Here is a 144179-nt window from a genome sequence, read left to right on the forward strand (position 1 = left end):
TATCTACAATTTTTAAAAAGGACGTCCAAAACAATTCGACCAGGGTTAGCAATGTCTAGCCAAGTTAAATTACTTCTCCAATGATACAAAAACACACAGCAAAAATGAAAATCTCTGGACAACATTTTTTTTACTGAGGTATGTCAAGGGCCAGGACTTACTATGCTGGAGGCTAAATCGATAGGGCAAACAAAAGATATGGAACTCTGCTGTGTCCCTTTCCGGAATGTCTTTGGCTACAACAAGTGAAAGTCAGCTTCGCATTCATTTAGAGGCGCACAATTTTGGCTCATTGAAGGCTGGGAGTTAAGGCCCAAGCTCTTTTTTTAGGAGTATCTTCAGGGAAACACCATGTATATCAAATGGCTTCGCTATAACAGCGTGACAAGGATCATTCACATTTTGTCTTATAGAGAAAGTTCAGCTACATTAATGCCAGTAAAATGTTACCCCATACTTTCTGGTATTTCTTTAAGCCTGACTGACTGGAGATAGGTTTTGGACATGTTTCCTCCTGGTGCAGAATAAGCACGTTTGTGTAAGTCTTCTCTGCGCATTTAAACAAAGCTACGGAATTATATGACCCACACCATTCAAACTTCATAACAGAGATCAGAATAGGCTTACTGGAGGCTACATGAGCCTCAAATCCCACGCGTGTCCATTAGAATAATTGCAACCACAGTGCCCTAGAAAAGGAGGACTGGTTACATGTAGACACTTCTAACAGCTATTTGCTCTTTCTCTTCCCCTGTAGTTCTGGAGTGTTTGTGTCCATCTCAAACTCTCCACATTAAAGATCTGATTCATAATGGGTGCAGCAAACGAAGTTTATTATTAAAAAATAAATAAAAAATTCACTGACAGATCTTTTATAAAGGGACAACGTGATGTAATTGTCTACTAAGAGTTCTGGGTAAAATATGTTGTGAAAATAACCAAAGCAATTTCCATTAAAACATCAGTTAAAGAGGTATTTTCATTATAGTGAACATTTTAAATCAGTTGAATTTAGCTATGCGGTAATAATGCCCAATGCTATGATCGCACATCTGACCTCGCCCAAGACATCTCATATGATGCTAACTATAAAATCACAGATGACTGATATGGCATTAAATATTACAAGATATGGAGAGGAAAGCAGTAGGGCTACCAACAGCATGCTGATCTTCTGCCAGGATTACATATAATGAAAAAGTTGGCTCAATATTTTACTTGATCTGCTACTTGAAATTCTCTCGGATAACAAACCCGTTTTCATCTTCTTTTCTGCCCTTCTCTTTCATTAGCCTAAATGTATGTTTCTCAGCATTCACTACTATGCCTCTTACATCTGCTGGGCTCCTCCTGTTTAATAGGATAAAATAATGTCTCTGTGACATTGCTGTTTGCAGCAGTCCACCAACGTACTTCTCCCGTGTGACTGACTGACGAGGTGCCAGGCTCCCATCATAAAACACCATCAATAAATTCCCCAGAGGGAACTTGTTAATTGACCACCCCCGTTTCCAAAATATCTGTGTACATGCCTGTCACGAAACATATTCTGTACTTAAAAGTGCAGTTCAGATTTCGAAATCTTTATCCATCACTTCCCATTCCACCTCTAATAAGGTAGCCTTGATTCCATAGCGAGTTTCCGGATTGCTCCTGCCTAACTTCTGAAACAGGTCTGACAGACCTATATGTGAACAAAAAAAACATTTGCTGTGCTTGTAAACTAGCCAACACGGGTGAGAAACCTGCTTCTCTGAGATAGCCTCTGGTTTCTTTCTCCTGATCCCTGGCTGTGTTAGGACATTGTATTTCCTCCTGCGTCACACATCCGTCCATGCACCAGGAACTAAAGCCGAACCTGAGGTGTGGTCATCAACGTGATTCTAGCCTCTGCGGGAACAGAAGATCCCCACCGCCTCATGCAGCTTCAAAAACAAAAAGACCATGATTTTTTTTTAAACGAAAAACAAACAATTGTTTATTAATATTGTTTTAAATCATACACAAACTTCTCGTCAAAAAAAGCTAAGCATTGAAGTTACATGACACTGCAATGAAAAATTAACATATAAGCAGGACCCTAGCTGCGTGTTGATGTTTACCCCCAAAACGACCTTTGAACCTGGTAGAGCGTTTAGTGAAACAGACTATTTAAAAAACGAATACAGTTCATTTAACTAAATACAGCAAACAAAAAAGGGACATTCTGCGTATCTTTTGTATCTACCTAGGAGGGATGTATGTATTTTAAGGTGGGTTGTTAATCTCATTTATGTGAAGGGAGCAGTAGCTCCAGACAACATTTATGTGCGATTAGAAACATACATATGACAGAACCTGTACATCAGGTACTGGCAGCCTCAGGCAGTGAGGCTATGGATTGGAAGGCTGTGGTGTTTGCCACTGACACAACCTTTACCTTCCTGAACAGGTACAAAGCCCACCCTTGAGCAGTGGGTGAAGTCAACAGCACTTCACAGCAGGGCTGCTGCCACTTCATGAACCAGCTGAATGTTTAATAGCTTGTGAACATTTGTATGCACTTCTAGGCTAGATATAGTCTGAGGTGAAAGTTAGCTGTCTCCTACACACATTTACATTTCTTTTCCTTTTACTAAGTGATTATTGGTGTTGACTTCATGCGTTTCCTCCAATGAAGCTTAAAGACACAGGGGTACTATTGTAGTATTTCTTGCTCTAGGTCTGGGAGAGTTTACCTCCCTTCATGGTGTGCCGGCACTGTCCAACTCGGCACTTTTTCCTTCTGACATTTTACCATGCTTAGGGCAAGAAGAGGTGTTCAATGTCGACAGTCCAGGGTTGCAACGTCTAAAGTACCTTCAGATCCTATAATTCACTGTCCTAAGAGCATGGCTGCAAGGTCCTAGCTACCCTCACCTTGTATAATTCACTACACAACCACTCCCTCCTCCAGAGAGAGAGATTTCACTCCTGAAGAAACCCCTTCCACCTGCTCTAATGTGGAGCACAGCCTTTCAAGTGACTGCAGTGCTAGTTTGGCTGTGTCTATGAAGATCTTACCCTCAATGCAATGGTTCCTGTCATTAATGGGGGACCTACCCCTCGAAAATGCACCCCTGTCTTTTGGCCTGCATTTAAGACTGTCCTCTAGGTGTTGTAAAAACAATAGAGAAGGAACTTAAGGTTTACCGTCTCTGTAATTTCCACCTCCAGAGAAGATTACATTGGGAACATTGGAGTTAGCTGACTACCCATTAGTTTCTCGTCCACAATGTGGCTAGATTTAAAGTAAAGGCCTAGTTCCATGCCCCTGCTCTGACCACATATACTGCTAGGACTTTAGCGGACTCTTCCACCTATGCATACTTTTTGACAGAAGCACGAGTGTCTTTAGATTAACCCTGGGTGTAGTATGTAGAGTGCCACTAAGCAGAGTTCCACAGAGTAAAAAAAACAACTCTGTGGAACTCCGCTCTGCTCCACCCTCTCACAGTAAAAAACATTTTTTAAAAACCACTTACCTGCTCTGGCATCTCCGGGCTGCCCTCCTTGCATGCACAGTCCTCCCAAGACGTACAAAGTTGGGGTTTGCGACTGCCGAGGATGAGGATGGTGAGGAGGAGAGAGACCACGGCAAGGAGGAGGGCAGATCAGACACGCTAGAGCAGGTAAGTGCTTTTTTAATGTTTTTCTTTGGGCGTTGTCAAGGGCTAACTCCGCTCCGCCGCGGAGTCGGAGTTTTGCCTGAACTCCGTGTTTCCAATGGAGCGCAAGGTTGGCAAAACTCCGCTGGCGGATCACAGTTCCCCACCCTGGCTTACTTTAGAAATTCCAATTCCTTTATTACCATATTTCTCTGTTAAATTCACTTTTGAAAATGGGCATCTGTTTTGAGCAAGGGAGGGAGAGCCTCCATTGACACCCAGGTAATAGACTTGGGTATCCTTATTCTTTCCCCCCAAATCTGTCATGCCTATTTGTCAGTAGAAATGTCTTCAGTAAAAGGACAGAGGCTTGAACTGAAGATACTGAGCCATTCATAAACACATATAGCTCTGTATAGAAGGTGCATTGTAACTAATGGGACTCTTATGCATTGAAGAGTAAACTCCCAACTCAGGAGCTGGAAGATTCAGAATGGGATTGTTGCTCAAGTTGGGGTGCTGTGTTTGTGTGGATCCTGCTTCTAGGTGCCAAGAACCTCCTCTGTGTAATGTCAAGGGCGGTGAAGTTGTGCCTCGGCCTAATTCTGCCTCAGTCTCTTCTCTGCTTAAGGTAGACAAATACAGGATTTTGGGACTGGCGGAAACTCCAGAGCTCCCCTCCCATGAATTCTTAGGTGTAATTTCTGGCAAAGCAGCGGTTGTTGTCTGTCCGACCTCCACGACGGATCCACCTCAGTAGGTTGAGACAGAGGTGGCATTGTCCGAGTCAGTCCCACTGCTTCTTTTGTTTAGTTGAAGCACCCGCTGCAGCCCCCTCTGACCCAGGCAGCCCATCTGTCCCAGCACCCTCACGAGCTCCTGGCGGAATTTGACACTAATGAAGGCGTAGAGGATGGGGTTGAGACAGCAGTGCAGGAAGCCCAGTGCTTCTGTCACGACAATGGCGCCAGGGAGGTATTGACTCAGGCTGCAGTCCTGCACTGCTTCCAGCTCCAGCAAGGTGTCCAGGAAGATGACAATGTTGTATGGGGTCCAGCAGAGGAAGAAAACGCTGGTGATGACCAGGGCAACTCGCACTGCCTTCTGCTTCCCGAAGCCTTTCGATCTGCAGAGGGCCCGCACAATGGCTGCATAGCAGACGCTCATGACCAACAGGGGCACCATGAAGCCCACCAGGTGGTACACAAAGCGGTTGGCATGCCACCATCTGCTGCTGTACGAGAACTGTGAGTAGACGCACCTACTGTAGTTGTAGCTTGGGTTGCTGCTGCCATTGGCATCGATTCTGCCACCGACACCATTTACATTGGACACCTCCAGCATAATGAGGGATGGCGCTGCCAGCAGAAGGCACAGAAGCCACACCGCCAAGCAGGTCAGGTGGATGGAGGCAGGATTCCTCCTTTTATAGGTGTGCACAGCGTGCACCACAGCCAGGTAGCGGTCCACGCTGATGCAGCCCAAGAGCAGACTGCTACTGTAAAAGTTGACCTTGTGGATGGAGTACACTGTCCTGCAGAGGAACTCACCGAAGATCCACCCGGCAAGGACCTCGACCATGGCAAAGGGGAAGGTGAGAAGCAGCAGAAGGTCAGCGATGGCCAGGTGTAGCAGGTAGTTCTCAGTCAGCCGGCGCGCATGCTGGTAGCGCATGAGGATAGCCAGCATTAGGCCATTACCTGCCACTCCCATGATGAAGACCAGCAAGTAGCCGCACAGGATGAAGTGCATCTGGAAGGAGAGGAAGTTGGATCTGCCTTCCCGAGTGGTGGATTCCAAGGCGGGGCAAACAAAGCCAGGATATGTGAAGTTGTTGCTGCTGTAGTTCATCTCATAGGATAAATCCAGACCACTCTGTTGATAAAGAAATAGGTAAATGAGTGAATGATACTTACACTACCATTCGTCACCTTGAAGGAAGAGTGTTTCATAATCAGAGATAGACTGTCCTATTAGAGGGCCAGAGGGATTGCAACAAACTGTACCTCAACCCTCCCAGCATTTTGTGAGGGTGTGGCCTGTTACGCTGCACGAGATAGACATTCTGCCCATAGATCTTTGGGCCTTTCTGAGACACTGACATGTCCAGGAACCAATTCTCCACATTTCCTCTTGGGCCAGTCTGCCTCTGTTCACATTCAGGTGTTGTAGTTAATAACTAGTCACTTCTACTAGACTTCGTAATTCTCAGTAGAGTGATTTACACTCCAGACTTTGCACTTTTACACACCTTAGAAAAATACACAAAGTAACACTGTCAAAGAGTAACAAACTATAATTTTCTGCCCTAAGTTATTCATTTGGAATGTCTACATCTTATGTTCATGGACACAAGTTAAGAGCACAAGGTGCCTATTTCCAACTCGTAGCCCGACATATATCATTCCTGTTATTTGGGAGCCCCTCTAGCTCATGGGACTGTGGTTATATGAATATCCCCATAAGTAGCATACCAATGCTACCAACACTTGCAAATGGCTTCCTCATCAGAGCATCAGGATTCCGGGATGAAGTGCACATGTTACTTTGGTTCCCAATAGAGTATTCTTTCTGCTTACATTCTTCACCTGCCCTTGACTCCAACCTACCTCTACAGCAGACGTACTACTGGTAACAATCACCATATCCCATGTGGAAATATTTCTTATCTCCTTGCCAAATTTCTCACCACCACTCACCTCTATTGGGGTCATAGACAGGTCTGCAGCCCTCCAGGAGCCCACCAAGAACCAAGTACAAGGTTTCTCTTGGACATCCATGAAGAGGCTGGCCCTGAGGGGATCACTCCAGAAGTACAAGGTGGAAGGATAATGGATTCCCATTGTTAATCCCTGTCTGTATCTTTATCTGTAACTCTGTCTCACCCCCCTTTTATTTCTTAGTCTGTTTTCTCGCTCACAGACGCATAAACACCACACACGCATGTAGCTCTCTTCTGGACCATGCATTAACAACAGAGAAACCTCACCACATGCACCAAACACCATGCCTATATGCCTTAATTAGGAGCCATTGGACACCCAAAAGTCCCTTCTACCTAAAAATATTTACTGTACAACATTTTCTCAATTATACTTACAATTTGCCTTTCTAAAACAAAACAGGCTGGATGGACCCTCTTGCACCTCAGAAGCACACCAAGGCACCAAACCCATGTAAGTGGCAACTTTACAGCACTCATCCAACACCAAGAGAACACACACATTAGAACCACTCAAAGATAGATGGCTTAAAACATGCAACACAGTCACACGTACAACACTGCGTCAGAGCTATTTCACCAGGTTAATGTTGCTATCTAGTATTCATATCTGACCGCTCAGCCCTCCACAGGGCTTGGTCGCCCCACTCACTGCTGCCGCTCCTGCCTGCCTTTGCCGCCTCCTGCCTGCAGAATTCTTCGCTCGCTGCCCGCTGCTCCTGGGAATTTCCCGCTGCTACTGGGAATTTCCCGCTGCTTCTTGGAATTTCCCGCCGCTGCCTCCCTGCGGCCCCGCCCCCCTGTGATTCCATTTGCCGCCCCGCTCCCGCCACCCAGCTGCTCCTCCCTCCCGGCTCCTTACTTATGACGCCCCCAGAGCGACTGCGCAGCGGACGCGCGCAGTGGGAGTGCCGATTGAGCGCCGAAGGCGCGCTAAAGGTAAGCCCATCTGCGCCCGTCCGCACCTGGCCCGCGCCCAGCACCAGGACCCCTGGCCCTCCCCGCCGAGGCAAGACGACCCGACTGACCTACGACGCCGCCACTCTCAACGCACTCAATGCCGGCCGGACCCACGCCTGCTGCCGAGCCACCCCGAGACGCACCCACGGACCCTTCACCTGCTGCACCTGCAAGTTCACCTGCCTCCGAACCTGCCCCGCACCCGCCAAGACAAACACCAGCAGCAACCACCTCAAGTGCATCCTGATCAACACCCGCTCCGTCCACAGACACGCCGTGGAACTCTGGAACCTCCTCGACGCTACATCACCGGACGTCGCCTTCCTCACGGAAACCTGGATGAACGCCTCCTCTGCACCCGACATCGCCATCGCCATCCCGGACGGGAACAAGATCATCAGGAGGGACCGCATCAACCAGACCGGAGGTGGCATCGCCATCGTCCACAGGAACACCATCCGCATCACGACCGACGCCAACGACTCCTTCGCCGCAGCCGAACATCTCCACTTCCAGATTCACACCGACCCTAAGACGACCCTCAGAGGCACCCTCGTCTACAGACCCCCGGGACCACGCACACAATTCAGCGAAGACATCACAGACTTCATCAGCCCGCACGCCCTCCCCTCCACTGACTACATCCTCCTCGGGACCTCAACTTCCACCTGGAGAACAACAAGGACCGCAACACCACCGCCCTGCTGGAAAACCTCGCCAACCTCGGACTCAAGCAACTGGTCAACACCCCCACCCACTACGCCGGCCACACGCTTGATCCCGTCTTCTCTTCCAGCAAGTACATCACCTTCAGCTACGCCACCAGACTCCACTGGACCGACCACAGCTGCGTCCACTTCAGCTTCAAAAGATCCACGACCCACCACCACCCGCAACAGGTACCTCACAGGAATTGGAGCAAGATCACCGCAGACCAGCTCACCACCTCCCTCAGCCAGAGCCCACCCGCCAACACAACGGACCCCAACGAAGCAGCCCGCAACTTCACACAGTGGCTGACCGCCTGCGCCGACGATCTTGCGCCACTAAAGAACCCTCCCAGCAGACCCAGAAGCAAGAAGGCATCCTGGTTCACCGACGACCTCAAGGACTCCAAGAAGACCTGCCGCACCCTCGAGAAAGCCTGGCTCCTCGACCGGACCACCAACAACATGACCGCCCTCAAACACGCTACCCGCAAGCACCACCAGCTCATCCGCACCACCAAGAAGAAATCCCTGAAGGAACGACTGGACAACAACGCCCACGACAGCAAAGAGCTCTTCACTATCGTCAAGGAGTTCTCCAACCCAGCACCGGCACCAACGACATCACTCCGTCACAAGACCTCTGCGACTCCCTCGCCACGTTCTTCCACCGCAAGATCGCCGACATCCACAACAGCTTCGGCGCCCCACCCACGCACCCAACCGTCGAACCAATGCCCCCCACCGCCACCCTTCGCACCTGGACCACGGTGACCACCGAAGACACAGCCCGCACGATGAACACCATCCACTCCGGATCACTGACCGACCCCTGCCCACACCACGTCTTCAACAAGGCCGACTCCACCATCGCACCCCAACTCCGGAACATCATCAACGCCTCCTTCAACACCGCCACCTTCCCGGAGAGCTGGAAGCACGCCGAGATCAGCGCCCTCCTGAAGAAACCTACAGCGGACCCCACCGATCTCAAAAACTTCCGCCCCATCTCGCTCCTCCCTTTTCCTGCTAAAGTCATCGAGAAGATTGTCAACAGACAGCTGACCGCCTTCCTCGAGACGAACGGATCCCTCGACCCCTCGCAGTCCGGCTTCAGAGCCAACCACAGCACCGAGACCGCCCTCATCGCAGCCACCGACGACATCCGGACCCTGCTCGACAAGGGGGACACAGTGGCCCTCATCCTCCTGGACCTCTCCGCTGCGTTCGACACGGTCTGCCACCGCACCCTAGTCCAGCGCCTCAGCAACATCGGTATCCAAGAGAAGGCACTGGAGTGGCTCATCTCGTTCCTCGCCGGAAGAACACAAAGAGTCCGCCTCCCCCTGTTTCGCTCCGAGGCCACCGAAGTCATCTGCGGCGTCCCGCAAGGATCTTCACTCAGCCCCACCCTCTTCAACATCTACATGAAACCTCTCGCAGCCATCGCACGCCAGCACAACCTCAACATCATCTCTTACGCCGACGACACCCAGCTGATCCTCTCCCTCACCAGAGACCCCGACACCGCCAGAACCTGCCTACACGAAGGGATGAAAGACGTCGCCGAGTGGATGAAGGACAGGTGCCTGAAACTGAACTCTGTCAAGACGGAAGTCCTCATCCTGGGATCTTCGCCCTCCGCCTGGGACGACTCCTGGTGGCCCCCAGCCCTGGGCACCGCACCCAAGCCAACCGACCACGCACGCAACCTGGGCTTCATCCTGGACCCCTCCCTCTCGATGACCAGACAAGTCAACGCCGTCTCCTCATCGTGCTTCAACACCCTGCGTATGCTTAGCAAGATCTTCCGCTGGATCCCGACCGAGACCAGGAAGACTGTCACCCAGGCACTCGTCACCAGCCGACTGGACTACGGAAACGCCCTCTACGCCGGAACCACAGCCAAGCTACAGAAAAGACTCCAGCGCATCCAGAACGCCTCCGCCCGACTCATCCTGGATGTCCCCCGATGCAGCCACATCTCCAGCCACCTGAGGAACCTGCACTGGCTCCCCGTCGACAAGAGGATCACGTTCCGGCTCCTCACCCACGCACACAAGTCTCTCCACGACCTGGGCCCCAAGTACCTCAACGACCGCCTGACCTTCTACACGCCCACCCGCCAGCTACGGTCCACCAGCCTCGCCCTCGCAGCCGTACCACGCATCTGAAGAGCCACCGCCGGAGGAAGATCCTTCTCTTACCTGGCTGCCAAGACTTGGAACTCCCTCCCCATCCACCTTCGGCTGACCCAGGACCATCTCGCCTTCAGGAAACAACTCAAGACCTGGCTGTTCGAGCAGTAGCATACCCCTCCCCCCCAAGCGCCTTGAGACCCTCCCGGGTGAGTAGTGCGCTATACAAATGGCATGATTGATTGATTGATATCTGTATAGACTATGCTGTGACCAGCCAAAGTTCTCAGCTCAATGAACAATGGCAAAGGGATACACATCTGTATATAAAATACACTATAATGTTCTCAAGTAGGATCCAACTCTTTCTACTTTTACGTTAAACCAATATGAACTATTACTTAACTAGACATTTAAAAAAATCTATTATAACCAAACACAATAGATCAACACAGTTGATAAAAATCCCAAAGCTGCATAGAAAGTATGCCCAAAGTAAGGGAGAGCTGCAATACTGTTAAGAACTAAGACTAAGACTTGGGTGCAAGCCTCGATGCCTTCTGCCAGGTTAGAATGTTAATGTGATTTTTTGGTCGCACGCATAGCGATACACAGCGCAGCAGTGTTCGCGCAGCGAGAGTCATTTTGGCCGGGTTTTGAAAATGGACCTGGAAAATGCACACACTTGTGCGTGTGATTTTCCCTTTGCGGCCTGCTATTGGCCTTTCCCTGAGTGTTCTTTTGTAAAATAGACACCAATAGGCCAGAAGTGGGCGCATAGCTCCGCCCCTGGCCTATTGGTGTCTATTACGCGCATTTCCTGCCATATGCTTTCAATTATCGTGCTCAGACACAGGCGCCATAATTGAAAGCATATGGGCGTGCGCACCACTCACGGCTTTGTTTTTGACAAAGGCGATCGCTTTCGGTTTCCCCGGATGGGCTGCCCTAATCCACTGCTTATTTTATCTCCTCAAAGACGTGCAGAGGACGCGGATAGGTTTTTTTTTTGTTTCTCACCAGAGGCTGATCAATAGATTTTATTGTAGCCCTCGCGGTCTCCGAGGGCTTCCTGACCTTATGCCGGCTAAAAATAGTCTTGCTCCTTCAGCCGACGGAACCTTGACCCGCGAAAACCCATTCGGAGCCTATCTGACACATCCATGCACACAGAAAGTTTGCACAGACGAAGAGGTAACATAAACCACGTTTTCTTCACAAATTGCAAGAAAGGTGATCTTTGTCGGTATAAAAGAACTACACACCTGTGTATTAAATCCAACAAAGTCCTGCTATATTTGTAGGGGTGTGTGATATTACATATGCTATCCTTTTAAATATTTCTGTGGGTATGTGCTCCAAGAGGCAGATAATTTGTCACACGCTATAAAATAATATTCAGCAAGAAACATAATAGCCCTTGTTACTTCATCTGCTAGTAATGCACACCATGGCTGGGTCCCACGCACACAACTGAGCCAGATACATACACTCAGACTTAAAGAATACCACTTTTGGTCATCAATCACCAGCGTGCAAGTGCCCCACTGGGCGAAGCTGAAAGAGGCCACTCCATTGACCTGGACAGGGAGCGTAAGGGCACAAAACAACGCTGCACAAACATGTCCAAGGTCAGTTTGGCGCATGCGTTGAAGAAACAGATCATTCAGGTATTGCACACAAAAATGGACAGCCCTATAGGCTCCTTCTCTGTCAAAATAACAAAAAAAACGTGCAAACTGTGAACACCGGATTTCTCAACACACCTTTCCTATGTTCACTCATCTGCTGTCTCTTTCTGCTTTGCATAGTCTATCTCACTATATCAGTTTCCTCGCCTTGTGACTGATTACCTTTCATCTTCACTCGTTACCGTTTTTTTTGCCTTCAAACCGCTCAGCAAAACAAAGATTAAAAAAATTCAACAGGCAGAGGAATTTGCTCACAGTACTGCATGATGTACTAATAGTACTGCATGATGTACTAATAAGTAAACTACTTGAACAGACGAGCAGCCCTGTGGCAGAGGGCTCGCGCGCGCTGGGCGCTTTACCTGGTTTTTAATACTCCTCACTCTCTGCTGATCGAAGAGCAGCTCTTGTCACGCTGACTGCTAGCGTTCGACGCCATTATTTACTTTTAATTCCACTCCCCCCGCCCTGTTGGCTCCTCCCACCTCCGGTGTCACCTGCCTATTTAGGCCACGCCCCCTTTTCCTCCGAGGTGAACAGACGAGCAGCCCTGTGGCAGAGGGCTCGCGCGCGCTGGGCGCTTTACCTGGTTTTTAATACTCCTCACTCTCTGCTGATCGAAGAGCAGCTCTTGTCACGCTGACTGCTAGCGTTCGACGCCATTATTTACTTTTAATTCCGCTCCCCCCGCCCTATTGGCTCCTCCCACCTCCGGCGTCACCTGCCTATTTAGGCCACGCCCCCTTTTCCTCCGAGGTGAACAGACGAGCAGCCCTGTGGCAGAGGGCTCGCGCGCGCTGGGCGCTTTACCTGGTTTTTAATACTCCTCACTCTCTGCTGATCGAAGAGCAGCTCTTGTCACGCTGACTGCTAGCGTTCGACGCCATTATTTACTTTTAATTCCACTCCTCCTGCCCTGTTGGCTCCTCCCACCTCCGGCGTCACCTGCCTATTTAGGCCACGCCCCCTTTTCCTCCGAGGTGAACAGACGAGCAGCCCTGTGGCAGAGGGCTCGCGCGCGCTGGGCGCTTTACCTGGTTTTTAATACTCCTCACGCTCTGCTGATCGAAGAGCAGCTCTTGTCACGCTGACTGCTAGCGTTCGACGCCATTATTTACTTTTAATTCCACTCCCCCCGCCCTGTTGGCTCCTCCCACCTCCGGCGTCACCTGCCTATTTAGGCCACGCCCCCTTTTCCTCCGAGGTGAACAGACGAGCAGCCCTGTGGCAGAGGGCTCGCGCGCGCTGGGCGCTTTACCTGGTTTTTAATACTCCTCACTCTCTGCTGATCGAAGAGCAGCTCTTGTCACGCTGACTGCTAGCGTTCGACGCCATTATTTACTTTTAATTCCACTCCTCCCGCCCTGTTGGCTCCTCCCACCTCCGGCGTCACCTGCCTATTTAAATGCCCACTATGCGGCCGCGCAGCGGACGAGCGCAGCGGGCGCGCCGGCATCGCGCCGGAGTCGCACCAGAGTCAAGCCCGTCTGCGCCCGTCCGCGGCCGGACGGGCCCAGGGGCCGGGGATGCTGCTATCTTTATTTCCTATTCCCCCGCTGCATTGAGGCGCCTACACGCCTCCGCCAGCCCCCTCCCCCTCGATACCTGGACCCACATTACATCCCTTGGTCTTGCCGGTACTTCAGCTCCCCGTCTCGGGTCTATGCCAGTACCTGTGGCTCCAGCCCCCATTGAGTCACTGGTACGGGTCCTCTACCTGAATACAAGATCCATGGTTAAGCACCAGGCCGATATCTTGCACTTACTTCTTACCGAGAGCCCTGACGCCCTATTGTTATCAGAGACCTGGCTCACTGATGACTCACTTCCTGACATCTTAGCAGCTCTCCCCCCAGACTACTTCCTGCTAAACACCAACCGCTCAGGAGGTCGCGCAGGGGGAGGGGTAGCGGCGGTCATACGCAAGGATCTGAAGATCATCACCTCTGCGACTATGACCCTGCCGGAAGTAGACACCTTGGTCCTCAGCCTTGGGACAGAGGCAGGGGCAGTTACCCTCGTGGTACTCTATCGCCCTCCCCACCCCATGCCGTCTTTCCCCTCAGCCTTTATTGACCAACTCACCAACATTACCACCTCCTTTCCCCGTACTGTCATCATCGGTGACTTTAATTATTGGTTTCAGCACGAGGACGCCGGCCCGCATGCCCTCGAACTGTTCGAGGGTCTGTCGAGCCTGGACTTCATCCAACAGGTCAGGTCTGCCACCCATAAGGGTGGCCACATCCTTGATCATATTTGGACCCATGGGGTCAAGTCCTCACCCCCGTTAATAACACCTTGCGTGTGGTCGGATCACTCTATGATCGACACCACCATATCGGTGGCCGGCCAGATTAGGGCCCCCCTGCGGGAGGGCGGCATGGCTCGCAAGTGGAAGGCGGTGGACCCTCCTAAACTTGTAGCCCATTTATCTCAAACTTACCCTCTGCTGCCTGACGACAATAGTGTCGACAGGCTCTGCGGGTCGGTAGCCGACTGGCTCACGACAGCCAGCGACATCTTTGCCCCCCTAATCAAGTTCCCCTAATCCAGGCACAATAACTCCCACAAATGGTTTACCCCTCACCTCAAATCTCTCCACCTGGAACTCCGTCAACTTGAGCGTAAGTGGAGGAGAGATTATCACCCCCTAAGCAGAGATGCCTATGTGGCTGCTCGGAATAGGTATAAATGTGCAATCCTTACAGCAAAAAAAAACCTATGCATCAGGAAAAATCCTATCGGCCCCGTGTCAGTCTAAAATTTTTTTTTAAATTCTTAATGAATTTACCTCAGACTCCAGGACGCTTCCTACCCAGGTTGCCACACAGGAAGCATGTAATGCTCTTAGCACCTATTTTTTAGAAAAAATTGTGTTGATCAAGGACACCATCCCAGCTGCCCTTCCTGGCGCTGGTTCTGCTTCCCCTCCTTACAACCCTGTCTCATTCACACAATTCCCCTCTCTGGACCCCACTTCTCTGGCTACTCTTGCCACTCGCGTCAAGTCCGGATCTCCTGACGACTGCTGCCCCCCGTCCATACTTCGGGCCATCTGCCATTCTCTACCCAACTGCATCCTCCCTCTGTTGAATTCTTCTCTCTCCTCTGGTACGGTACCTGGCCCCTTCAAGGAAGCCGTTCTGGTGCCTCTCTTGAAGAAGCCAGGGGCGGATCCCGCCGTTCCAGCAAATTACCGTCCCATCTCCCTCTTACCCTTCTTCTCTAAAATCCTGGAGGCCCACGTTACCACCTGTCTCTCTCAGTTTATCGAGAGCTCCAACTTTCTCGAGGCCAATCAGGCCGGCTTCAGACCCGGCCACTCCACGGAGACTGTGATCTTGGCGGTGCTGGATGCCTTGAGAGACGGGGTGGATAAGGGTACCCCCCAGGCCCTGGTACTACTAGATCTGTCGGCCGCCTTCGACACGGTGGACCATAACATCCTTCTCCACCGTGTCGAGCAGGCTGGCATCCAGGGCCTGGCGCTGGCCTGGGTCAAATCTTTTTTGACCGGCAGGTCTCAGACCCTTAGCCTTGGCACTTTCAGGGCCCCCAGGGAGTGCTCGCCCTGTGGGGTCCCCCAGGGCTCTTCGCTATCCCCTCTTCTTTTCAACCTCTATCTTCGCCCCCTTCTTTTTTCCTTGAGGCAGTGGGACGTTACCGTGTTTAACTACGCGGACGACCTGCAACTCATCTTTTCTCTCAACTCCCCTTCTGCTATCCCTAATTTCCAGGCAGTCATGTCCCACATTCTCCAGTGGATGGGCCATAACCAGCTTAAATTGAACCCCGGGAAGACGGAGCTCCTCCTTCCCGGTAGGAGCGCCACTTCCTGGGGGCCACAATTTTGGCCGGCGGAACTTGGTCCCTCTCCCACCCCCGTGGCCACGGTGAAGAGCTTGGGGGTCACAATTGACTCCGGTCTATCCCTCGGGCCACAGGTGGGGACGGTAGTCTCGTCCTGCATCTACCAGCTACGCAGGATCAGGAAGGTGGCATCTCTTTTCACACCTGACGCCCTCCTACAGGTCATCATGGCCCTCGTCCTCTCCCGCTTAGATTTTTCTAATGCGATCTACCACGGTCTGCCCAAAACATCGGTGGCCAGACTGCAAGTGGTACAAAATCAAGCGGCGAGACTGGCCCTAGGGATCCCGAAGTGGCAATCTGCTAGGCCCCTTCTTGTCAAACTCCATTGGCTCCCCATCACTGCCAGGTCTGCCTTCAAGATCGGTTGTCTTGTTTTCAAATCCCAAACCGGGCCTTGTCCCGTGTTTGTGAAATCTCTGATTACACCTTACTGCCCGTCCCGGAATCTGAGATCCTCCCATCTTCACTTGCTCACTGTTCCCTCTTATAAACTCTGTAGATCTGGAGGCCGGAGATTTGCCTACCTGGCCCCCAAGCTTTGGAATTCTTTTCCCTCTTCTCTTAAAGTCTCTAACTCTCTGATTCTTTTTCGTAAGCTTTTAAAAACCTGGCTTTTCCCCCAATCCTTCTAGTCTTTCTGTACTCTCTGTGTCTACCCAGCGCCAGGAAACCCATGGTGTCAGTGCGCTCTATAAGCACCCCCTTACAATACAATTACAATACAATACTTTCTGTAGCTCGCGTGTGTGCGCTAATATTACTATCTTTACTGCACACCGACCCGTTCCCGAAGGGCTAGGGCTAAGCACGCAGCCCTTCCTATCAGGCCCGGTTCTAGCGGGTGGGCCTGGTGGGCCCGGCCCACCCAAAGATGAGCCTGGCCCACCCAAACAGGAGCCTTGGCCCTCGCAGTGAGGGCTTGAAGGCAGGCGCGCAACGCACAGGTCGTGTGTGTCAGCCCGGGGAGACAGCTTCCCGGGAGCACACACACACACAGACAGTTTAAGATTATCGCAGCTGCACCAAAGTACTTAACAGGTCGTTAAAAGACCATTAACATGTTAACTAGGCTTTGTTTACTTTTTGCACCCCTTCATCTCTGCATGGTGAAAGGGGACAAGTCCTTTCTTTGACAACGGTAACCTTTGGTAACCTTTGCCTACTGTCCTGCTGCATTATTATTTCTTTTTCTATGCAGCGCAGGGGAAAAGTGGTCTGTTAAATCCTAGTCACCCCCTGACCCCTGCAGCTGCTTATCACATAAGGCTGTGACACAAAGTATGACTAATGGAGTAGGTAAGAGAATGTGTTACAAAAAAAAATCTTTTTAAAATCTGCACAGGCCCAGCAGGACACATACTTTGTGTGAGCTTCATTGAAACAGTTTTTATCATTTCATCATAGCCGATGCTGGTCAACAATAAAACAATACAAAATGGCAATGCCCAGATAAAGTTGGTGATTAATGATCCTGCTTTAGAGCAATCGTTTGTCTGTTAGTATTTTTTAAATGCAGACGCACTGTATTTTATGTGGATAGCTCAGTGGGTTACTGCCTTTGTCACAGAGATCCTTGTGTTACTTCAGAAGTTACAATCCTAACAAAAGGCAGTGAACAATGAACTGCCACCAAAGAGCTGCAAACAACCATGAATGGTATAATTAGAACTTCGCTTTTTTTGTTTTGTGATATAGTTAGAACTTCCCTAGTCTTTTCATTGCTAAAATGAGTATGTTTGGGCAGATATACATTTTTATCAGTAAAGCTGACTCCCATGGAATACTCTTTAAATCCTAAGGTTGTGTTTCCCCAGACCAAACCCTCTTAAAATATCCTGCCCACCAGTATGGATGACACGTGAATCCTACACCTTGCAATCCTCATTGGTTTATGTGACGTTCCCTGTAGGCTGATTTACATACTTGCATGATTCATTGTCTCTGTAAGTGTGTGCGTGATGTAAAGTACTGACACACACTACACTGATATGAGTAGCGCAATACAACAAATGAAATGCATATGAGAGAGGGGCTACGTAAAGATGAGGGGCACTGGTGGAGGGTGGCAGTGAGGGAATCCGAGGAGGAGGTAGTGGGAGGGGCTATGGAGCGATGAGGGGCACTGTTGGAGGGTGGCAGTGAGGAAATCCGAGGAAGAGATCATGGGGTGGAGGGGGAAGCTAGGGAGAGATGAGGGGCACTGGTAGAGGGTGGTAGTGAGGGAGTCTAAGGAGGAGGTCATGAGGGGGATGGGCTACAGAGAGATGAGGGGCACTGGGGGAGGGTGGCAGTGAGGGAATCCGAGGAGGAGGTCATGAGGGGGAGGGGCTACAGAGAGACGAGGGGCACTGGGGGAGGGTGGCAGTGAGGGAATCCGAGGAGGAGGTCATAAAGGGGAGGGGCTACAGAGAGACGAGGGGCACTGGGGGAGGGTGGCAGTGAGGGAATCCGAAGAGGAGGTCATGAGGGGGAGGGGCTACAGAGAGACGAGGGGCACTGGGGGAGGGTGGCAGTGAGGGAATCCGAGGAGGAGGTCATAAAGGGGAGGGGCTATGGGGAGATGAGTGGCACTTGTGGCGTGTGGCAGTGAGGGAATCCGAGGAAGAGGTCAATAGGGGGGGGATGGATGGATGAGGTACACTGTTGGAAGGTGGTAGTAAAGGTATTTATGGAGAAAGAGGTTTTTGGTGCAGCGCCAAAAAAGACTTTTGCATCAGCGCTGAATCCGGCCCAGTCATGGCCTTTCTGTTTTTGTTCATTTAATTAGCAGTCGGGCCATAAGGGCCACTGTGGAACATACTTTAAAGTGCGTGCTAATTATATTTATTGCTCTATTCAATGTTTTAAGTATGAAGGTGATTTTACTAATGTTTTTACCGGGAGATGGTGCCTGACATGGGGCGGGGCCCAAGGTCATCTGTGAGATAAGGTGCACTGGAGAGGAATAGTGGCTAATCAAGCTTGTAAGGGAGTGCGTTGAAGAGTCCGTGGTCAGGCGGAGGTAGTAATGAAGAGGGATTCTCCCTGAAGGCTCACACAGAGGGAGCCCGAGAAGTGTCACTTGCCTGATACTCCCACCTCAGAAACCTCCTCTTCCCACCAAAGGAACAGTACATTGAAAAAACACTTTTTGTGAGTGATAACATTAAAAAGAGATTTGGAAAAGAGTGAGTTTTACTGGGCCTTGTAAGACTAAGAAGAGGTAAAGGAGGGCCCTGAAGCAGGCATGCCTAGACATATATGCGACAAATCGAGCCCGCAGTGGCCCACCCAAATGCGTCCTTGGCCCACCCAATTAAAAATTCCTGGAGCCGGGCCTGCTTCCTATACCGGGACTGGCCTCACAGTCCTCGTATAAGCTGTGGGTGTACCCCGGATGACCTACGTGCACTAGGTGTCAGGACTGCACCCCCGGCATGAGAGTGACATGGTTGTACCACGCGGCACACACCTGCGACTCATGCCAGCGACTTTGCCCTTGCTGCCACCCTCACCGCACCGTCCTGTGTACATGGATGTGAGCGTACCAGTGCCCGGAGTGTGCCCACACTGGTCAGCCCTACACCCATCTATATGTCCTTACGGGTGGGTGGGTTGGTGTTCACAGGTGCCCGCAGCGCAGCCCTGCACCGGTTAGAGCCCCGCCCCCACAACCCTTTACATCTGGGTACGGGGACGTTCTTCCACAGGTGCACAGAGCGCTGCACCGGTCGGCTGGTGGTGGGGTTGTACGCCCCCGGGGTCCCCTCCCCCACAGCCCTTTACATCTGGGTGTGTGTGGGGGTGTCTTCCACAGGTACCGCAGTCGCTCAGCTGGTGGTGGGGCTGTGAGTCTCCCGTGGTGCCCTCCCCCTCCGCCCTGGGGGGTTCTTTTCACAGGCCCATAGTTTCCCGGAGTGTGGCGCCAGTCAGCTAGTGGTGGGGCTGTGAATCTCCCATAGCATAGCTTCCTCTGTCCCCTGTGGCCCACAGAGGGCATGAACACACACACGCGCGCAGACACGAACACACAGTAATACACACACGAGCACGCACACAATCCCTCCCCCCCCCAACCAAAATGCGTGTCTGGAACTGACGGGAGAGTTAGTTGACTAGCTACCCTGCCGGGCACCGAATAAGAGCCATTGTGGGGCGGGGGGGTGCATGGCCGAGGCTTTGGCCTAGGCTGATGTGTGCATGCTCCTGTGTGCACGGCCGAGGCTCTGAGCTCCTGTGTGCATGGCCGATGTTCTGGGCTAATGTGTGCATGCTCCTGTGTGCACGGCCGAGGCAAAGTTTGATTTGTGCATGCACTTGTATGCACGGCCGAGGCTCTGAGCTCCTGTGTGCACGGCCGAGGCTCTGAGCTCCTGAATGCACGACCGAAGCTCTGAGCTCCTGTATGCACGGCCGAGGCAAAGTTTGATTTGTGCATGCACCTGTGTGTACGGCCGAAGCTCTGAGCTCCTGTGTGCACAGCAGAGGCTCTGGGCTCCCCTGTGTCCGGCCGAGGCTCTGAGCTCCTGTGTGTCCGGCCGAGGCTCTGAGCTCCTGTGTGTCCGGCCGAGGCTGTGAGTTTCTGTGTGCATTGTAGGCACCCTCTGTTCCTGTGTGCACATCTCGGGGTCTAAGCTCCCACAGTGCAGTGTGCACACACGCCCCAGTCTGAAGCGTTGCGAGTCACACCAGTGGTGGTCTCGATTTCAATTGCCATGGCACCCGCTTCACGGGCCACCACTCACATATATTTGATGTACATGGGCACTACACTTTATTTCATGTTTTTGCTAGGGATTGTGTTGTTAAACCGGTCCTCATTGAGTTTTGCAATCTCATTTATACTAAGTACCATTGCCACCCGTTATTCCACAGTATTTCACTTAAATCATTGTGCCGCTGTACAGTGTTGATCTCTTTGCGGCGCTTTGTTTCCCGCTATTTTTTTTTCTTCATGTGCGCTCACATAAGAAAGGATTGTAGCTCAATAGTTTCATGATATGCATAGCAGGTTTGTTGCCTAATGGCTAATATGTTTAAACCAGAACACCTGACTATCAAACAAATGTTCCTGACAAAAAATGTCTGTTTGACTTTTCTTTTTATTTTGAAAACAGGGGGGATTATATTTTTATTATTAGAATATCCGCAGATTTTTTCAAAATGATTTTAAACTGAATTTGTGACCTTATATACAATATACAACTCAAACATAGTGATACTTTTTTTACATACTTTTTGAATACAACTCTTTTACAAAACTTTACGAACAACATATAGTACAATAACAATCAGTCACACTCCTCACAGCACCACACTATTTACATATCAACAGACGAAATGACAAAAAAGAACCTCTCAAGCCTTTTTTAAAAAAACCAAGAATTGGAGAATATTTACTTTTGAAAAGCTATGTAAATACAAGATTACAAGATTTAGTTCTAAGGCTTCATTGTAAATCAAACGATTACATTGTAGATATAATTCATATGTTCTTTTTTGTCATTTCGTCTGTTGATATGTAAATAGTGTGGTGCTGTGAGGAGTGTGACTGATTGTTATTGTACTATATGTTGTTCGTAAAGTTTTGTAAAAGAGTTGTATTCAAAAAGTATGTAAAAAAAGTATCACTATGTTTGAGTTGTATATTGTATATAAGGTCACAAATTCAGTTTAAAATCATTTTGAAAAAATCTGCGGATATTCTAATAATAAAAATATAATCCCCCCTGTTTTCAAAATAAAAAGAAAAGTCAAACAGACATTTTTTGTCAGGAACATTTGTTTGATAGTCAGGTGTTCTGGTTTAAACATATGAGTGAAAAGATTGACAGCATATGCATTTTCAGTTGTTGTTTATATTGCTTGTGGCAAGCAGTGCTGTTGGGCGCCCGAACCCAGTAGTTTGAGTTAAAGGCCTAATGGCTAAGGCACTGGCCTCCTAAGCCTGGTGTTACGGTTTAAATCCCATTTTGGGTGGGGAAACAAGCAGTTCTGTGTTTTTTTTATTTTTGTCTTCTCAATAATATTTTTGTCTCACTTACTAATAATAGCCGTCTACACATCCCTAATGTATCAGTGTTTCAGGCAAATTTGTGAAAGATCCCAGTTTTTCCCACATCAGTGCCAAATTATTTGGTCAATTCCGCTTAAATTCTGACTTGTGCTCCTGAACGTCTTGAAAATTAGCCAAGTTACTCCTTTACTAATAAAACAAGAAGCAGTGTCAGAATATCGTAATAACTAGCATTTGGTAGTCCGTCTCCCTGACTTTGCTGATGTGCTGGGGAGCTGTGATGTGAAAACAACTAACAATTTTCATCTAAGACAATAAATAATTATTTAATCAGGTCTTGCTCTAGTACAGAGACTTATATGCAAATAGTGGATTCTCAGTGCTGCTCATGGATCATCGAATCGAAATCTGCGCAGTCTTAAAAGTGTTTGAATCTTACGTGACCAACTGCAACTCCCTTACAAGCCCCATCTCCTTCCACAAGCGATTCCATAGCTTCTGTTTCTTCGCTGAAGGTCTTTAATTTGTATGTGGCGCCCCTCTACTCCCTCCTGAAGTGTTCAAACCTCTACATCGAAGACATGCAGCTTTACCTGTTGTATGGATCCTGTAAAAGTATGATGCTGAATTCAAGGCTTTGGCTGTGTGCTGAGTGATGCCTGCCATTTATTTTTACTAGATGAAGAGAAGACATGGTGGTGGCCAAATGCTTAACAAGGAACATAGTTTACCTCTTAACTAAATGGCTTCTGCCTCCTTTGTATGAAGAACCTACCCTCCCACTGCAAGACTGACAATCTATTACAGGCACCTAAAACCAAAGACTAATATTTGTGGCATCGTCCAGGATCCCCAGAAACCCCATGCCCCACCCCACTCCATAAAAGGTAAGGCCGAACCCTAGTTACACTCCAATGACGCATGTAAAGAAGAATTGCTCCATTGTAGGACATGGCATGCCATGCAGCTGTAAGTAATTTTGGGAAACTACCAGTTACCAGCAAGCATTGCCAAAGCCAATAGGTCTGGCTTATGAGAGCTATTGGCTTTCGCAAAGTTCGTAGCCATGCTGTACAACATTCACAATGCTTTGCAGTGTGGCTGACCATTTTAAACACACATTTGTTTGAGCTATTCGCATTATAAATGACAATGTATTTTGGTTTTGGATTTTAAAACAAATAAAAGGCATTGTCATTTGCAATGTTAATAGCTTAAACTCTTGCAAATGCGAGACCTATTGCATTGCAAATGCTTGTTTCTTGATGTTCAGGGTGAGAGGACAGTGACTCGTCAGTTACTTTCTGGCTGCCAAGGGATGACCAGGCTTAGGCTGTGCTTGTCAATGAAACCCTACAAATATCATGCCACCTGCTCTTTTATAACACATACAAGTGCCAGAACGTAGTATACTAATACTGATAACATAATTAAGGGCCCAATTTATATTCTGATGGACGGAGTATTCTCCATTGGCCTGATGGAGGACTTTACATCCACGAGGCCAAGACTACACCACCCGCCAGATTTGTAAATGACCGCCTACCTAGCGGTCATTTATAAGGTATTAGTAGGAATCGGCGCACCTGCAGCTTCACCTGCGACAGAACCACCAAACCTGCAAGGACTGGACCCAACCACCTCCGCTGCATACTCCTCAACACCCGCTCCGCACGCAAACACGCCGTCGAGCTCTGGGATCTGCTCGACACCTCCGCCCCAGACGTGGTCTTTCTGACCGAGATCTGGTGGAACGACTCCTTGGCGCCCGACATCGCCATAGCCATCCCGGACGGCTACAAGATCACCCGCAGGGATCGCGCCAACTGAATCGAAGGAGGAATTACCATCGTCCACAATTCCACCCTCAAGGTCGCCACCCATGCAGGCGACACCCTCAACACCGCCAAACACCTGCACTTCTGGATCCACACCAACCCCAACACCACCCTTAGAGGAACACTCATCTACAGACCCCCCCGGACCCCGGGCTCAGTTCAGTGACTCCATCGCCGACCTCGCCAGCACCCACGCACTCGCCTCCAAGGACTACATCCTCCTCGGGGACCTGAACTTACACCTCGAGAACAACAATGACGCCAACTCCACCACCCTGATCGACAACCTCACCAACCTCGGCCTCAGACAACTCGTCACCTCACCCACCCACGCCGCCGGCCACATGCTGGACCCCATCTTCTCCACAGGCACCCACGTCGCCTTCAACCACACCACCAAACTCCACTGGACCGACCACCGCTGCATCCATTTCACCTTCAAGAAACCAACCACGCATCACCGCACCCAGCAGCTGCCTCGCCGCTGCTGGAGCAAAGTCACCGAAGACCAGCTTATCACCACCCTCGCCCAGAACCCACCCACCAACCCCACCAACCCAGACACCGCAGCCCGCAACCTCAGACAGTGGATCGACAACTTCGCCAACCCCTCCCCCTGCTCAAGAAACCCTCCAACAGCCACGCCAGCAAGAGAGCCACCTGGATCACCAGACCTCCAAACGCACATGCCGGAAACTGGAGAAAATATGGCTCCACAAACGAACACCGGACAACCACGCAGCCCACAAGGACGCCACCCGCAATCATCCCAACCTCATCAGATTAGCCAAGACATCCTCCTTCAAAGTCCGCTTGGATAACAACGCACACGACAGCAAAGAGCTCTTCAGCATCATAAAGGAACTCTCCTACCCCAGTGCCAATGCCAACGACATCCCGCCCTCACAAGAACTGTGCGACTCACTAGCCATCTTCTTTCACCGCAAGATCGCTGACATCCACAACAGCTTCAACACCACGACCACCCTGACTATGCCAGACTCCACCTTCCCTGTGACCACCACCAGCGCCATCCGCCTGACCTACTGGTACAACGTCAATGACGACGAGACACGCAAGGTCATGAACTCAATCCACTCAGGATCTCCGTCAGACCCGTGCCCTCACCACGTATTCAACAAAGCAGACGCAGCCATCGCACCCCAACTACGGAAGGTCATCAACATCTCCTTCAAAACAGTGACATTCCCGGAAAGCTGGAAGCACGCCGAAATCAACGCCCTCCTCAAGAAGCCCAAGGCGGACCCCAAGGGCCTCAAGAACTTCCGGCCCATCTCCCTGCTCCCGTTCCCGGCAAAGGTCATCGAGAAAATCGTCAACAGGCAATTTGCCCGCCACCTGGAAGACAACAACATCCTGGACCCGTCCCAGTCCGGAATCAGATGAAACCACAGCACCGAGACAGCCCTCATCGCCGCCACAGACGACATCAGGCGCCAACTAGACCACAGCGAAACATCAGCCCTCATCCTCCTGGACCTGTCGGCCGCCTTCGACACGGTCTGCCATCGCACTCTAAAGACGCCTCCTAGAAGCCGGAATCCAAGAGAAGGCCCTCGACTGGACCACGTCCTTCCTCTCCGGCAGAAACTAGAGTGTCCGTCTCCCACCCTTCCGATCCAAAGCCACCGACATCATCTGCGGCGTCCCAGAGGGCTCATCCCTCAGCCCAACGCTGTTCAACGTCTACATGGCCCCCCTCGCACAAGTGGCCTGCCAGCACGACCTCAACATCATCTCCTACGCCGACAACACCCAGCTCCTCCTCTCCTTCACCAAGGACCCACACACCGCCAAAACCACCCTCCGCATGCTCCGCAGGATCTACAAGTGGATCCTGACCGAAACAAGAAGAACGGTGACACAGGCCCTCGTCAGCAGCAGACTGGACTACGGCAACGCACTCTACGCAGGAATCCCAGCTAAACACCTACGACAACTACAATCCATCCAAAACGCCTACGCCTGACTGATCGTCAACGTCCGCAGCCACATCACCCCCCACCTGAGAGACCTACACTGGCTCCCCGTCCACAAGAGGATCACCTTCAAGCTCCTCACCCATGCACACAAAGCACTCCACAACGCCGGACCACCCTACCTGAACAGCATACTCAGCTTCTACACCCCCACCCGCCAGCTCTGCTCTGTCAGCCTCACCCTCGCCGTTGTCCCCTGCATCCAATGAATGACCTCCGGTGGCAGATCCTTCTCCTACCTCACCACCAAGACCTGGAACACCCTCCATACCCACATACGGCAGACCCTAGACCTACTCGCCTTCAGAAGACTCCTCCAGACCTGGCTCTTCGAGTAGTAGCAGCACCCCCCTCCCCTCAGCGCCTTAAGACACTTGGGGGTAAGTAGCGCGCTCTACAAGTACTATGATTGATTGCTTGATTGATTGGTACTTGTCAATGCATTTTACTGTTTGCTACGGGGCTGCCCTTTGCTGTTTGCTATGGGCCTGCCCTTTACCAAACTGTATTCTTTTGTTTTTTTTAAAGAAAATACAGTCTCGGGCTTCTCCCATTGTCGGGGGGGGAGTGTTATAATGTTTTTACTGTTCGGAACTGTAAAAAATTACTACAAGCTTCAAACAGGTGTAATATGCTCTGTAAAGGAATTTAAAAGGATAATACAAAGCCTAGTACTCAGGAGAGAGCAGCCAGTCTGAGTGCAACAGAACCTCTAGATGTCATCAGATAGTGTCTCCCCATCTCAATCTCCCACCCACCTTGGCAAGGGAGGCAGTGCTAGGGGCCTCATAAAAAATAAAAGAGAGGCAAGCTGCCTTGTAGATGACCTTGCTATGAGTTTGTCAAGGGTTTTAAAAGTAGCTGGCTCCGATAAGATGGACTGAAAAGTGGATCCACAGGTGCTAAGTATAAGAAAATGTCTAGAAGGGAGCAAATGAAGGTTTCCCTCATAACTGCCAGGGTCTTAAAGCTGCCACTTTTGTACAGACTACCCCATGTCAAGAGCTCAAGGGAGAGTATTTGGGAAATTGGTCTTACTTCATGTGTGACTGGAAGCTGCAGGTGGCACGCCAGAGGGAGATCAGGACAGTATATTTTGTCACATTTCGCCCTCTTCCGCAAGCCTTCTCATGAACATACAGTGCAGCCAGCAAGAGTGAACCCAAGAGTGATCAGACAGGTAGGGAGGCTACATTCTCTAGGTCAACGCAGTATGAGGAAGGTAAGTATATGGGTTGAACCAATAGTATGCAAAGTGAGCCAGGCACACAAACATTCAATTCAAAGTCAGGTACCTCAAATACGCCAAAATGGAAGGGTAGTGTCAATGTCTCCCACTTAATTCTGGCTGTCCACCAGTCTACAGCACATCAATCATATTAGATCTAAGCGTCCAAAAGAAGGATTTGTTAACTGCTTCGCCGCGGAGGACATTCCGTCGCGGTGTGGAAAAAAAATACAGGTGCGCAGTTGCACACGCCACCCGTGACGGCGGACGGCCGGATGCCGTCTGACGCATCGAAAAGGTAAAGGGAAATGGGGATACTCACAAAAAAATAGATCAGTTTTGGGAGGACAATCATTTTCATTAAAGTCATCCGTACCACAATAGACAGCGGGAAAGATGACCAGAGGGTGATCTGTTCAGGTAGCTTGGTTATGGCAACCCCGTAGTTCTCCCTAAAGACTAAGTCTGTATCGCGATTGACCCAAATGTCAAGGTACTTTATGGAGCCATCACGCCACAATAGCAGGGATTCTGGAGTGAATCTAATTGTGTTATCTTGAAGGGGGAAAATTTGGCATTTACTCCAGATGATTTTCACTCAAGAAAGAGCTACAAATAGCGGGAATGTATACACAATTCAATTCAGACATTAACCAGGTTTTCTTAGCTTAATGGTCATATCATCTTTGTGTAAGGAAATGGCATGTCCAGAATAGTGCTGCCAAAGCTAAGCAGCCAGGGTCTCTACAGCAATTGAAAATAGAATGAACGGAAGGGGAAAACCCTGACAGCTGCCCTGAGACATCACAATAAGCAGGGAAGTACAGTTATTGGTACAATTTGAACAAAAGAGTTCCTGTAGATATCATTTTTGGATAGCAGATTACACAAATGTAGGAGAGAAACGATAATCCTCCTAAAGTCTCATAGTTTATTTACAAAATATATCCTTTTCACCTAGAATAACATTTGGAATTTAGAGGCTCCATGACTCATCTCCTAGACATAAAGCATTAAGAAAAACCATGGTTGTGCTTGGCAAAAGTGTTAAAATTTCAAATGACAAAGAAGCCCATTAAAAAAAGATCTAGATCTGAGATATAATTTAGGGAACCCCGTTTTGCTCTCAGAATTGTGGTTTTCAAAAATCCCATTAAGGACCTAGGTAAGAAAATAGGGGAAGAAGAAAAGTCTAAACAGAAAAACAAATATTATTACTACACAAGTGATCCTGCAATGCATGCAGAATTTCTTTTTGTGTTGTTCCTGTTGCCAACCTTTAAACAAAGGAGTAGAGGCCAGACTGTACAACACCAAAGTGCATCACTGAAGCCTAATGAGTCATGCTGGAGATCTGCTGTGACATCACAATGTAAACACAGAGGTCAAGGGTGCTTCTGTATATTCCTCAATCCAGCCTTACTTGGAGAGAGATCTGTTTATGGTCCACCAAACTAAAATGGCACTGATGAAACGGCCTGGGCTGTGGGAGTCACCATGCAGGCTGGATCCAGATGTTGCCTGCCCTGTTCCAGGTTCAAAGTATGTTCCTGCCCAGACCCTCCACCGTAGAGCATGCTGCATATAGTAAGGATGATCAGTTCTGCAGTCAACAGGTTGTCTGATGATGAACCACTGTACAGTGGCAAACTATATGAATGGCACATTGAACGTGTTCATTTGTGTTTTTTATACAAAGTGTAGAAAGGCATGATGGTGCCAGAAGTATTTTCCTACTAACTTAACTTGATAGATCTATGATGAAGCTAGAGTTGACCTTTTATTTTTATGACATAAGATAAGAATTTGTTTGATGTAAACACTGCCATGTTTTAAAGGATGTCATTGAATCAATGGTGCAGAAGATTGCTGGTTATACCCCATGGCCACTGGTTCTCTATTTCTAAGGTCAGTGTATCCAGTGAGTAAATATAGAAGCGCCTTGCTTCGGCAATATGGCGAGTCCTAGACTGCATTGATGTTCTATAAGTTGTCTTTGGTGTACACTTTGCCAAATCATAAGAGTTCCAATCATAGTGACTTCCTTATAGCCATAGAGCATTTTTATTTTTATTTTCAGTACCTTAAGATGAGGCAGACAGTTTATTGAGCTACTTAACAATGTTATAATTTAAATCCACTCTGGTGATTTAGTAGTAATTATGAATTAGCCCATCTTTATTATATTTTAGCTTGCTGAATATTAGGGAGAGGGAGGTATATTATCAAAGCTAGTTTCAACTCTGTAAGTTAAACTTCACTATTTATTTAAATATCTTTGTGAATTAGCACATGCATGCCTACCATGCAATATGTTAAAGATAGTCAGCCATGTTACATTATGTCATGTTGTGGTAGGTACTGTAGTTGCATTTATTATTGATATTTCTTTCTGGTATTTATGTGTTACCTGTGTCTTATAAGGCGTGTGCTTTCTCCTGCCCCTCATGCATTCCCATGTTGGGTCATGATTTCTGTATTCATTGTTTTGTTACTTCTATTGTATGTGTGTCCCATGTCAGTTAGATGATTGAAGACATGGTTGCTGGACTAGCTTCAGTGCAGGGTGGTTCTAAATAATTTGCCATTCTCTGCACATCAGGGCCCATGACTTCAATACATAGGGACAAGTTTGTAGCATTGCCTACGAGAAGCTGGACAATTTCATTACAAGACAGGAGGCTACATTATGCATTAATCTTTTAATGCAGTCACAAGCAGCCACACTTACATCATAAGCAAAACAGTTCTAGAATGCAGTGACAACAACTAAAAAAAGGCATGAGCAACAACAGAAATGCCTCTTTTAAATGCGGCTCGCAAGCAGATAAGTTACTTTACCTTGCTTATCTACTCGTATTTCTCTACTTTTATCTATTATGCTAAATCACTACCTGATATGTTTATGCCATTGTATTCACTTGAATGCCTTTCTGATCATCCTGATTCTCAGACTCAAGCTACCCCGGTTTTCCTGTAAACCCCCCCCCCCTCAACTTCCAATTTGTGGTCGCCGAGTCCGATTTCCCCCCCCCCTGCTTCCTCCTTCCTCACTGAAGTCCTCCGGGTGGACCCGCATTCGCTCTTGTGATCGATCTGCCTTTCACGGAGCGTCCATCTCCTTCACTCTTCATCCTGATCCCCCTTCAGTTTTTTCGCCTTTCCCTTATTGTAGCTTCGATTCCTTTGAAAGCTTTCAGCGCTTGTTTAATTTATTTGATATTTACACGCTCGCTCCGTCCTCGCGAGCGCGTCTTTGCCCTTCTCCACAAGTAAGGAATGACCCTTAGCAACAGTGGCGTCGGGAGCTCCGTTTGCCTACGGCCTTTCGTTTAATTCTCCGGCAGCGGCTGGCTCGAGCGCGTCAGTTACATCGCTCTGCCCAGCTAATTTCCTTGTCAAACTATTTGACAATGGCCTCTCCTATAGATCCATTAATTGTTACAGATGAGCGATCTCTGCTGGACATTCCCTCGTCAACTGTAAGACGGTAGGTAAGAATGTTATCATTAGTAGAGTTCTGAAAAGTATTAAACTAAGAAGACCTCCTAGACCTAAATACCAATCCTTATGTGATGTTAAGCTTATCCTAGTCCTTTTTTCTTCATGGCCTGATAATCCCTCTCTTAATAGAAAATGTCTTTCCATGAAACTTGCTACTCTCTTATGTTTGATCTCTTGTCGTAGGGTATCCGATGTAAAATCACTTAATATTTCTAATCGATGTTATGACATGTATGGTGTTATGTTCGAAATCCTTAGGAGAACTAAAACTATGTCAGATTCTATTTTTTAACCTAGTTTTGATTACTGCAAAAAACCTTGTGTTGCTGATTGTATGAAAGAATATGATTCCAGAATGAGAGATCTTCGCCCTCAGGATGCTAATCAACTTCTGATTTCCTTTGTTAAACCATTTAAGTCAGTCTCTTCTTGTTCCATTGCTAGGTGGGTCAAATCATCTATGAACCTCGCTGATATTGACCTTTCTAAATTCCAAGCCCACTCTCTCAGAGGTGCTATGGCTAGTAAATCCTTCTGGTCTGGTGGTAAGTTAGATGATATCCTTAAAGCGGCTGATTGGTCCAATGCTTCCACTTTTGCTCGTCATTATTGTAAACCTATTGAGCATATGTCCGATGTTGTCCTTCAAGGCTACCAACATGCATAATGTAGCCTCCTGTCTTGTAATGAAATTGCGATTCTCCTATTAACATGACCAGAGAATCTGGATTTCATTAAAGACACGGAGGCTAACATTATCCCACCCGTCCCTCCCTTGGACGGAGTATCTATTTATATGTTGTTGATCATTTGCACTTGTTGCTGTATGCTTTTTCTACTTTTACTGCTTAAGGTTTGCATCTTTTTATTTTTTCCTCCTTCTTTTCAGATGACTCAACCTGATGGATTTTTTCTCATCTCCTCTAATCCTCCTCTCTTCGTTTGCTTCTTCGGTATTCCGTACTTTCTTCACTCCCAAGACCAAGTTTTATTTCAACGTTATAAACTTTTATTACTTCGGTCCATTGAAAAGAAGCATTTCTGTTGTTGCTCATGCCTTTTATTAGTTGTTGTCACTGCATTCTAGAACTGTTTTGCTTATGATGTAAGTGTGGCTGCTTGTGACTGCATTAAAAGATTAATGCATAATGTTAGCCTCTGTGTCTTTAATGAAATCCAGATTCTCTGGTCATGTTAATAGGAGCATTGCAATTCTTACTGTTCAACAAATTAGATCTTGATTCACAACAAAAAATGTGTTTTTAACCAGATCCTTTATATATGATGCCTGGATCCTTAAACTTATATTCTTACCTCCCGTAGAAGATTTGCTCTTGCCAGTACAATTATCTGCACTAGAATGTTTGTCTTATGGCAATTCTTTAACTTGAACGAATACATCTTTCCATAGTTTTAACAATGATTTCTTTTAAAGAAGGATTCCTGTGGCCTAATGTCTGCTCTTGTGCCTCCTGGCAAATGAACCATAATTTTACTTTGAATTAGGAGTTGGTGCAACTCGCAGAATTCCACTCATCGGAATTCCGCGAGGTTACATAAAAACTCGGCGAGATTCCGTGTAGGTCTGCAAAATGCGGAATTTGGCACATTATGCTGCTCATGGTGATATGTAACACAGCTTGTTACATGCTGTAAAATCCATGTGAACAGCATCACGCTGTGCGCCGGAGGGCACTGCTTCTTTCTGCTGCTCGAGTAGATTTTCTACCTGAGAAGCAGCTTTCTCAATACAGTGGTAGCGACCTGCCACTACTGTCTGCGTTGGGAAATCTCGGTGGGAGGCGTTCTAGCACTTGATTTTCTCACTCGCCAATTTAACATTGGTGAGCCACATTCAAGAAGAAACTCTGCCACATGGTGGTTGGTGCTGTTTTTCCAGAACTTGCCAAACTCCTTGAACTCTGCCAGTGGAGCTGAGTTTATTGCCTACCTTTACTTCTAATATAATGATTGATGAAACCACCAAATTTGCATTGCGATGCCAAAATTCTAAGGGGCAGATTTACAAGCCCCTTGCGCCTCTTTTGTGCCGCAATTGTGTCACTTTTGTGACGCAGCGGCGGCGCAAAAGATGCACCATGGTGCGGGGTATTAACAACGTGACGCATCTGGGAGATGCGTCACGTTGTAAAGCCCTGCGCCATATGGAGGCATTCCTGCGCAGGGAGGGCATTCCTGCGCAGGAACGCCTCCTAAAAGTGGCTGAGTGAAATCTACAAGATTTCACTTAGTCACTTTTGGGCCCATGCTGCGTCAAAACCCTGCGCCTGCTTGAAGCAGGTGTAAGGATTGACGCAGCATTTGAAGAATAGGGCACCCTAGAGCCTTGCTGGAGCTGCGTCGCACTTGCGACGCAACTCCGCAATGCGCCACTTTTACGGCACAGATGCGTGACGCATCCGTGCCGTTTTTGCCTCATGGTGCGCCGCATTGTAAATGCAGCGCATCCATTGTGGCGGAGGCATGGCGCACAATAAGTGGCGCATCCCTGCTGATATGCAGGGCTGCGCCACTTATTGTAAATATGCCCCTAAGTGCTTCTATGTAAGATTCAGTAGGTTCTGGGGTATCTGATAATGTGTGTAGAATTTGTGTCTTTTTGTTATGATGTGTGGCTCATTAAAGAAGAGCAATTTCAGGCAATCCACAGCCTCAGCAAATTCATGCTGCTGTTCATCGTGGGGGATTACATTTGGGTAAGGGCTCACAAACGTTTTGTACTTCTCTCCCTAATAAGGTCACCAAATGTGCTTAATTTACTCAATATCAAAAGACTTGGTGTTTATAACTAACATATATATTTTTTTAAGTTTGTTCCATGTTTCCCATTTCATGGCAGGGTCGCCAGGATTCTCCCCAAAATAATTGTGTTTAATAGCAACTTTGCATTTTACTTTATCAATGTGCAAAAGTAATGCAGAAGCAGATTGATAGGGGTGCTATGATGTAGTTAAAGGTTTATAGCAACACAAAAAGATGAATTGCTTGTGCGGCCACTTCTTGAGGTATTTGCCATGGCCCAGAGGACAGGTGTACTTCCCCTTGACATTCAGTTGGCCAAAATCCTAGTTATATCCAAGTCCGGCCATCCACATGATCGTTGCTTCTCATACCACGCCATCTCCCTCTTGAATACTGAGATTAAAATATCATTACTATGAGGGTGGGAGGATCGCTCTCTGATGTGTTCCCGGTACAAAGGGGGTCGAGGCAGGGGTCACCCTTATGGTTTGCCATCGCAACTGAACTCGTCAAGGGATGACTAAGGGTGAACGAACTGATCAGTGGCCTGAAATGGGTGCCGGGTAATTCAGACAGGATAGTGTTAATACGCTGATGACGTCCTTATATTCCTAGGCAAATTGCAGGAGTCCAGACTTCGAGCTATCCTGACTCTCCAAATCATCTATTTATTCTCGGGACTCACCAACAACAGGGCCAAATCCTCGGTGGATAGGACCATAGATTGCCCGCACCAGCTTTACAATGGGCCTCTGACCTACAAGTCTAAAGGGACAGCTTCAGATACTTCAGAATCTACATGGCAGGGGACCCATAAAGAACATGGGATCACCTCAATTGGATCCCTTGACTCACAACCTTGGGTTCTTGACAACACTCGCCTTGTCCATTATGGGACGCTCCTATATATGCAAAATGGTTGTCCTGCCGCATCATTTATATCAACTACAGAATTATCCCTTACCCTTGCTGAGTTTTTTCTTTGAGAAAGTCGACTCAACTCCTGCAAGACTTCCTGTGGAACCACCAAACTCAGAGAATAGCACTGTCTAAACGTTATAAATCTACATACAACGGGGGCATTGCGGTCCCAGACATTGACTCTTACTACACTGATAATTACTAAAGAGTGGTTGTTTGACAACACGGATGACCTGGCATTCACCTCAGAGAGCTGGGCAATGAACAAAATACTTCTCCTACATCTTCTTTATGGTTGAGACCTGTAGGAAGCAGGCTCTGTATAGACTATATCAAAATAAAGTATGGTGTGCACAGAGTCCAGTGGGTCCCCAAAGGTGGGCTCAGGTAAAAGTAGATAGCACCTTACTCTCTATTTGAGGTAGAGTGGGAGAACAGTAAGGCTTTATCAGGGAGTTGTGCTAAGCAATTTTTGTACACACTCTGGCAAGAAATGATACCACACACTCAAAATATAATTTAGTTATATTTATTTTCTAGAACCAAGCCAGGCCTGGTACAGGTAAGTAGTAAGATACTTTGAAAGCAGAATGCAGTTTGAACACAGTTGAAATGCAGTAGAATGCAATGGTTTAGTTACAAAACAATTACTTTGTACTCGAAAATAGTTAGAATTACTTTTCAGTTACTTTCTTACACAGCCAGGCAACTCTAGATACTAGGCTGGTGCATTTCATAACGTTTTGCAAGCTCCGTAAAGATTTACAGTATTACACACAATACACACTTTGTCCTGGGAAAACAGAATTGTATCTTCGGTTCCGTGGGTAGAATTTGGTCAAATGGGCACTTGAGTCGCACCGCCTGCCGCACAGAGGGGCCCGGGTGCAGAATGCTGGGACCACTCATTAGCCAATGGGCCAAGCACGGTCATGGACTTGGGGGCTGTGGCAAGCAGACCACCAGTTTGGGAAACCAAAAGCTCCTGGGGTCGGGATCAGCACTGTATGCCCCAATGACCATAACAAGAACTACACCACCAGCAGCACAGAATGCGATCTTGGCTGATGCTGCAGATTCGGTCGAGGGTTACTCGGAGTCAGTCAGCGGCTGACAAGGCAAATGGGGTCTTTGGGAGTTGTTGTCATCTTGTCTTTCTTCTTGGCAACTCTGGTCGGAGGAGGCAAGGTTCAGGGTTGCCCCTAAATACTAATCTTAGGTGCCTTACAGGTAGGTACAGGTCGGGACCAATAGGTCCCTTCCTTGGGGTGGGTACACCCCCTATTATGCTACCCTCCAGTGGGATGGGGTCATAAGCCTCTCTCTGGTTGGCTGGGTCTCCCCATCTGCAAGATGGCGGGGACTGGGAGTTGTGCTTCACCTCGCCTCCCCCACCTGAGGGATGGGGTTGGCAAAGGTGGGTAACCTCTACTCCTAACTTGGTTTTCCCGTCGATTCTCCCACCCAAAGTGGGGTTCAGAACCTGTGGGGCCAGTTGCTGGGAGCAGCAAAAGACTGGGGTAGCTCACAAAGGCAGCTATCCTTTAAAGTGTCCCCTTCGTGGACCGCGCCTATCCTGGGGGAGGAGGCTTGGCACCTCGTTCCAGGATGGGCTTTGTTTCAGGACCCCGAGAGCAGCGGTTTCTCGACCCAGGGATCCAGAAAACTGTCTTGTGTTTGCAGCTGGCAAAAAGCCACTCAGCCAGGACACTAGAGTTAGGTCGTTTTTCAGAGGGCACCTCTAAGATGCCCTCTGAGTGCATTTTTCATTAATTCCCACACTAGCATCAGTGTTGGTTTAATGTGCTAAGAAGATTGATACCAAACTTCCCAGTTTTCAGAAAAGCACTCTTTATGGCATTACTGCATTTACAATGTCTAAGAATTATTTAGACTCTGTAGGGGGACAGGGCTCATGCACCTGTACCCTCACCACTGGTATAGTGCACCCAGCTGGAGGGATGGCTCACCTATGCCAGAGCAGGGGATTGTAGGCTTGGCACACAGGGATGCTTGTCCTTGTCGACTCTTCGCTTTGTTCTGTACCAAAATACGCAGCCTGCAATGGCAGTGTGTGTGTGCGTAAAGGTACCGTGCCTCTAAGGGTAGCAGAGTTAGTGCTGCATCCCTTAGAGGTCTTCCCTGGTCACAGTGCCCTTGGTACCCATGGTACCTTCTACAAGGGACTTACATGTGGCCAGAGAGTTGCCAATTGGGTTTTGCAGCAGTACAGTTTGGGGAAAGAACATAGGCCGGGGGTACCTGGTTGGCAGGATCCCAGGGCATGAAGTCCAATCCTGTACACACGCGTTCATGTAGTTTGGAAGTCTGATCTAAGGTTGAAATCAAAACCAATGTAGTCTTTTTTGTAAGAATTATTTTTCTTTATTTCACAGAACACCACAATGTCCAGCCAACATGTGTTTTGTTGTTGGGGTAATAACCCTCGACTTCTCCAGGGCTATATGGCTACCAAACTGGCAATGCTATGCCTAGTTCCCAGTTATACTTCCGACCTGGCTAGGTCTTTCCAGTTAAGTATCTTGTATCCAAAAGAATATTCTACGCCAATCTTTTAAACATGTAAAATCTTTACTAACAAAATTGTAGTGGTGTGTATGGCACAATCCATAGGAACGATGTGCGTCTTGAAAGTCTAAAGCGAGTACGCTTTCCTTCACCAAGACAACGGGCGAAGTCTGCCATGAGATCTGAAGCGAGTATGCTAATCCTATCCTCACTGCCAGTGAAGCGTTATGAACCTGAGGCGCTGTATTTTCTGTGTGAATTAATACCCCCTTTTGGTCAAGGATCCCAGGGCACACTCAGTCAAAGTACATCAACATTAGACAAAAAGTGGGGGACAACCATGCAAAAAGGGGCACTTTCCTACAATCCTCCCTCGGGGTCCCTCCCTCTGGCCACAATGGTGGCACTCTAAGCATGGCAAGATTCTCACAGGGCGCTCAGTGGTTGGGTTGTCTGATTAGAGAGACTCCTCTGTGGTTTGGGACTGCATAGCAAACCATGTCTGTGCTCCAGGGCTTCAAGTCTTTGGATACAGTCGGTATCTTCAAACTAGGAGACGTCATGTCAGGCCTGAAGTTAAAACCCTTTGCAGCGTTGCAGGCAGAATATGATCTACAGCATCTGCAGTTCTTTTGATATCTACAGCTCTGGCATGCTCTTGCGCCATTTATGGTGAACAAAGCGATACAAAAGGGGATGATGGACGGAGCGTTTGAGCAAATCAAACACTCACCCCCAGTCAACTGATCTGGGTTTAATCCATCACCATTCTTTAGCCCACTCAGCCACCCCATTTCAGACATGGCTATATGCAAATCAGTCTGACCCTGTGCCTCATGGGAACAGTCCAGCCCGAACTGCCAAGCCATGTCTTCCATGGACCGGAAACAAGCATCCTTGGACCGGTTTCGGATTCATAATCCTCATCAGCCAGGCTATCTTGAATCCAGTGGCCAACTGAGCAAGGGTCTCACGTCTGAGCATACCCTGCCACACTTAGGGTGAACAAAGCGATACAAAAGGGGATGATGGACAGAGCGTTTGAGCAAATCAAACACTCACCCCCAGTCAACTGATCTGGGTTTAATCCATCACCATTCTTTAGCCCACTCAGCCACCCCATTTCAGACATGGCTATATGCAAATCAGTCTGACCCTGTGCCTCATGGGAACAGTCCAGCCCGAACTGCCAAGCCATGTCTTCCATGGACCAGAAACAAGCATCCTGGGACCGGTTTCGGATTCATAATCCTCATCAGCCAGGCTATCTTGAATCCAATGGCCAAGTGAGCAAGGGTCTCACGTCTGAGCATACCCTGCCACACTTAGGGTGAACAAAGCGATACAAAAGGGGATGATGGACGGAGCGTTTGAGCAAATCAAACACTCACCCCCAGTCAACTGATCTGGGTTTAATCCATCACCATTCTTTAGCCCACTCAGCCACCCCATTTCAGACATGGCTATATGCAAATCAGTCTGACCCTGTGCCTCATGGGAACAGTCCAGCCCGAACTGCCAAGCCATGTCTTCCATGGACCGGAAACAAGCATCCTGGGACTGGTTTCGGATTCATAATCCTCATCAGCCAGGCTATCTTGAATCCAGTGGCCAAGTGAGCAAGGGTCTCACGTCTGAGCATACCCTGCCACACTTGCGCCATTTATAGCAGATCTGGTGGAATTACCGGACTATCGCCTAATAGAGTCCAAGATCCAACTCGATGAACTGACTCTACATAAGATTTCCTACGCATATTGTTCACTGGTGGCTCACTTGAAAGATACATTTGACCAATATGGGCAGCATGGGTTGAGGACCTAGGATTGCTATCAGACAATGACTGGAGAGAGGCTCAATCATCTCTCAGTGAGGCAGAACTAGCCTCACAGTTTAGACGTATCCAACCAAGTTATTTACACACAGTCTACTATACTTCTGACAGACATTTGAGAATAGGGGCGAAGGCCGCACTGAACTGTCTGAGATGTGGGGCTCAGAGAGGGTAAATGTTACACACAGTCTAGGCATGTGTATGATTGCATCCTTTTTGGGAGGGGGTGCTTGTATGCTTGGGGCTGGTGCTGGGATGGAGGATACCCAGGGATCCCAAATTTGCTCTCCTCCACATCACCGCAGTTATTGGCAGTAATAGATGTAGTGCAGTCTCCATGTGGTTGAGACTGGTTGGGACCAAAAGGGACATTGCTAAACCATGGAAAAGTGTGGACCCTCTGCCCCTGGAAGGATGGAAAAAGGAATGGAAATTCCCATCTATGTGGCCAGAGGCTATCTGCTAAACGTTACAAAATACATGCCCCAATAGTGCCATTACAGAGGGATTTTCCTTGAATGGCGCGGAGACCCACTGGAAGAGGAAATCCGGACCTATGAAGGAACTACATCAGCTTGAAACCTGGGGACAGATCTGGGAGGCAGGTGGTGGTGCATGATGACTCTGTCATGTCATTAGTAGACTGCTTTTGAAATGGTAACAGTGTTGTTTATTTGTGAAGCTCACTTATAGTACATCGCCCCCATACCTAATTGATACGTCTGAAGTCAAATCCATAAAAGTTTGCACTAAAATAAATACATGACACATATTGATTTTTTTTTATGCAAAGAGTAGAATATTTGGGTCACAAAATTGTTGACTGTGTCATCAAACCTAAGGATGTGTGCTAACAGCAAATCATGAAGAACCTTGTCTACATTTTAGAGATCAACTGGCTTCAATTTTAGGGTTTGGGGAATACAATTTGCATCTTGGTCAACTGTTTTCCTCTTTAACTGTCTCTGTGAGGTTCCATATTGAAAATTCGATACCAAGTTTGAATGGACTGGAAAGATGAGTGTAGGTTTCCAATAACTTAAAGCACCCTCTTTAAAAACGTTTTTCGAAGAGAGAGAATATGCACCGTGATGCTGATGACGTCCTCACCCAAAAGGGCAAAGGTGGAATGGGCAATATAAACACTGTGGCATTTGCCTCTGAGCATTAACTGCTAATGAACAAAGGTATTCGTGAACAAAGGTATTCCACCATTAAGATAGAAGAATTGAGACACATATGGGTAATTTAACACTTTAAGACACTTTTGTTGAGAAGGCGGAGTCTTAAAACAACAAATTACAAACCTTGATTTGTTCTGCTTTAGCCTAGAGCCCTCCCAGTGGGCTCTACCGGCCATTAAAGGTGTGTTGGGCTCGGCCTTTAGAGCTGGAGCGGGCCTTTAGAGGGCAGAATGTTCTAATTGGTAAAATCAAAGGCCTCTCGAAGCCTGAGGGGATTTAAATCCCCTCTGGCCCAAAGAGAATTCTGTTCACAGCACCAGCTTTGAATGAAAAACATTGGAATGTTGTTCTGCAGGCTTCTACCGGTCCGTACAAGCCCAGAGCACTCCATTGTCTGCAATGGTGTGCTCAACATTCTAATGTTCTAATTTTAGATAATGGTACTTCAAGTGCCACTTCTAGATTGATAAGATTATTAGACAAATTATATGAACGTAATTTTCACATTGCAACTGCTGGTCCCCCTGTTGTGGGTTTCGGTGAAGAAGAATGTTGTATTGTTGAAGACTGTGTTTTGCCATTGGTAAGTGATGCTTTAAGTCTGAGTGAGAATGAATCGAAATTAGCCATTAAGAAAGATAAAATACTGAACAAAGTTGGAACACTTATTGTGAATGTGCCCTGGAGAATAGTCATTTTCTTCTGAGCTTCAGTTTTCTTTGGAAAGACATCAATGAGTTGTCCTCTGAAGGAGGTGTCAATTTGAGGGGTCCTAAGCTTGCTCCTCCTGGGAACATTTGAATACAAATAATCAAAACTGCTCATAAAGGACATTCAGGGGAGAAAGCCACCAAGCTGTTGATGAGAGATGTGAAGTGGTGGTCATATATGAATAGGATGATCAAGAGTATTGTAAAGCCTTGTGTTGAATGCAGCAATTTGAACAAACGTTTAAAGATTTGTAGTGCTCCTTTGATTTCTGTCCCTTTCCAGAAGGGCCTTGAGAACATTTGGACATGGGGTTTGTGGTCCATTCCACCAGCTTAAATATGATATGAGATACAACATTGTCTTAGGTGACTATTTTTCAAAGTGGGTAGATTGGACTTTTGATACAAACTTAGTAATGCCAAAGATTTGGGTAAATGAAGGATAGTTTTAATAGGGAAGGTCTCCTTTTGTCAATCGCCACTAAAAATAATGTTTAGTACTTAGAACACAATAAGGATTTTATTAGAAAAAGTGTCATTGTTCACAAGCGTACACATCTTTATGCCTCTGACAGGAACAGTTTGCCTGAAAGGCTACATATAATATTTTGTGAATGCTTTCCCATAGCCTTATCGGAATAATTAAATGATAGAGATTATATTCAATAGAGAATGTGCACCACTATCACCCATTTTTTCTCTGTTCGAAATGTTGTGAAATCACATACCATGTCCAGAACTGAATCCTTTGTGGAGGTGAAAATTTAAGATTCTCAAAACCAATGTAAAGATGCAAGAAGCGGCTCGAAAGAAAGTGAAAAGTAAACAACTAAGAGATATAATTTTATTTTGTATTTATTTGAAAAGTTTTATATAGCGCTGGCTAGACCCGGAGGTATCAGAGACGCGTCGTGTTTGGTTTGTGGCCAGCAGTGGGGGCAAGCATCAAAACTCAGAGCCCCAGGAACCAGTGGGGCATCGAGCGGACCGGCAGCCCCTCCCCCTCATCACCGGGGGCTTCATTTACCTCTTGGGCCTCCCGCTTCACGGGAGACGCATCGTGTTTGGTTTGTGGCCAGCAGTGGGGGCAAGCATCAAAACTCAGAGCCCCAGGAACCAGCGGGGCATCGAGCGGACCGGCAGCCCCTCCCCCTCATCACCGGGGGCTTCATTTACTTCTTGCGCCTCCCGCTTCGCGGGAGACACGTTGTGTTTGGTTTGTGGCCAGCAGTGGGGGCAAGCATCAAAACTAAGAGCCCCAGGAACCAGCGGGGCATCGAGCGGACCGACAGCCCCTCCCCCTCATCACTGGGGGTATTTAACCGCCTGCGGACTCCCGCGTCACGGTACGCACACGGACGGCCGCCGGGCTAAGCCCGGGCAAAGGTTGGGCCGTCTGTGGCCGTCAGGGGCCACGGCATTAACATTTGACAGTTCGGATGAAGTAAGACTTCGGCCAAAAATTATATAGTGGACTTGATATTATATTTTATCCGTATTGTGTTGGGTGCTGGTTATCCACCGTTGAGTGTCACTTGCGCACATTGCTTTATACATAGGCTTTTGATTTGCTTTCTGATAGTTTTTTGTGTTTTGTGAAGTAATGTTAGCAATGGCAAAACCAAAGGAACCAAAAGAAGGTAAAGGTAAAGGTGTAGTAGGCACCCTGGATGCTTTTTTAGTAAGAGCCGAATCTGTTATTATAAACAAAATTAAGGTAACTGAACGCAGGTTGTCTCTAGATTCACAATTACTTCAGAACCGCTATGCTACCATCAATACAAATTCAGATGAGGGTCAGGCGGAAGTAAGACCACAATCAAATGGGTGCTCCCCGTTGCTGTTAGATTCTCTGAGTACCCAAGAATTCCAAGAAATTTTGGATTCTCCTATTATAAAAGATAAACCTACTGTAGTAACAAGGGCACAGAAATCAAAACCGATAAGTGGAGGCTGTCCGGCACCACTGGGCAAAAAAACGAAAGGGACAGATAAATAAAAGATCATGTAAACAGTATACATCTAATCTCCCAGTAAAGAAGGGCATGCAAGAAAACCATTGAGATAATACCTGAAGTAGCAACTGAGTTAAGTTGTGATTCTGCCCCGATAGATATAACACCCACACAGATGGCATCGATTTCACACCAGGGTATTGAGGAAAATATCTAGACTAAGTTGGAAGCAGTGATGAATGTCCATTTACAACCTATTTTACTTAAATTGGCTGCTATTGAAAATCGGTTTTCATGTATAGAGAGCCAACACTTAAACATCTGTGTACCTCAAGCTGAATTAAGATCTAGCTTAAACAAGCGAATGGGTAAAAACAGAAGTGGGGACGTTGCTATTCCAGATTGCCCGGGGCAAAGTATGACACATGTTGGGATCTCTAAGGGTCATAAAAGTCCTCCTGTGGATGTAGATGGCTTGACCCAGGATAGTAATCAAGCAACAAATCCCATGAATAAGAACAAACCCTTAGGGGCAGGAATCCCTCAAAATGAAGGTAGACCGCAAAAGTCGACTGCCGCGGAACGTTCCCCAGTCCATTTGTCTGTAAACAGTCCAGATTCAACTCTAAACCTGCCACCTCAAATCACACCTTACATTGTGGTTTTAGTAAATGTGCGCCCATTAACCCCAGGGGAACGGGAAGATTGGACGTCCTTGAGAAATAAATCACTGTATCTTGTAAATGCTAAGACAGGCATTGATCGTAATGTCTTGTTTTCAGAACTCAAGATGGCACGAAGGGTCAGATGGGTTGGACCAGGTGAGAAATCATTGGAGGGGGACTGTATAGTCTTAACCTTTAGGTCACCAGGGCTGGTGAGAGCTATAAACGATAGGATGTTCGATCAAATCGTGGATAAATCAAAAGTCTTGATTTTACCATTGGGATTATTTTACTGCCCCCCTAGATGGCAATCAAACTTAACAAGAATAGAGTGTCAAAATAATATAAATCAGCAACCACAGTTTCCACCATGGTATCACGTAAATCGTTTTGACCCTTTGAGTACCCTAGTAGAGGTTGATTGACTGCAAATAGGGTCGCCCATGGGAAAAAACGCTGAAGATATGATTTAATCTCCATTATGTTGTGGGTACATTAGTGAGCCTATATCATCTGCTGACCCCTTGGGAGAATATGGTGATCCTCAGCTGTCTCACAATAAAGACAAAACGCGGGTTTTGGATATTGATTGAGAGGAAAATCAGAATACCATATACGCTGGCCAAACAGTAGAAGGGTTTAGCGTTAGTAAACATCTAGATATAGTAAATAATCAAATCGATAGATCCACCTTTCGTTTAATCTCATGGAATGTGGCAGGCATCTCACGAAGATTATTGGATGAGGCATGGATGAAATATATTAGATCTTTTGACATCATCTGTCTTCAAGAAACTTGGAGCAGAACTGACCCATGCCTGGATGGTTATTATTCAACTGTCGTCCACGCTGAACCTTCACTGGCTGGGAGGGCAAAAGGTGGCCTAATGACTTCAATTTCGGTAAAATACAAGTCATTAAAAATAGATAAAATAATGGCTTCTCCATGGTACCAATTGATTTTGATTACTAACTTGTTTCCTGTCCCTCTGCTTTTAATCAAGTGGTACTATAATATTTTTGACCCGCAAACTGCATCAATTATTGACAGATTGCAGATTGAAATCGCCAAAGTGACAGAAAAATTTTCACCTATGTGTATTATGTGGTTGGGGGATTTTAATTGTACTACATGTTATCAAAGTGGGAGCAAGGTCTGTGGTTTACTTGATATTAATGAACAACCACTTGCACACTTCAAGCACACTATTCAGGGCGATGCATTGAACAACATTATTGTGGTAAATGATCTCTGTATGCTAGATATGTTGACTAGCACTCCAACTGTGCCAATTCCAATTTTTCAAGGGACTGGGGGACAAATGAGTGTTATCGATTTTGCGCAAGTTTCTAGTAGGTATGTTCATCTTATTGATGAATTTAGAATAGAAGTAAACCCTGCCAGCGACCATAATCCACTTGTCTTATTGTTGAGTACTGTGGCTGACAGGGAACAGTTTACTGAACAACCAATGAAATATAGTTACAACCATGGTTTCAGGCTAAAATGGGATAGGGTAAATCCTAAAGAGTTGGAGGAAACAATCTTTAAAGCCAACTTATCACAAGTAACTACCTGTCTAACGAGCACCTGTAAGCCTGAATCGATAGTACAGAACTTTGAAGTTCTCTGCGAGAGTGTTGCCACATATTTGCTTAAACCTGCTGGGAAGGGTATTACCCGAGAAAACAAATGGTTTGATGCTGAATGCTCCGCAGCACAAACATTATTGAAGAAGGCTTGACACGGAGTCCCACGGGATAAGGCAATGGTTAAGAAAGCAAGAAGAAATTATAAAGAGACCATTGAAAAAAGGAAATTGGAATTGAAAAAGCAGGCCTGGAATGACCTTGAGAAAGCCTCTGATTTAACCTCATGGATGCTGAAGATCTTCATCTGCTGTGCTGGGCCATAATGTTAAGGGGTGTGGTCATGACGAGCTCAGCTCGTCATGAGCACCCTAGAGGTATATGCCATGACGAGCTGAGCTTGTCATGAGCATTGAAGGGGTTAAGAGATAGTAGGTTATTTTGGGAGGTCACAAATCGCCCCTTCCTCAGTAACGAAAATAGGACCATGATTATGCATATAACCGGGGAGGCTGGGGAGTCCCATTACTCAAAGATTTTTAACACAAAGGGTACCACTTTGCTAAATGAAAGTGAGGATGATATTCATCTTAATATTGAGACTGCACAACAGCTTAGTCTCTCGCTTTCCTTGGGTGAAGTGGAGGAGGTCTTGAGAAGAGGTATCCCCTCAAGGCACCAGGTCCCGATGCTGTACCTTTGAATTTGTTTAAAAATAATCTTGATGTTTGGGTACCCCTGTTGCTTAATGTTTTTAAGGCGATCATTGTGGACCGCATTCCATCATCCTGGAAAGAGGAAGTAGTTGTGCCAATCTTTAAAAAAGGAAATAAAAGCGACCCCTGTTGTTATAGGCCAATCTCCCTAATAGACGCCTCTTGTAAGCTATTGGGGAGAGTAATACTGGCCCGCCTAGAGACATGGGCGAACTCCTCTGGACTTATTGTGGATACACAATATGGTTTTAGAAAAGGTAGGGGGACAACAGAGCAGTGTCTCAATTTGGCCCTGATCAAGGGTAAGTACATAAAGGTCAGGGGTGTCTCTATGCACCTGGCCTTTATGGACTTATCCAGTGCTTTCGATACTGTGTGTAGGGGGAAATTGTGGCTTATGATGGAGTATATGGAGTTTGAGGAATCATTGGTCACTTTGTTGCGTAGGTTACATGCTACTACTTCTGTGACCATTCGATATGGTCCTGGGGCGAAAAAACAGGGCCTATTCCATCAACTGAAGGCGTTCGTGAGGCCTGTATTTTGGCCCCATTTTTGTTCTTAGTTTACACAAATGGTTTAGAAATTTTTTTGTTGGAAAAAGGTTTGGACTTCCCTAAAATAAATGGTAAACACATACCTTTACTGTCTTATGCAGACGACACTGTGTTAATGACTTTAACTGCAAATAGTATGCAAATATGCTTGAATGCTTTTAATTAATTTATGCTGGGATTAGACCTAAAGGTTAACTTTACAAAATCATTCACAATGGTATGTGGCCCAAATAGGACCAAAACCTGTAAATTTGTTGTGGATAATATGATTATTGAAAAAGTTTTAAATTTTAATTATTTGGGAAATCTTTTTAATAAAACCTTTAACTGGGACCCTCTAATAACAACTGGGATTCAAAAGACAACTAGATCGATAGAGGCACTTTTCCGTTTTGCAAGCAAATTAGGCCAAAAACCAATTGCAGATTTAAAGATATTGTACAAATCTAAATGCTTGCCAGTTGCGATCTATGGAGCAGGGGTATGGGGATACCACAAAAGCGCACAAATACAAATCATGGAGAACAGTTCCAAATAGTGCTCCCAATACTTTTTGTCATTCCGAGGTGGGTCTAGACTTCGTGAGTGACAGTATTCTTGTGTCCCCACTGCTCCTATGGGGAAAAATTTGGTCCTCAGAAGACCTGTTGTTTTAAAAAGAAATCCTAAAAGATTGTATAAATTTGGATAATGCCATGCAGATTCCATGGCTGCGTTATGTAAAGGAAACCTTTTTTTAAATTGATCTTGGTAACTTTTATGATAACCCAGATTCTATTACATCAGAAACTAGGATGGTCATCAAGAATGAATATTGTACTACATTAGGTTTGTATAAATATGATAAACAACCACTATATCAAGCAGTCAAATCACAGCAACAGTTTTATCTATCTTTTACTACACATACGCAATGGCGTTTTTACTTGACTAGATTTCGATTAAATGCACTGCACTTTTTAGTTGCTTTTCCGAAGCAAGGGGGTTGGTGTGAGATAATAAAGCTCAACAATGCACAATGCACTTTGTCCTATTTTGCACACACTATAAAGCTCCAAGGGATCGTTTTATTAAACCCCTCCTAAGGGAAATTCGACCTTGTAATTTTATGGAAGGTTTTGAGCACTTAAGATCATTACAAACTGCTGCTGTATGTAGCTCTATGCTTAGCTTTATTAGATTGGCTCTTTTAATCAGGAATCGCTATTGATAGCATGTTTTCTGATATGATATATTGTGTTTGCCACTGAAAGCCACTGAGATTTCTAGAAATGAAACACTATTGATGATTTACATGAACGCCTTTAGTTAAAATGTACAGAGTTTTGGTGATTCTCAGGTATAACTAATTGAGTTGGTGTGAGGGGCTAACCCACTTGTACATGTAGTAATGTAAATTGATAGAGCACAGTGCACCTTACATCTTCTTGCCTGCTTTTAAAAGAAGCTATTAAACTCTTACTGAGGGATATTTGATCTTGACTATATAAGGAAGTCTGGAGTAATAGAGTTTATTATTAATTGTCTTTTAATGTAATTTTTATGCTTAGCTCTATTGGATTGGTTTTTAAGAATTTTATATGAATACAATGCTTACTGATATTGTGCTTTTTGATATACTGTGTTTTGTGTTTCTGTTTTTGAACCTTTGGATATGAAATACAATTTGTGAATTTGTATGTCAACCTGTATACTTTTATGATTTACATGAGGTAGGACATTGTTTCAGAACAGTGTTACATAGTTACATCAGTTTTTGGAGCATCGCATAACGTAGAGAGGGAAACAGTATAACATGGTGACATGAGTTACTAAAGCATAACATTGGAAAAAATGGAAAGGGGGAAAGAACTTAAGGGGACACAGAAAGGTCAGGCTGGAAAAGGGGAGGCAGACAATGAATCATGGAGGGAGGAGGCGGGGGAGGAAAAAGAAACACAACCGTGAGACGAGGAAAACAATGTCCAAAGTCTGGCTGGGATGGTGACGGCCGAGGGGTGAACCAGAGCCATACTCCTCTATAGCTGCATAGGACAGCTCCAACTGGCATCGGCCAAGTTTGCTCGGGCACCCCAGTACGTACAGACAGTTATGGTTTCCGCCTAGGGGGCAGACAATGAATCAGGGAGGGAGGAGGCAGGGGAGGGAAAAGAAACACAATGGGGAGGCAAGGAATACAACGTTCGATGTCCGGCTGGATAGGTGACGGCCGAGGGGTGGCCCAGAGCCAAACTCCTCTATAACTGTATAGGACAGCTCCACCGGGTATCGGCTAAGGTTGATAGTGCATCGCGGTACGGACAGACAGTTATGGTTTCCACCTGGGGTGCATCGTCAAAAAGTTCCATCGAAGTTCCATAATCCTGGTACCATGAATAAATGGGTGGCACCAATCCAGGGATTATAATAAAAAACCCAGATTTGTAAACTAGGGATGTTTGAACCCTCATTGTAAGAAATTAGAATATTATTTGGGATAGATGACTACCAACCTCAAGGAATAATCAAAGTCACTAAATTAACATGACTTCAACTGCCTGGTAGCTATAGCACAGAGCATACAGGCTTAATGTAGGGCAATGTGTAAAGTATCTATGCCGGTCAAAAACGGTAATAACACCAAAATGCTAAACAAAAAAACAAATACAATTGAAAAATAGAGTAAATTGTAATAATCAAAAATGTTAAATCGCGCCACGAAATACTAAATGCCACTGGATGTTAATGGGCGCAGTAGACTTGGACTTAGGCACAATTTGAGGCTGACTGTGAGGGAGTGCGAGTTGAATACACAAATCAGGTTTGTCCTAGTCAAGGATATTACCTTCTGACCTAGTTCTTTAAGTTCCAATCCACCAAGGAGACACTTCTAAAAAAAACAGGTCATCAGAGGAGGCTCTTAGTTACTCACAGGATGTCAGGCAGAGGGCATCAGCAGGGTCAAGTCCAGGTCCACTTGCCACTGGTCAGCTGTGCAGTTGCAGAAAAGGCCTCTTGTAGCTTGTTGTATCTCTGTAGCTTAAACAGGAGGTTAGTCTTATAACCCTTGTAGTCCATTTCTTTTCCCTGGGTACAAGTGGGAGCAGTTCCAGTCCTTCAGGGCTCCTCTCAGTCCAAAGACAGCAGGTTAGTCCTCTTCTGTTTTAGTTCAGGTCCAGAGGTGCTCTGAAATGGGTCCGTAGAAATGCCGCATTTATGCCTGGCACAAGCTAGTGGATAGGAATGACTCCTGGTATGCCCTAACCTATGGGATAAAAGTTCCCAGGACCAACCCTACCCACGTTGGAGATTTTCAGGATGGTGGAAGCCTTTGACCACGCTAAACTTGGGCTAGGGTGGATGTGGGGAGTGTCCTATGGTAATCTTTGTGTCCACCCACTTATAAAGTTAAAATCCACTTTGAAGCCGCTATACCTCCAATAAACTCTTAGACAGAAGTCCAGTGGGACAAAAGAAGGGGTTTCCAGCAACCAACCAGTAGATACACAAGAACTGCCTCGACAACATGTTTCCTTCCGTTCAAGGGCACCCTAAAGTGTTACATGTAAACAAAGAGAAAGAAGTCTGGTAGTACAGAAGCAGTATTTCCAGCACCCTGACAGTGGATACACAAGAATTGTCTTGGCATCCTATTTCCTTCCTTTCAAGTGTGCCTCAGTGTGTTATATATAAACCCAGCCAAACGAGCAAGCAGTCTATCACATTCAAGCAGGATTTGACACTGTAATGTAAGAAAGGATCCTCACAACCCCCACCCTACTGCGAGCTCAAGGTAAGCATCCCTGCCCATTCAGTTTGAGCTGTCAAGTTCAGTGAACTATTGCATAGCTCCTAAGAGGCATTTCTCGATATTTTCGTACCTATTCAAATGCAAATTACTGTGTATGAGAAGAAGATGAGCAAATTCAAATTATCCTCCAAGAACTTCCAGCAGGGAAAAGGTAATTTTCTAAAAGTTACTTTTCCTTATTATTTATTAAAAATCCACTTCACAGTTGAATTGGATTTTTATAACCATTAAAAATAGTTGTTTAATTGTGTTCTAGCTAGTCCTTTTCCAAAGACACAGCATTAAGACTTTAATCTGTACTCTTGTTTTCTATATATGACAGCTAGGCCTGCCACTCAAAAAAAAAATGTCAGTGCTAGTCATTGTAACGACATGCAAACATTACATTTTTCCCTGTCTTCCTTTTAAATAGCAGGCACCAGGCCTTGTGGACTCCAAGGAATACATAGGAGTGATATATTGATATTTAAAAGGGGTTTTTGACCTGTCCAAAGAGTGTATAGTTTATTTTGGCAGGTCGAATTGCAGTATTTACATTGCTATGGTCAGGCTATGCGGATAGACCTGAAGCCACATTTTATACTGTCACTGTAGTGGATGGCACAATAGGTGCTGAAGTCTACTAGTCACAATTAATTTACAGGCCCTGGGTACACTTTGATCCATACACTAGTGACTTATGGATAATCTAAAATGGCCAGGTAGTATACTATTTTCATCATAATGAAAGGAGGAGGACAGACACTTTGCCAATGGTTCGCAGGGGTAGAGTGCACACAGCTCTAGAGTCAGAAAAAAACAGAAAAAGAACAAATCTGGGGTACCATCACAAAAGATGATCGTTTCTTACAATCTTATAGTGATAGGATTAGCTAAATAATTTTTTGAGAGAGAGGATGGGAGTTGGTGGGGATGTAGGAGAATGGTGAATTTAGATAACCGTTCAAACTCACACATTGTTAGTGATTCATGTCAGGAGGAATTGGGTTTGTTAGATGTTTGTGTAGGTAACACTTGTTCATTTATTCAATCTGAGGAAATTGTAGATGGAAACTCAGTGGGGGTGGTGGTAATAATAATAATGTTGTTCCCGAGCGACAAAAGGAGGTTATCATCAAAATCAATTAAAGGGTTTTCTATGATTTTTTCATTGTAAACATTAACCCTCTGTTTTTGTAATATTCTTTCTCAAGTTTTAGTTCTCCTAGCAGTTATCTACATAATGTTTATTTGAGTGCTATTTTACTTTTCAAGTGTATGAATAAAAGGATGTAGTTGCACGTGTTGTATCTATTTGTTGCTGGTGATAGATTTCTCTTAAGCCTTGCACTTTCATTTGTCCCTCCTGCTGTCTATTGTCATCTTATGGTGTGTGTATTCCATTTCTGAGTTCCTTATGTTGTGTCTCTGCTCCATGCCACTTTGATGTTTGTGAAGTTGAATGCTGGATTGATGGTGGTGCTGACGGTTCCACATAACTGCCTGTTGCAGTATTTCAAGACTACAGTCTTCTATATTAGGGTATTTTATGTTACCAGCATGTGTACAGTGCACTTCTTTCTCCATAGAAATGATAAACTTTAATGGTAATGGGATTCTTACAGATCAGAACTGTCTAGATTTGAAATTGTATCTCCCTGTTTCCTGCTCACTGTTCTTTGTGCTGTTCACCTTTTCCTTCAGCCTTGCATTTCCAATTGTGTAATTTGTGTCAGATTATTTGCTTTCCCCCCTCATTCCTCATGTAATATGGCACTGTAGGGCAGCTCCATTCTGACCTATTTTAATGGCTATTTTCTAGAGGCAGCCCCCCATTTCTGAGCTGATTTAATGGGGTTGGAGGAATAATTTGAGCTTAAACTTTGTGAGTAAAGTGGTGTATTATATGGTGTGGCTGTGTGGACTCCCTGTGTAAGACACTCAATATACCATCTTAGGTCCGGTCAGGTTTGTTTGTAAACCTTAGCTCAACCCTGGGTAGCTGTGGCTTCGAGCAGTCCGGCTTAAACAATGGAACACGTGTAAAGGATTTAGAAGAACCAACACAACATGAAAGAAATCTGACACCAATTTATAAGAATAGAGCTTATTTTAATGATTTTTTAGACATCAAAATAAACAAAATCAACCACAGGGTTCCATAGGTTTTTAAGTAAGACGTAAATCACAGTTTTTAATTCCAAATGCAAACAAGCAACTACTGCAGTTAGCAGAAACTTTGGAAATTTTGTAAAAATGTTAAAGAGTTGTGTTAGGTACTTTGGCTAACTTTGGGCTGCCAACTCTTGTAGAAAGGAGATCAACTGGGCCAATAAGGAGTAGTAGGACAGTTACCTTGTCACTAACGCAGGTTCCAGGTTCAGGCTGTATAGTTGGACTGCCATAGACTATAGTGGAGTGGTCCTGATGCAAGGGATAGAGGATGCTGTCCAGTCGAGGGTGGGGCTACTCAGGCCACAGGGGCTGCCTGGGACGACACCTGGTGGCCGGCCACACTGGGAGCCGCACCGACACCCGCCGACCACGCAGGCAACCTGGGGTTCATCCTGGACTCATCGCTTTCAATGACCCAGCAATTCAACGCCGTCTCCTTCTCCTGCTTCAACACCCTCCGCTTGCTTCGGAAGATCTACAGATGGATCCCCACCGGAACCAGAAGGACGGTCACCCAGGCCCTCGTCAGCAGCAGACCGGACTATGGTAACGCCCTCCTCGCGAGAACCACGGCCAAACTCCAGATAAGACTACAACGCATACAGAACGCCTCTGCACGCCTCATCCTCGACACTCCCCTGCCACAGCCACATCACAGCCCACCTGAGAGACCTGCAGTGGCTCTCCATCAACAAGAGGATCACCTTCAAGCTCCTCACCCACGCTCATAAAGCACTCCAAAATGCCAGACCAGAATACCTCAACAAAGGACTCACCTTCTACACCCCGAGCCGCCAGCTTCGCTCCGCTGACCTTGCCCTCACCACTGTTCCACGCATCCACAGAACAACCACCAGCAGCAGATCATTCTCCTACCTCGCCACCAAGACATGGAACACCCTCCCCACCCACCTGCGACAGACCCAGGACCTGCTGACCTTCAGGAGACTTCTCAAGACTTGGCTGTTCGAGCAGTAGCAGCACCCCGCCCCAGCCCCCTCCTCCTCAGCACCTTGAGACCCTCACGGGTGATTAGTGCGCTCTACAACTGCTCTGATTGATTGATTGTCCCTCAAAGTCCTCATGGGTCCAATAAAAGTCCTGTTACTATAGGACTACTGGCCTCCAGTCACTGCAAAATCAGCAGTTCCTTTTGGTGAAGGCTAGTGTCCATCTTAGGCGACCCAACTGCACTCCAGCAGACACAGGTGCAACATTTGAGCAGTGCCAAGGGTTTCTCCCACAGTAGTAGTGCCTAAAAAGGACAGTGAAGGAGCTGTACGCATATGCACTGACATGCGTCAGGCAAACACAGTAATTGAACAAGAACAACATTCAGGTCCACTCATTGCTGACATGATGACGCAATTAAATGATGCAAAGGATATTCTCTCACCTTGATTTAAAAAAAGGTTATCATCAGTTAGAACTTGAAGAAGGTTGCAGGTACATTACAACCTTTCTGGACTCCATAAAACTGTGATGTAAGTGTTAGAGTGGAATGGAATGAAAGCTGGTTTAGAATGTTGAGTTTGCAGTTACACGCAGACAAATAACGACATGTAATACTAAGTTTCGTGTGTGGCGTACTCAGTGGCGGGACCCAGTCTGGAGATGTTGCTACATCTCCCACCTCTCTTACTCCCTGGTCTGTCTCTTTCTTGCCTGTCTCAATGTCACCTCCTTATATCTCACCTTTTTTTCTCCCAACGTCACATTTAGCAGTGTTTTCAAACCTGTCTCTTTTTATCACCACTTTCTTTCTCTGTCTCTGTCTCTCTCTCTCTCTCTCTCTCTTGCTATAAACTGTACAACCACTGTCGCCTATTCAGCTCTGTTACTTTATCACCACTTTCTCAATTGTCTCCCATCTTTCACCTGTCACTTACCCAGCTCTCCACCTCCCAAGGCTACCTTTCTAACCTGGCTCTTTACCAAGCCTCTCTCTCATTCCTGTTTTCCCTTTTCCTTGAGCTATCTCTCTCATCATTGTCACTATTACATCTTTCAGCTGTCTCCCCACCACCTTCTGCCTCTCCTTCTCTCTGAACTGTCTTTCTCACTATACTCTTAACTCTGTCACCTGTCTCCCACTCTCCCTCAGCTGCCTATTTACTACTTATCTCTTAGCTGTCCATCTTGGAACTGGGTAGTATGACAGAAGCCCGCATGGCTAAACAACATGTGCCTCTACAACGCAGCCCGCATTCCTTTACCACACATGCCTTTACCACACAATTTTGTGGTAAACGCGCGATTGGCAAATGGATGGCTTTACCCTGTGCCCTAAGCCCTAAAACCCTGGCCCCTCCCCTATAAACAACTCGACCCGAGCCCTAAAAACCACCCCATTCCTAAAACCTAAAAGTACCCCAAACCCCCCTGAGCCCTAAAACCCGGCCTCCTGCCCTATAAACAACCCTGACCACCCCTGAGCCCTAAAAACTACCCCACCCCTAAAACTACCCCAACCCCCTAAAACCCAGCCCCACTTACCAGTCCGTGTGCTCTCCCGATCCTTCCTATTCCTGTGCCTGCCCATCCGTGCATCTAGACCGAGTACTGTCTTAATCACGCATATTTAGCACATCACCTCGGACTTGCTACTGGAGCCCACAGGACTCTGGGCAGAGGTGTTCGTACCCTGCTCGAGTGGGGCGAGGATGAGCTGTCACTAGCTCCCCCCAAAAAGACGAGGATGCCGCTGAACATCAGCCAACCATGACTGGCATACCAATCCGTGAGCTGTTTTATCCTTTGCACACTGATCAGTTGGAACGATGTTAAGTTTCCACACACTTTTTTTTTTCATTTGATCCTGAAGAAAGCCACTGCACCTCTGTGGAGGGCACCAAGGCTGAAACATGTCGACCCTGTGACAGTGCTTAATTTGTACAATATTAAGTGCTGGGGCTCTGACCAGGAGGCCACTGCAGCTTCCACCACCCATCGGCCCTGTCATCACTGCCAAATCAACTACTAACCATCTCTCTCGCATGTAAATGCGACAGTTCAGATTATTCCAGGTCCCCAAAAGTAAAGGAATGGCTGGGGATGCAGGTATTGGTAAATTTTTTTAATGTATATTGTTTTCCTAAACAACTGTTATACTGCTTATCTCTAAATTAAATGGACAGCGTCGCCTTGTGGCAGACTGCCCTAAGTGTGGTGTTGACAATTAGGTGTCGGTGCCGAGCACCGGGAACCAATTAAGTGCTGGTGCTCAGCACCGGAAAGCTCTGGCTCAAATTAAACACTGCCCTATGATTACACCAAACCATGTGTTGTAACCTTAATAGCCATTTCTTCCCCGCCTTACACCCCTCCCCTTTCTTCCCTATTGGTACAGTCCGCTCAGCTTCTGGGAGCGCATGATAGAACGTTGATGAGAAAGATTACCGCCAAGCTGGGAGCACCTGTATTATATTACTGTATTAAACTTACCTTGGAATTCACGTCGAGTAGTGTTTCTTTACTACATTCTTTGGCGACGAGGACGTGGAGCTGAGCCAGGGTCAGTTGGTGCCTCTCCCCTGGACAGATTTATGCTTGGGCGGAGGAAAATCGTGAAAAGGAAGATCTACCCGGAGGGGAGTGAAGAGTCGGCAAAAGCGGTTTGCTGGGAATGCAAGAGAGACTGGCACGAGGCTGAAGATGATGAAAGGAGCGGACGACTTGTAGCGAAAGCGTTACGTTTCCGGATTTGTAAGGGCGCCTCTTTGCACGGTTACTAGTCCCCTCTGGTAGCGGATGGCTGTCATACTGTCGACGTAAGAAGGGAATCCAAGTGTGTGACAGGACAGAGAGTCTTACCCTCAGGATCTGTCGAGTCGTTGACGGGAAGTTCCGGTTCAGCCATTGGCAGTGAAAAGCAGGACTCGGAAGCACTATCTTTTCCAACTTGACAGCGTACAAATCGAGTGTCACATCGGGCACAGGTGGGCATAGGCGAAGCGCGAGGGCAAGGATAGTGTCAGTGAGAAGAATCTACCCTCTCCTGTCGAAATCTCGCAAGCGGTAGAAACTCCTCTGGGAAGGTGAAGTGCGGCGTTCTGCGCACAGAGATACCGGAACTAGTGGTGTGGAGCAGCAGATGAAATTGAAGTAAGGCATTGTTCTTCATGTGCCGCATAACTGCGCAGGTCTATGTTGTTAGACCTTGATGCTGCGTGAGGAGAAGTGTGTGGTGCGGGGAATATAGTCGCATTTAAAATCACACAAATGGTACTGTTTTGAAGTGATCGACAAGTGAAAGGAGCTGAGCAAGTCGCACTTGAAATAAAGGAAAAAAAAGAAGTACTGTTGTGAAGTGAGCGACAAGTGAAAGGAGCAGAGCGTTTTGTAAAGTCGCAATTGAAGCAGCGCAAAATAAACTGATTTGAGGTGAGAGAAAGTTACTCGAGGAATGAGTGAATGGCAGCGTGTGAAGACGCTTGCCCCTGACTCCCAGAATTAAAGGAGATGTGTAAAAGAAAGCCTCGGAGAATCCTTGGGTGAAGGATATTAACTGGGTGGGACCCAGTCGGGACTGCATGTTGTGATGAGCTTCTGAAATATTGAAAGACACGTGGAGCGTAACCTGTGGTGTCGAAGCCACATGACAAGGAACTGAGGTAGCGCTTTGAAACAGCGTGCAGCAGCTGTGTGAGGTGATACATGAGGAACAAAGAGTGTAGCGAACCTTTGTCTCCAAGATTGAAATTAAACTGAGGCAGCAACGAGAGCTGTATGAAGTGACGGTGAAGATCAGGGAAGGCAGTCAACCCCTGTTGTAACGCGCGAAAAGGAACTGAGGTAGCGCTTTGAAACAGCGTGCAGCAGCTGTGTGAGGGGATATATAATAATAATAATAATAATAATAAAGGGATCTTATAATGCGCGGACTTAGCCCAATGGGCATCAAGGCGCCTAACTCCAAATCCAGCTCACGACCAAAACCAGGCAGCTCAACCTGTGTAAGCTCTCGCAAAGCACCACGTTTTTAAAGCCTTTTTAAAGAGCGCTATAGAGGGGAGGACCTTCAACTCCATCGGCAAGATGTTCCAGAGCTGTGGCGCAACGATGGAGAAGGCCCTGGCTCCCCATCTGGTAAGCTTGAAACGAGGGACAACAAGTTGAAAAAGTCCCGATGAACGCAGACACCTTGTAGGGTGATAGCGAGTCAGCAAATGACTGATAGCGTTCTTAGAACCTTCCTCGAGAGCTCTATAAGTTAGACACAGAATTTTAAAATCAATTCTGTGCTGAATAGGAAGCCAATGCAAATCTCTCCTCGCAGCAGTAGCAGAAGAGGCCCTGGAAAGATCCAGGACAAAACGTGCAGCAGCATTCTGCACAATTTGCAGACGATGTATGAGGCCCTTGTTGGATTCCATGTAGAGAGAGTTGCAATAATCTAACCTGGAACCAACAAGGGCAACTGCAATCTGCTTGCGTGCTTGGAGTGACAGATAGCTGCGGATTCTGTTGAGCGTCTTAATCACGCCCCAGCAGGTCGAGACGGTCCGGTTCACCTGTAGGGACATCGAGAGTGAAGTGTCGAATATCACACCCAGATTTCTGGCAGATTGTGAGGGAGTGGGGCAGGTGCCAAGAGAAGTGGGCCACCACTCACTCGACCAAATATCTTGGTCCTTTCCAAAGACCAAGACCTCAGTCTTGTCGCCATTTAGCTTCAGGGAGTTGGCAACCATCCAATCAGCAACGTATTGCATACAGGACCTGAAGCTAGAGGCAGATGATACGACCGAAGACTGAGTAAATGAAACCATAATCTGGGTGTCATCGGCGTATGATACCACCTCCATCCCCTGAGATCTTACCAGCCTAGCAAGGGGGGCCACATAGATGTTGAACAGGGTCGGACTTAATGCCGACCCCTGTGGCACCCCACATTGCAAGGATGTGGCTGGGGAGAGGTGGTTGCCGAGCATCACTCTCTGTTCTCTATCAAGGAGAAAGGAATGAAGGAGACTCAGGGCCGAGCCCGTGACACCTGCCTCCCCAAGCCGCGATGTTAAGATGGCAGGAGACAAGGTGTCAAATGCGGCCGTGAGGTCCAATAGCACAAGAACAGTGGTCTGTCCCGCATCCACCTTGCGTCGGATGTTATCGACTACAGAGGTGAGAGCAGATTCTGTGCTGTGATGTTTTCGGAATCCATGCTGGGTAATATCCAGATACTCCGCAGTTTCGAGAAAGGAAGAAAGGTGGCAATTCAAGTGTGCTTCCAAAATTTTAGCCGGTGCAGGGAGCAGAGAAATCGGTCTAAAATTTTTCAAGAGACCAGGATCAAGGGAGGGCTTCTTAAGAAGCGGCCTCACGATGGCCTTCTTCCAAATTGATGGAAAAATGCCCTGGGCTATGGCCTTATTCATCACCTCAAGTAGAGGGGGCAGGAGACTGTCCCTGCACTCCTTTAACTTTTTTAGAGGCAGTGGATCCAATGGAGAGGAGGACTTCGTTTTGTCAAGGAGAAGATTCAATCCTTCCCGGGACATAGGGGGAAAATCAGAGAGGAGGCTAGGAGGAGTGGTAGCCAGTGACTCGGAGGAGCGAATATCCAATAGACTATCTTCATCCAGAGAAAGACGTTGAGCCTCTAAGGAAGTATGTATATCAAAGATCTTTTTATGAAAGAAGTCTGCGATGTCGTCACATAGCTGTTGAGAGCTGACTACGGGATCAGGGAGTTGAAGGGAACATAATGAATCCGCAATTTTAAACAGCTCCCTGGAAGAAGTGAGTGAGCTGGTCAAATTAGAGAAGTATTTCTGCTTCTCTATTACCACTTCTTGCTTATACTCCCGCAGAGCAGACTTATGTGCCTCCCTGTCTATGAGATCCCAGGATTTCCTCCATCTCCTCTCACTACTTCTGCAGCCCTGTCTAAGTAGTCTAAGACGGTCAGAAAACCATGGCGCCGATGGTTTCAGCCGGGCTACATATTGTAGAGACGCGGGGGCAAGATTTTCTACAGCTTTAGTAATGGAGTCCTGCAGATCTTGTGCTGCCTCATCCGCATCTTTTAGGGAGAGGGCCTCTGGTGTAGAAATAAGAGGAGCAATGGCCTCATTGGTGAGAGCTCTAAAATTTCTCCTAGACACAAAGGGATTAGTCCCCTTCTTGCTCAAATTAGAGGTGGAAAAGGCTAGTTTGAGGGGGACCGCAAGATGATCAGTCCACACCATATGAGGAACAAAGAGGTAGCGAACCTTTGTTTCCGGGTTTGAAATTAAACTGAGGCAGCAACGTGAGCTGTATGAAGTGACGGTGAAGATCAAGGAAGGCAGTCAATCCCTGTTGCAACGCGCGAAAAGGAAATGAGGCAGCGCTTTGAAACAGCGTGCAGCAGCTGTGTGAGGTGACATATGAGGAACAAAGAGTGTAGTGAACCTTTGTTTCCGGGTTTGAAATTAAACCGAGGCAGCAGGTGAGCTGTATTAAGAAACGGTGAAGATTAGCTGTGGCAGCATTGAGAGCGACTTAAACCACTAAAGATGATCTGAGTGGGGAGTCTCCATTTTCCCTCCCCTCCCCGGTAACCTCCTGTGTAAGGACCAGTGGCAGCGCGCAGAAGTTGGAGTGAAGTGAGGGAGTGTGGTAAACCTACAGTGTTCTGCGTATGGAACCCATGCCATCGGCATGTAGAAGCAGTGAGTGAGGAGATTCTGAAGCATTGGAGAGAACCATTTAAACATCTGGGAAAGGTGAAGTTAAATAACTACAGCAGTATTGTAGAGTTCAAAACCAAGGCAGTATCTCTAACTGGTGAGTGGAGTATTCTGGAGCGTGACAAAACCTCAGGGCTCCAGGAAGTAAATGTAACCTCATCAACGTGTTGAAGCAACGTGAATAAAATTTAAGAACGATAATAGCGCATAGAAAGGCTTGAGGAGATTCAAGAGTAATAGAAGGGGTGTGGCTACCCACGTAGTTTTGAGCAGAAAACCTTAAGGTGGAAGAGAAGGGTGGCAGCTTGGGAAACTGTGAGGGTCCGATTGTGCAAGGAATCCTTGCGGCAAAATATGCACAGAGGTGAAGCAATTCAAGGTGAGAGGAACAAGTAGCTCTCCGTAAAAGAGGATCAAGATTTTAAGGGTCCCAAACCCACCTTCGGTGTTAGCAAAGCGGTTTTAGGGATTGCTGAAAGTCAAGCAAAGAAACAGAAAGCGGATTTGGAGAGTGGTTTTTAAAAGTAAAATCCTATAGGGTCTTTGTCACCTCCCTTGTGACTGACCTGGGGAAGCAAGTGGTTCCCCCAGAGCATCTTATAGCCATCTTTCTTAGTAGAACGACTAAACATTTTCACGTGGTTGCTAAAGACAGTCGCATTATACATGGAGTGGGGCCAGAAGTACAATTTTCAGCCACCAGTGCCGTTTATGGAGAAGGATGATGAAAACGTTGCAGAATGGAGGGAATGGAAAGAATATTCTGAGGAATACATTAAAGATCTTGAGGAAGAGGCAGTAACCTTCGTACCTAAGGAAAAGGCTGAAGTGGTGCATTACAGTTTAGGGGCTCGAGAGAGAAAAATGTACCACGAAATGAAAAAAACTTTCATGGAAGGGACAGTCCGCAACTTTTATGAGGACAGTTTGAAAGTGTTGGATGAATATTTCGCACAGGCCCCATTGGGGAAAGTACATAAGGAAGAAATGAGCAGCAACAAGGGGCGAAAGCAAAGCAAAGTAAACCAGAGGTGCACTATCTGCATTGGAGGAGTGATGACTGATATGTTATTAGATTCAGGATCGCCTCATAGTGGGGTAAGCAAGAGTGACTGGAAGAAATTATTAACTAAGAAATATGGAAACGTACTGAAAGAGGCTAACATATCCATGGAGACATATACAAGGGAGGACATCGACGTAGAAGGATACCTAGTCATGGAATTAATGTACGAGGGAAAGTATACAAGAAGTAATATATATGTAACAGAAAGAGGACCCACCATGCTAGGGTGGAAGGATCAAAAGAAATTGAAAATAACCCTCAATGGGAGTAGAAGAGAACAAATGAAGGAAAAGGCATGGAAACAAAGTATGAGTGTAACCAAGGGTAGCGCCTTAGTGGCCTCCAAGCCGCCTTCAAAGGCGCCTTCAAATGGGTGCGATGATGCAGCTAGTTTTGAAGAACGTGGGGAAAGCACAGTCAAGTGCAATCTGAGAGAAGGACGCGGTGGAGAAGGCGCAGCCAGTGTTGGAGAACGTGTGGAAGATACAGCCAAGCGCAAACTGAAAGAAAAACGAGAACATTACCAAGGTTTTGTGGAGGAGAGAGAAAGACGTAAGAAACACGAGAGGAAAAATGTTGTAGGTGAAATAGGTGGAGAAGGAGAATTCGGGAGAAAAGGAGAAAGCATCAATCCCACAGCTAAAGAGTGGAAAAGGACAAAATGTAAGAGTATCATTTCCAATTGCAAAGAGACAGGTCTGAGTACCTTGTCGTTTGAATTCAAGACAAAAATGAGGGAGGAGTCTGTGGCCAAATGTGTACAAGGAAAAGAAGAAGACGCAAGTTGGCTTGAAAAAAGAAATGAGAGAAAAGATGAACACTTACCTAGAGCCTACAGTGGGAAGTGGGAGAGAGAAAGCAAGGGAGTGCAGAAAGCAATAAAAGGTTTCCCACACTTGGTCCAGTCTGGTAAGAAGGGATCACTCTATGACAATAGGAGTGAGTACCAGTTTGGGGTCCCAGAAATCTATACTGAGTTCCCCTATGGTAGACGCGAGAAGAAACAAGGGGACGGACGCAGTGCTGAAGAGACCAATGAGGATCAACGGGAGAAGTTTGACAAGGAAGCCGATAAAGGCTGGGAGTTGGGCAAGGTCCAAGTGATGAAGGACAAAAGACGTCCTAGACCGGACACCATGGATGATGTGGTAAGAGAGACATAGTGTGCCAGATGGAGTGTACGACCAGGACTCTGGCCCCGGTACTGCTCATAATAGTAAATTGTAACCACACCTCCAGTAACATCCCTCTTGAGGAAGATGGAAAGACTATCAAGAGAAGTGGGGGATTCGTTGTAAGAAACAAAAGTTCGTTTTGAGACTGTTGCATATTATAGTGGGGTGGCCTAGGTGGCGTCCTAGCATTGGGAAGATTCTGCCACTCCACTCTTCACACCCTTCTTGTGACTCCATCCAGTTTCGGGGCGGGACCTGGTGTAACAGGACTCATCCGTCCTAGCCCCCCTGTTAGCTCCTTATCGAGGTATACGGTGGGTCACATTCCTCCCCACCATTGTATTCCATTACCATCCCCCTGTGGGGATTTCCATTCCGGTGCCAGGGGTGGAGGTCTATCTCCTCTTCCTCAGTCCTGTTATTTGCCCCCGGGGGGGCTCCCCTCCCCTAAGGCCACCACCCGGGGAGGGATCTAGTGGAACGCCTCATCCTCTGGCCACAGAGTTCCCCAGTCCTGCCTCTCCCTAGGGTTCATCCTCAGTTGGGTCCTTCCCCCATAGTTGCCTATGGCACTGTTCGACGCTTATCCCCCCCCGGCTGTTGTCTCCTTGCAGCCACCTAGCGGGGTCCGCCGTTTCCATCTATCACTTTCCTGCTTTTCCCTTTAGGGGGGAAGGTGTGTTGTAACCTTAATAGCCATTTCTTCCCCGCCTTACACCCCTCCCCTTTCTTCCCTATTGGTACAGTCCGCTCAGCTTCTGGGAGCGCATGATAGAACGTTGATGAGAAAGATTACCGCCAAGCTGGGAGCACCTGTATTATATTACTGTATTAAACTTACCTTGGAATTCACGTCGAGTAGTGTTTCTTTACTACACCATGCTAGGTTGAATTTTCCAGGCATGGATCACACACCAATTTTAGCCCTGACCCCCGGATTTTCCATTAAAATTGAGTCTTAACATACCAGGGAGTTACTTTTAACTTCACATGCACTATCCTTCATTCACTCCCTCTACACCCGGCTCATCTGATGGTTTTAGTATACCTCCTGTCATCTGCAACTAAAACATCCCTGAGCTCCTCCCTCACAGTGAGGGGGTTGTAGCCCACACAGTGACTAGGCTTGCAGTGGCATAGCAAGCACAGGACCCACATCTGGGCATACCCTTCCTACTTAGGCGACAAATGCTAAAAAACACAGATGATCGACGGAATGCTGAACAAATCAAACATTCACCCCCAGTCACAGATCTGAGTTAAATCCTCTCCAACAACAGTTCTTAACGTGTGGTTAGGGGACTCCTGGGAGTCCACAAAGCCATTTGAGGGGGTGCGTGACTGCTTAGAAAATTAAATAATATTAACAGATTATTAAAGTGTAAATAAATAAAGAAGCAAAATGTACAATTTATTTTTTAAACGTTCTATGAATGTGAAGAAATTTGAAATTAGAGCGTAAAAAATGAGTTGGTATCCTCAGAACGATTCGTGGGAGTAGTGCAAGTGCATCAAACAAAATATAGTATGACCAATAAGTGTCCTCAATTGACTACAGAATAGCTCCAACATTTGTGAATTAAATAAAATATTTAATTAAATGTGCATTTGTTTAAAAGATGCGTATTTCTATATTTTTGTGTATTGTTTTGTCATTCAAATCATCGAAGTTGCTTAGGCCGAGGTCCCCGGATTCCATATATTGACTGAGTGAAGGTCTCCGGATTCCAATAATGATTGAATGAGGTTCCACAGAAGTCAAAGTGTTAAGAACAACTGCTCTACATTTTTCTCACCCTCGCCTCATCCCAAGGGAGGAGTAGGTGCATAGTACGTTTTCAGCAGCAACTAGCGCTGTTCTCTGTCTTCGGTATCAAGTCACATCTGACTATACCAGTTTTAAACATCCCTCTTACATCAGCACTCAGTTATAAATGCCCCTCTAACTTCAGCCCTGCAGCTATAAACAACTCTCTCCTCAACCGAACCAGTTCATTATAAATACTTCTGACCCCCCTAATAATAAACACCTCCTTACCTCAGCCCAAATCTGGCTTGCTATGAGAAATTAAAATAATCAAAGAGTAAAGAAAAATAAGAAGAAATGTACAAAAATGACTTTAACTGTAGAATACACAATGCATTTGAAAGTGAAAAATACGAGGGTTAAGGTTGGGTGAGGAAGCCATTTAGGATTAGAGTTAGGTATGGGGTAGGTTAGAGTAATGTGTGGTATGAGGGACGATGAAAGATAGTGTGCAGGTTAGGGTTAGGTTTTGGGTAACTGGGATGGAGTAATGTATTGAGTTAGATTAAAATTAGCTGGTGTATTAAGGATAGAGTAAGGGATGGCCTAAGGATATGTGTGAGGCAAGGTGTTGTGGCTACAGTTGGAGAAAGGTGTAGTGCAGGGCCACAGGTATTATGCGGCAGGGAAGGTCCAACGTCTACGGCAGTGTTGATTATATTATGCAGCAAGAAAAGGCAAATTATGCGGCATAATGCAGCACATATTGTGAAAGTATTACTTCATTAGTTTGTCATTTTAACTCATGGTAAGACTGTCTGGGCAACATTTTCACCTCATTAGTGCCTCATTACCAACCAAATGCAGCAATATGCAACAGAAAGATGACCATTCAACTTTGGGAAGGAACCATTCAACTTTGGGAAGGACTTTCCACTGCATGGGAACATGTCACCACGTTTTTAGTAACTTTTGATCTCTTTGATCTAGAAACAATCGTTTTTGATAAAATCTGCAGATTATGCAGCAGATGATGGAGTATGTGGCAAATGCGGCAAACCCTTAGTTATGCGGAAATTGCAGAAACTGGAGAATTGTATATTTCCAGTGGTCCTGGTTACTATTGTGATTGGCGTGGGGGGGTTAAGGATAAGCCAGATGTAGGGCCTGGGAGAGTGCTAGAGCATTTTTCAAGGTGTAGCCGTTGGCAGCAGAAATGGGGTAAGAAGAAGGTTTGGGGGAAAGTGCCTTGGGTGGAGGGACAGAGTGCCCCCTCACCCCTTGAAAATGACAGCAACAACATGGTGTAAGGGAAAAGGTTAATGATAAGGAGGAAGCAACAGGTGTTGGATTAAGCTTTAATGTATATGTACACTTTGCAAACATAAAGGTAAAAATGCAACAATTTTTTACTCTTACTTTCTACTATTTTTCATAGGCTTACACGTTAACTACAATTATTCTTTACTGCTACTTTCTTTAAAATCTACTTTTTTTCTCTAATGTGCATGTTTCAGTCTGTTTATTAGATAGTAATAGTCACGCACATACATCAAACATAACAATACGTCATCAAAATCAAGATTGAACGCTGCAACTAGTAACAAAGGACATTAGTCTAACCAGGCCTAAAAGTGCATCAAGGGGGAGGGGACAGCGTCAAGGAGAAAATGCAATCGTTAACCAAACTGCTAGTCTCTCCTATTCGCTAGTATTGCCTGATCTCAAGCCTGTTAGCAAGTAACAGGGTCGGACCCAATTAGTCACTGGGACCTGGGTGATTGGTTATTATGAAACAGAGGGGTCCCAGACTGTAAGGCAGTTATTCAAGATTACAATATAGTAACAGTAATTGGAAGAATTCATACAGCATATGAATTAGAGGTTACGATGTTTTATTTCACAGAGTAACCAAATGAACCGATAAATGGTTTATACAATTTCAACGTTTTTTATGCAATTCATAAGCATATTGGTGCCCACAAGGAAGAGGGGGTGGGAAGTGAAGTGAGGGAATTCATGTGAAAACAGTGAAAAAATACATAAATAATCAATTGCACATCATTGATCAAGGATTCTTATTCACACTGGTCTCCTCAGTTCGGAGCCATATTCAAACGGGATGAGTCACAATAAAATATCAAAAGAAACAATATCTCCTTATTATGGCTGTGTAAATCCTGTGTAACCATAGGAGTACATGTCAAGGAAAACGTCTACGTTTCGACCCAATGCGGTAGGGTGATTGGCCCTTACAAGGCGGGTCTTCATCAGGACATTAGGGCAGTGGGCAAACCTCCTAGGGTGAAGAGAGAATGAAAGACTACTTAGCAGGGTCAAAAGTTACCAAATTGCCTCTGCGTATGTGATACGAAGGGCAGGACATTAAAAACAGTATTAAAAAGGACTATCATGATCACATGGCTATTACCTTAGGAATGGAGGGGCGATGCAGTGGCCTTGGTTGGGGTCGTTCTCGCATGCGAGTAATCTAAACGTGAAACGGAACCCAAAGAAATTAGGCCCATGTACATCTCAAAAGGAGATACAAAATACTGATTGTTACCACAAAAAAGAGAGATTATGGACATTACCTCTGGTCCCGTTCAAGTCGTCGGGAAACTAATCGACAGATCTAATCTACAGATAAATGAGAAAGGTGTTCCCGTCAGTTAAAATCAATGGGAAATATTGGCGCCTTAGCGCGTTCGTGGGTATTTATCTGCAAGAACCGAGGGGTTACCTTGTCAGACGCGTTAGGTGGCGTGGTCTCGAGGCAAGCAGTACAGGCGGCTCTCGTAACCAGGAAGTCAGGTTGGAGGGGCGTGGTTACGTTTATAACGTCAAGTGCAGACACAGTGGAGGGACTCAAAAGTAGCGGTTGCTATGGGATGATAGACGCTTAGAAAGCCTCAGTGGGTGCGTGCATGTAAAGGAACTCTTTTGCACCATTCATTCTGCAGACACAGATCTATACCATATTATTACATATTTGGTGCATGTACCTACCCAACATGGCGGTAAGATGCCCATCAGATACATGGATCATTGTTGTGCTCCACCCAGGATGCATTGTACGCACATCAAATTGTAAGCGTTGGCGGCTTAACATGCGTGCATGTACCTACCGTGCACGGCGGTAAAATGCAATTACATTTGGTTGTTAAACTGTTGGCAAAAGGAAAGCAGAAAGACCAATGTCTGTATCAGGAAATATTTACAGGGTTCTTAAAGAATCGCAAGTTGGGCAAAACTGCTATCAGATTCGTTCAAACCATTCCGCACTGAGTCAAAAATTTGCATCCATTTCAGTTCTCTAACATTCAAGATAGGTGCAATGTTACCGCCCCTAGGGCCTAGTTTAACCTGTTCTAAAATGATCCATCTCAGGCTTTCTGGTAGGTGGTTATTTTTAAGACAATGTTCCACAAGGGGTGCACCCTCCACCGTGCATCTTATTCTACTACAGTGTTGTAGGAAGCATGCTTTCATGCGCTGTTGGGTTTGTCCGACGTATATCAGATCACAAGGACATATAATGCAGTATATTACATCCTCAGTGTAACAATTGGTGTGGGATTTGAGTTTCCACACGGTGATGCTTGAAAGTGAACTCCTTGGTTTGGATAGTTGACGGGCAGGCCTTACAGCTCCCACATTTGAAATGTCCCAAGATCGGAGGCAAGTTCCAGAGGGAAGTAATGGAGGGCGTAGGAGTAGTGCCCAGGAGTGAACACACCACATGGTCACGTATGTTCTTGCCTTTCCTGAAAGAGTGTAGAGGTAGGTCTAGGCACCCCAAATCATTTGATATCATTGGCCAATGTTTATTGACCGCTTTTTTAATCTCATTACTCTTCGTGCTGAAGGTGGTGACACAGATGAGTTTATGATCATTACTGTTGACGCGGTTATTGGGTTGTAATAGCGTCTCCCGAGGATTGAACCACGCTCTCTTGCGGGCCTTCTTAGTCAGTCTTGTTGGGTACCCTCGTTCAATTAAACGTTCCATCAATCTTTGTGATTCGTCCATGTAATCTTCCTTCTTGCTGCAGTTCCGTCGTATCCTGAGGAATTGCCCGAAGGGTAGATTGTCCCTCAGGCTCCTCGGGTGATGGCTCGTGTATTGCAATAAAGAGTTTCGTTCTGTGGGTTTCCTGAAAAGGTTGGTATGGAGTACCCCATTCGCAGCAATGATTGACAAGTCTAGGAAGTTAATCTTATGTTTATCAAACTGGATCGTGAATTGTATGTCGCGCGATCTGTTGTTGAGCCAGCAGAAGAAAAGGTTTATGTCATTATCTGTGCCAGACCAGATCAGGAGGATGTCGTCTATGTATCTCATCCATAGTTTAATCCCTGACCGGAAAGGATTAGTATCATTCAAAATGAAAGATGTTTCAAATGTGGACATGAAGATGATCGCTAGGTCCGGGGCACCCCCTTGGTCTGTAGGTAGAAGCAGTTCTGAAAGATGAAGAAGTTACGCATCATCGCGATTTTCAGTAGTAGGACAATAAATCTGGTAGGGACCCGTACAGGAGCTACCCGTTTCTCCAATGCCAGAGTCGCCACCGCGAGTGCTTCGTCCTGGGGAATACTCGTGTACAGTGACACAATATCACATGTAGCCAGTAGTTCCTTACTTTGGTCGAAAGGGCGTCCGTCAACTATATTGATTGTATGTGTAGTATCGCGCAGGTACGTTTCGGTCTGTTCAGCCAGCGGTTTAAGAAAAAAGTCTATGTAACGACACAATGGTTCCAATATCGATCCACACCCCGACACTATTGGTCGTCCCGGCGGATTTTGTAGATCTTTGTGGACTTTGGGCAGCGCGTAGATCGTTGGTATCCGGGTTTTTTTTGGTTTAGATACTGATATTCTTGTTCCGACAGGAAACCCTCATCCAGACCTTCTTTGGTAATCCTTTGTATTTCAGCTGCCAACTCCTTTGATGGGTCACCGGGCAGTTTCCTGTAGCTAACCCCATCCGATAGTTGCCTCATAATTTCATCTCTGTAGTTATTGACATCCTGAACAATGATGGCACCCCCCTTATCGGCCGGTTTTACTATGATGTCCATGTTGTCCTTAATCGATGATAGAGCCAGGCGCTCAGCTTTGCTGATATTGAATTTGGTGTACTTAGTTTCTTTCAGAATTTGATTCACATCTCGGAGGACCAAACTTTCGTATGCCAAGATGGTACTGGTCATGGCACAGGTAGGAGGGACGAAGGTAGAAGGTGTTCGAAGACCAGTTGTTGTTCCTGTGTTCGTGGGTGGTTTGTCTTTAAAGAAATATCTGAGTCGGATTTTTCAGAAAAAATTATGGAGTTCCCTGATTGTGTTGAACACATTGGGTCGGGATGTCGGCACAAAGGAAAGACCACGACTCAGTACTTTGATCTCTTCATCGTTGAGGCTTTGTGATGAAATATTAATGACAGGGTTGCTAGGCGGTCTTACCACCTGTAATTCTTCCGGCGGGTGGACCTCTCTCCATGTTCCTCCTGTGGGAAGTGGACCTGTTTCGTGCCTCTCCCTCTGTCGTTGCTCCAAGTGGGGTCCACACTTTGTTGGCCTCTGCCACCACCCCTGTTCCAGTTGTTCCCTCGCCCTCGTGGGGGTCTCCATCCTCCCCGTCCTAAAAAAGATTGGGGATAAGCTGGGCCGTATGTTTCTTGATAGCCGTAATTGCCACTTGGGTCAGCCTGAGCAGAGTCCTCTCCAGAGCTGTAAGAGGAGTCGGAGAAGGTCGAGAAATTACGTCTCCCCCTATACCCGCCTCGGCCGCGGTTGGTGAATCGTCCTTGTTGGTCTTGGCGATAGTAGTCCTCTTGTAGATACGGGTATGTTTTTTTCTTATCGTACAGACGGACGTCCCGGGCAAGTTTTTCAAGTTTCTTCTTAATAGTTACGGTCTCAAAATCCTGAAGCGTTGCGACCAATTTAGACAGGGCTTCTTTCGAATTAGTGAGTGTCGTGTCTCCAATGATTTCAGCTCTAAGCTCAGAGATCTCCTTGGTAAGTTCTTGAATTTGTTCCGCAGCTGTCTCTATGCCTAACACCATCCAATGTCTAGAGCAGTTGTTAGCGACACAGCTAAATCCCTCTCTAAACTTTGGGACGTCCACGAATATTGCCGGTTCTACCCTCACTTGTAGACCTGCTGGGATAATGTTAGATTGTAGACATTGTGTCAAAAAGTGTCCATGCAATTTAGTTCTGATTAGCTTTTTTTCAAGGCGCCAATATTTCCCATTGATTGTTAACTGACGGGAACACCTTTCTCATTTATCTGTAGATTAGATCTGTCGATTAGTTTCCCGACGACTTGAACGGGACCAGAGGTAATGTCCATAATCTCTCTTTTTTGTGGTAACAATCAGTATTTTGTATCTCCTTTTGAGATGTACATGGGCCTAATTTCTTTGGGTTCCGTTTCACGTTTAGATTACTCGCATGCGAGAACGACCCCAACCAAGGCCACTGCATCGCCCCTCCATTCCTAAGGTAATAGCCATGTGATTATGATAGTCCTTTTTAATACTGTTTTTAATGTCCTGCCCTTCGTATCACATACGCAGAGGCAATTTGGTAACTTTTGACCCTGCTAAGTAGTCTTTCATTCTCTCTTCACCCTAGGAGGTTTGCCCACTGCCCTAATGTCCTGATGAAGACCCGCCTTGTAAGGGCCAATCACCCTACCGCATTGGGTCGAAACGTAGACGTTTTCCTTGACATGTATTCCTATGGTTACACAGGATTTACACAGCCATAATAAGGAGATATTGTTTCTTTTGATATTTTATTGTGACTCATCCCGTTTGAATATGGCTCCGAACTGAGGAGACCAGTGTGAATAAGAATCCTTGATCAATGATGTGCAATTGATTATTTATGTATTTTTTCACTGTTTTCACATGAATTCCCTCACTTCACTTCCCACCCCCTCTTCCTTGTGGGCACCAATATGCTTATGAATTGCATAAAAAACTTTGAAATTGTATAAACCATTTATCGGTTCATTTGGTTACTCTGTGAAATAAAACATCGTAACCTCTAATTCATATGCTGTATGAATTTTTCCAATTACTGTTACTATATTGTAATCTTGAATAACTGCCTTACAGTCTGGGACCCCTCTGTTTCATAATAACCAATCACCCAGGTCCCAGTGACTAATTGGGTCCGACCCTGTTACTTGCTAACATACTTTGCGCAAGCGCTGCTTGCGAGGTCTCTCTCTCTCTCCTTCCTTTAACTATTTCACTGTAAATATTGTGGCTATTTTTCTAGCTAACACAGAATGGTAGATAAGGACATTCTATCTTTCTCTGAGGACTATATACAACAGCTTCTTAATGATCCAGCTAATATCTTTCTATCATCCAGTATACCGCCTATTGACTTTTCCCTGAATGATAAAATCAGTAAATTGGAACGCCTTGAAAAAAAGCTAATCAGAACTAAATTGCATGGACACTTTTTGACACAATGTCTACAATCTAACATTATCCCAGCAGGTCTACAAGTGAGGGTAGAACCGGCAATATTCATGGACGTCCCAAAGTTTAGAGAGGGATTTAGCTGTGTCGCTAACAACTGCTCTAGACATTGGATGGTGCTAGGCATAGAGACAGCTGCGGAACAAATTCAAGAACTTACCAAGGAGATCTCTGAGCTTAGAGCTGAAATCATTGGAGACACGACACTCACTAATTCGAAAGAAGCCCTGTCTAAATTGGTCGCAACGCTTCAGGATTTTGAGACCGTAACTATTAAGAAGAAACTTGAAAAACTTGCCCGGGACGTCCGTCTGTACGATAAGAAAAAAACATACCCGTATCTACAAGAGGACTACTATCGCCAAGACCAACAAGGACGATTCACCAACCGCGGCCGAGGCGGGTATAGGGGGAGACGTAATTTCTCGACCTTCTCCGACTCCTCTTACAGCTCTGGAGAGGACTCTGCTCAGGCTGACCCAAGTGGCAATTACGGATATCAAGAAACATACGGCCCAGCTTATCCCCAATCTTTTTTAGGACGGGGAGGATGGAGACCCCCACGAGGGCGAGGGAACAACTGGAACAGGGGTGGTGGCAGAGGCCAACAAAGTGTGGACCCCACTTGGAGCAACGACAGAGGGAGAGGCACGAAACAGGTCCACTTCCCACAGGAGGAACATGGAGAGAGGTCCACCCGCCGGAAGAATTACAGGTGGTAAGACCGCCTAGCAACCCTGTCATTAATATTTCATCACAAAGCCTCAACGATGAAGAGATCAAAGTACTGAGTCGTGGTCTTTCCTTTGTGCCGACATCCCGACCCAATGTGTTCAACACAATCAGGGAACTCCACAATTTTTTCAGAAAAATCCGACTCAGATATTTCTTTAAAGACAAACCACCCACGAACACAGGAACAACAACTGGTCTTCGAACACCTTCTACCTTCGTCCCTCCTACCTGTGCCATGACCAGTACCATCTTGGCATACGAAATTTTGGTCCTCCGAGATGTGAATCAAATTCTGAAAGAAACTAAGTACACCAAATTCAATATCAGCAAAGCTGAGCGCCTGGCTCTATCATCGATTAAGGACAACATGGACATCATAGTAAAACCGGCCGATAAGGGGGGTGCCATCATTGTTCAGGATGTCAATAACTACAGAGATGAAATTATGAGGCAACTATCGGATGGGGTTAGCTACAGGAAACTGCCCGGTGACCCATCAAAGGAGTTGGCTGCTGAAATACAAAGGATTACCAAAGAAGGTCTGGATGAGGGTTTGCTGTCGGAACAAGAATATCAGTATCTAAACCAAAAAAAAACCAGGATACCAACGATCTACGCGCTGCCCAAAGTCCACAAAGATCTACAAAATCCGCCGGGACGACCAATAGTGTCGGGGTGTGGATCGATATTGGAACCATTGTGTCGTTACATAGACTTTTTTCTTAAACCGCTGGCTGAACAGACCGAAACGTACCTGCGCGATACTACACATACAATCAATATAGTTGACGGACGCCCTTTCGACCAAAGTAAGGAACTACTGGCTACATGTGATATTGTGTCACTGTACACAAGTATTCCCCAGGACGAAGCACTCGCGGTGGCGACTCTGGCATTGGAGAAACGGGTAGCTCCTGTACGGGTCCCTACCAGATTTATTGTCCTACTACTGAAAATCGCGATGATGCGTAACTTCTTCATCTTTCAGAACTGCTTCTACCTACAGACCAAGGGGGTGGCAATGGGAGCCGCCTATGCCCCGGACCTAGCGATCATCTTCATGTCCACATTTGAAACATCTTTCATTTTGAATGATACTAATCCTTTCCGGTCAGGGATTAAACTATGGATGAGATACATAGACGACATCCTCCTGATCTGGTCTGGCACAGATAATGACATAAACCTTTTCTTCTGCTGGCTCAACAACAGATCGCGCGACATACAATTCACGATCCAGTTTGATAAACATAAGATTAACTTCCTAGACTTGTCAATCATTGCTGCGAATGGGGTACTCCATACCAACCTTTTCAGGAAACCCACAGAACGAAACTCTTTATTGCAATACACAAGCCATCATCGGAGGAGCCTGAGGGACAATCTACCCTTCGGGCAGTTCCTCAGGATACGACGGAACTGCAGCAAGAAGGAAGATTACATGGACGAATCACAAAGATTGATGGAACGTTTAATTGAACGAGGGTACCCAACAAGACTGACTAAGAAGGCCCGCAAGAGAGCGTGGTTCAATCCTCGGGAGACGCTATTACAACCCAATAACCGCGTCAACAGTAATGATCATAAACTCATCTGTGTCACCACCTTCAGCACGAAGAGTAATGAGATTAAAAAAGCGGTCAATAAACATTGGCCAATGATATCAAATGATTTGGGGTGCCTAGACCTACCTCTACACTCTTTCAGGAAAGGCAAGAACATACGTGACCATGTGGTGTGTTCACTCCTGGGCACTACTCCTACGCCCTCCATTACTTCCCTCTGGAACTTGCCTCCGATCTTGGGACATTTCAAATGTGGGAGCTGTAAGGCCTGCCTGTCAACTATCCAAACCAAGGAGTTCACTTTCAAGCATCACCGTGTGAAACTCAAATCCCACACCAATTGTAACACTGAGGATGTAATATACTGCATTATATGTCCTTGTGATCTGATATACGTCGGACAAACCCAACAGCGCATGAAAGCACGCTTCCTACAACACTGTAGTAGAATAAGATGCACGGTGGAGGGTGCACCCCTTGTGGAACATTGTCTTAAAAATAACCACCTACCAGAAAGCCTGAGATGGATCATTTTAGAACAGGTTAAACTAGGTCCTAGGGGCGGTAACATTGCACCTATCTTGAATGTTAGAGAACTGAAATGGATGCAAATTTTTGACTCAGTGCGGAATGGTTTGAACGAATCTGATAGCAGTTTTGCCCAACTTGCGATTCTTTAAGAACCCTGTAAATATTTCCTGATACAGACATTGGTCTTTCTGCTTTCCTTTTGCCAACAGTTTAACAACCAAATGTAATTGCATTTTACCGCCGTGCACGGTAGGTACATGCACGCATGTTAAGCCGCCAATGCTTACAATTTGATGTGCGTACAATGCATCCTGGGTGGAGCACAACAATGATCCATGTATCTGATGGGCATCTTACCGCCATGTTGGGTAGGTACATGCACCAAATATGTAATAATATGGTATAGATCTGTGTCTGCAGAATGAATGGTGCAAAAGAGTTCCTTTACATGCACGCACCCACTGAGGCTTTCTAAGCGTCTATCATCCCATAGCAACCGCTACTTTTGAGTCCCTCCACTGTGTCTGCACTTGACGTTATAAACGTAACCACGCCCCTCCAACCTGACTTCCTGGTTACGAGAGCCGCCTGTACTGCTTGCCTCGAGACCACGCCACCTAACGCGTCTGACAAGGTAACCCCTCGGTTCTTGCAGATAAATACCCACGAACGCGCTAAGGCGCCAATATTTCCCATTGATTGTTAACTGACGGGAACACCTTTCTCATTTATCTGTAGATTAGATCTGTCGATTAGTTTCCCGACGACTTGAACGGGACCAGAGGTAATGTCCATAATCTCTCTTTTTTGTGGTAACAATCAGTATTTTGTATCTCCTTTTGAGATGTACATGGGCCTAATTTCTTTGGGTTCCGTTTCACGTTTAAATTACTCGCATGCGAGAACGACCCCAACCAAGGCCACTGCATCGCCCCTCCATTCCTAAGGTAATAGCCATGTGATCATGATAGTCCTTTTTAATACTGTTTTTAATGTCCTGCTCTTCGTATCAAGCCCGTGCTTGTTTGGAAATGAATTGCACAGAGAAGGCTTCGCAGTGAAGTATACACTTTCAACTTGTTTAAAAATTTGTATTGCAGTGCAGCGCTTTGTATCTGCTTGCAGCGCGTTTTTGCTAGGCATCTTTTAGGCTTTAAACAGCTTAGAAGTTTTAATTGGTGGGATACTGTGTGTTTCACGGTATACTCGCTATACTTTTAATAGTATGCCCGCTTACCTGCACATTAAATCGTGACCTCACCGCTGCTTTGCGGGTCTCTTGCCACTAACACCGCCATCTTGGGGATAGTGGGGACGTGATTTAGGCGCCATTTCGGGGCAGCGTTCTAGCTGTCAGGCGGCTAGTGTAGCACGTCTATTTAAGACGGTCGCGCTGGCAATTAAGTCCCGTGCTTGTTTGGAAATGAATTGCACAGAGAAGGCTTCGCAGTGAAGTATACACTTTCAACTTGTTTAAAAATGTGTATTGCAGTGCAGCGCTTTGTATCTGCTTGCAGCGCGTTTTTGCTAGGCATCTTTTAGGCTTTAAACAGCTTAGAAGTTTTAATTGGTGGGATACTGTGTGTTTCACGGTATACTCGCTATACTTTTAATAGTATGCCCGCTTACCTGCACATTAAATCGTGACCTCACCGCTGCTTTGCGGGTCTCTTGCCACTAACACCGCCATCTTGGGGATAGTGGGGACGTGATTTAGGCGCCATTTCGGGGCAGCGTTCTAGCTGTCAGGCGGCTAGTGTAGCACGTCTATTTCAACCAGGTACATGCCAGCGCGCAGCGATGACGCGCAGCAAGCGTGCCGTGGGCGCGCCGGAGGCTCGCCAGAGGCGAGCCCATCTACGCCCATCCGCGCCCTACCGGGACTAGGGGCTACAACCCCTGGCCAATTTGTTACATACAGTAGAATTGCGCTATTACAACTTAATCGGGCGAATGTAGAACTTCCCCAGGAATGCATAGCTATACTACAATATGAGGGCCTATTTAAACATAGACAGTCGAAGGATGTAACAAAACCTCGCATGACGGATAATATCCTGAATTACGGGTTACTAAACACTCGCTCTTTACAGAGACATAATTTAGAAGTTTTTTTCTTTATTACAGGACGGTGATATAGACATCCTCGGGGTCACAGAAACGTGGCTTGAGGAATCCTCAACCCCAGATCTGGTCGCCTCTCTCCCCCCAGGTTTCGAGGCTATCTGTCACAATCGTACAGGTACTAAGAGAGGAGGGGGAGTAGCATTTTTATATAACAACAGTTGGAAACCGGAAAGGATATGCGCAGAATCTTTGGGCGGAGCAGATACCCTTGGAGTGAAATTTGAGAGGGGTACCATCTGTTGGGTTATTTTGTTGGTATATCGCCCCCCTTGGGCTGAATCAATCTTTCTGGATCATCTACTAGAGCTCATACATGACCTGAGGTCTCGTTATGACAACTTCATGATCATTGGAGATTTTAATTTCCATTGGGAGCTTTCCCCAAAGGTAGGACAAGCCCTTCGTCTTGAAGAGGCTCTAACGACTCTGGGTATGCATCAAATAGTGACCGGCCCCACCCATGAGAAAGGCCATACTTTAGATCTGGTATGGTGCTTAGACTCACTGCCAGATTCCATTAGTACCACACCATGCGCTTGGTCAGACCACTATTTAATTATTGGTCAGCAGAAAAGCAACTGGGTGGGGAATAAACAAAGAACTACGTGGAAAATGGTAAGGAAATGGGGTAACATTAACCAGGAGGAGCTGGTTGGACACTTATTAAATACAAAGGAAGCAACTATAACCTCTGAGAATGTTGAGCTCAGCAGTCAAAAATTATTCAATAAATTAAAAAAATGCCATCGATGTCGTTGCTCCAGAAAAAAGGGTGAAATGGGTGGATAGGGGGAGGGGAGCTCCTTGGTTTGATGAAACTCTAAGAACCAAGAAACAGGCACTCCGCAAGGTGGAGAGAGCCTGGAGGCGGGATTATAATGGCAATACTCGGAACCTGTATATACAGGAGCTTGCACAATACAAAAAGGCCATATTGGCCAGGAAAGCAGATTTCTTCGAAAATAGAATAAAGACTGCTCAGTTGCCTCAGAAAGAAATTTTTAAAGTACTTAAGGAATTGCGAAATACTAAAGAACAGAAACCTGATTTTTCACAGGAAGACTGCCAGAATTTTCAGGATTTCTTTATTAGGAAAATCGATAACCTCTTAGGAGAAATTTCCCAGATGCAAAGTTTTGACTGCCCATTACATATCTTGCAGGACCCTCCTGATGTACGGTATCCTATAAACAATCTGCCCTTGATTACTAAGGAAATTCTGGCCACCCTGACAGAGAGAGTAAACTCGGGTTCGCAGGTAGATCCTTGCCCACCCAGTGTTTTTAAGCTCGCGATGCCAGGAGTGGAAGAGGACGTGCTTACCCTCTTTAATAGATCCCTAGAGACAGGACAGGTCCCGGTGTCCTTTAAAGAGGCAAGGCTGATTCCGCTTCTTAAAAAGCCAGGGGCCGATGTTAAAGATCATAAAAATTACAGGCCCATTTCTCAATTACCTTTTCTGGCAAAAATGATTGAGCAGCATGTTTTGAGTCATCTTTCAAAACACTTGGAGACCAACGCCCTATTAGAGCATAATCAGGCTGGCTTACGAAAAAATCATAGCACGGAGCTGGTGATGGTATCCATTTTAGATGAACTAAGATGTAGAGCCGACAAAAAGATCCCGGGGGCCCTGGTGCTGTTAGATCTCTCAGCAGCGTTTGACACGGTGAATCACAACCTACTGTTAAGACGCGTGAGAGATCTGGGCATCGGGGGGACCGCGCTGGGCTGGTTAACATCATTTCTGCAGGGAAGATCGCAGAGGGTCCAGCTGTCAGATTTGGTCTCTACATCTGCGGCAATAACATGCGGAGTGCCGCAAGGATCTGCCCTCTCACCGCTCCTTTTTAATATATATCTACAGCCACTGATTTTGGCTCTAAATCAAATGGAGTGTCAAATTTTTAACTATGCCGATGACACACAGATTATCATACAAATTGAGGAGTCATCTGATACCCAGGCTAGGTTACATAACATCTTAAAATACACGACTAATTGGATGTCCACCAACTCCTTGAAGATCAACCCAGAAAAGACCGAAGTATTGCCTATTACCACCTCAAGCAATCCGTGGAACGATCTTCTCTGGCCTCAGGAGTTGGGTAGGACACCGACACCTGCAAAAGTGGTGAAAAGCCTAGGTATCCATATAGATGGTAATCTATCTATGATAAATCAAGTGTCTTCGGTGGTTGGCACTTGCGTTGGCCTCCTAAGGCAACTTCGGAAAATTTTCCCAATGCTCTCATTTTCCACACGAAGGACGGTGGTGTCCGCAATGATTCTAGGACGTCTCGACTATGGGAATGCCCTTTACATTGGGCTCCCCCAGCAGCAACTTTCGAGACTACAAATCGTGATGAACGATGCTGCCAGATTAATTTTTGGAAAGCCCAGACACACTCATGCCTCTCCTCTCTTACGTCAATTACATTGGCTTCCGATTAGGCAGAGGATCTTATTCAAAGGCTTGTGCATCGCTCATAAAGCGATCTATGGCAACTCACCCAATTATATTAAAGCCAGGTTGGTGCAATATACACCTAGATGAACTTTACGTTCAGCGGATGACGCTCTTTTAGTAAATCCGCGTTATCGCCTGACCACTCTGGGTGGACGAGCTTTTTCAACCACGCTCCCCTCAGCCTGGAATAAGTTACCATTAAGGCTCAGGAAGGAACCAAATTTAATGCCTTTTAGGCGATCTTTAAAAACAGAGCTTTTTCGAGATGCATAGGGTATAATGTAACTGGGGTGTCTACTCTCTGAATGGTTCTGGTTTTCTTCAAGTACAAGCGCTTAGAGACTAATGGGTGATAATGCGCTATATAAATATAATAAATAAATAAATAAATAAGTATCACATACGCAGAGGCAATTTGGTAACTTTTGACCCTGCTAAGTAGTCTTTCATTCTCTCTTCACCCTAGGAGGTTTGCCCACTGCCCTAATGTCCTGATGAAGACCCGCCTTGTAAGGGCCAATCACCCTACCGCATTGGGTCGAAACGTAGACGTTTTCCTTGACATGTACTCCTATGGTTACACAGGATTTACACAGCCATAATAAGGAGATATTGTTTCTTTTGATATTTTATTGTGACTCATCCCGTTTGAATATGGCTCCGAACTGAGGAGACCAGTGTGAATAAGAATCCTTGATCAATGATGTGCAATTGATTATTTATGTATTTTTTCACTGTTTTCACATGAATTCCCTCACTTCACTTCCCACCCCCTCTTCCTTGTGGGCACCAATATGCTTATGAATTGCATAAAAAACTTTGAAATTGTATAAACCATTTATCGGTTCATTTGGTTACTCGGTGAAATAAAACATCGTAACCTCTAATTCATATGCTGTATGAATTTTTCCAATTACTGTTACTATATTGTAATCTTGAATAACTGATCTCAAGCCTGAGCTCAAACCAAAGGACAGCGACACACCTCTGAAAACACTGTGTGCCATGCCCCCTTCACCCTGTTAAAAGTGCCTAGATTCTGCTCTGTTTCTGGCGAACTTTGTGCCCTCCACTGGCTGCCCTTACAGGAGGGGGATACATTTAAAGCACTATGTATTACCCATAAGGCCCTACGTGGAAAGGGACCCCGTTACTTTCAGAATTCTTTCTCATGGTATTTACCCCAAAGGCCCCTTAGGCCATCTACTGCCCATTGAGCAATGATCCCTAAAATAAGAAATCCAGATGGGGCGGCAGACGTCTTGCCCATATCGCCAGTAAGTTATAGAACTCTCTCCCTTTACCCTTAAGATCCCAATCTAGTCTTCCTTCTTTAGAAAGTCACTAAAAACGTGGTTGTTTCCCCCGTCAGCAATTTAGTCTTTTTCTCCTTTCCTGGTGTTTCTAAGGACCCACTTAAACACTAAGAAATCTCATTCATTCATTAATTCACCCATAGGCTAATACACTGTCTGCAAAACGTCTGACAGCGGCCACTTGGGTGAAGATCTACTGCTGCCCAGGGTGGTCCACCCTCGGCTTACTAGGTATCCAACTGATGCCACCACACCCCTCGCCGCCATTGTGCTAGTTGCTGCCAGGAGGGCCTTCTCACAGGTCAACATACCAGTCTGTGTTGTGGGAAGCAAAGTAGCCGAGACCCCGATTAACTATTCCCAGTGCTTTAAATGGGCGGGTGCTCTCAGGTACTAAGTACCGGCACCCAGCACTGCTCCAACACTTTTCATGTGAGAGTACCACCACATCTCAGCAGCAAATGGGTACTCTATGACAAGGAGTCCCTGACTCCTATATTTCCAGTTCAAGCACTGACTATGCCTTTTTATTTGCAGCACGTAGGATCTATGTTCTTGGCTTAGCTTTTGCCAGGGTGGCCCTCACAGGGCTCTTTAACTACATTGTTTACCCGAGATTTGTGCAGCAGCCTGAGGATTTCCCTCACCAATGAGCATACTACATCCAACTCCACCCCAAGGAATCCACTGGACACTGCACTCAGTTCCTCCTTCAGATCCTCAGGTGGGATCCCAGCAGGCATCCCCAGCACACTGAGGTGGGTCTCCCGCCACAAATAATCAGGTCTAGGACTCCATCAAAGGCCTTCCCTCTATTGCACTAGAAGTAAAGTCATCCAAGCCCAACACCACTGTAGACCCGTCCCGGTGACCCCAGTGTTGCAGCTTCCTTGACGTTGTATCTTGCTTTCTCCCAATCCGCACCACTCTTCGCCATACCTTCCAATGTATCCTCCATGAGCTCACTGCCCTTCCAGCGCTTGCTGCCTCCTCCCCCATATAGAAGTTTAGGATGTGCCAGAACAAGTTGATGTAATCGCTCTTTTTTATGGAAAAAAATCCAATGTATTGCTTCTTTATTAGTTTTAAGATACTTGACTCTTTGGGAGTTTCTGAGTCATGCAAAACAAAGGCAGGTCAATGTATCCCACAATGAGAGGTGTTACTCTGAGCCACAGATGTCCCGTCCTATGACGTACAAAGTCATGCATGCTTGTCTAGTAATAACTGAGCTTGTCTGATGCTTCCAAAGGCCAAAGCCAAGTTACTTACAAAATGTTAGATATCTGCCCAGGGCTAACTATCAGAAATGTATGTCTGATATTCAGATCACAAAGTAAAAAATGTTTCCATGGTGTTAGACAGAGATGCCAATTTTTGTACTCACACAGTCAGGTGTCTTGTACTCAATTCAAAGATGGTCTGTCTCATTCTGCCATTCAGAGATGTCTGTTTATTACCCAGACAATCAAGTATATGTAAACCACAGACAAGCTCAGAGGTATATAACTGGTACCTTTACAGTCAGAGATGTATGCCTGGAACTCACATACTCAGACAGTCAGCGATGCCTGTCATTAGCACAGTCAGACACACATAGCCATAGATGTCTGATAATTGCAGAGTCAATGGTGCAGCCCTGGTAGTCACCTAGTTAGAGATTCCTGGTACTCACATACTCGGACAATCAGAGATTACTGGTACTCACATACTCAGACAGTTAGAGATGCCTGGTACTCACAAACTCAGTCAGAGATGCCTGTCACTAGCACGTTTAGACGGACATGTTCAGAGATATCTGAAAATTACAGTCAAAGGTGCAGTTCTGATAGTCACCTAGTTAGAGATGCCTGGTACTCACACAGTGAGAGATTCTTGGTACTCCGAGAGTCAGATGTCTGCTACTCACACAGGCAGACGCATTTGTGGTACTCACGCAGTCAGAGGTGTCTTGTACATCAATAGTCCGACATGCATATTTGTTACTGACAGTCAAGGATGCATGGTTGCTATTCCCAAAGTCAGATATGTTTCGTACATCAACATTTCTGAGGCAAATGTTTTGTACTCACAGAGAAGTTTAGTACTCACAGTCTGAGATGCATGTTTGATATTCCCACAATCAGAGATGCATTAGTTCTCACAGTCAGAGATGTTCTGTAAGTCCAAAGTCTGACATGCATATTTGGTACTCAGAGGCAGAGATGCATGTTTGGTGCTCTCACAGAGATGTCTGGTACTCACACAGCCACAGACGCATGCTTAGTACTCACAGCCTGAGATGCATGTTTGATATCCCCACAGTCAGAGATGCATTAGTTCTCTCACAGTCAGAGATGTTCTGTAAGTCCAAAATCTGACATGCATATTTGGTACTCAGAGGCAGAGATGCATGTTTGGTGCTCTCACAGAGATGTCTGGTACTCACACAGCCCCAGGCACATACTTAGTACTCACAGTCTGAGATGCATGTTTGATATCCCCACAGTTAGAGATGCATTAGTTCTCTCACAGTCAGAGATGTTCTGTAAGTCCAAAATCTGACATGCATATTTGGTACTCAGAGGCAGAGATGCATGTTTGGTGCTCTCACAGAGATGTCTGGTACTCACAGCCCCAGACGCATGCTTAGTACTCACAGCCTGAGATGCATGTTTGATATCCCCACAGTCAGAGATGCATTAGTTCTCTCACAGTCAGAGATGTTCTGTAAGTCCAAAGTCTGACATGCATATTTGGTACTCAGAGGCAGAGATGCATGTTTGGTGCTCTCACAGAGATGTCTGGTACTCACATAGCCCCAGGCGCATACTTAGTACTCACAGTCTGAGATGCATGTTTGATATTCCCACAATCAGAGATGCATTAGTTCTCACACAGTCAGAGATGTTCTGTAAGTCCAAAGTCTGACATGCATATTTGGTACTCAGAGGCAGAGATGCATGTTTGGTGCTCTCACAGAGATGTCTGGTACTCACACAGCCCCAGACGCATGCTTAGTACTCACAGTCTGAGATGCATGTTTGATATCCCCACAGTCAGCGATGCATTAGTTCTCTCACAGTCAGAGATGTTCTGTAAGTCCAAAGTCTGACTTGCATATTTGGTACTCAGAGGCAGAGATGCATGTTTGGTGCTCTCACAGAGATGTCTGGTACTCACACAGCCCCAGACGCATGCTTAGTACTCACAGTCTGAGATGCATGTTTGATATCCCCACAGTCAGAGATGCATTAGTTCTCGCACAGTCAGAGATGTTCTGTAAGTCCACCGTCAGACATGCATATTTGGTACTCAGAGGCAGAGATGCATGTTTGGTACTCTCACAGTGATGCCTGGTACTCACACAGCCCCAGGCGCATATTCAGTACTCACAGTCTGAGATGCATGTTTGATATCCCCACAGTCAGAGATGCATTAGTTCTCACACAATCAGAGATGTTCTGTAAGTCCACAGTCTGACATGCATGTTTGGTACTCAGAGGCAGAGATGCATGTTTGGTACTCTCACAGTGATGTCTGGTACTCACACAGCCCCAGGCACATACTTAGTACTCACAGTCTGAGATGCATGTTTGATATCCCCACAGTCAGAGATGCATTAGTTCTATCACAGTCTGAGATGCTCTGTAGGTCCACTTTCTGACATGCATGTTTGGTACCCAGAGGCAGAGATGCATGTTTGGTACTCTCACAGTCTGAGATGCATGTTTGATATCCCCAGTCAGAGATGCATGTTTGATACTCAGAGGCAAAGATGTCTGGTACTCACACAGCCCCAGACGCATGCTTAGTACTCACAGTCTGAGATGCATGTTTGATATCCCCGCAGTCAGAGATGCATTAGTTCTCTCACAGTCAGAGATGTTCTGTAAGTCCACAGTCTGACATGCATATTTGGTACTCAGAGGCAGAGATGCATGTTTGGTGCTCTCACAGAGATGTCTGGTACTCACACAGCCCCAGACGCATGCTTAGTACTCACAGTCTGAGATGTATGTTTGATATCCCCGCAGTCAGAGATGCATTAGTTCTTACACAGTCAGAGATGTTCTGTAAGTCCACAGTCTGACATGCATATTTGGTAGTCAGAGGCAGAGATGCATGTTTGGTACTCTCACAGAGATGTCTGGTACTCACACACCCCAGACACATGCTTAGTACTCACAGTCTGAGATGCATGTTTGATAGCCCCACAGTCAGAGATGCATTAGTTCTCTCACAGTCAGAGATGTTCTGTAAGTCCACCGTCAGACATGCATATTTGGTACTCAGAGGCAGAGATGCATGTTTGGTACTCAGAGGCAGAGATGCATGTTTGATATCCCCGCAGTCAGAGATGCATTAGTTCTTACACAGTCAGAGATGTTCTTTAAGTCCACAGTCTGACATGCATATTTGGTACTCAGAGGCAGAGATGCATGTTTGGTACTCTCACAGAGATGTCTGGTACTCACACACCCCAGACACATGCTTAGTACTCACAGTCTGAGATGCATGTTTGATAGCCCCACAGTCAGAGATGCATTAGTTCTCTCACAGTCAGAGATGTTCTGTAAGTCCACAGTCTGACATGCATATTTGGTACTCAGAGGCAGAGATGCATGTTTGGTGCTCTCACAGAGATGTCTGGTACTCACACAGCCCCAGGCACATACTTAGTACTCACAGTCTGAGATGCATGTTTGATATCCCCACAGTTAGAGATGCATTAGTTCTCTCACAGTCAGAGATGTTCTGTAAGTCCAAAATCTGACATGCATATTTGGTACTCAGAGGCAGAGATGCATGTTTGGTGCTCTCACAGAGATGTCTGGTACTCACAGCCCCAGACGCATGCTTAGTACTCACAGCCTGAGATGCATGTTTGATATCCCCACAGTCAGAGATGCATTAGTTCTCTCACAGTCAGAGATGTTCTGTAAGTCCAAAGTCTGACATGCATATTTGGTACTCAGAGGCAGAGATGCATGTTTGGTGCTCTCACAGAGATGTCTGGTACTCACATAGCCCCAGGCGCATACTTAGTACTCACAGTCTGAGATGCATGTTTGATATTCCCACAATCAGAGATGCATTAGTTCTCACACAGTCAGAGATGTTCTGTAAGTCCAAAGTCTGACATGCATATTTGGTACTCAGAGGCAGAGATGCATGTTTGGTGCTCTCACAGAGATGTCTGGTACTCACACAGCCCCAGACGCATGCTTAGTACTCACAGTCTGAGATGCATGTTTGATATCCCCACAGTCAGCGATGCATTAGTTCTCTCACAGTCAGAGATGTTCTGTAAGTCCAAAGTCTGACTTGCATATTTGGTACTCAGAGGCAGAGATGCATGTTTGGTGCTCTCACAGAGATGTCTGGTACTCACACAGCCCCAGACGCATGCTTAGTACTCACAGTCTGAGATGCATGTTTGATATCCCCACAGTCAGAGATGCATTAGTTCTCGCACAGTCAGAGATGTTCTGTAAGTCCACCGTCAGACATGCATATTTGGTACTCAGAGGCAGAGATGCATGTTTGGTACTCTCACAGTGATGCCTGGTACTCACACAGCCCCAGGCGCATATTCAGTACTCACAGTCTGAGATGCATGTTTGATATCCCCACAGTCAGAGATGCATTAGTTCTCACACAATCAGAGATGTTCTGTAAGTCCACAGTCTGACATGCATGTTTGGTACTCAGAGGCAGAGATGCATGTTTGGTACTCTCACAGTGATGTCTGGTACTCACACAGCCCCAGGCACATACTTAGTACTCACAGTCTGAGATGCATGTTTGATATCCCCACAGTCAGAGATGCATTAGTTCTATCACAGTCTGAGATGCTCTGTAGGTCCACTTTCTGACATGCATGTTTGGTACCCAGAGGCAGAGATGCATGTTTGGTACTCTCACAGTCTGAGATGCATGTTTGATATCCCCAGTCAGAGATGCATGTTTGATACTCAGAGGCAAAGATGTCTGGTACTCACACAGCCCCAGACGCATGCTTAGTACTCACAGTCTGAGATGCATGTTTGATATCCCCGCAGTCAGAGATGCATTAGTTCTCTCACAGTCAGAGATGTTCTGTAAGTCCACAGTCTGACATGCATATTTGGTACTCAGAGGCAGAGATGCATGTTTGGTGCTCTCACAGAGATGTCTGGTACTCACACAGCCCCAGACGCATGCTTAGTACTCACAGTCTGAGATGTATGTTTGATATCCCCGCAGTCAGAGATGCATTAGTTCTTACACAGTCAGAGATGTTCTGTAAGTCCACAGTCTGACATGCATATTTGGTAGTCAGAGGCAGAGATGCATGTTTGGTACTCTCACAGAGATGTCTGGTACTCACACACCCCAGACACATGCTTAGTACTCACAGTCTGAGATGCATGTTTGATAGCCCCACAGTCAGAGATGCATTAGTTCTCTCACAGTCAGAGATGTTCTGTAAGTCCACCGTCAGACATGCATATTTGGTACTCAGAGGCAGAGATGCATGTTTGGTACTCAGAGGCAGAGATGCATGTTTGATATCCCCGCAGTCAGAGATGCATTAGTTCTTACACAGTCAGAGATGTTCTTTAAGTCCACAGTCTGACATGCATATTTGGTACTCAGAGGCAGAGATGCATGTTTGGTACTCTCACAGAGATGTCTGGTACTCACACACCCCAGACACATGCTTAGTACTCACAGTCTGAGATGCATGTTTGATAGCCCCACAGTCAGAGATGCATTAGTTCTCTCACAGTCAGAGATGTTCTGTAAGTCCACAGTCTGACATGCATATTTGGTACTCAGAGGCAGAGATGCATGTTTGGTGCTCTCACAGAGATGTCTGGTACTCACACACCCCAGACACATGCTTAGTACTCACAGTCTGAGATGCATGTTTGATAGCCCCACAGTCAGAGATGCATTAGTTCTCTCACAGTCAGAGATGTTCTGTAAGTCCACAGTCAGACATGCATATTTGGTACTCAGAGGCAGAGATGCATGTTTGGTACTCAGAGGCAGAGATGCATGTTTGATATCCCCGCAGTCAGAGATGCATTAGTTCTTACACAGTCAGAGATGTTCTTTAAGTCCACAGTCTGACATGCATATTTGGTACTCAGAGGCAGAGATGCATGTTTGGTACTCTCACAGAGATGTCTGGTACTCACACACCCCAGACACATGCTTAGTACTCACAGTCTGAGATGCATGTTTGATAGCCCCACAGTCAGAGATGCATTCATTCTCACACAGTCAGAGATGTTCTGTAAGTCCACAGTCTGACATGCATGTTTGGTACTCAGAGGCAAAGATGTCTAGTACTCACACACCCCCAGACGCATGCTTAGTACTCACAGTCTGAGATGCATGTTTCATATCCCCACAGTCAGAGATGCATTAATTCTCACACAGTCAGAGATGTTCTGTAAGTCCACCGTCAGACATGCATATTTGGTACTCAGAGGCAGAGATGCATGTTTGGTACTCTCACAGAGATGTCTGGTACTCACACAGCCCCAGACGCATGCTTAGTACTCACAAAGTCAGTGAAATCCTGGCTCTCGTTGAGGACCTCCATGACGATGGTGGCAAGTGTCCTTGGGGGATGCTCTGCTGTCCTGTGATGAGCACTGAGGCTGAGGGCTTCTGGTCCTCAGGTCTGAGAGACTCTTCCTTCCACAGGGTAAATGAGGAACTGAGCCCTGTGCTGCTCACTGGTGCAGACAGACACCCTTCAGCCACGCCCGCGCATGGGGCTATATGGTGGCCCCAGTGGGATTGACATGAAGGCTGATAACAGACCCAGACAATGGAAAGAAGCACCATTGAGTGTGTTGTGGTCTTTGCCCCTTTGCGCTATATCCGGATATTCAAATATATTCCCTGGGACTGTTGGGCAGTCAGGACACTGTTTGCCCATGTTTCTGACTGCTGCAACAGCTGGCAGTAGAAATTCAGTGGTACAAAGGTTGAGACATAAATGTGGTTCACTCCTAGTTTACCGTTGTACAGTTGTTGATGAAAACTGTATTAAAATGCCAGCATTGTTCAATGTAGTAAAGGTTCCTGATTGCTTGTCTGACTATGGTGGGGAATAGATTATAACAATTATGCACTTGTTTACAATATGTGTTAGAATATTTGATTATATGTTAGGGCAATACTGCCTTTTGGTGGACCTTGATAATTTTTTTGTAGTTACTCCCCTTCCAAGCTCTCTACGCACTGTAGGATTTTAGCAATTGTTATTCTGATAATAAGTAAATATGTGTATGAATGTGTTATTTTATATATCTGTTTGTCCAAAAAAAAAAAATCTTTCTTAGTAAAAAGAAGCAAATAAATTGAAAAATGGACGTGCACATTTTACAAATTTTCTTCAACACAAAATAAATTAGGGTTATTATGGTTGAGACTAGTGTTAGGATAAGGATGAGGTTAAGAGTTAAGTTTAAGAGTAAGGGTTACGGGTAAAGTTAGTGCAAGGAGCGGAATTATGTGGATAGCTCTAAAATTATGGTTTATTGTAAGAACTAGAGTAAATGTTAGGGTGAGAGGTTAGGGCTCAGGGCTAGGAAAACTGTTTGAGTAAATAGCTAACACCAGTTGTGGACAAGGCGTCTGCATTTATGCAATTCGGTTGCTGTTTTCCTCATAGTTATGGGTTTGCACACAAGACACCTAATCTATTTTTAGCTAACTCAAATGGATAAAAATGTACCCAAATAAAAAGCACCAAATGTCGGTGCCATGAATTGGCACTGAAGGTGTTAGTTGGTCACTTCTCTGTTGGCGACTGGATTCTGTTGGTGGTTTTCAACTGTAAGTGAGGAAGTGACATTTTTCCTTAGATAGTATTAATATGTGTTTAAAGTGCTAAAGGGATAAAAGGGCAAAATAATGAAATAATACTAACACAGAATGTACCACACCATACTGCATATTGTGCCTTTTCAGTCTATATAATTTGATCAACCTTGCCACATAATGTGTTCCTCCATTGTCGTATAATTCCAGTAGCCCTGGGTGTGCGTTAGGGTGATTAGGATTAGGGTTAGGTAAAGTTTAGGGATGTGGTTGGCATTAGAGGTATGAATTAAGAGTTAGGGTAATAGTAAGTGAGGTGTCTAAGGGTTAGGGGAAAGGTTAAAATAGGTTCAAGGGGCATATTAGGTCTATTATGTTGTTTTACCATTACATTTCAATATCTATAACTGAGATACTTGTAAATGCGAACATTTTTGTCATAATTTATATAGGTCTACATTTTCCTTTAAATGTATCACATACAATCCCTGCAACACACTAGAATCACATTAGTCTCCAGGTCTTTGGCTTGTATATAAATGTCCCTCTCCCATCTCCCTCCTCTGCTGTAGCCATACCCTCGGGTATTTACATTTCTCTTTGACATTGTAGGATTATCTTGGCTCATGGGACTGGGTGCCAAAAGATCCTTAAGATTGAATGTGTAAGCAACCTTTTTAGCGGTACTCCTAAAGCAAATTCACTCTTTGTTCCGGCAAATGTTAGCCGCAATCCACTTTCACCTCCTGGCTTACAAGCAGTATATCAGGGTAAAGCTACTGTTTTGAGAATGATGAACTCAACAACTAAACACTCTTCTCTGAGGAATTATATATTTCCCTCCATGGTCTCAGAATCAGGATCCCTTTCATTTACTTCTTTCTTCAGCTATCTCCGAATCTCTGACTTTATCATCCATACCCCTTCTGTAGTTAAATTCAAAATGGCTTCTACTGCATCTGTTCGAAAACACAAAAATCCCATATTGTTCTTCGCTATCAAAATTAATTTCTCTAAATTCACAATAAAACATAAAACCTCCAAAATAATTTTACTAGGCACAATTGGACTCCTAACTCCTTGCAATCCATAATCAATATGTTGTCCTAATTAACTATCATCCTCACACCTCTTTCTTTCTCAAATAAGCCGTAACTGCCCTTCAATTCTTTGTGGAACAGCAGGGGACCGAAAACAGACCAAACGGTACGCTCACAAATGGAAGTTGGTTGTCTATATATGAACTGAAGTTATCAATGTCTCGCCGCTGCTATTTAAACTGAAAAATATCAACCTATTAGATCCAATTTCAACAACCAGTGTTCTTCCTAAAAAAAGTCCTGCAAAAGATGGATTCTGTACAACTTGAATTGCCTGTAAATCCTATATTTGCTTAAATTCCTCCAGATTATCAAGAGTCTCCATCATTTATCCTTTTCTACTACAAATATTACACTCACAGACACCTCTTTGTACTCTGATATCCTATTTACTGTACCTTTCCTCAGCATCTGATGCCCTTACCGTTTCACCAGATGTCTCTGCTCTTCTCTCCTCTAGCATCTCTATCCACTTCACCTGTCATTCTAGAAGTGTCTCCAATACCCAAGGGTCTGACATTATACTTTAGCAAGTCTGGTAAAACATTCAATCTGCTGCCCATTCTTTTTTTTTATCATAACAAACTTTATTGAAATTTTACAGCAAGTACATCCATCATCATATTCAGCTAGAGCACTGCAATGGGAAGCATACCAATAGAATAGAATAGAATAGAATAGAAGAGTATTTCTATAGCGCCTAACTACCCGGAGGCCTCGTAGCGCTTGTGGAAAAGAAAAGCAGAACGGCATCAGTCCGCTGAGCTAAGGAAGCATTCCAAACAGATGTGTTTTAAGAGCTTGCAAAAGGTCAGCAGGTTGTTGTTCCCCCGCATAACTTGGGGAAGGGAGTTCCACAACTTAGCAGCAGTGGATGAGAAAGAGCGTCCTCCCCATCTCACCTTCCTTGTTTTCTTAATGGTGGCAAGATATAAGGAACTGGAGCGTGGAGTCCTATGCGGAAGATATGGTGTTAATAGTGGGTGCAGAATGGGTGGACCAGTCTTTCATATGGCTTTGTTTCCCAGACACATAGCTTTAAATTGTATCCTGGCAGCAATTGGTAGCCAGTGTAGCTGTCGCGGTGCTGGCCTTGCTGATTGCCGACGTGGAACCTGCAGGAGCATCCGTGCAGCACAATTCTGAACTACTTGCAGTTTATTTATTGTGGCCTGGGGAGCTCCCAAATACAGAATATTCCCATAGTCCAGGCGGGACAATATAAGAGCTTGGACCATTATCCTTCTTGCCTCAAAAGGAAGAAGGGGAATCATTTTGCGAAGCATTCTCATCAATCCATAGCAGATTGATGAGAGCGCGGTAGCCTGATACACAAAGTTGAGGGAGCTGTCGAGCCACATGCCAAGGCTCTTTATTTGTGGCTTCGGGGATGGTGCAGGGCCCAGGCAGGACGGCCACATGGGGACAGAGATAGTGGGTGGTGAATTCCCCAGCAGCATAATCTCTGTTTTGTCCCCGTTGAGGCGGAGATAGGAGAGCTCCATCCATCTGGCCACTGCTTCAAGGCAGGGAGTCAGGGCGCTAGGTGAACCCTTATCGTGGTGTAGTGATACCACTAACTGGCTTTCATCTGCATAGCTGACAATCTTGATGCCAAATGTGATCCCTGCCAAAAGCCTCATGTAAATATTAAAGAGCGTCGGACTTAAGGCCGAGCCCTGTGGGACCCCACAACCCAGTGGTAGTCTGGAGGAGACCACGTCTCCCTCGAAAACCTGGAAGTGGCGGTCGCTGAGGAAGGATGAAAACCATGCCAGTGCAGCGCCCAACACTCCGACACTCTTGAGTCGGTCGGTCAATATGGTATGGTTGACCGTGTCGAACGCTGCACTGAGGTCTAAGAGAATGATGGCAGCCACTCCCCCCTTGCCCACCAGCCTCCTTGCCTCCTCTGTTATCATCAACAGAGCGATCTCCGTCCCATCATACATACATCATGATCACAGCGAAGATCAACCATTTACATTGATAATTCATCGAAGGAACACCATTTTCTCTATACCCTGAAATGCTTATGGCAACACCCCTATGCAACGTAAAATGGGCTTTTCTTGTTGCGCACACCAATCCACTCCTGTGCGCCACCGATGGATTGAACAGGGTGCAGACAGGTTCCACAATCGAGCTAAATCTCTCTTGGCCTCCAGACATGCCACCCCAACAAGGATCATTCAGCACGGGCTTCCCAATTCCTCTACCGGCCCAAGCCTCAACTCAAGGGAATGACCCAGGACCGCTGAAACCTCCTGGTCCACTCTGATCTAAAAGGGAAACAGCATTGGGCAGTCCCAGGCCAAATGAAAGAAATCGGCTGCAGGGAGTGCGCACCACGCACAGACAGACTTGGTTGTATGCGACATTCACTGTATGCGGAGTGGGATGATGTGGGTGGCATGAAGATAGTTCACCTGAATCATACACAGATGGGAGGAAATCGCCAACTCCCTGGGTGCAAGGCAGACCTCCCTCCAATCATCTTTGTCTAACTCACCCACCTAGTTCACCCATTTATGGCGAAGGAAACAAAGCCATCGGGAACTTTGACGATCGGGGAGCATTAGAGCATGGAGATGGCTCCCTGCCCCAAGCGCCCTAGGACAAATTCTGGCCTCAAGTGGGGTGCACGCAGAGAGCGGAGTGTTCATGGGGATTAGCGACCCCAGTGCATGCCACAGCTGAAGTAATCAGTAGAACTGTGTGTTGGCAAGGGTGTATTGGTCCTTCAAGTCTTGGAAGGACTTCAAGTCAAATCAACCATATAGATGTTCCTCAAGCATATAATGCCTATACGGCCCACTGGATGAAGCCCTTGAGAATGAAAAGCTGCTGGAGCCATGTACCCTGCCATAGGGGAGTCATACCCGTCAAGCAGTGGTCCCACCTAACAAGACTCAATGCCGTTTTCCATCACAGGATCAACACCCGGGTGCAGGGCGGTAGCATCTGGGGCAACCGAGAGCCATAGATGAGGCCAAGGCATCCCTTAAAGCCAACCAGGTGAAGTTCAAAATGATAGGCACGGTCATCCCATCCACCGGTTAACCAATCGTTAATGAGTACCAGCTGCACCGCCAAATAGTATGCAGAGATGTCAGACAAGGGCCCTGTCAAAGGGTGATTTGTGCACTGAGTGGAATGCCAATCTGTAATGCTTGCCGGCCCATATAAAGGCTGTTAGTTTAGATGCCAGGGAATGGAACCACCTACGGGTAATAGGGTTGGGAAATTTCATCAAGACATATAAATAGCGGGGGAGACACAGCATCTTGAAGAGCCCAATACGCCCAATGGGATTCAAGGCCCATCGGCCCAGGTCCCAATCAAAAGCCTGGGATAGGTGTTGAAAGTTAAGAGTCCACGCCAGGTCCAGGAGATAGAATATGTGGATCCCCAAATATTTAAAGAAGTTCCGTCGGATAGGGATATCTGGACACCAGCATCCCCTTCAGCATCCCCACCACCTCTACCAAGATGAATATACTTATGTTGATTTGGAGGCTGGAGACCTCCCCGTGGTGATGAAGAATCTCCAGGCATCGAGGTCCCGAGGCCCGGGGGTCACCAAGGAACAGGAGAATGACATCAGTGTAGAGCGATATGCGGTCCTCGAGTCCACCCCCCCATCTCCACCCCTGCATCTGTGTATTACCGCGATTGAAGTACACCAAGGGTTCTATAGCTAACGTAAATAGTAACAGGGAATGGTGACAGCCCAGGGATGTACCTCGCTGGATCGGGAAGGGGGCGAACAAGAACCGTTCACCCGGAACTAAGCCACCGGGTCATTATAGAGAAGGTGAAACATCCTGTGGAATGTCACCTCCTGCCCACAGCAGGACATCCAGGAAGGAGACCATGTCGAAGGCCTTGAAAAAATCTATAAGGAGTAATGCGAGAGTGCCACCGAGGTCCTGCTTATGGGAGAGAGCTGCCTGAACTCTGCAGACACAATGGCGTATGCTCCTGCCCGGCATTAACCCACACTGGTCCAGGTGGACGAGAAGTGGGAGAGTGCGGGTCAGCCGGGTCGCCAAGACCTTAGCATAGATCTTAAAATCTGTGTTAATGAGTGAGATAGGGTGATAGGAGGAGCATTGGTCCGCGGCAAGGCCCTCCTTGGGGAGACCCACAAGTCAGTAGGGAACGATCCCTGGTGCATCACCGAAGGTTAATAAACAACGGATCAATATATCCCGGAATTTCTTATAGTACTCAATGGGATAACCATCAGGGCCTGTGGTTTTCCATGACTGGAAGTCGAATGTAGCCGTCAGGTTGGGTTGGGCAGTGGGTGTAGAGATTTTGATAAAATGTTGTGAAGGCTTGCATAATTTTAGGTCGTTCTTCAAAGAGGCGGCCGGTCGGGTCTCGTATGGCAGGCACCACCCTGGTGGAGATATCACGGGTCGCCAACCAGTTTAGCAATTTGCTAGAATTATCACCCGAATCGTAGACCTGCTGGGTAGAGGCCCTCCAGCATTGTTAGGCCTCCTCTAGGGAGACCTGTCACAGCTCGGTGCATGCTATAGCCAGAAGGCGACAAGTCTCCTCCATATTGGAGCACCGAGAGCAGGTTTCCAATTGGAGTATCTGGCTTTCAAGGTCTGTCACACGTGCCTGCCGGCAAGCTCGCAGTGATGCATATAGCCTTTCGCCACCCCTCACAGAGGCCTTGGTCAACGGCCATAGCATCGCCGTGGAGGGCATATAGCCCTCATTGAGCCTAAGAAAGGATTGCCGTTCCTCTTCTGCAAACAAGGTGCAGTTCAAGTGCCATGCAATGAAATGCCAGCACGGACATAGAGGCTGCGGACGAACACCCCATTCCATCAATAAGGGAGTGTGATCTGAGATACCCCGCTGAAGGATTCGAACGGACTGAAAGGAGAGGAGGTCTGCAGCTAGTAACCATATCAGGTCAAGCCACGATTCTGTGTTATGAGTTGTCGACTGATGTGTATAGGCCAGCAACATGGGGTGCCAGGAATGCCACGCGTTGCACAAACCCATGGAGTTTGCCCAGGTGGCTAAGGAAATTGAGCAAGTATGCCAGCTTGAGTGGGGAGTGGTGGATGTATTCAGGTCGCGAACCACATTAAAGTCTCCACCCAACATAGTAGTCCCTGGGAGAGGAGTTAAGATCAGGGACTACAGTGCCTGGCTGGAGGGTGGGCTGCAGCAGCGGAGGAGGAGCAGGAAACAAGATTATACTGCCTAGCGGCAATACGTTGCTTAATCCCCACATCTCTCTCCTGTGGACTTTGGTGACCTTCAACGGAAGGGATCTGTGTAATAGCAGGGCCACCCCCCGGAACCCCTCACAAAACTGGTGTGAAATTCCCTACCATAGCCAAACCGGCCTAGAAAGGAACATAGCAATCCAGCAGGAGAACAAATGCCGGTTTATACATCTTAATGTAACGCAATACTGTGGGCCTCATGTTCCGGTCTAGAAGACCATTAGTGTTCCAAGATAGTACTGAAAAGTTGGGAGCATGCATTGTAGGGAAAACAGGTCCTTCATGGGTTTGCAATGGGCGCAGAGTGCCCAGGCAAGGCATCCCCACACAGTCGGAGGGTTGCATTAAAGTACAATGGAGAGCTTGCTGTTTAAAAACCTGAAAGAAAATGACACGGTTAGAACAAAGACCCCAGTCCAAAAGGACCAACATAACTCCCCCTTCCCAAATCCCCCCACCCCATACTTCCTCCTGTGAAGCATCTGTCGCCCATGAACAAAACATAGTGTTAACGAAGCAAATAAGAGGAAGAAAATAAATCAGTGGTTACATCAGCACCCATAGAACCGGAGAACATGCACGACAGTATGCAGAAAAATATTTTGAGCAAGAGAATTTGGGTGGAGGCGGTCGGTACAGTATCATAGAGGGTTGCTAGGCGACATGGAGCAGTGCCAGAGTCTGAGCGGGGGATGTCTAGTACTTCCATCTGCTGACGAGGGTGATGTAAGGTCCCACAGCACTCGTGGACCGGCCAGCAGGTGGGGGCACACCATTCACTCCCAGCCCATTAGCCAGACTCAAGGCTGTGGTCCGTTGAGTGAGGGTGGTCATGGTGATGGGACATCATCGAAGGATCGAAAAATCAGCAAAGTGTCCATCAGGGCCTCATCGGGTGCTACCGATGCCGACCCCGGTAAAGTGGCCATCTCCCAGTGGGCACATCTGGGCCTTCTAGAATGAGAACACCTTCTCTTGGTGCTCTGCTGAAGAAGAAGCCGAGAGTGCCCCCACCCCCAACTCCATGTCGTGATGCTCATCCTGTGTGGCTCGCTGCAGTGGCCGCTGTTCCGTATCCCATTCCCAAGCCTGTTCTGGGGTATTGAAGAAACAAGTTGAAGACTAGAAGATGACTTTCAACCAGACCGTGAAAAGGAGCATGTAGCAGAGGTTGAGGATACAGAGCTTCTGTTTCACCTCCTCGATGGAGCGATGCCGCTGCTGCACCGCCCTTGTGTAGTCATCTAAAATCATGACTCTAGATATCTGAAGTTCAAATTCTGGTTGGGCCGGGTTTGGTGCAAGATATTATCTCTGCCCTGGAAGTTAAGTATGTGCAGTATCAGTTGTCAAGGTGGAGCCCTGGTGGAGGCTTGGGGGCAAGAGATCGGTACACATATGGTTAGGATTATGGCAACAGTAAGGGTTTTGTTTATGGTAAAGGCCATAGTTAAAGGATGGCGGTATTGGGACATTTTCCAAAATCTTCTGGTCCTAAATCTTCTCTTGTCCCACCAATCTTCTCAAGGCTTGCTATTTTACCAATGGTGGAGTAGAAAAACCTCAGGAATGTTGCTTTTGGTAACTCAAAAAGAACGCTCTGCCTCTGCTTTGGGATTTTCTCTATGAAAAACAGAGAGTAATGCGGACACATCTACCATACTACCAGAAAATGCAGGCTAACCATCAATCTTTTCTTTTTTGCCAAAAGTTCTTCCTTCACGTCAACAAAGCAGAAGATCACTACCAACAAAGAAGCTGGGAATACCAAACTCGGTTGATGAGGCTTCTTCTTGGATGGTAGAGTAGTTTGCCGGTCAGATCTCTGTGTTCCAATTTAGCTTAGCATTAGGCCCAATTTTGTACACCTACCTAGTATTGATGGGAAGTCTGGTTTATGAGTTTTACCTAGCTTCCTTAGTGCAGCTTTGCGTCACGACTTGTAATGTTCTTACCAGTTCTGGCGTGTTGGTAGCCATGATGCTGCAGAAAATGAAAAGTCAGAGCAGACTGTGCCTTCCAAAAGGAGCCCTAAGAGGAAAAAAACACATAGGGAAAAACCTCTGAAGGTGGAGACTCCAGGAACGGAAAGGAAGGAAAGAACACACAAATAAGAGTAAACACCAGCGAGAAGTGGAGAATAGAATGCAAGAATTCCAAATAGAAGTGGAAGGTTAAGGGAATCCAAACTGGAACAGGAAACGCCAACAGGAAACAAAAGTGCGCTATCAGGAAGCAAAAATACACAAAGTAGGAGCAATGGTCACCAACAGGAGCGAGGACACACCAGCAGGAGCAAGGAGTGTTGCAAAGCAATGAAGGATTCAGACCATTAAATACCCATAGGAAAGAAATGATATAACAGGAAGTGATGTAACAGGAAATAAGCAGTTGCCATCTTAGCTAGGGAAAAGGAAACATATGGAATAGGAAAGGTCGCAATCTTGGAAAGGATAAAACAAAGAACCTTCCCTGGACCTCTGGGAAACAGGACTGAGGACTCATGGGAAGAAGAGGTAACAAGATGTCACCAGGAGAATCTACTGGAGGCCGCAGTGAAATGTGCAAAACAAAAGGTGAATGGAAATATGCCCTATAGAAGTACTGGAAGCCGCAGCTCGAAAATTGGAGCTGCGGTGTTCCTACTGTGTATTAATGAGTATTAACGGGCTGCCGCATGGTCCTGCTGCGTGCCCGACTAGACGTAAGCATCGTGGAGTGTAGCCATGATGCTGAAACAGCGGGCAACCATGCAGCACCGCGACGCGCCCGAGAAGAAGGAGGCTTGCCAGGGGCGTCGCAGGCTGCACTGCGGCCCGCGCTGTGAGGTTCCGTGAATTCTGAACCCGTTTCATAAAGGTCATGGTTTCGTTACGAATTTGATATTAGCGAACCGTAACTAGTTAGTGCGGCAAGTATGAGTGCTTTCATCACGTTAGACCGATGGATTCACTACGTATTTAGGGATTTCGTTTTGAACCCTTCGGTTCCATTTTGTGTATGGCAGCCATTTTGTGGTTGCCCTCACATAGGCCGATGACTGTGGCTGAACTAGTCTTTTTAAGGACATGTACACCTTAGCTCCAGTTCGTGCTGACTTCTGTTTGACCTGAGTGAACTGACCCTGTTGCCTGAAGCTGACCTTGTTAAACCAGTTCCTGCCCTTTAGCTGATCAAGATTAAGGATCAGAGCACAGGACATCATAAAGTTTTACTGCACACAAATATGCCTTATCCTACTCTCACCTGTTTCTGCTCCTTTCTTTATGGTCTATTTATGATTGGGTTGTGGCCTTTTTTATTATGGATTCGTTCGACCTGTCTAAAGAAGAATGTTGGGTTTGGCCGATGATTGATCATGGGCTGGGCAACTGAAAAATGGGTTTGACGTCATGCAATACTTTTGTTGTTGAAACATGTGATTGGTTAAACTGTAAACAAGGAATGTTTGCCTGAAGCATAATGTTTGGCATAAAAAGGGATGACTTGCTTTGTAAAATTGAGCAGTCTCCTGAGAACTCATACCGTGATGATTTCTAGGACTTCTGTTACTGGCTGCAGCCAATAAATTTGATCTTTGACGCCACTCAGAAGTATCCCGTGTCTCTGTATTCTAAGACAGGTGAACCCGAAGACTTTGGGCGTGCCCCTGGCGCCGCTGGGTTCTAAAACCCGGTTCTTCAGTTGGCGCCCAACGTTGGCGACTTCAGCGGTACCGGTCCAAGCCTGAAGATCGTGAGGAGCTTCGTGAGGAAATTCTGGAGGACGGCCACCACTTCATCGACCCTGGCATGTCGAATGTGGACTGAAGGTCTTTTCTGCGAGGCTTCCCGCTTTCCTGACGGCTACGAAGGACTGCTGCCCTGCCTCTCGCCCTATCTTGGACCCATTTGTGATGCTTTGTACGGCAAGACGATAGACGGGTCTTCTGGTGGCGTGACTGATACCTCAGTTAAGTATAAGTGGGTCGCGCCCAGTCCTTAGTTTTTGGTTCTTCGGTTCTTAGTTTGTTTGGTCCTTAGTTTTGATTTGAAAATTGCAATTTCCAAAGCCGAGGGTCTTGTATATTTACGAGTGTATCGGTAGAGATAATCCCTTGAAGTTTGAAGCTCTATTAGTGAGCGAAGATGCCTAATCGTAGCAAATTTGGTACTTGGTTTGGTTGTGGTTGCAACAGGGATTCCCGATTGGAGGATTCGTGTCCGATACCTCCGGTTGGAACTCCGACTTATGAGCTCTATTCTAAACACGGCGTGGGTCCCATTACGTATAATGAGGCATGGATCCGCTACACTAGGAAAGATGGTGTCTTACAATGGCCCCAACATGGTAGCTTTAATACAGAGATTTTAGACAATTTAGAAACTAAATTATTTAGGAAGAAAGCCCGGCCGGCAATGTTTGACTCCTTTCGCCTTTGGCGTAAAGAAGCCAGACAACGAGAAATTAAACAAGCTAAAAGAGATAAAAGAGAAAAGGATGTATCAATAATGCAAGCTGCTAGGCAGTTTAAAGAAAACGAAGAAGATAAAGCAATTGAGGTGTCAGATAGGCAACGTTGCATGGCCATAGATAAATGTTATCCGGCCTTGCCGTCTTCTCCTCCGAAAGCGATTGAAGATCTTCAAAAAGATTCTTTGATCTCTCATTTACTGAGATTGCCACCTCCTTATGTGCAGGGTGCTACTGCGCCTCCATTACCACCGGTTGTTCCACCCTTTGTTGTTCAACCTCCTGCTGTTGTTCAGCCACCCGGTGCTCCACAGATGGTTTTAGCTTCTCCTGTGCAACCCGCTCTAGGGTCGCCATCGTCAGGAATGAGAAGATAATGAGTTGGGTCCGATTCCGCAGGATGTGCTTGATGTTCAGTCAGATTTTGCTAAAGGGATGATAGTGGACACTGATGTTACAGATGCTGTAGAGACGATATTGGCTTTTAGATCTAGACTTCCGTCTCTGACGTTGTATGTACCTGATCCCTCTGTTAGGGGGAAAGTGAGACAGTACCCAATGAGAGAGGTTCCTCCACTTTGGAAAGAAGGAGACGCAACTGCTAATCTGCCTGTTTTGCCTCATTTTCAGCGAATATGGGTACATGTCCCTTGGAAGAGAGCAGAGGTCTTGGCTCTTAAGCAGACCTTACCTGATCCTCGTAAGAATCCTGCTGGTTACTACAAAGAGTTGTCTCAGACAGTAGATGCGTGTATAATGAATTTAGCCAACGTTGACATGTTGATGGGTAATGTAGTTCCGCAACCTTTGTGGGCGAAGATTCATCATGAGAATCATTTATTATTTATTGGTATATTTGTATAGCGCTTCACTGTCACCCCAAGGGCATCCTGGCGCTTGAGATCACTATCAGCAACAGGACTACAACTTACACTGCCCTAGGGAACAAATGGGTCTTCAGCCCTTTTCTAAATGGTAGAAGGTCCTTTTGACCTCGTAAAGGAAGTGGCAGAGAATTCCAGAGTTTAGCCGCTGCGACACTAAACGAGCGTCCGCCCATCCTCACTCTCTGGAATCTTGGTACCACCACCAGCCACGCAGAAGAGGAGCGCAAGCAGCGCGTGGAGGAATACCAGGAAAACATATTCTGCAGTGGGACCGGGCCCTGTCCGTGCAGCAGAGTTAGGTGATACTTGGGCGAATATTGTTGCTGCAGATGGTAGACAAGTAGGAGTTGCTAAACCTGAACCCTTAGTTGCAGAATTACCTGGTAGAATTATTACTTTGATGAAGACGATGATGCCTGCTTTATGAGTGAATTGGGATAAGTTAGCAGTATGCAAGCGGAAGAAAGATGAGAGTGTGTCTGACTTCTTCACTAGGTTTGAAGAGACGTTTATTGATCACAGTGGTCAGGATATGAGTACGGAAGGTGGTCAAAGGTTGTTCGTGGATAAATTTGTATTTAATTTGCTTCCCGAACTTTCTAATAAGTTGAAGGACTCTGAGAGTTCATGGGCCGTTTCTTCGTCGGCCCAGATATTGGCTACTGCTCAATATTACGAGAATAGGGATAAAGATGAGAAGGATAAAGTAGAGAAGAAAACGAAGGATTTAAAGACGAAAGTTCTTTTGCAGCAAGCTTATCCGCCTCGTCAGAATCAGCCTCAGTTTCAGCAACGTCCACAATTTCAGAGATTGTTACAGAAGCCTGAGCCTTATGTTTAGCGATTCTTTCCTGGCCCGAATCAGTGTGCTTACTGTAGAGAGGAAGGTCATTTCAAGAATAATTGTCCGACTTTGTTACAGCGTGCGAATGGTGCACTTGGTCAGAGAGGTCGTGGTGATTTTCAGCAAGCGCCTAGAGGAAGAGGTCATGGTGTGATCCCCCAGAATGAGCGTTCCTCTTCCCTACAGAATTCTGCGAATTATTTTGATAGACAGAGTGTTCCAAGTGGTCAGTCTCCTCAGTACTATGTTGAGGATTACTATGTTGAAGGTGAGAGTGTTGGTTATAATGATAACTAGGACAGCCATAGACAAAGTAAGGGAGTAGTGTCACTTCCAGTAGATCAGTGTGGACCGTATGTTGAAGTGATTACATCAGGTGTAGTAGAACCTTTTCTTTTGGATACTGGTGCGACAAAGAGTTCTATTATGCATTCAAAACTCCCTGGCGCACCTTTGTCTGGCTTGACCAATGTTTCTGTAGGATTTTCAGGCGCCCCAGTTCGTAATCCGGTTTCTAGTCCTTTGTCCCTTTCTATTGGCCCTTGTGAATTAGAAGCTCCACTTATTCTAATGACTGGTTGTGGTGAGAATTTGTTGGGATTGGACTTGCTGAAAAGATTGTATGCGACATTGCATTGTTCTCCTTCGGGAGTACAACTTACTCTTGGCAAGAAAGTGATTTCTCCAATGTATTTGTCTAAAGATTGTTTGCCACTGGAATTGCGTTCGCTTCCTGAAACGCTTTGGGCTACAGGTCCAAATGATGTTGGTCTTTTGCAGATTCCACTGTATATTGTTACGCTAAAGTCGAATGTTAAGTTGCCTCGTATACCACAATACAAGATCTCGAGTGATGGTGAGAGGGCTCTTTTAGCGATTGTCTATGATCTGGTTGAGAAGGGTGTGGTTGAGGAAACGAGAGGTAACGTGTGCAATAGCCCGGTTTTGCCTGTTCTTAAGCGTACAGATGCTTCTCAGCCACCTGTGTACCGGTTTGTGATCGACCTTCGAGAGGTCAACAAGATTGTCGTGCCACAGTTTCCCGTGGTACCTGATATTACTGCATTATTGACTCTGATTCCTGCTTCGGCAGTTTGGTTTTCTGTCATCGACTTGAAGAATGCTTTCTTCAGTATTCCTATTGCTGAGGAGAGTAGGGATATTTTTGGCTTCTCATTAGGAGGACGAAGCTTCCGATTTCAGAGAGCTCCCCAAGGTTATTGTGAAAGTCCCTCAATTTATAGTCAAGCGTTGAAAACTCAGCTTGACGGGTTTGTGTTACCAGTTGGTTCTACTCTTATTCAGTATGTCGATGATTTGTTGATTACTGCTGATGACGAAGAAATTTGTAAAGAGGCTACTCTTTCGTTGTTGCGATATTTGTCTGACCTTCATCATAAAGTGTCTCCTTCGAAGTTGCAATATTGCCGCCAAGAGGTAACCTACTTAGGTCATCTCTTGTCGAAGGAGGGAAGGAAATTGACCCCAGAAAGAATTCAAGCGATTGCGCAAATGAGTGTGTGTAGGAAGGTAGATCTCTGACTATGGTTGCCCCCAACTTTTTGCCTGGTGTTTTGCTGGTTTTCTGACTTAGTTGACCTGGGACCCTGCTATTCAGGGCCCCAGGCCTACTGCTCTCTCTGTAAAATGGATTCCATGTACCTTAGGTACATATCTAAATTGGATACTGAGTCACCTTATCAGTCCCTGTACAGTGTACCTTAGGTACCCAGGGCATAGGTGTACCCAGGGCCTACCAGGGGCTGCAGCATGTATTATGCCACCCCTGGCTGGCCATCCAAATCTGACACAACTGGCTGCTTGACAGCTGGGGCAAGGTGGTGTAATCACCCTTTGCTTTAGATATAGTATACCTATATCTAACCCTAAAATGGACACACAGATCTCCTATCAGTCACTCCTATGGCAGGCCTTAACAATCCTGAAGGCAGAGTGCTTGGAATCGTGTGAGATGGTGCTCTGGCATGAGCTGAGCCTGTCTGCGGCTTTCGGGATCCATCCCTTAGCCGTTTCCATGATATCGCATACCATATACTCTTAAGTGCATTATAATCCTCGCGGTTATATGCCAACTCTGGTATCGCTTTATCAAAACATGTCGAGTAAGGTGTCATACGAATTGGAATACTAACCCCTCGCCAATTCTGGCGACGCGGTTAGCATTCCACCCTTCTAGAGGGACACGACATGTATGTAACCCCTTACCCCGGTTAAAGTCAGACAGAGCCTTAGCATCCACAAAATGGATGCTGCCACCGAGACACAAGTCTGCCCTCCTGCTGCTGGGAGTCCTCCCAGAGCAGGAGATAAGGACAAAGGGTTTCCTGCCAGGGGCGGTGCCAGCACCGTCCCAGACAGGATTTTGTGTATTGTAGGTAGGCAGGGCTTCAGAGGAAGGTGACTGCACGTGGCACCCCGGTGCTCACTGTGCATAGGCTGGCTTGAACCAGTTCCAGGGACACTCCAGACCCTGTGCTGGGGAAAAGCCCGCCAAGGAAGTGGGTGTAACCACCCCCCTCCTGGTCCCACCCCTAGGGCAGGACTTAGTCGCGTGCCAGCCCCCTTTTCCCAGATAAAGGTAGGGACTGGCCCCCTTCCAAATCAGATCATCTTTGGAATCAAGATACCACTTTCCACGAAAGGACTTCACGATTTCTTCTTCAAGATTCTCCCTTGTGGCTAAGGAGTAGTCACCCTGCATCCGCAGGCACCATCTAAGAACACTGCGGTCTGCTGCACGTCCTTCCTCCGGAATCCGACTGCCCAGCTCGACGAGACCCGGCTTCCCTGGCACCTCTGACCTCTACCCACCTCTACAGCACAGCTGAGAACCGTGGGTGCGACGAGACCTCGAGGGACCGGCCATCGCCAAGACTGCACGACTTCTGCACAGCAAGCCCACCGAGTAATTTCCTGGTGAGTGCTTTGGGGTCCGAGAAGCCCCCACCCTGAGCAGCTCCAGCACCGAAGAGCAGCCCCCCAGCATCTCCACGATCGGCGTGGGGCCCTTCTGCTTTTTGCTGCTCACCGCGTTGTTTGGCTACTAGCCCGCTGGCTTGTGGCCTTCCGAACGACGCCCGACGACGATACTGCTGCTAGTCTGGTTGCTCCAGACTGGCCCTTGCTTCCCTCCATCGGAGAAGTACCCTGGACCCCCCTGGTCCGGCTAAGACGCCATCTTAGGTCCACCGCGTGGGCCTTGCATTTGCCAAGACTTGTTGCCCAATCCTGGGTCCAGCGACGTCGACAGCAAGAACCTTCGTGGGACAGCTCGTACCTCCATCCTGGTCGCCGACAAACGCCTCCTGGTCCGAGAGACTGCAGAGCCCAGCAGCGCCCACTCACCTGACTGCGGTGACTTCGCCCGGTGCCATCCTGGTGCCCACTTAATCACTGGCTAGTGATTCAAGAACTTGGTCCCCTCTGCTTTCAGGTTTTCTTCTTCCCTGATCCAGGCTTGGATCCATCGAACTTTTCTTCACTGGTCGCCTGCCAGCAACTTCCTTCTTCCAGGCTCCTGGTCCGGCACGAGGATTCCCGACGTCTTTTCAGACCTATGCAGCTGCAGCCCCAGGGCTAGGTAACTTCGGCATTTCGGTGCCCCAGCATAGCCTCACTATCCAAGGGTCAGGATCCACTGTCGTTTTCTCCCTACCAGGTCGGGTTCGCCCGTGAACACTAACTTTGTGAATTCTAGCTTCCATAGACTTTGTCCCGCATCCCGCGTGAGAGTGCACACTCTGCACCCGAGTTCCCTAGGCCTCCTGCTAGTAATCTAAAGGTTCAGTAGTCCAGTCCTAGCGATCCCAAAGCCTCTGAGAATCGTTACTTACCTGCTAGTAATTCGCATTCCACTTTTAGAGTATATGGTTTTTCGTGCCCCTCGGGCATTTGTGTATAACGTGCTAACTTAAGTATTTTCATAAGAGTTTTGTTGTGTGCTTAGCACCCTGTCCTCATAAAGAGTCCAGGGTTGTTGTGATTCTAATAAATACATTGTTTATTTTCATAACACTTGTGTGGTGTCCTTTCACTGGGTGTTCAAGGGGTAATGTGATGGTAAAACAGCTGGCTTAACACGCCCTCTAGAGTCTTAGCCTTAGACTGCTCGTATCCATGCTACTAGGATAGCTGGTCTATAAGGTTGACTTACAACCAATCATCAATAAGGGTTGTTTGGACTGATATATAGTGATCACTAGAATAGTGAACACTGCACATCAGGCCAACTTCTCACATTGGTGAGCAGCGGTTGGGATTTGAGCTTGCTGTTGTTTTACCACACATGCCCTAAGAATATCTTGTGAAAGATCACATAAGTACTAAATGTACATATAACTTAGCTTAGAATACTCTGAGTTCTACTGAACCAGCTGTTGTAGCTCCTAGGGCCTAGCACACCCTAAACTACAACTCTAGCAAGGGATCAGTAGGCAAACATATAGTGTAGGTAAGTGCACCACTTACACCTCACTAGAAAAGCATGTCTACCCAGGGAGAATCTACTGAGACTCCCCTGGTCAGTGTTGACCCTCCACAGGTCACTTCAAGATATGCAGCTCTCAGTTTTCAGGAGATGAGACAAATCTGTGTCTCCAGGAAACTGAAGCAGGGGTCTAACCCCACCACTCCCTTTCTGATAGGTCTCTTAGAGACATATGATGCCAGAAAGCTTTCTCAGTTACATGAGAACATGCCAGCCTTAGAGGGAACCTCTGAGGATCCAGACCTCCCCAATATTACCAATGCAGTTGAGGAGGAGGATCAGGGGGAACTCTCTGGGGACGAGGTAGACAAAGGTCTTGAGGTAGTCAGAAGGCTAACTAGGGCCAACTTAGACTTGCTTGGGCTAGGATCTGGGGGACCCCCAGTACTGACCCTAAGTAGGCCTAACCTTGGAGTTAGGAGAGATAGATCTCTTTCTAGGGACTCCAATAGATCTCTGCACTCTAATGCCTCTTCTCAGAGGAGAAGGAACTCTCCCCAGAGGAGATTGACTTCCCCTCAGAGAATGGAGCATGAAGCTAGGATGAGACAGGCTACTCTGAGGATTGAAAGGGAAGAAATTGCCCTGGCCAAAGAGAAGCTTGCCCTGGCAAGAGAGCAGCAGATGAGTGGGTTAGCTCCCACTGGTGGCAGCAATCTCCCAAGAGATAGAGAGAAGGGTTTAGATACTAAACACCTGACTAAAATAGTGCCCCCCTTTAAGCAAGGGGATGATATCCAGAAATGGATGGCTGCTTTGGAGAGGGCCTGCACTGTGCAGTGCATTCCCCAGAGTCAGTGGGCAGCTATACTGTGGCTCTCCTTTGATGGTAAAGGTAGAGATAAGCTCCTCACTACAAGAGTGGAGGATGCTAATGATTACCAGGTCCTGAAAAATGCACTGGTTGATGGGTTTGGCTTAACCACTGAGCAGTACAGGTTGCTGTTCAGAGACACCCAGAAAACTCAGTCTCAGGACTGGTCTGACTTTGTTGATTGTGCCACTAAGGCTTTGGAAGGCTGGCTACTGGGTAGCAAGGTTACTGACTTCACAGGATTGTATAATCTTATTATGAGAGAGCAAGTCTTAAATAATTGTCAGAACCAGTTATTACACCAGCACCTGGTAGACTCTGATCTGACCTCTCCACAAGAATTGGGTAAGAGGGCAGACAAATGGGTCAGAACCAGGATTAGGCCCAAGAACCAAGGTGGTGACCAGAAAAAGGAATCAACCAAGCCTCAAGAGAAGGGTGGGAATAAATCTACAGATCAAACCACATCAGGGCCCCAAAAATCCTCTGAGGGGGGTGGGTCCCAGAATCCTTCCAACAACCAGAAGAAACCTTATTGTTATCCCTGTAAACAGGTGGGTCATTTAAAAACTGACAGCAGTTGCCCAAAGAATAACAATAAGGAAAACATACCCCCAAGTAATATTCCCAAACCTCCTGTTACTACTAGTAGTAATCCCCCAGGTGGTGGGAGTGCCCCCAAGAATTTGGGTGCATTTACTTTGGGAGTTCCTGGGGACTCTGGCCTAACCAGGTCCCCTGACTTAGATACTCTTGTCTGTGAGACTGGCATGGGGTTTGCCAACTTCACAACTTGTCCCAACACTTTGGGCAAGTACAGACAGGAGCCCCTCATCAATGGTATAAAAGTTGAGGCCTATAGAGATACAGGGGCTAGCATCACTATGGTGACTGAGAGTCTAGTCCCCTCAAGGCAACTTTTACCTGGTGCCACATACCAGGTGACCAATATTGATGGAGTACAGAGAGATCATCCCATGGCAGTGGTCAATCTCAGCTGGGGAGGTGTCACTGGCCACAAGAGAGTGGCAGTGTCACCAAACTTGCCTGTAGATTGCCTACTGGGGAATGATTTAGAGCTCTCAGCCTGGGCTGAAGTTGAGCAAGAAACCCATTCTAAAATGGTAAATACCCATGGTAAGGTTAGTGGGGCAGTGATAGCCACAGCCCCAGTCCAAGATGTCCTCCCTGAACAGGTCAGGAGGGTTGTGCCAGTCACAACCCAATCTCAGACAACTTCCTTCCCAGAACAGGTTGTCAAGGCTGTCATGGTAACAGCCCACACCCAAACTGAGCCCCCTCCTGAAAAGGTTGGGAGAGTTGTGATGGCCACAGCTCAAACTCAGACAGATGATAGTGTTGTGAAGCCTGAAACTATGGATCACTCCACTCAGACAGAGAGCATTGGGGAGGAAGAGAAATCTCCCTCCCACCAGACTTTAGGAAAGGGTCAGCCTCCTCAGGGAACTGATCTGACCCCTTGTGAAGAAACTGCCACAGAGGTAGTCAGGCCTAGCCTGGCAGAACCCCTGATGTCAGTGGACCCTTCCAAGGTGGGACCCAGTCTGCAGCAGGTAACCTGCCCCTCTCTACCCTGCCTCAGTCAGCCCAGGGCTGTAGAGGTCAGGGAGGCCAGTGTTGGACCCCAAGGGGCCCCCTGTCCAAAAGAATTTCCCAATCAGCAGATTAAGGGCACTGAAGCTAGTAGTCCTAGCCAAGTGAGAATAAAACATACTCCTGAGGGATCCCCCTTAAAATTAGTTAGGGACCTCCCACAGATGGACACTGTTGGGCACAGCCAAACTTGGGACCTGAGGGCCCCAGACCTGACCTGTCCCTCCAGTAAGCCAAACAGAGGGACCCAACCTCCAGCTGTAGGTAGCCAGAGGTTGACCCTGAGAGCCCAAAACAACTCAGTCTTGGAAAGAAAGGCCTCTATGGTGGAAAATGATTGGAGGAAGCTGAGCCCAAAATTAGTGGAGCCTCACTTCAGTACTCCATTTCAGCACCAGCCTTTTACTTTGCCAAAACACACCACAGGTAGAGATTCCCTATGGTGGAGACCCTCAGACACCCTTAGGGTGAGGGATTGCTTAGTGGACCATGAGATAGGGGGTAACCATGCCAGTGCTGGTACTTCCTTATATGGCCACTCAGGCAATATAGGCTTACCTGGCAAGGCTAGCCTTATCTCCTTTCGTTTGGGGGGGGGGGGGGTTATGTAGGAAGGTAGATCCCTGACTATGGTTGCCCCCAACTTTTTGCCTGGTGTTTTGCTGGTTTTCTGACTTAGTTGACCTGGGACCCTGCTATTCAGGGCCCCAGGCCTACTGCTCTCTCTGTAAAATGGATTCCATGTACCTTAGGTACATATCTAAATTGGATACTTAGTCACCTTATCAGTCCCTGTACAGTGTACCTTAGGTACCCAGGGCATAGGTGTACCCAGGGCCTACCAGGGGCTGCAGCATGTATTATGCCACCCCTGGCTGGCCATCCAAATCTGACACAACTGGCTGCTTGACAGCTGGGGCAAGGTGGTGTAATCACCCTTTGCTTTAGATATAGTATACCTATATCTAACCCTAAAATGGACACACAGATCTCCTATCAGTCACTCCTATGGCAGGCCTTAACAATCCTGAAGGCAGAGTGCTTGGAATCGTGTGAGATGGTGCTCTGGCATGAGCTGAGCCTGTCTGCGGCTTTCGGGATCCATCCCTTAGCCGTTTCCATGATATCGCATACCATATACTCTTAAGTGCATTATAATCCTCGCGGTTATATGCCAACTCTGGTATCGCTTTATCAAAACATGTCGAGTAAGGTGTCATACGAATTGGAATACTAACCCCTCGCCAATTCTGGCGACGGGGTTAGCATTCCACCCTTCTAGAGGGACACGACATGTATGTAACCCCTAACCCCGGTTAAAGTCAGACAGAGCCTTAGCATCCACAAAATGGATGCTGCCACCGAGACACAAGTCTGCCCTCCTGCTGCTGGGAGTCCTCCCAGAGCAGGAGATAAGGACAAAGGGTTTCCTGCCAGGGGCGGTGCCAGCACCGTCCCAGACAGGATTTTGTGTATTGTAGGTAGGCAGGGCTTCAGAGGAAGGTGACTGCACGTGGCACCCCGGTGCTCACTGTGCATAGGCTGGCTTGAACCAGTTCCAGGGACACTCCAGACCCTGTGCTGGGGAAAAGCCCGCCAAGGAAGTGGGTGTAACCACCCCCCTCCTGGTCCCACCCCTAGGGCAGGACTTAGTCGCGTGCCAGCCCCCTTTTCCCAGATAAAGGTAGGGGCTGGCCCCCTTCCAAATCAGATCATCTTTGGAATCAAGATACCACTTTCCACGAAAGGACTTCACGATTTCTTCTTCAAGATTCTCCCTTGTGGCTAAGGAGTAGTCACCCTGCATCCGCAGGCACCATCTAAGAACACTGCGGTCTGCTGCACGTCCTTCCTCCGGAATCCGACTGCCCAGCTCGACGAGACCCGGCTTCCCTGGCACCTCTGACCTCTACCCACCTCTACAGCACAGCTGAGAACCGTGGGTGCGACGAGACCTCGAGGGACCGGCCATCGCCAAGACTGCACGACTTCTGCACAGCAAGCCCACCGAGTAATTTCCTGGTGAGTGCTTTGGGGTCTGAGAAGCCCCCACCCTGAGCAGCTCCAGCACCGAAGAGCAGCCCCCCAGCATCTCCACGATCGGCGTGGGGCCCTTCTGCTTTTTGCTGCTCACCGCGTTGTTTGGCTACTAGCCCGCTGGCTTGTGGCCTTCCGAACGACGCCCGACGACGATACTGCTGCTAGTCTGGTTGCTCCAGACTGGCCCTTGCTTCCCTCCATCGGAGAAGTACCCTGGACCCCCCTGGTCCGGCTAAGACGCCATCTTAGGTCCACCGCGTGGGCCTTGCATTTGCCAAGACTTGTTGCCCAATCCTGGGTCCAGCGACGTCGACAGCAAGAACCTTCGTGGGACAGCTTGCACCTCCATCCTGGTCGCCGACAAACGCCTCCTGGTCCGAGAGACTGCAGAGCCCAGCAGCGCCCACTCACCTGACTGCGGTGACTTCGCCCGGTGCCATCCTGGTGCCCACTTAATCACTGGCTAGTGATTCAAGAACTTGGTCCCCTCTGCTTTCAGGTTTTCTTCTTCCCTGATCCAGGCTTGGATCCATCGAACTTTTCTTCACTGGTCGCCTGCCAGCAACTTCCTTCTTCCAGGCTCCTGGTCCGGCACGAGGATTCCCGACGTCTTTTCAGACCTATGCAGCTGCAGCCCCTGGGCTAGGTAACTTCGGCATTTCGGTGCCCCAGCATAGCCTCACTATCCAAGGGTCAGGATCCACTGTCGTTTTCTCCCTACCAGGTCGGGTTCGCCCGTGAACACTAACTTTGTGAATTCTAGCTTCCATAGACTTTGTCCCGCATCCCGCGTGAGAGTGCACACTCTGCACCCGAGTTCCCTAGGCCTCCTGCTAGTAATCTAAAGGTTCAGTAGTCCAGTCCTAGCGATCCCAAAGCCTCTGAGAATCGTTACTTACCTGCTAGTAATTCGCATTCCACTTTTAGAGTATATGGTTTTTCGTGCCCCTCGGGCATTTGTGTATAACGTGCTAACTTAAGTATTTTCATAAGAGTTTTGTTGTGTGCTTAGCACCCTGTCCTCATAAAGAGTCCAGAGTTGTTGTGATTCTAATAAATACATTGTTTATTTTCATAACACTTGTGTGGTGTCCTTTCACTGGGTGTTCAAGGGGTAATGTGATGGTAAAACAACTGGCTTAACACGCCCTCTAGAGTCTTAGCCTTAGACTGCTCGTATCCATGCTACTAGGATAGCTGGTCTATAAGGTTGACTTACAACCAATCATCAATAAGGGTTGTTTGGACTGATATATAGTGATCACTAGAATAGTGAACACTGCACATCAGGCCAACTTCTCACAGTGTGCCATCGACAGAAAGAAGTTCGTGCCTTTTTGGGTATTACGTCATATTGTAGACAGTGGATCCCCAATTTTTCACTGTTGGCGAAACCTCTGTGAGCATTGACTCTGAAAGATACTCCGTATCCTCTTCCTTGGTCTGATGAATGCCAGAAAAGTTTTTCTGAACTACGTGATGCATTGTGTTCGGCTACTGTGTTGGGTACACCAGACTATAGCAAGCCTTTTACGTTGTATGTGCACGAGAGAGAAGGATGTGCGTTGTCAGTGTTGACACAATCTTTTGGGGACAAGCAGCGTCCATGTGCGTATTTCTCAGCAACATTAGACCCAGTTGCTAAAGCATTGCCGAGTTGTTTGAGAGCTACAGCCGCAGCTGCCGTTTCTATTCGACAGTCTGCTGGTTTGGTATTGGATAAGACGCTAATTGTGATGGTTCCGCATGCAGTGGATACCTTGTAAACAGGACTAAGACATAGCACCTTACTAGTGCACGTCTTTCAGGCTACGAGTTGACACTGTTGGCTAGCCATGTTCACATTAAAAGATGTAATGTGTTGAATCCAGCTACGTTGTTGCAGATCTCTACAGAGACGGATGCTCAAGAACAGCATGATTGTTTTCTTCGTACAGAGGAAGAAACAAAGGGTAATGTGAAATGTAGTGCGCATAAGAAAGTTGTGGATGATGTTGGTCGAGGGAATGCGTTTGCGGATGAAGTTGCGAAGGAAACAGCGAAAGACATGATGAGCCGTATGTATGTTGTAGGACCATCAAGATGGGTTATGGCTGGTGGAATGTGTGAAGACACAATAGAAAGTGTGAAGATGATTCAGGCTGAAGCTACAGAAAAGGAAATTAAGGTTTGGAGAGAGAGTACGGGTATGTTGGATTCTACAGGTTGTTGTATTGAGTTGTCGGAACACCAGCGATGGTTGTTGCCAGATGCGTATGTGCTCCCAGTGGTTACAATGGCTCATGGATTGGCTCATATAAGTTTGAAAGGGATATGTAAGTTGTTGGCTCCAGTTTGGCAGAATGCTGGAATACCGATCTGTGCAGAGAACGTGGTGAAACATTGTATGATTTGTCTGCAATATAATCCTGGTAAGGGAACTCCAACTCCAGCTGGCCATTTTGCTCCTCCGACGTATCCGTTTGAGGTGATTCAGTTAGACTATATTCACATGGAGAGATGCAACAATCTGAAATATGTTCTTGTGGTTGTTTGCGCCTTTTCTAGATGGTTAGAGGCTTACCCCCTAAATGATAATACTGCCTTGTCTACAGCCAAGGTTTTGTTGAGAGAGTATTTCCCTAGGTATGGATTGCCGAGAATTGTATGGTCAGACAATGGGAGTGAATTTGTGGGTCAAATCATGAAGAAAGTATGCTCTGGATTGGGAATCAGTCAGAAGTTCCACGCAGCGAATCACCCCCAGTCTGCTGAACTTGTTGAATGTTACAATGGTACGCTTAAACTGAAACTAGCTAAGGTACAAGCGAGCACTGGTCTTACATGGCCAGATGCCTTGCCGTTGGCTCTTTTGTCAACAAGGACGACTGTGCATTCTCGAGTGGGACTTAGTCCGTAAGAGATTGTGTTTGGTCGTCCAGCAAATGTTTGGGGAGTGCCTCGTCCGAAAGAATACAGCAGTATTGAATACCCTATGTTGGTGGATTACTTACATGACTTGACTGCTAAATTACGTGTTCTCAACCAACAGGTCTATGACAGTTTGCCGATAGCTACTACAGATCCAGGCCACGTACTTGAACCTGGACAGTACGTTCTTGTGAAGAATTTTCAGCGTACCAAGAACTTGCAACCTAGATGGACCGGCCCCTATCTGATTTTGTTGGTTGCTAGAACCGCTGTTAGAGTAACAGGCAAAAAGAACTGGGTGCATGCCACCCACTGTAAAAAAGTTAATTTGCCTTTACCATATGATCAGTGGGTAAGGGATGGTATCGCCGATTCTGATTGTGAGAAGGTCCCTAGATTCGTTCCATTTAGTGATGCTCATTTGACATGGACACGGTCTGAACGTGAGGATGATGATGTTCTACAAGCTGCTGTGCCTCCTCATCTGAAGATTGACACCACCAATCCGGATCTTCTATTCAAAGATCAGACTGTGCCAGACAAAAAAACGCTACGATTTGAGACCAAGAAAGAATGTACATATGGACAAATAAATATTTTCTTTTTTTATGTAGTGAATTTACACTTTGGCAGATCAAGAACCTTTTTTGTCTTTTTCGAACCACCATCCGGGTTCAGCTGTAGGGTCGCGGTATAAAGACTTGGGATTGCAAGCCGTGTAGACACAAGGTCGACGGTTCTGGTTGGTCCTAGGGCGTTCCCTAGACTGACAGGCGCATTCCTTAGCGGAAGACAACTAACTGCAGCGAACAGCACGGTTAGAGGATGGAGTTTTTTTACGCTGCCCAGAATGTTAGGAAAATGGACTCTAAAGTCCGAATATGTATATTGGTTCGTAGCAAATGTTTTTTAATAATGTGTTTTTTAATGCTTTTAAATATTGCATTAGCTTGTGTGGGTTTGGTTTTCTATGCCACACAACAGCCGTTTGCACCTACTTCCCAACCTATGTCTTTTCCTACTACTGTTTCTTTACATTCTTTTCATATTTTACCTGAACACGAGCGAATTAGAAGTTCGGAATTTGTGAATAATTCCTTTGTGCAACTTCTCCATCAACACCAATTAGTAGTGAACACCACTAATTGTTGGGTGTGTGGTCTTATGCCACATACTATGGATAGAGGTATTCCTTATCTGGTTCTGCCATTCAGTTACAATGGGTCCGTATGGCCATATCAGACGATGTTTATTTATGCCTTCGAAGTCTATCCCCTGCGTTCCATGAGAAATAACTCACGTAATAAAGCCTTGGTGAAGGGAATTACAGATATGAGTAGAGATATCGAAACGTATAAGACTATTCCCAAGGATGAGTTACTAGAATATGTTGGCTGGAATACAACCGGATATAGTATTAGTCTGGGTGAGAATCAGAGACGAAAAAGGTCACCTCCGATTTGGATTGTACCCCATCGTGGTCATTTTTGTCTGCAAGGGAAAGGCAAGAATCCGAGAGCTCAGTTAGGGAAGAGTGTTTGTACTGAGACGTATGTCTTTGCGTGCCAAACTTCCCCACCGTTTTTAGAGGCTAAGGGCACGTATTTTGTCTGCTATGATAGAGCATATACATGGTTGCCCCCTGATTTTTCGGGAACATGTTATGTTGCATATTTGTTGCCTCCTACGTATACTGCTGCTGTAGATTACCACAGAACGAGAGTTGTTAGGGGTGTTTTCGATCAGGAAGATACCGCTGGACAAGAAGTGGGAGACTTTTTCAAGGGTTTCCTACCATTTTGGGGACCTATGGCAAACAGTAGAAACTTACGCCAATTGACGAGAGTGGTCGAATCCACCATAAATGAAACTGCCGGTGCCCTTAGTAATCTGACCGCTGAGCTTCAAGCGGATCGCCTTATGACGTTGCAGAATCGAGTTGCGTTAGACGTCATACTTGCAGACAGAGGTGGAGTATGTAAAGTGATCCAATCAAGTTGCTGCGTTTTCATTCCAGATAATGCTCCTACAGTATACAAGGCTATTTCCAGACTGCATAAGATCTCCGAGTCTATACATGTGGACAAAGGAGATTGGTCGTTGACTGGATGGTTTTGGGGACTGTTATCCACTTGGGGATGGAAGATTCTGATGATCATTGGGATGGCTTTAGCGATTCTTTTCCTGTTCTGTCTTTGTGTGCAGTGCACTCCTGCTATATGTGGCCTCTGTGCTACTACGTGTGCAAGGAGACCTGTCCCAAGAGAGGTACTAAGTAAAAGGATTATGCTCCAGCAACATCTTGATGATCTGATGAATATAGACCTGGACTCAGATTGACGTGAGTTTAGGTTATTGCCTATGTAAGGGCAAAAGGAGGGTCTGAGGTTCCGTGAATTCTGAACCCGTTTCATAAAGGTCATGGTTTCGTTACGAATTTGATATTAGCGAACCGTAACTAGTTAGTGCGGCAAGTATGAGTGCTTTCATCACGTTAGACCGATGGATTCACTACGTATTAAGGGATTTCGTTTTGAACCCTTGGGTTCCATTTTGTGTATGGCAGCCATTTTGTGGTTGCCCTCACATAGGCCGATGACTGTGGCTGAACTAGTCTTTTTAAGGACATGTACACCTTAGCTCCAGTTCGTGCTGACTTCTGTTTTACCTGAGTGAACTGACCCTGTTGCCTGAAGCTGACCTTGTTAAACCAGTTCCTGCCCTTTAGCTGATCAAGATTAAGGATCAGATCACAGGACATCATAAAGTTTTACTGCACACAAATATGCCTTACCCTACTCTCACCTGTTTCTGCTCCTTTCTTTATGGTCTATTTATGATTGGGTTGTGTCCTTTTTTATTATGGGTTCGTTCGACCTGTCTAAAGAAGAGTGTTGGGTTTGACCGATGATTGATCATGGGCTGGGCAACTGAAAGATGGGTTTGTCGTCATGCAATACTTTTGTTGAAGAAACATGTGATTGGTTAAACTGTAAACAAGGAATGTTTGCCTGAAGCATAATGTTTGGCATAAAAAGGGATGACTTGCTTTGTAAAATTGAGCAGTCTCCTGAGAACTCATACCGTGATGATTTCTAGGACTTCTGTTACTGGCTGCAGCCAATAAATTTGATCTTTGACGCCACTCAGAAGTATCCCGTGTCTCGGTATTCTAAGACAGGTGAACCCGAAGACTTTGGGCGTGCCCCTGGTGCCGCTGGGTTCTAAAACCCGGTTCTTCAGCTGATGAAGCGGGCAGCACCAAGGGCTGAGCCATGGCCCGCAGCACAACAGCTTTGAGTTTTAAAAATTTGTAGAAGTCCATGTTAGGGAGATTGTAAGTATGTTGTAGTGTAGCAAAGGATAAAGGGTTTACATTGGTTACTAAGTCTTTAAATTTGGTGATGCCTTAGGAGGCCGTGTTTTCCCAGCAGATAGTAGACCCTTCACTCTTGACATGTTTGTTATACTGTTAGGAAACTAGAGATGGTTTCCGCATTTGCAGCAGGAGTCTTTCATCTAGTTTGTGCAGAGCTTCCAGAGTGCAGTCAATGATGCTGTGTGAGTGTTCTACATTTAGGAGAGTGGGGTTTTTAGTGGTGAGAAGAGTTTGTAAAGATAAAGGTCGAGGCAGTTCTGATTCAATGGGGAGCCAGGCTGGAGTCCTCTGCACGCCTTGTAAAGAAGGTTTTAGAGAATCTTCAATGGAGCATACTTAAGGTATTATGGGAGTGATCATCATCTTGATGGATTCTAACATTCCCCACTCTGATATAAACTTTGGGGACCACTGTGATAGTAGTTCCTTTACCTTATTTATATATTTTTTTTCTTTTTAATAGAAACTCCATCGCAATAAGATCCATCCCAAATCAGATGCAAATGTGTTTTAGATTTTTCCTTTGCCACTTCAGCCATGAGTGGAATGCTAACTTGGGGGGAAAAGTGTATATTTAGTGGAAACACCTCAGTTTTTTTCTTTGTTTAGTGAGTAGCCCGAGACTTCCAGGTAGTCATTGATCACCAGAATAATATGCAGGATTTCTCTATTGGCTTCCTCAGTAAATAAAAGGATATCATCCCATAAGCAGCTACCTTTATCGGACCAACTGGGAATGGTATGCCTTTTTTGTCCTTATTGGATCTAATCCAAACCAAAAGGGCTTTAACGAATGGATAAAAGAAAAAGAATAGGGAACAACATTATCTTGTTCCCTAATTCAGAGTAAACGATTTTGATAGGCGAACATTTAATCTTGCTGTAGCTTCTCAATTGGAGGACAGGGTAAGGGACATTCTAATAAAACTCTCTCCCAACTCAACAAATGTCCAAGAAACTCTCTCAGAGGTTTTTTATGCGTCTATGGCTATTGCTGCTGCGGGGTATTTTAGTAATTTGGGTCTTTCTATAACATCACAGAATGTTCTAATATTATCATAGGGCAGTCTACCTTTATGAAAACCATACTACGATCAATGCATAAGGTGGGGTCATTTTTTCAAGTTTGTTTGCCAGTACCCTAGCATATAGTTTGCAGTCCAGATTGATACACAATATTGGGAAATTGTTTTTTGTGTATAGGGGATCTTTACCTTCCTTTGGGATTACAACAACAGTAGCTTTAGCAGCTGATCCCTGAATTGTTCCTGTTTCTGCAAAATGAAGGAAAATATTGTGAAGTGGAGTTAAGAAGGGTTGTGCAAAACATCTGTAAACTTTGGCACGTAAACCGCCAGGGCCCTGTGCCGTAACAGTTTTATTTTAATAATGGCATTAAGAATCTTACTTTGAAATGGACTTATTTCATTCTTCTTTATGTTTACTTTCCAAAGAGGGCATAGAAAGTTTAAGTAACCTTTGGAGTTGGTAATGTTGATTTTCACCCCAGGGCTGTATATGTTTTCATAGAATTCGTGAAAAACGTCCAGAATTTACTTTGGGGAAGTTACGATGGACTTTGACTTACTTTTTACTGAGAAAATGTTTGTTATATTTTTATTGTAATTTAGCTAATTAGCAATCAAATTGACAGCTCTTTTTGTTATTTGTCTTCTCTGCTTTCCTAATTGAAACCCATTTATGCGCTCTATCACTTAAAAATTGTGCTGTATTTGTATCTTAGATCTAAGTTGCATTAGTGTGGCTGATCCTTTGATATGATTTAGTTGAAATTCACGATTTTTAAATTTAGTTTCTAGATTATTCAGGTGAGTGTGATTTTTTTTATTTTATCTGCCATGATGTTGATCCTAGAACTCCTAATGGAGGTTTTAGGGGGCCCTCAAAACTGTTCTGTTGAGGTTTTACAATATTATTCTCCTCTATATTGTAACTGGTCTCCTTACTGATCAAATCTATTAGATTTACACTATCCACCAGAGTGCTGTTCATTCTCCATTGTCTTGGATCCAGTTCAGGAGATCCAAGATTAAAATCGATGGAGATGCATGTGGGATCAGAAGCAAAAGTTGGTTCTATTTTTGGCATTTTTCGTTAAGCCATCATCAGGAATTTTACCAGTCTGCAGTTTAGTTGAGTATTTACTAGGTTTAAGCAGGCCAGCACTGCTTGCCTTCTAGTGCGGATACCTTTCTGTTTAAAAAGTTATTTTTGGAATTGTTGCTGTTCTTGGTGCAGTTCTTCGCATAGGCAAATTAAGTGAAGAATATCGCCATTCTTGAAGTTGCACAGCCTACAAATATCTTGCCCTTTTCTCCTCAGCCATGGTGGAAGATGTTGGGTGCATGGAAGAATCCCCAGTCTGTACATTAGGAAGTTCATTTTAATGGCCATAGGATAGCCCTGATTAAAGTATGGTTGTGGAGCGAGTGATTTATAGGAATTGAGGGTCATCCAGGCATGAGATCTTTTCGAGAAGCTCGCCTTGTCCTCCAATAAGACGATTAGTTTTATATTCTTCCACACTAATTTCTTAAAATTGAGGTAACCCAGTTGCGCATCCCAAAGTCCAGAGAGTTTGGTAGAATCCAAGACTAACTGAAGGTGGTTTCTTGCCTGGGAGAACTCCCTGTGTTGTATATCGGGCCACAACAAATAGTTGAGCGTGTTTGTAGTGGCACTTCTTATCTTATGCCAACAGATGATATATGCACTATACCTGGCTAAGACTTGTTGTTGAAGACCAAACTCCAGCCTTATATGAGCGGGTGATGTATAGGGCGGAAGGCAGAACATAGTTCTGTAAGCTTTGACCAGCGTACTGTCCAGCTCCTTGGCGTCTCTTCCCCGCATCGCCTCGCTGCCATAAGTAATCGAGGGGGGAAGTTTGGCCTGAACTGCCGTCAATAGCAGGGTCAGAGTCGGTCCCATCAATTGGTTTGCCAGATTTTTCATTGTCAGGGCAATTGACAGACCTTTACTTCTTCTTTCCTCTTTTTGGCTCCAAAACGACCCTTCCTTGTCGAATATGACTCCTAGGTACTTATACTCACAAGCATGGTCAATTTTAGTGCCACAAAGGGGCCAGTACTTCTGTATGTTCTTTTTGCTATTTATTGACATTATCCTTGTCTTGCTCAGGTTTATTTTTACATTATTTTCTGTTGCGTATTGCTGCATTTCAGTTAATAAGTGTTGGAGACCGACATAAGTATAACGGAGCAGAACTACGTCATCTGCTTACATGAGATTGGTTAGAGTTCTCTCTCCCACCCTTGGAGCATGGGAGTTACAGGCATCAAGCACATTTGGAAGGTCAGCCATGAATAAATTGAACAGGATTGGTGCAAGCACACAACCCTGTTTCAGTCCTTTTGTTGTTGGTACTTTTGAGGAAAGGTGGGTGCCACCGCCTAGTTTCACCTGCACCCAGGTATCCGTATGTAGAAGCATCAGCATTTTTAAGATAGTCTGTGGGATGCCCCATCGTGCTAGTTCCCCCATAGTCTGCCTCTCTCGACATTATCAAAGGTAGCACTGAAATCAATATAACACAGGTGTAATGGTAACTTGGAGGCTTTTGCTGCGTCGATTATCAGTGAGATTGCGAGGACATTTGTAGATGTACTAGTCGTTTTGAAGAAACTGGTCTGAGTCAGCGGTACTATCTGGTTCATCTCAGGCCAGAGTGTGAGCTCCTCTAGTACGGTGCCTGCAAAATATTTTGCTTCGTTATCAATCAGAGCTACTAGGCGATAGTTGTTGGGCTCGGCCTTGTCCCCTTTTTGTGAATTGGGACTATTGTCGAGCCCTTCCAGGATTCTAGTATTCTGTTTAGCAGCCTAATTTCCAGAAAGAGAGGTTGTAGGATATCCACCCACTCATTTCTCTTTGCTTTGAACAGGGCAGGTGATATGCCATTCAGTCTCGGAGCTCCTTCTTTCCTCCCTTTGGCGATCTGCTTTTGGATTAAGAGTGACAGCGGGTGGTTTGCTGCGCCCGATGGTTTGATTTCTGTGACTGGGTACTCCTGCTCCCTTATCACGGATACGCTTGCTTTAGCTTGTCCCTCTTGACTCCAGCTATTAACCCTTTGAGCAGATAGGTGGGGGTGCTGGTCACAATAGCTTTGAAAATGATGAAGATGGTGGGTTCCAGCAAGGGGAGAAACTGGAGTTCCATCAGGATGGGGGTGATGTGTTCACATTTATTCTTGTTCTGCGGCCTCTAGGCTGAGGACGTCACTTGTGAACAAGTTGATTGCAGTAGCGGCCCGTCTCCTGCCAAAGTGGTGGGGCGGGCTGGAGGAGGGAGTGCAGGGGGGTGTTGGCGGGGGTCAAAATAACAATGAAAAAAATTGCCTGATCGTGCACGATGCATCGCACTCTTCCCCCTTCTGGGCACAGGCTCCCAGATTGCACTGCCGCCAATCCTGATGCTGCATGAATGCAGCAGCAGGATTGGCCTTAGCACTGGGACTTTGTGCTCCCAGGCAGACTGGGAGCCTGTGCCTGCTCTTTCCTGACCCAGCAACGTAGCTGGGGCTGGAGAGAGCTTCATTGCGCATGAGGGTTTGGCCGGCATAAGAAGGCCAGCCAAACTCTCATGCGCAAAGAAAGGAGTGCACTACCACTCCCCCACCACGGTGTCATTGTTAGAAATTATTTTTCTGGCTGGCTAGGGTATGCACCTAAGCCAGGTAAAACCCACCACTCTAGTCAGGGCTAACCCCTGCTCACCCCCATGGTAGCTTGGCAGAGCAGTCAGGCTTATCCCGGAGGCAATGTGTAAGGCGTTTGCGCAACACACTTACACAGCAGCGACACACTAGGCACACCGCAAAAGAAACTTCATACAAGGTTAAATAAAAATAGCCTTTGTATTAATCATAAAAACACATTAGATCACAATCACTGTGCCTCTAGGCACTCATCATGACATCACAGGGATTACAAAAGTCACTATGCCAATCGGGCAACTTTCATGAACATCCCATCAGGCTGACCAGTAACTACTGGTAGGATTACGCTGAGCGTAACACATTATGCAAAACTAAATTAGCAGTGCATCATAGTAAACCCATCCAGCGTGTACATATTAGGAAATCACTATCACTGTGAATATCCCTGCACTAGCAACTTCACATCAGGGCACAACACCTATACATTTTCCAGATGTTCATATCCCATAGGTTAGGACAACAATAGGAGTGGCCCCTCCGATCCTACGACAAGGCCAGCAGCATGTACAAATGCAGTAGTCACAATTTACCAGGAATGCACATTACCACTAGCGCCGGCCACGCTGTGCATAAACTCACACACCGCAGTGGCAGGCACGGCTTCGCTCGCGGTGAAGCAGCCTGAGTATTCCTCCTGAATGTGGGCCCCAGTCTCGGGCTCCTCTTTGCTAGGCGGCCTAGGAGTATGTGTCCCCATGTAGGTATTGGTCACAGGCAGCCGCCCCCTACCATGCGGAGCAGCCGTCGTCACCAACACGGTATCCCTGTCTCCCTAACAGGAAATTCACTGGGGGGGAGTGGCCCGCCAACTCGCAGTGCTGTCCTTGCTCCTTGACCCTCCTTTGTGAGATCAGAGTTACTGGCAGGCCACTGGAGGACTCTGATCAGGCCCCGACGGCCAGGAAAGCACAGAAGAAGTCTCCCTACTCCACTTCTTCGGCTCACTTTCCGGAACGCGGTCCCGCTTGGCCCCACCCACATCTAGGCTCGACCACGCAGGCCATCACTTTTGCCTAACTTCCGGCTGCGGCCCGGTGTCTCCTGCGTTGTCACAGCAACCGACAGGGGCCGGGCTCAGCTCTTTTGTCATGCTGCACCTCTCAGGCTCCTGCGGAGACAGCAGGACTCGGCCCAGAAGTGGTGAGAGGGGCAGTGCAGCAGTTTTTGTCTCATCACACTATTGGTGCTTGAAGCAGGACACCCCACAGAGCCACGCAGGTAGACAGTGCTGCCGGCATTCACGAGCGCTCGTCCCGCGCTTCATTTTAGCACCCGGGAAGAACGGGAAGTGCTCCACAAGCACCTTCACCCAGCCACAAGAGCGCTCGCAAGTCGCTATATTTTTCCCAGACAAGGGGACCCACCAGCCAGGTGCCGGGTAGCAGGCCAGCACAGGGGTTTCTCAGGACAGCGCTGCAGTCCTTCTTCTAGCCTCACAGGGAGCAGCCCAGAGGAGTAAAGTCCCAAGGCGGTTCCTCCTGGCAGTCCTCTGGCCAGGTGCTGCCCACACAATGTCTTCTATTCAGTTCTGTTCCAGTTCCAGCAGTTCCCCCTTACATGGGGTCACAGCCCCAGGACTTATAGTCCAAAAGTGTCTTTGTTCTACCATGGCAGAGGGCCCTGAGCGCCCAGTTCAAACCAGTTCTGGGGGCACTTTACAAGTGCACAACAACCTCCATTGTTAGTGTAAGTCTTGTCCCTAGACACATCACAGGGGCAGAGCCATCATTTTGGAAGGCAGGCACAGCCCTATTCAGGTACAGGTGCTACTCCTCCCACCACTCCAAATGCAGACCAGGCCTATTCAGGTGCCAGGGGAAACCCCTCCCGCTACTCTAAACTCAGCCAAGGTCTATTCAGCCTAGCGCTGAGTCACCCAGGCAGGGCAGGACACACCTCAACCACCCCCCAGGGACTGGCTGGGGTGAATGCACCTCCCTTTTCTCCAGTCAGTCAGAACCAGATGGTCAATACACATCCAGGCAGGCACAAAGACACACAGCACAAAGAAATGCCCACTTCTAAAAGTGGCATTTCTAAAATAGTAATAATAAATCTGCTTTCACCAATAAGCATGATTTAGCACTACTATTCCAAACATACCAAGCATGGTCACGCTATCCCTCTCAGACCGGGGTTTACCACTGAAGCACATGTCAGGGAATCCCCAATGCAATCCTATGAGAGGTCAGCCTCACAGCAGTGAGAAACCAAATAGGCTGTTTGTCACTACCAGGACATGCCACACAGTTATGGCTCATGTCTTACCTTTTACATACACCACACCCTGCTCATAGGGCTATCTAGCACCTACCTTAGGGGTGACTGACAAGTAGTAAAAGGGGAGTCGCAGATGTGGCAACCACCTTATGTGCCACATCTCAGCGGCAGTAAACTGCGCGCCCAGGCCCTGCAGTGGCAGAGGCCTAAGACAGATTTTGAAACGCTACTTTGGTGGGTGGCGCAAGCAGCGCTGCAAGCCAACCAGTAGCATTTAATTTACTGGCCTTGGGTATATGGGATACCACTGTATAAGGGACTGATAGGTAAATTACATATTTAAACAGGTGCAGGCCAATCTTACCAAGTTTACCATTGAGAGCACATCACTTTAGCACTGATCAACAAAGATAAAGTGCCCAGAGTCATGAAACCACCAACAACAGGTTAGAAAAAATTCAGGAGGAAGGCAAAAATGTCTGAGATGATCCTGCAAAAAAGGACCAAGTCTAACAGTCATCCCCTGGACCCTCCACAAGACTGGTCAGAATCCTAGGGGCCGGCCCAGGGGAAATTAAAATAAAACGATAATAAAACGAGTTTAAAACCTATCTTATTGTTATTTTATTTGCGGGTGGTGGTGGGGGCGGCACTCCTCCGCTTTAATGGAGGGGCCGCTGCTGGTTGATCGAGGGTAAACCCACATCTGTGCTAAGAAAATGTATTTCATCTGGGACACCAAAATACCTTGAGAACCACACGTTTAGTTTTTGCTAATCTGCTGTAGGGCTCCAAGTAGACCTTTCTAAACAGCTCTCCCATGCAGACATGGCCACATTCTTAAAATATCCAGTGCTGTGAAAGCTTCACGTACTTGCCCCAGGTCTTAGAGGAGTTTTTGCCCCAAAGTCTCTGAAATATGCTGTGCTTGTAGTGGAAATTGCTGTAAGGATTATGTGAGCTTCTGCCTTGTTACAGTGAACAAGTATCGAGAACTACCCATTCAGTGAAGTTTGAAGCTGCATCTGTGTTGACATCAAAATCCAGAAGAACTCCTGTAGTGCAGGCAGTTCAAAACAAGAATTGGCAAAGCCAATAGGTCTCGCCTATGCAAGAGCTTTTGGCTTTGCCAATGTGTTTTACCCATGCTGTACACCAGCGTGGCTGATGTTCAGCATGGCTAAAAGCTAGTGGCATAGAGGAGAGTGGGGTGGAGTGGCTTAGAGTACAATGGGGAAGAATGGAGTAGAGTGTCGTGTTTTGAGTGGTATAGAGTGGATTTGCACAGAGTGGCATACAGTGGAGTGGCACAGAGAGGACTGGTGGAAAGTGCTTTAGTTTCGAGTGTTTCAGAGTATAGTGGCATAGGGTGCAGTAGCACTATACTCTGCAGCAGTGGGTAGATTGCAGTAGAATAGAATTACGGTGCAGTGGTGTAGAGTGGTGTAGAGTAGAGTACAGTGCTGTTGAGTGCAAAGGCATAGAGTGCAGTGATGTAGAGTGGAGTGCTGTGGAGTCCTGCAGAGTGCAGAGGCATAGAGTGGAGTGATGCACCTTTTAGTGGTCAGACTCGCTACCTAGGCACTGTGCGAGGCTGGTCCGACAACAGTGCCAGGGCTGCTTTGGGTTCCCAGTACGGCCCTGGCCTCCAAGATGTCTTTAGCAAAACAGACAGTAAGATGTGACAGAATGACTCCCTCTCTGTTCAGCAAAGTCTCCAGGTTAGATCTAGGTAGAGGTCTTGGCATGAGGTCAATGACATGAGGTGAGCCCATTCACCAGCGAGAGGTTCTCTTTGGCTACAAAAAGTAGTTTGGATCTTTGTGCTGAGGTGTTTGGCCTGTGGTTCAAATATGTTTTTAAACTAGGAGCATTTTACTACCAATTTTTGGAAGTTAAGTTGGAAAACAATTTCCTTCTTTATAGTCTTTTCTTTTGTACTATTTATATCTTCTTTTTCTTTTCTCTCCTCTTTCCCTCCTTTTTTCTTTCTTTTATAGAAAAACATTTTTCTATTATTTTACCTGAATACGCTTATCTTTTCTTATTTCACGTAGGTTCTTTCTGCGCTAATTCAAATGTTTTCTCTTACAGTTCTATTCTTTTTGTATATTTATGCTTCATAGTAGTATATTTAGAATTTAGCAGTTTAAGGTTTATATAATTTGTTTCTTACCACCTATTATCCTGTTGTTTTGCTGTACATGCATGTATACTTCTTATGTTATAGGAATAGGAACCGAATGTTTGTTCTTTTTGTATTCTTGTGTTATTTATCCTCAATAAAAATTATTTAACTTCAAAAAAAAGTTGGAAAACAATTTCTCAGGGAATGAAGAAGCAATTCTCAAAGGGAGTATTTTATAAAATATACTACTGAAAGTATGTATTTTCATTTTTACCATGAGTATTTATTTTATGTAACACAGGCTTTATTTAAAGCTGAACATTCTTGTAAAGGAAAAGACCTTCTTTCACTTCCTTTTTCTAAACAAGCAGTAAGAATAATAAAGCCATTTCTAAATGCGTTTTCTAGAGCGTTGTTGGTGGGAATATGGTTAGAGCTCTTTGTATCCATTAGTTACTCTTTTTTCGGTTGATTATAATTGCTTGATTTTAAGGAATAAAAATATGTCAGTATGCTACTTATCTGGGGTTTTGCAATCAATCTCTAGCATCATTGTGATGCTGAGTGACAACATTTGTACCACTTCCACATCAAGGAACCTGATGAATTAAGAGTCAACTCCTGTCTTGAACCAAAGAAACTGGAAATCATCCTTTGGTTCCATAGAAATCCTATCCTTTCAGTGTTGGTCTACGAGGACCAAGTAGTATGTGCCTTATTGAGCTCCAGCCAATCAGTAACTTGTCCGGCCGCACACTACCTTGGCCACCAACAGCACCAGAGACGCCCTCCAAGCTCTTCACTACCGGCCATTTGCAGGATCTACCCTGTAGCCATATTTTGGTTAGAAGAAATATTATATTCATTTGTATGTCTTCTGCTGATTTTGGGTGTTTAATATTTGACTGATCCTGCACAAGGAGACCCTGGTTTATGCAAACTAAAATATGAGTTCCTGGCTTAAAGCTCAATTACAAAACCACTGAATTGGAGAAATGATAACTTATCCCTCAAAAGACCTAAAATTCTAGGAAAATCAAGCTATACTAGTTTGCTGTCATTACTGAAATTCCCATAGTTTTCTTGAGGAACTTGTATTTATTCCCCTTGCCTCCTTAAGACAAGCACTGAAATTTCCCAACCTTCCACGGCTATTTGCATTTATTAAATACAATATTTCAAGTTGAATTTCCCAGGTCCTACATTCCACCACGTACTTTCACTGTTGCCTTCAGGTTATGCACTAATTCCTTAATATTTATGATATTAGCTTGATGTCGGTCTAGCAAACCGGGGTTGTACGTATCTGGCGGGGTTGTACGTATCTGATTTTGAGGCCAAGAACATCCAATCCATCACCAACCCCTTTGCCAGGAACATCTTCCTTTGGAAGCGCTACATAGATGATGAGCTGCTCATCTGGCAAGGTAGTATGGAACTTTTGATGGATTTTCTTGGATGGGTCAATACTATCGACAGATACCTGAGATTTACCCACACAGTAAGCACCACGGAGGTGGTATTCCTTGATATAGTGATAACCATCGGTGGCACGACTTTAACCACCAAAACTCATTACAAAGCCACTGCAAAAAACAATCTGCTCCAATTTTCTAGCTTCCATCCTCGCCCGGTGAGGGAAAATCTACCTTACGGCCAATATCTAAGGATCCGGCGCAATTGCAGCAGTACTGATGACTTCAAACAACAATCAACTAACCTAACTGCCAAACTACAACAAAGAGAGTACCCAGATCATTTTCTAAACAAAGGATTCAAACGGGCACGCAATCAACCTCGCGAAGCCCTACTGGAACCATCTGTGAGAACCACGGAGGAACCTCCCCTCACATGTGTCACCACCTACAGCACCTTGTCTAACCTGATGAAAAAATCTATTAATAAGAACTGGAAAATAATCACCAGTACCAAGAAGGACTGGGAAAAACCACTCTTTTCGTTCAAGAAAGGACGTAGTTTGAAAAACTCTCTGGTACACACCAGACCCAAAGAACCCGTTGCTATGCCAATACGTAGCATTACTGATGCATGGAATTTACCCAGGGTGACTGGACATTACCCATGCTCTAACTGCTCCGTTTGTCCCTTGACAACGGCTACAAAATCTTTGTCTTTGGAACTAGACAAAACATGGTGGCAAAAATCACACACTAATTGTAACTCTGCTAATGTTGTCTACCTGATCACATGCCCCTGTATGCACGGATATGTGGGCATGACAACAAGAAAGGTCAAACAGAGGGTATGTGAACATAGGAGCAATATTAGGTGCAAAAAAGCCACAACCAAGATGAGCGATCATTTTTTACAAGCGAATCATACCACCAATGATCTAAGATGGACTGTCATCGAGCAGCTCACCGAGGGCCCCAACATCGCTGAAAGACTCTTTGAGAAGGAGCAGAGGTGGGTGTATCGGCTTGGCACCCATGCAAATGGTCTGAATGATGACATACCTTGGGGTTCAATCCTGAAGTGACATTTCTCCGTAAATTTTTGAGTACCATCTGAAGCGTGCCAAACTATATCAAATCCCAATACCTAACCAGGCTTCCATCTGTATTACATTAAATATGGATAACCTAGGTATAGTTACCCTCTAATGAATATCCATGAGACCACTTTCTGACCGATCGCTCATATTTGACATATCATGATCTGGAATCATTGCTGTTTTTTTCCTGATTTTTTCCAACTTTTTCTGGTTTGACCTAACCAGACCACTGGTGTGTTGCCCTGTACAGACTACCCTTCTGTGTAATCTTATAAAATGTAAGCAGCTTAGATAATGGTACTGCCCTATCTGTTCCATCAACCCCTTCACAGTACCATGCTCAGTCTCTGCAAACTTGCAATTAATGAAAGATCCGGCTTCACTTTCGCCCAATTCATGGTCTAATATTTGACATGAGTACATCCCCTAATGCCATTCCCTCGTGATGTTTGTTCTATCACAACAACAGTCAATAAAGTTTTGCGGGTTGTGGTTTTTGCAACGTAACGACCGTTTCGGCGCTCTAGCTTTCCAACAGTGACGCTGGTCTATTGACATCGGCAGATCGCACCTATTGGCTAACTCCGCGCATGCACGTCTTGGCCACGCCCAGACCCAGAAACGCGAGCGCTGCTGACTCAGCTCTCGCTACTTATACCGTTTGTGCACATCAGGTCCCGATCGTCGAGACTCAGTTTAGAGGGTCGAACAGGTTTACAAACGGGTGCCTGGCGTCGTGGGCGTGAGTGTTTCCTTGGCCACATAACCAGCACAAGCTAAGTACTTTTAAGGCTTCCTTTAACAGTTTGTCCCATTGTTTGTTTTTTATTCACAGGATGTGCCAAATACGCCATCACCCCCCTCATGCGGTCTATGTGGTGACATTTTTTCACCATTCAAGTGAGAATCATCGCATTGAGTATCGCGCAATTTTTTGGGGATAGTGGTCACTGGCCCTTGGCCCATTGATCCGTTAGTTCTACACTGTGAACGCGCTCAGTGTTCCCAATAGGCTTACTATCGAAGCTTCCATTTCCCATAGTGTCACGTATTTCCCTATCGGCGCATGGATTCACACACGCGCACCGGTGGGCAACAAGTATGTGTGCCCTTTGACACGGACACTGCGTGAGTTCGGCTGTCCACTAATAATGCTATTGTGTATTACAGTTCAATACACACTTATAGGCGGAGTCACTTAACTTTACAAACTAGTTCAGTGATGTGCACTTGCCAGTCCACATGAGCACAAGTCACTATATTTACAATGGTAAATTCCAGAACAAGAACTAATTGTTTGTTTGTCTTTCTGTGTTTGTCTGTACCTTTTGCTTCCATAGGTGCATTTTATTTTTGAAGTCTCTAATCCAGAGACTAGAAGGATGTGTGCATCCCGGTTTTTGGTTCGGTGAAGCCCCCTCCTCATTGCACTTTCACAGACGAATTTTTACTTTCACGTCCCTTGGTAGGGTGGGCCTTAGCGTGTCCATACCGCCGGGGTTCATTCACTATAGGTCCTGACGAATGCCAGGTTAATTACACCAAAATTGGCAGAAACATGTTGACCATGACCATCACGTAATGATATTGGAACAGACCATTCAATTTAGTTGGCCTTGTTTTCCAACACATTTTTTAATATGCCCTTGGTGATCAGTTATTAAATGAATTTTTGATACATGCAAGGCATTTTTAAATTCACCACGTCACTCTGTTCACGTAACCTATCACTTAGCCTTCACATCTTCACATTACCTGCTCCGCAGTAAATCTGGCGTTGAAGCACACTGGGGTGACATTCGGTCACACCCAGTGGGGCCCGATGATGAAGCATGTCACCGACCAGGTCGGTGAGTGAGGGCTTTCTGAACACACCTAATTGGTGCTGTTTCTCCCTTGTGCTCTATTTACTTGTGTGTTCCTTAACCAAGTAACACTCTTTTGTTGTTATTTTTCTCGTCATAGTGGGGACTAAGAGTGTTTCTCCTTCCCTACCTCTCTTTTTGTTGATTTGGTCGAGCAAACCCAACAAGATGTTGGATTGAGTGCTGAAACTTTTCAACCACTCACCCCAAGTCAAGAGATGTGAGTTTAATCCATCTCTCTTTTGCTCAATATGCCACCCCAGCTTGGACCCAGTCATATGCAAATCAGTCTTGACCCTGTTCCTTGTGGGAACAGTCCAGCCCGAACTGCCAAGCCAGGTACTCCCTAGACTGGAAACAAGCATCCTGGGACCGGCCTTAGGGTATCACCCTTCATCAGCCAGGTTAGCTTGAATCCAGTGGCACAGCCAGCAAGGGACCCACGTCTGGGCATGCCCTTGGCAAAGTAGGGCAAGCATAAGCAGTTGAAACACTTCGTCCATCATTTTATTTTGTGATGTTGCTATGATACTCGGTCTAAGCTGCCAAAGGAAGATGAGCCTTTTTATGACATTAAATAAATTTACCAAGCACCAGCTGAGACACACCTAAACTCTCTCCTGGGGCTAGACTCAGGGTATCAGAACATGCCAAGGCTGTCAAAGGATACGTTTGTATTTGGTTGGTTGCCCAAAAGTGTTTCAGCAAGAAACACAGAGACAAATACCAAGTGCGTGTACTTTTTGGGGGCAAAGGTAGGAGTTTTGTGGAAGCTGAGCCAGGTGTGCTTGAAACATTATTGTTTAATACACAGCTTTTCGGGGGTTTATATTCGCTATGTTTACTCTCAGTTGTTGTCAGTTTTGTTGAAGCAGATGTGCTAGGAGGGGTGAAGTAACAGATTTGAGTCTGGCTAGAGTGGCACGCCCAGTGCCTAGAGCATCCGTTCTTTTCAATTCTTTCACATTTTGTTGAGTCAGTGCCTTAGCGTTTCATGCATTTAAATGAGGATTATTTCCATTCATCTATACTCTATACCCCACATATTCAATAGGAAATAAGTCGTTTATGGTGGAAAATTATATAGTAAAAATACAAAAGTCAAAAGGGATTGGATAAATTTTCACTCCCACGTGAAAACACCTTTGGTATGTGTCTGTTTGGATAGGTACATGTCTACCAACTTTGAACCCCCAGATCTGGCAATATTTGACCATTCTTATTTACAAAACTGCACATACACTCTCAAGTTTCTTGGAGAGCGCAGATGGGTAGGAATCTTCAAGTCAATAAAATCATTTCCGATTAGATTTGGATCGGGGCACTTACCCGGTCGCTCAAAGACATTTACCTTTTCGTCCAATGGCCCCTCAAGTATAGCTCTCATTGTGGGCTTTTGGTTGGTGTCTTGCTTAAAGGTGGGTTTCGCCCCACATTCAGCTTTCTTGACGGATGCATCAGATTTCCCTCAACGGCTTATCTCTACTGTGTCCCATGAAAATGCCCTCCTATCCTGACCATTGTCCCAGTCTAAGCAAGGAGAAGCATCCTCTTTCTTTTCATGATGCTCCCACCTTCATGCATCACAGTAGGACTGGTGTTTTTTAAGTTATGTGCTGAGTTTGAACCAAATGTAACACTTTCTTTTTAGTCCAAAAATATCCATTTGAGTTTTGTCAGACCATAAAACATTTGGGTACATCTCTACCTCAAAAGAGATTCGACATGGACTTTCTCAAATATTGGCTTCTTTGTTGCCACCACCCTGTACAGAAGAGATTTGTGAAGCGCTTTGGATGTTGCGTCATATGCACACTTTGACTAGCTTAGGCCATAAAAGCCTGTAGGTCCTTCAAAGATGCCATTGGCTTTTGGTAGCCTTAATAGAGTTTCCTTCCTGCTTCACCACCTTGTATGGAGGGAAGGTCTGGTCCAGGGAAAATCTGTTTGGTCCTATATATCTCCCACTTCCTTGTCTATGAGACACTCAGAGCTTTTGACATATTTGATACCCATTCCCCCATCTGTACTTTTCTCCAATTGATCGCTTGCAAACTCATTAGTACTCATGGTTGAGTCTTTCGCTTGAAATGCGTCACCTGGCAGAGGAACAACTGAATGTATCCTGAGTTTATGCAAATCACTACATTTAACAAAAGTAGAGGGCAACAAACCGGGTGTGTGACGTTGACACCGATTGGTTACACTTCAGCTATTTTAGGATTGAAATTAAAAGTGGATGGAACCTTAACCAACCATAATCTTTCAGATTTTATCTTAACTGCCTACAATTTATAATATTTTGTTCACTTGAATGATGGAGGGTAGCATGCGATATTAACAAGGAAAGCATTTAAGGACTTTTATTCTCTACCCTACAAGGCAACAAAATAAAAAAAATTAAATGGGGTAGACTTTCTAAAAGCACTATATATATGTATATATATATACATATATGTCTGTGTATATATATATATATATATATATATATATATATATATATATATATATGTGTGTGTATGTGTATGTATATATATATATATATATATATATATATATATATATATATATATATATATATATATATATATATATATATATATATATATATATATATATATATATATATATATTCATATAGTCATATTGTAGTCTTCTGTCTGGCGGACACGTGTGGCTGATTCAACTCTCAGTGTTGTGAGCATTTGACCTTCCTTGAGAGGCTGATGGGGAACACCCAGTGGGTCTATGGTAGAACAGGTGCCTCCTGCAGCTCGTGGCAGGAGCCCAAACCCCTCAAAGAACAAGAACTGAAACCCACAAGAGAAAGAATTATGTAAATAGAGTCACAGGGTCTGTGGAACTACACAAACAGGGTATCAAACTCCATAGCTCTGAAACAGCCAATCGGCGGAGTGTGCAGTGCGGCCCTGAAGTTCAGTGCTTTCTACAGCCCATCAAATCCTCTCACTTTACTTAACAGCATGAGCATCGGATCTCACCACAGTCCACTTACACTCACTTCAGGCCTATTGTATTTCACTGCCTTACATCGAACATCACTGCCTCTCACTTCATCTCAATACATGTCCAATGTATATGAGTCAGTGCGCTGCTATGTCATCTCACGAATCCATTGTAGGTCACTTTATGTTACATCATTTCCCTTCATCCTAAGCTATGGTTGCCAGGTGTATCTCAGTGCATGTCCCACATTCTATGCCATCTCATTGTATATCTTAGCATTTCACTGCATGTCATCTCATACTGCTGCAGCTCAAGGCAAGTTACTGCACATCGCTGCATCTCTCTGGTGCACAACACAGTGGCAGAAGAACAGCTGAAGCATGTTGGTCTGGATGAATGTGCATTTGCAACGCTGTGAGTAGGTCTTGGTACCAGAATAGCAACGGGTAGTGGGCATGAATTGAGGTTCATCACTTCAGCTTTATCCGGATCCTAGTTTTACAAAACTAAACGGATTAGCGCCGGGACGCCCCTTTGCTGGGGCAGCTGTGCGCTCAAAAAATTGAATAACATAACATAACACATTGTGGGTCCTCATAGAAAGTGTACTGCCGGATATCCTGGTGCTTTTTATCCTAGAGTGGAGGGCATGGTGCCCCTCAGTTCACTGATTGCTGAGTGACTGCTCACCCTGCCTAAAGTCTTGCAACTTCCTCGAACATTGTTTGTGCGCTGGATAAACAGTAGTGGGGAAGAAATTACACTGATCTCTTGTGAAATTAATACAAGTCTGTATTTATAGCCCACAAGAGACCACCTTTACCTGAGCATCCATTAAACTGGGACAGTTTGGATATTATTTCACAGATTCCTGGCACCTTTCCCTAAAATCCATGAAAGGCATCCATGGAGCGAGTGATTGTAGTTTATGTCTGCCGCCAGATAATAATTCATGTTATCTGCCTTTGTATGCTTCACGTAATAAAGAGAGAGATAAAGAGAGAGGGGGCGTAATCAGAGATAATGAGAGAGCTAGAGAGAGTGTGAGTGAATGTGTGTGTTGAATTGTGTAACTAACTTGAGAAAAAAACATTGCCTAATACCTCACATATTCCTGTCTAGAATCACTTTGCAAAAGAGAGTTTGCAAAGCCTAATTTTTGCGTTTTTATCTCACTGTATGGATTTAACCTCTTGTGCTCTGGACATAACTACATACATCTTTGTTTTTCACTGCTGCACATGACAAACCAGCATTATGTATACGGTACATGCAGATCCAATGAGCGCAATATACTATTTATAACCATTGTTGAGGGAGGGACGGGGCATCATGAGGGGCATCAGGCTTAGCCTCTCGTGAATAATAGCTCCTCCCTATACGCAACACCAGTGTTAGTAAGCCTCTGTGTAGGGTCAAATGTCCCTGGACAAGTAACACTGTGTCCCTTACTTATCACTCCAACATTTCCAAATGACCCAGCATTTTGTCCTGTGGAGGAGATGTGTCCATTGAGTCCCATGTGCAGGAGTTATTCATGATATCTGAGATATGTGGCTCACCAGAAGAGTATTCAACTCTGTTGGGGAAAGAAGGGGTTCACCCAATGTGGACCTACTTTTAATATGCATGACTGTCATCCTCATGTCCAGCACATAGCATGACTAAGAACTGGTGGAAGCTAATTTAGAACCATGAGGTGCACGTGTTTTTGTAACTTTGACATGGTTCCATCCTCCCCTCTCTGCAGAACTGTGTAGATTATCATGATTGACACGCTCACTGTCCTATCAGAGTTAGATGTGTGTCTGTATAGTATGATGTGGGCTACTTGAAGGGCTAGCGTGCCTGAGTCTGGGTCCCTCGCTGTGTGTGTAGCCCGGGAATGTCTTCAACAGAATCAGGTAGGACTGCTTGTGCTTACCTCACAGAATGAGGTCAGCTTAGGTTGGTCAGGTTGAAGCCTGCAAAGAGGAACATCATGGCTGTTGGAAAGAGTGTGGCCACTGCCCTCACCGAAGAGGCAGAGGCTGGCCGCAGGCTCAATTTCTCCCTCGTCCTCGATTCTGGTACAGGGAAGCTGGTGGCCAGTAACTGTCACGGATTGGCTGGAGGACTGTCTAAGGGGAATGGTATTAGTATGGATGTGTGCCATCACCTTGGAGTCACAAGCACTGTTATTGTTGAATGTTTGCTTCCATGGGACTGAACTGCACAAGAAAAACACATGAAGTTGAACTAGATTTGTGCCTACCAAAATGTCACGTTTTACACCAGTGTATGAACCCGGTTAGTGTGATGCCCACTGGCACTGGTTTTTAAAATAAACTGGCCATATCAGCGATTCTGATGTTTATGTTTACCTTTGAAAACAAGCGTTAGGTCTGTACTTCAGTCAGAGGAAGGATTGGACGATGCTTAGGAAACATGGCTGTCCTCTGTAAGAGTCGGGCCATCTTGAAGACAGAGAATAAGGATGTCAACTGAAGAAGGGGGATGGCTGAAATGCATTCTGAAAACTTGCCATATTCAGCGCAAGAACTAAAGGCCCATCAGCTTTAGGTGCTGTTGTGGAGGCTGCTGCCTGAATGAGGAGAGACCCAAGACTTGTTATCTACGCCCTGTCCAAAACAAAGTGTTTTAGAGAGACAAGGGAACCCAAAGGTAATACACTAGGGACCTTGGGCGTTAGATTATTACTAAAGACAGGGGTCCCTAGTACATGAAGAATCAGGGTGAGAATAAACATACGCTAAATAGCCAATATGTCCTTGTCCAGCCGGACAGGAATTTATTTTTCAAAATGTACACAATAACAATGAATCAAAAGTAATGTCAAGGGGGACAGCCTGTGACCCACAGAGAACAAGACAAAACAACAATTTTCAGGCAAGTGCGAAGGAGGCGGTCTGTGTACTAGTATTCAGTGTACAGACCTGATTACTTTAAGGTACCATTGTGCAATACATTGTAAGTATTTTGAGAACATATGGTACTAGGGTGTCGACGTTTCGATGTCAGACCTCAGATACGTGGCATCATCTTCAGGACAATGTTAAAGACCAAGTTTGTCTTGAATAATATATACATTTGCCGGAGAACCAGCCAGAATTAGCGATCCTGCTTTCGGCATTAATCATGCTTGGCAGACCCCTGCCGCTGGTGCCGGGGATCGTACCGTGATCCCCAGCGATCGGCGTCAGCCACCCTGGCCACTGCGCCACACCTCTTGGGTGTAGCCCGAGAGAAATTGTGGCGGAAGTTAGCATGTTGGGGTATATCACAGAACCTCTTACACATGTTGATATTGCTAAATAGTGACATGGGTTCAAATCAAAATCAATCATGTAACCCTCATGCCCTGAAATTAGGGGCTAAACCGATATCATGCTTCCTATATGCTTCCTTTATGCCGATGACTTAGTACTGGTGAGCCGCACTCTGTTGGGTCTCCAACAACTCCTCGACACAATGACGGCACGAAAACCATGAGTTACAACGTCAAGAAAACACAAACACAGGCTTGGTTCATGGGTAAACAGCAGTTGAAAAATGCAGTTGAATACAAATACCTCGGAGTGATCATTGATAATAAAGGGATCTTTCTTGCGCAGAAGGAGGCAATCAAAAAGAAAGGCATGGTTTTAGCTGCAATAATAACACTACGGTGGATGGGAACCTAAGGGAATTTAAAGACCAAGCAAAGACACGTTCCCTAACAGAAGTACCTACACAAGAGTGTCAATGGGTCTAGAAAAATAGTGCCTCAAGTGATACAAACTGCTTTTGGTCTTTTAATATTGGAGGAGTGAGCAGAAACCAGAATAAAATTTCATGTTGCTCCCTCACCCAATTTTATTACACACTCATTCACATTTTTCACTTGCACTGCAAATCCGTCACCCTTTTTTCTCCACTCAAGAGAACTGACCATTAGTACTTAGACCCTACAGACGCTCTTCTGGGTTGATGAAGGATGTTCCACCTTGTCCTCATACATCACCGGTAGTCCGTTACTCATATGGTCAACAAGGATTCCCAAATGATGAAGGGCAGATCCGTGTGATGACTGATGGGTATCCTTCTCTGATCTATATTAGGTTAGGATTACTCTTTTTAGGTTACATGGTTTTAGCTGCAGCTTTTAAAAACTCGAAGAAAAAGGTAGCTGGACCTGTTTTGACCCCACTACTGGAAGTTGTAAGAGCAAATCTCCTTCCAACTATATCATATGGAAGTGAAGCTTTAAGAGGGCAGGATGCAATCACGCTGGATAATGCTGATTTCCAAGCTTATAGAATTACATTCTCCTTGCCAAGTTACACTTCAGATGAGGCTAGAATTCGGACTGGTCAAGCAACCACTAGCCCGGTGCTGCTCATACATAATATGCTAAAATAAAATCAAGAAAGCTGAATTGAACACATTGAATCACATGTTGTGGAACGAACTACAGCATCGTCATATATCACCGGGCAAGAGTCACTAGCTCTTACAGGTCTTGACCAGCTTTGGGAAATGTCAATTGACCTACAGGCCTTTAAGCGTTTGGTAAAGAACTCTCTTAAAATTCAATCAGCTACAGAAGCTGGCATTAAACAATTACAAGTCTATTGCACTACAAGATTACTTTGCCAAGGTTATCCCGTTTTTATTAACACCTTCGACGCTGATGATGAGCTCAGCTCGTCATGAGGTACACCTCTCGTACGCTCATGACGAGCTGAGCTCGTCATGAACGCATAGGTTTCCGTTTAGCGTTAGCACACAGCGGAAATATGCGCCGCATCAATGCGGTTAAGCAGCAGTTTTTAGGTCTCGCCTGTCGATGCGCATGCGCATCGAGCTTGCGAGCCTATTGCGGCTTAAACAGTCTTTAACCAAGTTGCAAGGAATCGTGGCGATTCCTTGCAGTGCCCGTGACTTTTAAGCTCAATGCGCCTGTGCATTGAGCTTAAAAGCGCGTGCACATCAGTTCCCTCAGCCGCAATCGCCGTCTGTTCCCTCAGCCGCATTCCTCCGACACCTTTTGAAGCTTAGCTTAGCTTCACTTCAAAGGCCCCGGCTTCTTCACACCCACATGCCGCTCTCCCCGCTCCGCCCCCTCCCCTGCCCGCCGTGTGCATTTCTTTTCTCCTCTTTGCTCCTCCAGCAGTTCTCTGTCACCTTTCCTTCTCTCCTCCCTTGTTCTATTTAATGATTTCCTCTTTCCTGCTCAAGGTGAAAGTCTGATGACAAAAGGGCTGCTGGCTAAAAATGAGTGGTACTGGCGGTCAATGCTTGTTATTTTTCTCATCTTGCTTGTGTTCTGTTAAACAAGAAAGTGTTGTGACCCTTAATTGCGGGCAGCTTCACAGCAGGTTGTGGGGAGCCTGGCTTGCAACAGTGTCCGAAGTGTCTCCATCTGCTGCTGGCCTGCGTGCTTCCCACAGGGGGCAGGGCTAATTTTTCAGTCAATTAGCAGAAGGTCTGCCTTTGTTCTGCAAGTGCATCCCTTTCGCTCCCTCCCCCAGGGCTCTTCTTACACCGCGGACACTGCATTCAGATGTTGTGCTTTCTTGAAAAAAGCATATCATATTTTATTTCTCGGCTGACCTCTGTGACATTGTTGGGCAAACGCTGTCTCGGGCAATCACGGAAACCTGCATTGAAAGTGCTCGGAGCGCATTTTGATTCCTTTGTGATGAGCAATAAAAACAACTTGGCTTGACGAGTGTGTTAGCCTGTTTGCCAGCTCGTTATCGTTTCTTTTTTTTTTCTAAATTTGGAAAGCAATAAAGCAAGATCGGCAAAAAGAAAATTATTTTGTTAATACCTGACACATTAATAAGGTCGGATGAGTACAAGAGCGACAACGAGGCAGCCATAAAACATTCTCGGGAACAAGTCATCTTTATATTGCTTTGAAATGAAGTGTGCAGGCTCATGAGTGAGGCGCTTTTGCAGCTTAATTCTTATTAGCAGAGCATGGCACCGGCCGTTGGTAAGCTTTAACAGTGCACGCCATTCAGAATGTATTCCAATCTTCTATTCAAACACAAGCTCAGGGATTCAGATGTTGTGCTTTCGCATCACACCCTCCCTCACTCACCCTTGCCCTCACTCACCCTCCCTCACCCTCACCCTCCCTCACCCTCACCCTCCCTCACCCTCACTCACCCTCACTCACCCTCACTCACCCTCACTCACCCTCACTCACCCTCACTCACCCTCACCCACCCTCACCCTCACTCACCCTCAATCACCCTCACCCTCACTCACCCTCACTCACCCTCACCCTCACTCACCCTCACCCTCACTCACCCTCAACCCCTCACCCTCACTCAGCCTCAACCCCTCACCCTCACTCACCCTCAACCACCCTCAACACCTCACCCTCACTCACTCACACTCACTCACCCTCACTCACCCCCACCCTCACTCACACTCACTCACCCTCACCCTCACCCTCACTCACCCTCAATCACCCTCACCCTCACTCACCCTCAACCCCTCACCCTCACTCACCCTCACTCACCCTCACTCACCCTCACTCACCCTCACTCACCCTCACCCTCACTCACCCTCACTCACCCTCACCCACCCTCACCCTCACTCACCCTCACCCACCCTCACCCTCACTCACCCTCACCCTCACTCACCCTCACTCACCCTCACTCACCCTCACCCTCACTCACCCTCACCATCACTCACCCTCAACCCCTCACCCTCACTCACCCTCAACCCCTCAACCACCCTCAACACCTCACCCTCACTCACCCTCACTCACACTCACTCACCCTCACTCACCCTCACTCACCCCCACCCTCACTCACACTCACTCACCCTCACTCACCCTCAGTCACCCTCACTCACCCTCAACCCCTCACCCTCACCCTCACTCGCCCTCAATCACCCTCACCCTCACTCACCCTCACCCTCACCCTCACTCACCCTCAACCCCTCACCCTCAATCACCCTCACCCTCACTCACCCTCAACCCCTCACCCTAACCCTCACTCACCCTCACCCTCACTCACCCTCACTCACCCTCACCCACCCTCACCCTCACTCACCCTCAATCACCCTCACCCTCACTCACCCTCACTCACCCTCACCCTCACTCACCCTCACTCACCCTCACTCACCCTCACCATCACTCACCCTCAACCCCTCACCCTCACTCAGCCTCAGCCTCAACCCCTCACCCTCACTCACCCTCAACCCCTCAACCACCCTCAACACCTCACCCTCACTCACACTCACTCACCCTCACTCACCCCCACCCTCACTCACACTCACTCACCCTCACTCACCCTCACTCACCCTCACTCACCCTCAACCCCTCACCCTCACCCTCACTCGCCCTCAATCACCCTCACCCTCACTCACCCTCACTCACCCTCAACCCCTCACCCTCAATCACCCTCACCCTCACTCACCCTCAACCCCTCACCCTAACCCTCACTCACCCTCACCCTCACTCACCCTCACTCACCCTCACCCTCACTCACCCTCAACCCCTCACCCTCACTCACCCTCACCCTCACTCAGCCTCACCCTCCCTCAACCCCTCACCCTCACTCACCCTCATCCCCTCAGCCTCCCCCTCACTCACCCTCAACCCCTCACCCTCAACACCTCACTCACCCTCACTCTCACTCACCCTCACTCTCACTCACCCTCAGTCACCCTCACTCACCCTCAACCCCTCAACCTCACTCACCCTCAATGACCCTCACCTTCACTCACCCTCACCCTCACTCACCCTCAACCCCTCACCCTCAATCACCCTCACCCTCACTCACCCTCAACCCCTCACCCTCAGCCTCACTCACCCTCACCTTCACCCTCTCACCCTCAACCCTTCACCCTCACTCACCCTCAACCCCTCAACCACCCTCAACCCCTCACCCTCACTCACCCTCACTCACACTCACTCACCCTCACTCACCCCCACCCTCACTCACACTCACTCACCCTCACTTACCCTCACTCACCCTCACCCTCCCTCACCCACACTCACCCTCACCCTCACTCACCCTCAACACCTCACCCTCACTCACCCTCAACCCCACCCTCACTCACCCTCACCCTCACTCACCCTCAACCCCTCACCCTCAACACCTCACCCTCAACCCTTCACCCTCACTCACCCTCACAACACATATTGTGTTACAATAGGTGTCACATTTGCGGAAGATAAAACTATCTAGAGATGTAGCATAACGACAAGAGCTGCCATATAAGTCACGTAAATACAAAACATGTTGCATTCCAAATGCTATAGGTGTCACATTTGCAAATGTTATAACTATTGGCTTTGTAAATGACAAAGCCATCAATATAGCTATTTTAACAACGCAAAAATAAATAAATTATGTCATTTACAAGACCAATAACTAGAACTTTTCTAATGCGAGACCTATTGCATTCCAACCCCACTTATCCACGCAACGCCACTCACACACGCAACGCCACTCACACAAGCAACGCCACTCACACACGCAACGCCACTCACACACGCTACGCCACTCACACACGCAACGCCACTCACACACGCAACGCCACTCACACACGCACGCAACGCCACTCACACACGCCACTCATCCACGCAACGCCACTCATCCACGCAACGCCACTCATCCACGCAACACCACTCATCCATTTGCAAAACGAAAAATGTGTAACTATTCTATTGCGAGACCTATTGCATTTTGAATGCTTGTTTAAGATACCGGCTGGGGTTACTACCAGCCAAAGAACACATGGCACCTTGGCTACGAAGTAATCTACCTGTCACTTGTCGCCTCTGTGGGAGTTGCAAGGAGGACATGTTGCATTTGGTTTGCTCCTGTAATACTGTAACGGCAGAAAGGAAACAACTGTTAACGAAGACTTTTAACCAAAGAGGAATACGAACAAGAAGACATGCCATCTTAGCCTGCTTTGAGCCAGGTGACTACTGTGAAATTCCTAGGGCAACTACAGAATATATTCAAATAAACACAAATGATAAAAATAGATAAGAGAGAAAAGCTGACACTCTAAATTAGTAAGATACAAAAATATTTGTATTTTCTTATATTAGTTCAATATATACAGTTCATAAACAGAGAAGTAAATAGTTGAATCACACACATGCTGCATTCATCCACCTATCCATACATACTTGTCATTCAAATGTTTAGATTGTTCACACTAATAGATTGTTGGAACGACATATTTTTAAGCTTCCTAATACACAATAATTTGACCAAAAAAGACAATTGTCTAGGTTATGTCAACATAATTGAATGTTCTGATGGGATTTCAAAGGATAGCCACAACAACAAATTCACGATGTAGTATCTGTATCATGTCATAATTATAATTGACGGGTGGTTTTCATATCATCTCTACACACGTTTCGGCAAAGACCTGCCTTCTTCAGGAATGCAACCTCCATATGACTTCTCCAAGGAATGTACGGGTCACAATTAACACAAAATGTTCACAGTACGAGGATGATAATGGGACTTGCCAACGTTCTCTCTAGTTTATAGGTCTGTGTCTATATTAAGACTTGTAGCAACGCTCATGTTGAGCTGCACCTCCAAATGACATGATAGGAAATCTCAATCATGGGATGAGTTGAAAAGATTGACGTATCACCTTTGTGATGGTGTACCGCACCGGCGGCGCTTCAAAATTACTGCGGCATGAGTTACGATGTAGTTTCGCCAGCGAGGTGTCGCCGACGGCCGTGAATGTCAATTGGCCTACAGGCCTTTAGGCGTTTGGTAAAGAAGTCTCTTAAAATTAAATCAGCTACAGAAGATAAAACCACACTAGCACAAAGGGCACATGGGTGGATGACATTAAACAATTACAAGTCTATCGCACTACAAGATTACTTTGCCACCGGTTATCACGTTTTTATTAAGCAGCAGTTTTTTAAGATACCGGCTAGAGTTACTACCAGCCAAATAACACATGGCACCTTGGCTACGCAGTAATCTACCTGTCACTTGTCGCCTCGTTGGGGGTTGCAAGGAGGACATGTTGCATTTGGTTTGCTCCTGTAATACTGTAACGGCAGAAAGGAAACAACTGTTAACGAAGGCTTTTAACCGAAGAGGAATGCGAACAAGAAGACATGCCATCCTAGCCTGCTTTGACCCAGGTGACTCGCAGTTAAATTGCTGTTTTGTCAAATTACTGCTAAAAGGGGAGCAAAGACAAAAGAACACGTAAATCGTCCAGTACATTTGATATAAGAAGCAATTCAACGGTCACATCATCCTTTAGGAACAATATAGAGTTCCCCATAATACTATTATGGGCTGACCCATTGACTATTATCGAATCCCCCTAAGGACGATTAATGAACTGAAATGTTCTTTTAGCCTCAAAACTGCGACTTCCGCTTGCCTCCTACTATTAGAAATATTTTATATTGACACTAAAGATTTTACCATTTGAATTTAACTGTGTCTCACTATGAATTTTTTAGTTTTATCATGTATATGTATAAGTTACTATCGAATGGTTATATTAACTTTTAGGTTGTCAGGGGCGGATTGGTCGTTCATTGGCAGATATACGAATTTAAATGTTCCTGTGCAATAGCATCACTAATTTTAAAGTTGTGACTATCTGATTTCTTTTTATCTGTCATATTTGAAAAAATGTAATTGAAAAATGTTATAAATAATTTTTAACTTACCATGTAAATATGATTATCTTGTATATATATTGCAATGGCTTTAAGTACCCACACAATTGTCTAAATAAAATTAAACTTAAACTAGTGTGCAGACAGTGAGTTTGTGAACCCGGCTGAACTCCCCCTGTGGTTCACTAGCCGTGTTCATCAACCGACGGTGTCAAGTCACACCTGAGACAATGTTCTTCTTCTATTGTAGTTCTGAGACAGAGTAGTGCCCTTCTTCTGTCAACCATATACATATCTGATCTTAGCCATTACTACACTTCTCTGTCACCACAGACCTGCTGCACACCACTGTCAATAACCACCTCTGGAATGGCTTCTGACACCAGTGCCGCCATCCATCAGAAGATCAAAGACTCAATCCTACTCATTGGAACTAAGGCGAGTACCAACACCAAAGCAGACATTTCTGACTCAATAATGCGACTGGACGCTGCACCCAGACCACATTGCTTCTTGTGTGAGTAGTGCCTTCTGCAGTCGCGGAGGAGCTGAACTGACCTGCACATTATATGCTTAAAATGTAATTTACTGCAAGGCTATGCATTACACTTTTCCTTTCAAACTAAATTAACTCACTCCTAATAAAGGTAGCCCTGTGCCTAGCGATGACATGGTATAAAGAGTATTGATACACATAGTCGCTGTGCGTCATTTGAATGATACCTGTATATGAATCTATAGCCTTCATCAACCCACAGGATTACGCCGTTACTGCTTGTCTCTGGTATTCCTTTACAGAAATGTCTGAACAGGAAATTCAGCAAGACCACAGGCACAAACAGGCAATAATGAATTCAAGGATTGCCTGGTTATCCCAGAATGCCTCAGGCCCTTGAGGA

General features: G+C 46.2%; 1 protein-coding gene across 1 annotated transcript; it reads right to left on the minus strand.

The window, feature by feature from the left end:
* Nucleotides 1-1948: 1948 nt before the first annotated feature.
* On the minus strand, nt 1949-87248 carry CXCR5 (C-X-C motif chemokine receptor 5). The gene is made up of 2 exons (XM_078682218.1): nt 87112-87248; nt 1949-5501 (listed from the first exon to the last, which is right to left on the minus strand). Exons 1-2 carry the CDS (start codon nt 87148-87150, stop codon nt 4380-4382), a joined length of 1161 nt encoding a protein of 386 aa, XP_078538344.1. The 5' UTR covers nt 87151-87248; the 3' UTR covers nt 1949-4379.
* Between the last annotated feature and the right edge of the window lie 56931 nt (nt 87249-144179).

The sequence above is a fragment of the Lissotriton helveticus genome, chromosome 3_1 (assembly GCF_964261635.1).
Source record: "Lissotriton helveticus chromosome 3_1, aLisHel1.1, whole genome shotgun sequence".
Lineage (NCBI taxonomy): Eukaryota > Metazoa > Chordata > Amphibia > Caudata > Salamandridae > Lissotriton > Lissotriton helveticus.

Excerpts from the sequence above, each read along its gene's own strand:
- CXCR5 (XM_078682218.1), bottom strand. The coding sequence starts at position 87,150 with ATGGAGGTCCTCAACGAGAGCCAGGATTTCACTGACTTT. Across the intron at positions 5,502-87,111 it reads GCCAGGATTTCACTGACTTT|AGTGGTCTGGATTTATCCTA; the intron begins GTGAGTACTAAG and ends CTTTATCAACAG.